Here is a 118629-nt window from a genome sequence, read left to right as displayed (position 1 = left end):
ACACACCCAGTAGAACCCTGAGGTCCTCTGGCACTGATCTCCTAATAGTACCAAAAGCCAAGACTAAGAGACATGGGAGAGCAGCTTTTAGCTTCTATGCCCCCAGCCTTTGGAATACTCTGCCAGAATACCTAAGAATGGCTGAAACGGTTGATACATTTAAACATACACTCAAGACATACCTCTTTGATCTGGCTTATCACTCACTGTAAAAATGTATTAATTTAACATATTTGAAACATTTATTTATTTACGAATCCGTGTCTCTTTACAAGTGTTTGTAACCCCCAATTAAGTACCGCTACATCAAATGTGTTTCCTGTTTGCCGAGTGGATGCATGTACGGCCCCGGCAAACAGAACACAATAGAAAACAAAATGCCCTGTTGTCATGTGATGCTCTGTTGTCATGTGATGCCCTGTTGACATGTGATGCCCTGTTGACATGCGTTATGTGATGCCCTGATGTCATGTGATGCCCTGTTATCATGTAAAATGTATCTATTTTACATTTATGGAACGTTTACTTATTTATCTATCTATGTCTCTTTACAAGTATTTGTAACCCCCCCCCCCCCCCCCCCCCTTTTATTTCCCTTCTTTCCTACTGTGAGGCGCATTGTGTTACCTTTGCGTATGAAATGCGCCGTACAAATAAAGTTTGATTTGATTTGATTTGATTTGATTAACAGTTTATGAAAGGTAGATTGAAATATACTCTTAATTAAAGACAAAGTACTAAAGTATATTTAATGGTGTCTCAAAATAGTACCCTAATGTTATACTACATAATTAGTACTCAAAAATTAAACAATTTTAGTAAATGAATCATGAGTGACCTAAATTAAAGCCCCATTATGGGGGAAATTGCTATATTTTGCTACTGAGCTCCCCTTAAAGTGTAACTCACTTTTACACCGCTGTCGTAAATACAAATCTCACTTCGAGACCCTCTAATGGACAGAAATAAGGCCAGCAACTTTCAGTTCTCGCCACCAGTAAAAGCTGATCCATACATGTGCCTCAGTTTCTTCATTGCCTCTGCCATTATGTCCATACAGAGAATACTGCACTGTTGCGGTCCCTTTAACCTCCGGGTGGCGTAGCTCTTTTCTTTCGTTTGTGCCTGCTCTTTGGCCTTTTCTGTTTCATTAGGTTTCAGGTGCGACCTATATATTCCTGTTCCTGTTAAATACCGTGCTCTGTTGTTGATAATGGTGCTTTATCCTGCCATCACGAGTAGCCTTACCTCCCATTCCGACCTTCGAGACAAAATTCTACTTTTTTAAATGTTCAGAAGTCCTTTGTTGCGTTTGTTTGTAATAAATAACCCCCTGGACACGAGCCTTTTTGACTCCTGGTCATTTGATGTTGCAGTCAGCAAGGCTGGCCGTAACAATGGGTGTAGTTGCGTGAGGTGTTGCCATAGAATGAAGAAGTTGAGATATAAGGATAAACTCAAAAACACCTCAAGAGATGTAGAATCAACCCTGATACCTGGGAAAGCAGTGCCCAAGTCCGTGCGACGTGGCGTAGCATATGCAGCGAAGCTGATAGGTGTTTGAGGATGTTACTGGACTACTCAATGAAAAACAAGCAAAGAGGAAGTCCAGCAACAACACAACAAGCCATTTGTAACAATGTATCAAATGTTACTTTTTTCGATACCTGGGAACCAAGAGACATAGAAAAGGCACACAATATGGTCTTCCCACTTCCTTAATCTGGCTCTTCTTTTACATTACACAGGCACACTTGGACTTATAGGCCATTGAGAGTCATTAGAGGAACATTGTTGTTACCCTCGTCCATTTCATCATTGGCCTCCGGGTCATGATGTCTGATTGAGCTATTAAGTATTAGATTGGTCATCTAATTCAGCCCCTGGCCAATTTAAATATCCCCTATTCATTTATCCCACTGCCCATCTCAGGTTACTCTTCTTAGGTGGCAAGATCCGCTTGAAAATCAGTCTTGTTTTTATAGTGTGATGTCTGTGTAATATGCACATTAAGTAGCTGATAGTTTGTGAGAAAATCTGAGAGGCTACAGCTCAGCTTTAACGTAAGTGCTACTTCCTATGTTCACTTACAAACTTTCCTGTGTGCTACCTAGCGCTTCCTGCACATTTATTGTGCATTACTGCGGCGAGTTTCAGGGGTTGAGTGGAATTAAGTGGGGAGAGGTAAACAAGAAAAAGCAGAAACACAAAAACCTAGATAAGGCAGCTAATCGTGAAGCAGCACTCACTAAGGAGCTGAATTCAAAACATTCACTACATGCATAGGCACATATATAGACGTGCAGACACACACACACACACACACACACACACACACACACACACACACACACACAGAGAGTAGGCCTACATCTGATGAATGGACTCAGGGAAGTGGAGAGCAGCCACTGAGATCAGAGGCAAGCCACAGCTGGCTGGAAAAGGGAAGTTCCTCCTCTGAATGAGGTTGCATCACTGCACACTAATCCAAACATCAGCAGCTCTAGACACATTACTCACCATAGTACTCACACTACACCGCCTTCCCTCGGCATGAGCCAGAGCTAGAAAAAAACCTACTACAAAAACATGGAAGGGAGAGAGAAAGAGGAAGCTAAAAAAAAAAAAAAAAAAATCCAACAGCATGACCCAGACTTTAGAAAGAAACATGAGGTGTTCGACCATAAGACCCTTTCTCTCTCTTCCTTAACAGCTATTTGTATTGGGTGTGGTGCGTTGCCATGACACCCCACACCTTCAGGACCCTGTCTGATCTTGTCATAGATGAAGCAAGGAGGAGAGGGACAAAGTGGGCTGAGCGAGCTCAGGCTGGTCTCAATCACTCACACCCAAATATGTACACACATACACAACACATACATACCTAGGTGCCGTTCACTCAATTTCATAGCAACAATCCAGAATTTAAGTGTAAGGGTGAGCCTAGGAGATTTATTATGTGTATATAATTATTTAGGCCTATGAAATGAGTTTCTTTTGTCCTCGAGCTGAAAACTCTGAACATTTCTGCAGATGGCAGGAATGAGAGTCGTATGAGAAGTCTGAGGTATACAGGGAGAAAAGGAAAGGTAAGAACAGAGTCCACTGCGATGCTCCTGTGCTACTAAACACATGCTTAGACACGCACTCCATCAGCCGCACAAACTCCATCAGGTAGTCAATAATCCAGGAGGTTGTAGAGGCATCTACCTGGATTTTTCATGCAATAGTGTACACTGTAAAAAAACAACCTAATTTTACAGTTAATAACTCTACATTTTTACAGTGGTTTTCTGTTTTGTGAAATTGTATACAAAACTACGTATAATAATGGAGGTTAACTATTAATTAAAAACACGACTGCTATTTTAAGGATAATGCCAATAATGACAAATTACATGGATTTCAATTTTTTTTACAGAAAATAACTGTATTATTTATACATAATTTTTCCATTTTTCTAAAATACATGCAAATGTAAATAAAATGATACTGATAATCTGAAATTAAATATGTAGCTCATTATATTAAGGTTTGTGTACATACTAACAATTTATCATGTTTCTATGTAAATTTACAGTGAATTCCTAAAAAATTCAGCAAACCCATTTTCATTAACCTGTTAGAACCTTGATGTTTTTTGGCAAATTCTACCTAAATTTCCAAGCCCAAATGTAAAGGCCTACTTTTGAGTCTTAAGTATAGTATGATGGCAAATTTCAATTTGATGTTACAGAGTACCCCTCAAGCTATGATAAAATACCTTTAGAGTACCATATATGTTATCTCAAATTTTAGAAAGATGTTGATAACCTTCCCAAAATATAGGCGCCCCCTAATTCTTTTTCCTTTTGCATCTAGATTACTGTGGATTTAAGTGGGAAAATGAATTGAAATGGCCAGTTATGTCATAAAATTGTGTGCCCCCAAGGGTATGCCATCACCTGAACAAATGGAACTGATATCTCATCCCAATTAGGGATGCAAATGATTAATCGACTTTAGATTAATTGTCGATTAAGAGGTTGCTCGATCAAAATGTATTAATCACGATTAATCGCTAGAGGGCGCTAGCGCGAGAGACCGGTTGAAAACAAAATGAAGCGAGCGAAAAGAAGTGCGGTGTGGGACCACTTCAACATTGTTAATTCAGGCAAAGAAGTCAAATGTTCTCTGTTTAATGCGGTATTGAAATAAAATAGTTCCACTAGCTCACTCAGTTATCATTTGAACACCGTGCATGCTTCTGTCCTGCATGGCACCACCAGTTCACCTGATCAACCTAAAATCACAGCTACACTGTATTATACCTTCTCTCGCTTACTGCCGCGAGGTTAGCTATTAGTTCGTTAGCGGGCTAGCTCACTGAGACTTCATAGAGTTAGCTACCTAGCTCGTTAGCGGGCTAGCTCACCTTGCTATGAATATCTCTGTCTACTCCCGTGCTAACGTGTGCCCGCGAGTTTGGCTCATGAGAGTAAGTAAGTAAGAGTTGAGTTGGCTATTTAGCTTGATAGCGGACTAGCTCACTCAGGCTTAATGATTAGATACCTAGCTCGTTAGCGGGCTAGCTTACCTTTGCCTGATGGCTTGCCATTAAGAATGTAACTACTCTATCCCTCACTACCGTGAGCGCGAGTTAAACTTCAGAGAGTTGTGTCGGCTATTTAGCTTGTAATAGCCTAGATGCAGTTTCTTCATAATCTATAGGCTCAATAATATTCTGTTTGGCTCTCTATTTAATTTCTTCTATTCTTTTTTTTTTATGTCTGTTTCAAATGCAAGAACTGAGCCAGTCCATAATTTATTTCTTTGTTTTAAATTAAAGAATGTATTTTGTTATACCATAAAAAAAAACTGTTCTGCTTTCTTTTCCTAATGCATAATTACTTGAGGAATGTATAATATAATAGAATAGAATAGAATTATCAGAATGTAATGTAATATAATAACTCAACTATTTAGCTGATATTTGTAAAGGCCCTATTGAAACACTGAAACTCAGGTGAAAAACGCCGCTTATCAATTAATCGAAAGTCGATCGATAAGATTATCAACTAATGATTAATGAATTAATCGATAATTTGCATCCCTAATCCCAATCAAAAGTTAGAAGATAAATAATCGGTGACCTCTCCATATACTCTTCTGTGACTTTTGCTGCTTTCTGATTCTACCAGACTCTATTTCAATTTTCTCGTCATCCAACGGTTGAAGCTCTTTCAATGCTGCTGTTACCCCATAAAAACAATCTTTTTTGGGGCTGATTCTCTGTTTTATTTTTAGAAGCCATGATGATGTAGAATAAATGTGTTTCGTTGTACAACTGCATTTCGTTATAGAACTGTCTAAAACTTGCGTGGCTAAACGGCAAAACAAATGCACGTGAATTACTGATTACATCCCACCTTCTCTCTTGTATATTTTACAACATTGTAACCCTAGAACATAAAATGACCTCGAGTGCAACGATCTCCAATGATCTCCTTGTAATGTCCAGAAAAAATCCTTGGCTTGTACTGTCCAGAAAAAATCGCGCGCCATCAAAAGTTTGAAATATTCAAAAGCCCGCCTCCTGGTGTCTGTGATTGGACGAGCGAGAGAACCAATGGTAGGCAATGCTGCCCTCAGAACGTATATCAATAACTAAAAGTCCACTCAGCTTGCAGGTGGTGATACTACGATAAAATCCTGAGAGGGAGGAGTCTCAGTCTCATCCCTCTGATTCAAATGTTTTCTCTCTTGTGGAGAGGTTGAACCTCAGAAGAGAGAGTTTTGTGTCAGAGTACAATTGGCCAACTGTTACTCCCTCATTAACAGCTATCTGTTGGTAGTCTTTGAGGTCCACATCAAAACAAGTTATTGGTCTCAAAATGGAGGAAAAGAACAGCTTAATGGCTTCTTTGATCAAATCTTCCCTTTCAGCATCTTTGGAGACGATTACCTTTCTTGTGCCCCCTCCGCGTTTTGTTCTCACTTGCTTGAAGCAATCAATTTTTTTAATCGAAATTCATCCATCCTAACTCAACCTTCCTCATCGTCTTCAAAGCATTCTTAGATGCAGAAGTCTGCCCTGAACTGGTTTCTTCTTCATCTCCTCTCTCTGGCTTTTCTCCCACTGCCACCTTCACTCCGCCTACAAAAGCTGACCACCGCCAGTCGATCGCCATATGAAGGGAGGTAAGGTTTGAGCTGTTGGTCAGTCATGAGAAGTATAGCACTTCTATCAATCTGAGAACACAGAGAGGAAATGTCACAAGGGAGGAACATTTAAGGGATGTTTTTTGAGTCTATGCAAACCGTTCTATTGACATCAGGCCTTTCAAATTTGGGGCCTGTGTCCACCAAACACGAGGTTATTTTCTAAGCAATCAACACAGTGGTGGACACAGGCCCTAACTGTGGCTTGATGACTTTGCAAATTATCTTAGGTGGTTGTTTACAGTCATATTGAGAGTCTTAACACCTTCTCACGCTCCATGATTTCTATCATGTCCTCTGGAACCTGTCTCTGCCTCAGAAACTCGATGAGGTCATCCATCCTGTGAGTACACACACAAAAAAACCTTTAGGTTTTTATCTGATTAACTAAAACATATATCAAATCTTAGTCATCACAGATGATTTTAAACCTATTTGTATCTGTCAATAAGACATTGGTTCAATATACAAAGCTGTACATATAAAACATAGGCCTACATTAGCCTAGGGAACATTTTAAATCTTATAAACTTCATATTATAAAGAAGCAACAGTGTCAGGCCTAGTCTATCCTTTAATTCTAGTCTGTAGGCAAGGCAAGGCAAGGGAAGCTCGCTGTAATTTACCAATTATAACATGTAAATGATCTTATTAACAGATAATCAGATCCACCATTTTGGTTCTTATGATCTTCAGTTTAACGTTCAGTTTAACGTTCATTTGACAGGCAATGTTGTGACATTTGACAGGCAATGTTGTGTTTATATATGTATGTGTTCGAATGAGAATTTGTTCAAAGATTTATGTGGTTTCTGACAGGAAAATAAAGAATATACACAAATGACTCAACAGCCATGTTGTCTACATGAGATTTGCCATGTCTTTCGAGTTCAAATTAACGGCCACTAAATGGCAGCAGCGTATAAGAAATGACCTGGTTGCTAGTAAATCCACTATGTAATCTAAAACATTAACGTAACACCGTCAATGTTAACAGGAGTTATCAGAATAACTTGTCAATAGAAAATAAGATTTAGGTAGGTTAGATAGCAAGCAATCACATGAATCAACCATCCTAGCCAAACTAGCCATGATAATTCAGGATACGGCTTATCACAGTTTTAAACTAATATGCTATTGCCAACAACGTATTGAACATACAATGAAGTGTTAACATTTCAGTGACCTGAGTATTATTAGATAGGTAACGTAGGTCTACATTAGGTAAAGTCCATTATGAACTCAAAGCTTTCTATCGCTACTCGCTAGCTCCACGGAACTTCTAGTCTAGCGCTCTGCCGTTTTCACTGTTGGTTTGCCCGTTCACTTCACGCTTTTGGCGGAGACTAGACCAGCAATATTTAAGCGAAAGGAATGGTGCATGTATTGATATGTAGAAAACATACAAAAGTTGCGTCAAACGCATGAAATAATCAGGTCAAATCGACCACACGCTTGCTGGTGTTACGTACATTATAGACTACCAGTAAAAGCTAAGATAGCATTTGTAGCCTAGGGCCAGCTTAGATCTGCTTACCAAATTCAGATTCAGATTCAGAAAACTTCATTAATCCCATCAGTGGGCAATGAAGTTTGCAGTCCCAGTCTCCATCAATCAACAATAAATAGTAAGCTTATAAATAAATATGCATATGCATCAACACACACATACAGTTAACACACACATACAGTCAAACACCCTGTCCTGTCAGTGATGAACAGCACTCAGTAAATCAAATTGTCAGTAGTGTACTCTATCCCTACAACCTTGTTTAATAATAATCTAATGGTTGTAGGGATGAAAGATCCAGAATACCTTTTTGTTTTTGCCCTGACAGAATAGTAGCGCCTCCCAGAGGGCATTAATGAAAATTCACCACCTAACACATGATCAGGCTGACGGATGATACTTTTAGCCTTTTGGACTGCCTGTGTGTTAAACTGAGCACTGAGACTATTTAGCTGTGTTCCAATCATCTTTGATGAAGTGTTAACAATGCTACTGAGACTGTTCTTGTCTTTGACTGATAGGCTATTGAACCAACATAAAAAAGAGAAAGTTAACAGACTCTCAATAAAAGACTGATAAAAGTTACGTAGAATAGTTTTAGAGACTGAAGGAGTTTAGCTTCCTCAGCAGATGCATTCTCTGTTGTCCCTTTTTGACAATTGTCTCAGTGTTAATATGAAACTTGATCTCACTGTCAAATATTGTACCTAAGTAAAGGGGGTAAACAAACAAGTAACAAACAAAAGTGTATAAACGCGACGAGGACGGAGGAAGTGTTCCCGGAGGAGTTCCTTGGATGGACGTCTACCCCAGGCTCTCACCACTGGAACAATCCAACCTTGGAACGGCAACGCAGAAACCCAGAGCAGAGCGCAGAGAGCAGAGGGAGCGTCCATAGCAAAGCCCAGCCTCTTATAGGCCAGCCCATTAGGATCAGCACTCACACCTGCAGGATGAATAAGGCACAGCCGTAACACAATAAAGGGGCGGAGCCCCTGGCCTGATTAGTAGGGCCGTAACAGAAAGAAGAAAGGAAAGAAGAGTGGAAGAAGGAAAGAAGAGTGAACAAGAGTGGCTCTGGATAAAGAGATAAAGAGAGAGTGAAAATATTAAAAAAAGGAGATAAAAATGGAGTCAAGAAGAGAGATTGAGTGTGAGAGAAAGAAGACTGAGAGGGATAGAGAGAAAGATGGAGAGAAAAAAGTGGAGTATGGAAGGTGTCTTAAGGTTCCTAGTTACAGTTAAATCGAGAGGGACAGAGAGAAGATGTTCCCTTGGATTTGGCGCAGGTGTCAGTGAAGCACAGGTGCAAGCCAGTTTGATGACCCTATTATAATGTCATAATGGCCCAATGTAAGTCAATGGGAAAATTTAGATTTGTTTTTCTTTAATATCTTAAAAAGTATACATTTTAGAAAAGTGAAAAATACATAGCATAAGTGTCCTTTACAACAGTGGTCCCCAACCTCCGGGCCACGACCCGGTACCGGTCCGTGAGGCGTTTGTTACCGGGCCGCACAGAAAGAATAATTCATTTATTTCAATTCCGCTGAATTCATTATTAGCGTCTGAAAGGTGTTTTATTTTGAAAAACGACCGGATTTCCCCGGACGTCACATTCGCCTGTGCCTCATGTCACGTCAAGACACTTGTCTGATTCAAGTGATACGTCACTCAAAAAATAAGCCCGCAAACTACCGAAAAAAAGTAAAAAAACAAACACCTTTGTAGAACTTCTTTGCAAAGGTGAAAAGGCCAACTATGGAGTCAGAAGAGGAGCCTACGACCTCAAAAAAAGAAAGCTTCTGTGAACAGACAGTACCAGGAGTCATACTTAAAATACGGGTTTATCGCAACAGATGATTCTCACGCACCAAGTGCGCTCTGTTTAATATGTGGCGACAAGCTAGCAAACGCCAATGAAGCCTTCAAAACTGCTTCTGCACATGGAGACCAAGCACTGATTCAGAGTTATGGTGAGTTGTATTTTTCATGCACTTAACGTTTGTAATAGCAGCAAGTTAACTCCACCTAACGTTAATGTTCGCTTTTGTGTATGAGCAGACCGGGCTTCATTCTATCAAACTCACGCTTGCCTCACGGGTGCAATTGATTGATTCACATCAATATGAATGGATGACGTGACAAATAAGAGGTGTAAAATGACACCTTGAAGCCGGTCTGTGAAAAAAATTGCCTACATTAAACCGGTCCGTGGTGCAAAAAAGGTTGGGGACCCCTGCTTTACAAGACCTACGCAGCAAAGTTTGAATGAAGGTTCTACGTTAAGCGGTTCGAGCTGAATTAATCGCAGAAGTCGGTACAAAGAATAATAAGCAGAAGTATGAAAAGCCTAGGAATAACAATATAGGGCATTTCATGCACTGTAACTAGAAAATGCATTTCCTGAAGGAAATACCAGTGCATGAAATGCAAAAGTTAAGAAAGGAAGAATAAAAGAAAGAAGAGTGAAAGAAGGAAAGAAGAAAGGAAAGGAGAGTAAAAGAAGGAAAGAAGAGTGGAAGAAGGAAAGAAGAGTGAAGAAAGGAAAGAAGAGGGGAAGAAGAGTGGAAGAATGAAAGAAGGAAAGAAATAAGAGTGAAAGAAGAGTAAGAGAAGGAAAGAAGAGTGGAAGAAGGAAAGAAGAGAAAAATAAGGAAAGAAGAGTGGAAGAAGGGAAGAAGAAAGGAAAGAAAAATGGAATAAGGAAAGAAGAGTGGAATAAGGAAAGAAGAGTGAACAAGAGTGGCTCTGGATAAAGCCAGTAAAGAGAGAGTGAAAGAGAGAACATATTGAAAGAAGGAGAGAAAAAAGAGTGAAGCAGAGAGATGGAGTGTGAGAGAAAGTAGAGTGAGAGGGATAGAGAGAAAGAAGGAGAGAGAAAAACTAGAAAATGCATTTCCTGAAGGAAATACCAGTGCATGAAATGCAAAAGTTAGGAAAGGAAGAAGAAAAGAAAGAAGAGTGAAAGAAGGAAAGAAGAAAGGAAAGAAGAGTGGAAGAAGGAAAGAAGAGTGAAGAAAGGAGAGAAGAGAGGAAGAAGGAAAGAAAAGTGAAAGAAGGAAAGAAGAAAAGAAAGAAGAGTGAGGAAAGGAAAGAAGAGTGGAAGAAGAAAAGAAAGAAGAGTGAAAGAAGGAAATCGTAGTTGAAGAAGGAAAGAAGAAAGGAAAGACGAGTGAAAGAAGGAAAGAAGAAAGGAAAGAAAAGTGAAAGAAGGAAAGAAGAGTGGAAGAAGGAAAGAAGAGTGAACAAGAGTGAAAGCGAAAAAGAGAGTGAAAATATTGAAAAAAGTAGATAAAAATGGAGTGAAGAAGAGAGATTGAGTGTGACAGAAAGTAGACTGAGAGGGATAGAGAGAAAGATGGAGAGATGGAGAGAGAAAAAAGTAGAGAATGGAAGGTGTCTTAATGTTCCTAGTTACAGTTAAATTGAGAGGGACAGAGAAAAGGTTCCTTGGATTTGGCGCAGGTGTAAGTGGAGCACAGGTGCAAGCCAGTTTAAAGACCCTATTATGATGTCATAATGGCCCAATGTAAGTCAATGGGAAAATTGAAATAAGAAAAGAAAGAAGAGTGAAAGAAGGAAAGAAGAGTGTGATTCGTTTTTATTTTATTTAATATCTTAAAAAGTATAAAGTTTAGAAAAGTGAAAAATGCATAGCATAAGTGTCCTTTACAAGACCTACGCGACAAAGTTTGAATGAAGTTTCTGCGTTAAACGGTTCGGGCTGAATTAATTGCAGAAAAAGGTAAGAAGAACTAGAAAATGCATTTCCTGAAGGAAATACCAGTGCATGAAATGCAAAAGTTAAGAAAGGAAAAAGAAAAGTGAAAGAAGGAAATAAGAAAGGAAAGAAGAGTGGAAGAAGTAAAAAAGAAAGGAAAGAAGAGTGAAGAAAGGAGAGAAGAGAGGAAGAAGGAAAGAAGAGTGAAGAAAGGAGAGAAGAGAGGAAGAAGGAAAGAAGAAAGGAAAGAAGAGTGAAAGAAGAAAAGAAGGAAGAAGGAAAGAAGAGAAGAAAGAAGAGTGGAAGAAGGAAAGAAGAAAAGAAAGAAGAGTGAAATAATGAAAGAAGAAAGGAAAGAATAGTGAAAGAAAGAAAAGAAGAAAAGAAAGAAGAGTGGAAGAAGGAAAGAAGAGTGAAATAATGAAAGAAGAAAGGAAAGAATAGTGAAAGAAAGAAAAGAAGAAAAGAAAGAAGAGTGGAAGAAGGAAAGAAGAGTGAAGAAAGGAGAGAAGAGAGGAAAAAGAAAAGAAAGAAGAGTGGAAGAAGGAAAGAAGAAAAGAAAGAAGAATGAAATAATGAAAGAAGAAAGGAAAGAAGAGTGAAGAAAGGAAAGAAAAGTGGAAGAAGGAAAAAAGAAAGGCAAGAAGAGTGGAAGAAGGAAAGAAAAATCGAAGGAGGAAAGAAGAAAGGAAATAAGAGTGGAAGAAGGAAAGAAGAGTGAACAAGAGTGGCTCTGGATATAAAGAGAGTGAAAATATTGAAAAAAGGAGATAAAATGAAGTGAAGAGAGATTGAGTGTGAGAGAAAGTAGACTGAGAGGGATAGAGAGAGAGATGGAGAGAAAGAAAAGTATAGAATGGAAGGTGTCTTAATGTTACAGTTACATTTAAATTGAGAGGGACAGAGAGAAGAGGTTCTTTGGATTTGGCGCAGGTGTCAGTGAAGCACAGGTGCAAGCCAGTTTAAAGACCCTATTATGATGTCATAATGGCCCAATGTAAGTCAATGGGAGAAATTTAGATTCGTTTTTATTTAAGGCGAGACACGGCAGGTGAAATATCGATTTTTTCATGCCCTGATCAAATTTGAGATTTTGGGCTAGTTTGCCTCTTTAACTTGTTATCTTTCATACTACCATAAAGAAAACGTCAAAATTACACATTTAAGTGTCTGTTTCACTGCATTTAGTTCAGCCGCGGCATCCATTTTCTCCTAACTTTACCAAGAATTCTCCCTTGAACCACGTTCAGCGTTTCGTCTTTTTACACGACATCTGTCATGTCTGGAATGACTTTAACGCTATGAGCCTCGATCAGAAGGCTGTGTAATCCAAATATGGGCATTTCCTTTCTCTTCAGCAACCAATCCTGACTTTCTGAAGGGATTCATTGGCTGACGGCGCTTCTCTGCTAACGTGATTCGCTCAGTGCCCCACGTGTTGTCTTTAAATGCGGTTTTCTCAAAATGAGTGTTTTTTCATTTTTAGGTACACATTTCTCAGCCTATGTAGAACCTAGGTACACCACACTTCCCAGTTTCACACATAGCATTGTTATGAAGACATCTACAGATGGATTTATTTATAAATTGTTCCTGGCCAGATTTATGGGTCATTTTACCTGGAAATCATGGCGAAAATAGGGTTTTTAAGGCCACGGATAGTATATTTTGATTTCCCAGGTCATAAAAGCAGATATCCTAAAATCCATCTGAGTATTTTTTGTCATTTGATATATAAACAAAATAAAAAAAGAATTTTGGTCCTGGCTTTATCACAGTTTAAGATTCATGTACCTGAAATATATGCAAAAACGTGCATATTTAATGAGATCCAGCCTAATTAGCATAATTAAATATGCAAAATTCAAAAACTTGTAATACATTTTTTTCTTGTAATGATGTATGTAGTCAACTGGTAAAGTTTCATGGTGATCCCTTGTGTTTACATTTTTTACCCTATTCACCTGCCATGTCTCGCCTTAATATCTTAAAAAGTATAAAGTTTAGAAAGGTGAAAAATACATAGCATAAGTGTCCTTTACAAGACCTACGCGACAAAGTTTGAACGAAGTTTCTACATTAAGAGGTTCGAGCTGAATTAATCGCAGAAAAAGGTAACAAGAACTAGAAAATGTATTTCCTGAAGGAAATACCAGTGCATGAAATGCAAAGGTTAAGAAAGGAAGAAGAAAAGAAAGAAGAGTGAAAGAAGGAAAGAAGAAAGGAAAGAAGAGTGGAAGAAGGAAAGAAGAGTGAAAGAAGGAAAGAAGAAAAGAAAGAAGAGTGAAGAAAGGAAAGAAGAGTGGAAGAAGGAAAGAAGAAAAGAAAGAAGAGTGAAACTAGAAAATGCATTTCCTGAAGGAAATACCAGTGCATGAAATGCAAAAGTTAGGAAAGGAAGAAGAAAAGAAAGAAGAGTGAAAGAAGGAAAGAAGAGTGGAAGAAGGAAAGAAGAAAGGATAGAAGAGTGAAGAAAGGAGAGAAGAGAGGATGAAGGAAAGAAGAGTGAAAGAAGGAAAGAAGAAAAGAAAGAAGAGTGAAGAAAGGAAAGAAGAGTGGAAGAAGAAAAGAAAGAAGAGTGAAGAAAGGAAAGAAGAGTGAAAGAAGGAAATAATAGTTGAAGAAGGAAATAAGAGTGAAAGAAGGAAAGAAGAAAGGAGAGTGAAGAAAGGAAAGAAAAGTGAAAGAAGGAAAGAAGAGTGGAAGAAGGAAAGAAGAGTGGAAGAAGGAGGGAGAGTGAAAGAGAAAAAGAGAGTGAAAATATTGAAAAAAGGAGATAAAAATGGAGTGAAGAAGAGAGATTGAGTGTGAGAGAAAGTAGACTGAGAGGGATAGAGAGAAAGATGGAGAGATGGAGAGAAAAAAAGTAGAGAATGGAAGGTGTCTTAATGTTCCTAGTTACAGTTAAATTGAGAGGGACAGAGAAGAGGTTCCTTTGATTTGGCGCAGCTGTCAGTGAAGCACAGGTGCAAGCCAGTTTAAAGACCCTATTATGATGTCATAATGGCCCAATGTAAGTCAATGGGAAAATTGAAATAAGAAAAGAAAGAAGAGTGAAAGAAGGAAAGAAGAGTGTAAGAAGGAAAGAAGAGTGAAGAAAGGAAAAAAAAGTGGAAGAAGGAAAGAAGAGTGGATGAAGGAAAAAAGAAAGGCAAGAAGAGTGGAAGAAGGAAAGAAAAATGGAAGAAGAAAATAAGAAAGGAAAGAAGAGTGGAAGAAGGAAAGAAGAGTGAACAAGAGTGGCTCTGGATGAAGAGATAAAGAGAGAGTGAAAATATTGAAAAAATGAGATAAAAATGGAGTGAAGAAGAGAGATTGAGTGTGAGAGAAAGTTGACTGAGAGAGAAAGATGGAGAGATGGAGAGAAAAAAAAATAAAGAATGGATGGTGTCTTAATGTTCCTAGTTACAGTTAAATTGAGAGGGACATTGGATTTGGCACAGGTGTCAGTAAAGCACAGGTGCAAGCAAGGCCGGATTAACCATTAGGGCAACTGGGCACTTGCCCAGGGCCCATGACATCAAAGGGGCACTTGACAACGTTGTTGACAAATATCACGTTATGAACGCAGTCCTGGCAGCGCATGGTGATGTCTGTTGTGCCTCCGTTGGTATAGCATAAAACGTGAGTTGTATTAAAACATAGCGTGTGTAATGTGTAGCTATTTCGTTCCGTTTGTTAACATTTCCTGCTGTTGGAGGCTGTCTCGTAGTTGGAGATTGCAGGGGAGTAAAATGCTCCACGGCCGAAGTAGATTAGCCTACATGTTTTTAACTTCGGGTTAATTCCCTTCCCGTTACGTCTGCTGCTGGTTAGTAAATACAGGCAGCAGGAAAGTTTAGCAAACGGAATGAAGTAGCTACACATTACACACGCTATGCTTTATTAAAACTCACGTTACTCACATACTGGTTAACACTGTTACAGCACATAAATCTTTGTCGCTGCATCCAAACTATGCGTCACCATTCTCCCTCCCTGTACGTGCTCTTCTTAAAGGAGCCGCACCATTTTACTAAACGTTCTTGCAATGTCAATCATTTAATTTAAATATACTTATTGGCCTTATTGTGCACGCTTGTGCGTTTAACAGCGCTTGTTTGTGTGAGAGAGCATTTAACTGTTGATGCCTCAGTTTAATAAAGCCAGGCTATTCATAAAAAAACGTACGTCAATGTGGCATTAGTACTATGAACAGTTGAGATTGATTCCTTCTGGCTCGGTTCGGATTCGAAAAAAAAAAATATTTGAATGCCTGTCGGACTGGGTCCGGGCTCGGTTACTATTCTGTCGGACCGGGCCGGGCTCGGACAGAAAAAATCGTCCCAATCCATGCTCGAATGCTCATGTATTTGTATTTTTGTACAATCCGGGACAGAATTTTAAGTTTAATAAGGCCATAATCACTGCTGTTGATGTGCAATAATTCTCATGGATGCATGGAGCACTTTATTTCAAGAGTTCAATATTTCTGCATTGCAGTTCAATTAAGTTATTTTTGTTTAAAGACAATAAAGAAGTATTTTCCTTAAACATTGTGCCCATTATTGTAATTTCCAAGAAGGTATAACTCTGAGAATTCCAATCACATTTGTTTTAAATATCGTCTAATTATCGTTATCGTCAAAATGAAAAAAAAATATCGAGATATTATTTTTTGCCCATATCGCACCCCTAGTGTTAATGAGAGAAGTTTTAAAAGTAAAGATAGGTCATAGGCCTCATAATTGTTTGTGTAGTCATGAGTTCAGTCTTTAAGGGAGAGGCCAGTTGTAAGGTCCATTTGTTTAAATAAAAATAATAAGGATATGTAGTAGTGAAGTGATCAACATCAAATGTTGAATTGTGATACAATAAACATGATCTTGACTTTGAAATTACATGCAACAGTGTAGCCAATGGTTTACTTTTACTAAAAACACACTAATTGCCTGCTTCATGGTTGGTGATAATTTCACATTTTTGCATTTTTAAAATGTTCTATGGTTTTAAGTTAAGGCCTACCTAGCTGTTTGCTTTCAAGATAATTGAAACATTCAATAAGTACTCATCAAGCCACCAAGTTATGTTAAAGATTAATTGTAAAAAGTTATGCACATTTGTGCGTCTAAATGGTCTCTTGAATGCATACACTTTATGCTGAGGCTTTTGTGCACACATACATCTCCACTAGTGTAGGCTATGATCTTGATAATAGCGACTTTACGATTGTTTGGCGGGGGGGGGGGGGGGGGGGCCTTGAGCCTTGTTGCCCAGGGCACAGAAATTTTTTAATCCGGCCCTGGGTGCAAGCCAGTTTAAAGACCCTATTATGATGTCATAATGGCCCAATGTAAGTCAATGGGAGAAATTTATATTCGTTTTTCTTTAATATCTTAAAAAGTATAAAGTTTAGAAAAGTGAAAAATACATAGCATAAGTGTCGTTTACAAGACCTACGCGACAAAGTTTGAATGAAGTTTCTACGTTAAGCGGTTCGGGCTGAATTAATCGCAGAAAAAGGTAACAAGAATAAGAAGAAGAAGAAGAAGAAGAAGAAGAAGAAGAAGCCTAGGAATAACAATACAGGGCATTTCATGCACTGTAATAAGAAGAAGAAGAAGAAGAAGAAGAAGCCTAGGAATAACAATACAGGGCATTTCATGCACTGTAATTGAGGAATAACAATACGGGGCATTTCATGCACTGTAAGTATTCATATGTATACAGTGTCATAACTACATCTCTGAGGTTTATAACAAACCAACTCGTTTAAAAATTGGTTGAAAATTGAGCAAGCTATGGTTATTTAAAAAGTACATTTATCACTACCAACACAATGTTACGGTGAGCGATCCTCCTGGAGTAAGATGGCCGACCTCTGCGGACGTTCGACTCCGTTGGCCGGCAACGCGGAAAATATATCTAGTAATTCTATGATGGCGACCACGTATACATACGTCATAGCGCAGACGCACGTCAAAGTGCAAACGCGGTATCTACGTTTCTATATCGATGGTCAATCTGCCCCAAAACCATAGAAGAAGAAAAATGAACTCGCAGATTCACCACAATTGACACAATAGTGACATATTAGTGTCTCAATATTTTAATTATCGATAATTGTAGGTAGTTTGAGTAAGCTACCGGTAGTTTAAATAATATGAGTTTGATCAAGTGTCAAGCTTTTTGTTATTGTCTTAGCTGCTTTTGACCAGATGGTTATGTAGAAAGTGCCAAAGTCGAATAGGTGCTAAAAAGCCTTTTGTTTGTCGTGGTTTGGTTGAATCCGAATTGCTCGAGATCGCAAAACAATAGGGTTATCTAAACAAGACTGTTAACGTTAACTGCGTCTGATGGTGGTCTACTGATCGCTGTGTGCCAGTCGGTAACCTAGGTTCACACATATTTATCTTATAAGTCAAGCATATTCATCGAGATTGGGATATCTTATTGTAGAGGTTGGTGACTTTCGTTAACTTGACTGATATCTTGCATCTTGATGTCCAGCATAGCTTCACACTCATTTTCTTGTAAGCTTTGAAATGATTGTGGTAACGTCTGTAAACCTTCTTTCTTTCATTGATACAATGGAAACGTTATTCAAAGCGAGGGTGTAGGGAACTTTGATGTCCATAACCGTAGAATATTCAAAGGTGAAGATGAGGTTGGCGCCCTCAGGCCCTCCGACGTTTGAAAAGCACAGTTATTTTCGAATGTTTGAATTCAGCTGGCAGCTGTAAAGATAGAATACTGTTTAAATAACTGTATCGTGTTGTATTCTGTCAGTTTTGTCTGAATAAACAGACTACCTTACGTCAGTGGAGGGTTGCGTTGGAGCTAGGTTACCTTGTCTATGTTAACTTTACAACGTGAAAGACTACTGGGTAGACTGGTATTATTTGTATTATGCTTATTTGCCAAACACGCTATGGGGAAAAGTGACGGGGAACCGAAACCCGGTATTGAATAGTATTGATGAGCTCCTCCTTTTTTTATCGGTATTTAAAAAAAAAAAATTTAGTGTAATAATCTCACGCTACAGGCTCTTTCTTGCTTTCAGTTTCTGTGCTGAGCTCATCCATACACAAACACACGCGGAGGGAAGTCGGCCAACCGCAGAGCAGAGAGGCCGCGGTGGAGAGTGAAGTGAAGTGAAGATTACGCGAGTTGACAACTACGCTCGTTACTGTAAGTTAGTACAACAAAAAGCCAATACTTCATAAAGTTAGCTGCTGGCTGAGATAAATCAGCCCCTCCTCACTCTACCAGCAGTATGTACAACCAGCATAGAGAAGACAATATGAATGCCTGTTCTTTTTTGATTTCCGGAACATTATTTTTGTTGACATTTTAGATTTGTATCCAGTGAGACATTGTTGAGTTTATTTAGTGACTATGCTGTTTTAAACATTACCGTTATCGTCTAGAAAAAAACATATAAGTAATATTTAAAAAGGAGAGTAACATTATTTCGTGTTAGTGGAAAGAAACAATGTAGTTATGCAACTCTGCTCTCTACTCTAGAGTGCCTTGCTCATGGGCACGTCAGCTATGGATGTGTGCATGGGAGAGCAGTGCTCTACCACTTCCCCTGCTCACATTTTTCCTATTGGTCGGGGATCGAACCGGCTACCCTCCGGTTACCAGCCCGAAACCCTAACCAGTAGGCCACGGCTGCCCCAATGACCAGTTGGGGTTTTATTGTGGCGTTATGGCATTTGCAGATGTTTGGCCTACTGCTGAAGCAAGATATCTCATCGTGCATGATTTTTCTTGGTTCAGTGACTTGGTGCCATTCCATGTGACTTCTAAGAGAATATTATTCGTTTCATATGACCTGCTGGAACCCTGACTAAAAGGAAATGGTGCTATGCAAGAAACACATCTTTTTCTTTTGGTACTGAGTTACCAAACCATCACTCAAAACTGGATTACAGAGTTCAATCACATCTCTTAGTTCTGGCTCCAAGTAGGCCCTCACAACACCCGTCATGTCGAAGAGATGCTGAAATTGTGGCATAGGACCGAGCCAGTTGCTGTATAAGCCAGACTGAAATGTTTGCACCTCAGCATTGATATCACATTCAAAATGTTCTTAAAAATCCACATTGAGGACAATTTTAACCTCCCTTACAGCGATACATGCCAGTGAAGTGAAACGCTCATTTCGCTTTGAGTGGGCGTGTTGTGGTGTGTGGAAAGACTCTCATTGCCACTTCATCTTTATGGTGTTGAGGATGTTATGGGTTGTTTCATGACTCTCTAAGGTGTTGAGGATGTTATGGGTTATTTCATCTCTCTAAGGTGTTGAGAATGTTATGTGTTGCTGTACATCTAAAGACAGACTTTCTCGCTCATGAGATTGAAGCTGTGCTGAGAGGATGTGGCTTTCATCACTGTTGAGGATGTGCTGGGTTCCTATATGTCTGTATCTGCACTGACATCATTATCACTGAGAAGATGAAACACTACTGGGTGGTCTATGGGAGTTGTAATCCAACATTTTTCCATATTTTTTTCTTCCCTGTCTTTTCTTTTTCTTCTTTGATGGTCCTTCCACTGTAGCCTAATTTTGGTCTGCTGAGTGATGGAGGATTTCACTCCCCTTCTCCTTCTTCTCTGATAGCTGCAAAACTCCAAAATGTCTTTGACTATCACATAATAGGCTAATCAGTGTTTCCCCTAGGTTTACAGCTTAGGGGGGGGGGGGGAGGGGGACGGCGGCAGGGGCGCGGCGCGATGCACCGCGGCGGCGGACGCGCCGCGGCGGCGGACACGGACACAAACACTTAAATGAATTATGATGTTCATGTGTTTCTTCGAATGACAGCAGTCAATAAGTATAATTTTACATGTTTTATGGTAAAGGTAACCTTAAATTACTTATTTTGTGATCTGGCGCTATATTTTTTTTTTTTTACTTGACCTTCCAGGGGGGCGGGCGGGGCCGTTGGGGGGGCGGGCCGCCACCCTAATATCATTGTAGGGGAAACACTGGGCTAATGCCTAAACCTTACAATGAAAACTAAACCATAATATTTACTTTCATTGTAGTTTACCCCTATTCTTTTGGTAAGATATCGTTCTCTTGTGGCTGGGCCACCTGGCATTTAGAACTTTTTTCAAATTATATAGCCATCTACTCGGACACCTACATTTAAGTGTCCTTGATATTTACACTTATGACACTTTTTATAATTATTATTACGTTCTCAATGCAGGGTGGTACAACCAATGTAAAACCATGAAAATTATTCTTTATTATTGTTTGTGAAGCTTCAGCCTTTCTTGCACAAACTTGTGTTCCCTTTTAAATGATCAATTATGTTGAGTTAGTTTGGTACTATGTATGTATATACAGTATGTCAAGTATTTTTTATTTTCTTTGTGACTCACAGATTTTCAACATTTCTCATGTCACGTACGGGACTGCTAGCGATTGGAGGTGGCCACATCGAGCGGTGTCCTATTGGCTCCGTGTTGATTCTAGGATTCACCATTGCGGGGGACGCAACCGTTCTTTTGACCCTCTTGACTGCCAAGCACCTTGTTCCCTAATGCTACATAATGGGAATAAAGCATACAGAACCAAATCTACAAAAAGTTTGTCTGTGATGACAGTAGATATACACTGAAAAACCATTCCAGACTGATAATATAGAAACTATTGGTAAGAAATATATTTTCCATTGCAGAAGTGCTAGTGCACCAACAATCTGATTCCGTAGCCGTAGTTGGTGTTATGTGTGAAAACATAAAATGTTGTTTGGAGTTATGGTTTGTGTAATTTGGACTTAGAAAGAGGCTCTAGGATGGTATTATCTTCTAAGAGGCTTCAAAAAGTTATGATTCCAAGGTTACAGTAAATTCCCATTTCTAACAGCAGGCAGGGGTGCCCATCCTTCTGTGTATTGGGACACCCGAAATACATCAGGTCAATAGTTCAGTATTCTACTCTACTCCACTTTATAAAAACTAAGTAAGGGCATGTCAAACTGTCTATGAACGTCCAGTTTAGCCTCCAACCGGTGAAAGTCAATTGAAATAACCGCATGATGAAAGTTGAACAACTGGTTAGCGTGTTGTAAGTAGCCCTCTGCCCTAATCCCGGGTTATGATATTGGCCATGAGAGTTTAACTAGCCTAATTGTTAGTGATTTCTAGCAAATGTTTAACATCTTAACGCAAATGTGCAATAAGCATATGTTTTTAAAGAACACAGAGTAATGGGATAGCTGTGGAAAGGAAAGCACAGATATAAGGAATGAGTTGACATGGAGGAAAGACTTCCGACTTCCGTAACATATGAGTAAACCCATGTTGAACTCTGAAGTACTGCTATAATAATGACTCTGGGTTTTGGTGTCTACATGGAAAGCAATTGTTACCCCTGTGGGGTGAATGCTGAATGCTATCGGCTAATCTAAATTCTTTGTGAATTTCCAAATTTGTTCCCATCCAAACAAAATACGTGTTTGTTTACTGATAGAAATATTCTAATATAGATATGGGCTTATTGCATATCCTGTGTAAAGATTATAGTGTCTTGGACTCTTGTTAGCTCAGGTATGGAACTGTCAGCATGGTCCAGCTGTATTAATTCATAGACTCTTTTATGTCAAAATGTTTATATTAGGGGTGGGAATCTCTTGGCACCTCACGATTCGAAATCGATTCAGAGGTCAACGATTCGATTTTCATTTTCTTTAATTATCAAACACAAAGTAGAAAGTGATTTTAGACTCTGAGTTGCAAACTGAAATGATTCAATAGTCAAAATGCATCGATAATCGTTTTATCGGTTTTCGAATTGATAATCGATAATTGCATTTCAACATAAAATGAATGTGTAAAAAAAAACGATTAGGCTATCAATTCTAAACCGATAAAATGATTATCAATCCATTTCGACTTTTAAAACATTCGAGTTTGCTACTCAGAGTCTTTGCTACACTTCCTACTTTGTGTTTGATAATTAAAGAAAATCAACAGATGAATTACCTTCTCTATTTGTTATGAGAGAAAAAGCTTTTCCTTGTCACAATTTTGACTTTCTATGAACAATCCAATAATCGATGCAGCTTGCATTTCAACATAAAATGGATGTGTACATTTTTTTTCGAGACTGAATCGTTTAAGAGAATAGTCGTTTTTTTTCCCCCACCCCTAATTTCTATCTAGGCTTCAGTGACTGTGCAAATCGCATTGATGGAAAGTGCTCTCTTAATCTATCACAAACTCACTTGTCTTGCCCATGTGATCAATTTGTAAAATATTGTATAGGAAATACTATACCATCTTTTTCTTTCTTTTCTCCTCAGATGTAAACTTGAATAATTAGCCTTAAGCCAATGTGTCAATATGGGCCTGGATTTTGATGTAAAGACATTCTGCCACAACTTAAGGGCCACCAAGCCTCCATACGAGTGCCCAGTGGAGAGCTGCCGCAAGGTGTACAAGAGCTACAGTGGAATTGAATACCACCTCTACCACTATGACCATGAAAACCCTGTACCACTGCAGAGCAACATGCCACAAAAGCGTCGAAAGGGGCGTCCACCCCGTGTATCCCAGATTGGATGTGTTGAAGATGGAGTGGGAGTAGATCATGGAGAGCTCATGGGTATTACAGTTAGGCGGACTCCAGGTAGCCCACTGGACCAGTCTGAACAATCGCACTCTCCTGGCCGGGACACTATGACCTATGCACAGGCCCAACGCATGGTGGAGCTGGAGATTCAGGGGCGTATCCATCGCATCAGCATTTTTGAAAACCTGGATGTGGTGTCTGAAGACGAGAACATTGCAGATGACCACACAAGTGAGGGAGGAGGTGGAATGTATAATGGAGGTGGATGTGGGGCCAGTGCAGTGGGCGCTGGTGACATGGCTGGGGGCAGCAGTGATGTGACAACCAGTGGCAATGGTGCAAAATGTGTTGGTGCTACACCCAAGCCTGGCAAGCATAAAAGCAAGGACAAAAAAAAGGAGGGTGGAGGCTCACATCATCATAGTTCTTCAACTGGGCCCACAGTTAAACTGCCTGAGGTGGTCTACCGAGAGTTGGACCAGGAGAGGCCTGATGCCCCACCACGCCCATCCTCCTACTACAGGTATGTCTAGTTCAAGTGAAATTGAATCTTGACCTTCATTACAGCTGATCAAAGGTGTACATGTTGTAAACCTCCTTTTCCTCGCTCGTTCTCAGGTACATAGATAAGTCTCTGGAGGAGCTGGATGAAGAGGTGGAGTACGACATCGATGAGGAGGACTACATCTGGCTGGATATAATGAATGACAAACGTCATAGTGACGGGGTGGCACCTATCCCTCAGGAAGTCTTTGAGTATTTGATGGACAGGCTGGAAAAGGAGTCATATTTTGAAAGTCATAACAAGGTGAGAAACATGACTCGATGGTAAATATATCTTCTGAAATGGCCAGTAAGGTTTTTGTTGCCAAATTAGTGAACAGGTTCGCTCACACCCTCAGCAGGCTAGTTAGCTTGTAAGCTGATATATTTTGGCCCTATATGTGGCTTACATTTCTTACATTAACCGTAATTTACAAAGCCCCTTAGCGCCAAAACTAACACCGAAGTCTGGTAGGTTCTAAAACCAGAAGTTAATGTTTCCAAAACAAACATCAGTTGCTGTTGTTCCCTGTCACAATGTTTTGGAAACATTAAGTTACGCAGAATTAAGATTTTGAGGGGAATAATGATTGTTGTGGAGGCTCATGGATGCAGTGGTGTCACCAACCAATTGAAACAACCCAATCCATGCCTAAATTAAGCATGAACTAAAGTGCAATGCAAACAAGCAGGTGAACAAACATGCAGTGCGACCTGGAAATCTATGCCAGTGATGTGCTTTCCCCTCCCCACCGTCCCCTCAGCCTGTCAGCCAGCTCTCGATGCTGCACCTGTAGAAGTTTGTAAGGATGCAGGTGTTCATGCAAACTTCCTCAGTAGGACTGCATAAACACCCACCCTGTCAATAGCTGTTCTATTCACATGCTGAAGACTTGCTTATTACCTGTGGCAAAGCCTAGACCACAAGTCCATTGTAAACAAAATCAACAAAGTTAATTATTATAACAATAATATAAATCCAGGTATAATTCCTTTAATTTTAAGGCAAACCCTGCCATTTCCTAGTTGGTGGTATATGGAATTCCATTGGAGTAGACAGCCTTACTAGATTTGTGTGTTGAATAACGTATCGCATAGGGTAATGTTTTAAGCGTAACATACTTGCTAGTGGTGTTATAAAGAGTTGTAATACAGCACATATTCATAAACAACAAACAAACATTGTGTTTCTATGTGTATTAGGTTGTATTACATGGCCAGTCCGGAGCCCTTAGGCTATTTACTGTATGCCTACCAGGGTTTTAACTGCATAGAGAAAATGTGGGCGCGCGCCTAAGACGTTTTCCCGAGTGCCTATGAAAAATCCCGAGCGCCTCAGGCAAAAGGTGTCATTCATGGCGCAATTCAGCTTAATGGTGTTTTGAGCTCTCACAGTTGACTTCAAGGCAGCAGGGGATGACTAATTCCTTGAGGTAGTTTGGAGCCAGGTCGTTTAGGGCTTTATATGTTAGGGCTTTATATGTTATCTGGCTGATGTTATAATCTCCTAGATTTAATTTATACATTTATAATGGGAAAAGGTAAAAAAACCTCAGTGAAAGAGTTCATAATCATGAGTTCAAATTCACACCTGTCAACACAAGTTAATTTCAAGCTAGCAGCTGCCAACTGTAAGTACCTTAGCTACCTATGTTTGTTTAAAGAATGATATGAAATATGAAAACAACCAGTAGTTAATGTGCAAGCTTCCAATTGAATGGTGATTTAAGATACTCTATCTGAGACTTGCTACAAGTTTCACCTGTTCGTGTTGGAGTAACAAATGTTTGTGGAGGTTGCTAGTCAAGTGCAGTCGAGAGGCGCTTGTCTTCAGGGCACAGCTTACACGTAACTGTTATATTTTTCTCTTTTACGGATACAAAAATAAATAAATGGGAGTATTTCCATCTATCGAAACATCTGTGGCCACTTTTGTCGCCTGCCATCATGTTTATTAGCCTTTACCTCGCTGTTTGTTGATTGGCATTTATATAAGTCCCCTACCTACGGCACAATTATCTGTCTTTTGCCTTACATTGGGTTGCCAAAATACACTATGACAGCTGAATTCACATGATTCAGAAAAGAGAGGAACAGTGATCATTCCATCTATAGTGATCTAAAATGAATAGTTTACTGATATGCTGATCATTGATGGTGTTACATCTGTTGTTATTCCTCAGAGCGACTTCCATTACAGACCAGCATGCTCAATTGCGTTGCACAGTTGCTCAAATACTCCTTAGCTGTGGTACGGCCTTGCATTGTTTTTACACAAATTAATTCCTCTGTCACTTCAAACTAGTTGTCGCGAGCTGAGCATTATCATTTATCTCAGTGCTCTCGTCCTAAGCCACAGAATACGCACTGAAACTTTTGCCTTTTACACACAGCTAGATTTATTTTCCGATAATAACCACCACTGGACTATACATTTTTCCGTTATTTATTCGGTTACTTGTCAAAACGATAGAAGACATTCCTCCAAAATGTGACTAATCAGTCATGTGTTTCGTTGTTGTGGTGTGTGCTTATGGCCTTTTGTTGAGTTAAAGTAAGCATGCCTTGTTGTTAATGCAAATGAACTCCAACAATATGCTACCAGGCTCACATGCCATCCATATACAGCACATTTCTATTGAACTATATTTAGCTTTATTGTCCACTTAGCAATATCTGCATGTCTACTGTCAAATTTTATTTTGACAATCACTCTAGTGTCCCAGCCACTATTAAGTTTTTCAGATACTGCTCAGTAATTTGTAATCGTAGATATTTACTCTTGTCATTTTAGTGCAAAATGTCCTAATGAGGAGTTTGAAATTGTGATGTCCATGCAAACTCATCTCGTAATTTTTCTTCACCTTGAAGGGAGACCCCAGTTCGCTGATCGACGAGGATGCTGTCTGCTGTATCTGCAACGATGGAGAATGCCAGAACAGTAATGTCATTCTGTTCTGTGACATGTGCAACCTGGCAGTACATCAGGAGTGCTACGGTGTGCCGTACATTCCTGAAGGCCAGTGGCTCTGTCGTCGCTGTCTGCAGTCCCCCTCCCGGGCTGTGGATTGTGCCCTCTGCCCCAACAAGGGAGGTGCCTTCAAGCAGACAGATGATTCCCGATGGGCCCATGTCGTCTGTGCACTATGGATCCCAGAGGTGTGTGTGTGTGTGTGTGTGTGTGTGTGTTTTAACTTTTTTTGTGTGTGCGTGTATCTCTACAAATTCCAGTGTCAGTCACCAATGTATATCAGTTTTATAATTCCTTGGAAAACTTCAGGCATTATTTTATTTGTACTAGCTTCCTGCTGCCATACCACAAATATTCTGTTTTAAAATTCAAGGCGGCGGCATCTGGCAGAAGCCCATTAGAGGGAAAGGAAGCGTGAATGGGGGAAGGGAAGTGAGACAAGCATTTACATGATGCCGACATAGAATCAAGCAAATATTTTGAACATTGATTATATTGGCATACAAGGAGCCGGGGTCTGAAATAAAAAAAAATATTTTTGTCTGTATTAATCGCCATTTCATTTTTAAGCAAAATGCTAAGCAACAAATTTAAACAGGCGTCTCCTTCAGACATCAGAATCTGAGTCTGATCTGTCATCAGGCCTACTACCATGTTTCCCAGGAAACTTAAGATTCTAGATAGATGGCGAGGACCACTGAACAGTCGGGAGGTCTGACCATGTGGTAGTCTGCACCTGCAATCGCTTTTGAGCAGCTCCATTATTTGATACCCTTCACAAGGCAGAAGTTGAGGTAAACAAGAGTGAGGACTTGATCACAAACCCTGAACCTAGGACAAAGTTGTCCTGCTCTCCTGTTGACCTCTGCCCCGTTGGTGTGCTTGATCCTATGTTGGTACACCTGGGTTTTCAAGGCTGTCTGACATCTTGTCATGGCATCTCTGACAGGAAATTATTATTAATTATTATTAATAATTATTTACATATTTTCAAGTATTGAGTGCAATGTCATTACTGAAGCACTGATGCACTGACTGATTGCACCAGTCATATGCCTTAAGTCAGTACCAGTACTGCTAAGGGGAGTGAATGTTTTGTTCAAATATATCATTGTCTCCTACAGATTGTATACAAACGTATAGGGTACAACGTGATGTAAGCACACTAGGTAACAAATGGTTTAACATACCAAGCATGTCATCATAAGTGCTGCTCCTTTGCAGTGAAATCCAGGTCCAGTCCAACTATGTAACCTTAACATTTCTATAGAAATGAGCATAAGTGCCACAATTTCTTAGTAATTGTACTCTGAAATCTTTGAACAAGAACTCTGAATATATTTGGGTTCAGCTATACACCTGAATATTTGTATAGTTTTGCAACTACCTTTGAAACTATAGTTGTATAGACTAGTAAAATGAGTGACAAGTTACCACCTTTAGAGAGATAAATAAAGGTAAACTAAAGAACCTAAGACTTTAGAATTGTAAAAAAAAGAAACAATAAATATCAAACTTTTAATAAAAAAAATTGATAAGCGGAAGTATAAAATTGACTCAAGATTTGTATAGATTAGTACAAATATTTGGCTGACGAAGTCATACTCATAATTCTAGTCAGAATATGAGTCTGATACTGCTCCATTGGGCTGTGATTATGTGGCGTGGTTCAATCGAACCAGGAAAAAAAATGCCTCTTCGCTAGAACCAGTCAGAGCAACGTAGTATGACCATCGGGGCCAGCTGATACATTTAACTTTTACGGATCCCGTAGGAAGGATCTTTTTGATCGACAAATGCCTTGATATCGCGTCTCTGTTCCTCTTTCAAAATGAATGCGCTGTCAATGTCTAAAACAGACTTGACAGACAAATTTTAGCTCTCCAGCGGCAGCCATATTTGTTGAATAGGAATTCAACCCAAGCATTGGTGACGTAGTTGATTTACGTTATGGTTGGTAATCTGTCCATCATCGTATAAAGCCCGCCCTGACACTTTAATTGGTCAGATCAGTTTCTGATCTCTGATAATTTCTCCCCAATGGAGCAGTGCCAGACCGAACTTCCAGACCTCAAATGTTGTGGGCGGGGCTAAATTCTGTCTCGTATCCAGGCTAACAAATATCAGTTCAGGTTTTAAATTGGTTTGTAAAGGGAACAATAAAAGCTCAACTAAAACATGTACAAACTGATATAATAAAAAATAGAGTCTTACAGTCACTGTCCTGTTGTAGAAGCCACCCTCTTTATTGCACACCGCCTTACTTCTGCTGAGAAACATACTAGGGGAATGGTTTTGATTTTACAGCAAAGTGACGTTCTCTAGCTACCCCCTAGATCTAGAAAAAAACCTTTCTGTCTAATGTGTTGGTTAATGCGCACAACAATGTGCGTAATGACGCAAGCAAGTTATCAACTATTACATTAGTTGACAACTATTTTTATAGTCGTTTTTGTCAATGAAGTCAGTTAGTTGTTGCAGCCCTACTTTCAGGCTTTGTCTTTAGACGTTATGTGTAACATTTTCATCTGTTTCTTCTAGGTATGCTTTGCCAACACAGTCTTTCTGGAGCCTATAGACAGCATTGAGCACATCCCACCTGCACGCTGGAAGCTTACCTGCTACATTTGCAAACAGCGCGGTTCTGGAGCGTGTATTCAGTGCCACAAAGCCAACTGTTACACCGCCTTTCACGTGACGTGTGCCCAGCAGGCAGGTCTCTACATGAAGATGGAGCCAGTTCGGGAGACGGGGGCCAATGGCACCTCTTTCAGTGTCCGAAAGACAGCATATTGTGATATTCACACTCCGCCTGGCACAGCCAGGCCAATAGGAGGAAGTTTGGGTACTGGGAGCCTTGGATCTTCCAACAGTGAAGGAGGAGAGGGGGAGGAGGATGATGAACTCATTGTAACTGGAGAGGAGGAAGGAAAAGGAGGGTGGAGCTCTGAGCGGGCAAAGAGGGCAAAGGCCAAGTCAAGACTGAAGATGAAGAGAGCAAGGAAAATTCTGGCAGAAAAGCGAGCAGCTGCACCAGTGGTGTCAGTGCCATGCATCCCTCCACACAGGTGCTTACACCGTTACACACTGTTAAACCATGTCGTACACTCAATCTGATGTTCATGCACCCTCCACACAGGTGCTTACACCGTTACACACTGTTAAACCATGTCGTACACTCAATCTGATGTTCATGCACCCTCCACACAGGTGCTTACACCGTTACACACTGCTAAACTATGTCACACACTCAATCAGCGGGTTCATGTGCTCATTTACCACTCTTAATGAAGCTGAATTTACCACTCTTAATACAGCTCCTTATTAAGCATTTTTTTGTGTGGCCTATATATAAACATGATGAATAATTTGAAGCATATTTTAATTCAATTCAATTCAATTCAATTTTATTTATATAGCGCCATAACAATACAATTGTCTCTATGCGCTTTACAGAGCCCAGAGCCTGAACCCCCTCAGTGCAAGCACAATGGCAACAGGGGCAAGAAAAAAAAAAGTCAGGAAGAAACCTTAAGCAGAACCACGACAAATAATCCCATAAACCCATCTGCTTGGATTCGGCCGGGTGGAGATAGGAAGGGGGGAAGGGGGAGAGTTATGTGGCAGAAGGGGAAGGGAAACAAGAAGTTGATTTAGATGGTAGATGTACGTAATATATATACAGACATCCGGTGGTAAATACATGATATAGGCAAGACCAGTTTAGTTGGTATACACTGTGCTCATAGGGTTATTGTTACAGGGGTAAAGGATGTAGTGACAGAGAAACATTTCAGTGGTGGCAATAATGTATATTGTATATAAATGCTAGCATAGGGTATGGGGTAGAGTAAGTGGATGGCAAAGATGGTGGCGGTGGGTGCAATTGGCTGAGGGTTTCTACAGGTAGACCAGGTGGAGAGACTACAGCAGCGTCCCATAGCAAAATTAGTCTAGAATAGGACGGTATAGTTTGGCTGTCCATATGCGTAGATGAGGAGGAGTGGTGGGGGTGAGGAGCAATGTTTCCACTTCCATCAGCAATTGGAACATGCTATAAGGGAGAGAGAACATTTTTGTTAGTAGTATCAATTTCAGAAACAGATAAGGAGATATCTTTGGGTAGTAGATTTAACAGGCAATATGGCTATTTTATCAGTGGAATTATAGGCATTAGCAATGTGATATGAAAGGAGAGAGAGAGGGAGAAGATATGTTTAGTTATGCTGACATTTAGCATTTTGTTTGGTTTGGTAGATTATGGAGATTTTAGTCGTAGGCTGTGTTAGGGTTGCAGGGTACACAGCAGTGCCCAATTGGCTGGTGACAGTCTCAACACGCGCCGTATGCTGTACCCGGGATCCGTAAAGGCCCTCCTTCACGGTACAACATGCTGTCTGTTGACTGTAACCCAGTTTTGTTGATTACGGGGGTATTGCATGTGTTTAGATATGTTTAGTTATGCTGGCATTTAGCATTTAGTTTGTTATATGGAAATTTTAGTCGTAAGCTTTGTTAGGGTTGCAGGGCAGCAGTGCCCAATTGGCTGGTGACAGTCGCAACACGCGTAAAGGCCCTTCTACACGATACAACACTGTCTCTAGCACATATTTTTATTTTTATAAAATTTTGTTTTGTGTTTGGATATCTCTGGCTGGCTGGCCCTGCAGGTGATGGGTTTGTCTATGCAATTACTTGTGGCTATTAGGGCTGTCAACGAATATTCGAAGTTCGAATATTCGTTCGAATGGTATCCAAAAACGCAAATTCGAACGTGAAAACTAATATTCGAATGTGAAAAAACACTCCCGCGGTACAAGCGCCTCTATCTGCTTTGTGAATGAGCCTCTGTCTGTTCGCGATGTCCCTCATGTAATGTTTAGTACTGATCTTATCAGGACTCTTATTGTGAAATGATGCGTGAACCGGAAACTAGTGTAACGTACCTGAGAGTGGAAGACGGTTGATTTAATAAAGACTCCTGAACTTGCAGTATATGTGGATACCGGGTAATACTTTCTATGATAAAGTACAAGTCAATACATGGTGTCAGAAGTGGGATAATATTCGAATGTGAAAAAAACACTCCTGCGGTACAAGTGCCTATCTGCTTTGTGAATGAGCCTCTGTCTTTTCGCGATATCCCTCGTTTTAAAGTAAGGAAGCAGTGCTGCTTGCGATGATCGTTCTTATAGCCTAATGTTTTTTTTTTCATTGAGAATAACCCATCAGTTTAGCCACGGTTGCACTACATTACAAAATCATATAGCCTACGTTCATCATTTTTGTTCCTGGCGATTTCAATTGGTTGTCTGTGCAAGACAACAGACATGGACATTTATTCTTTCTTATTCACAACTGTTCTGAGCTGGACTTACACAGGCTATGCCATTCAATAAGCATCCGAAGTAGAGCAGGGGAGCTAGTAGTCTGGTTGGTGAAAGCTGCTGTAACGCAATGTTCTCGGCAAAGTCCGAGACAGCTTTTTTTTCGCATTATTGACGTAGTGACGGCAACTGCGTAAAATAGGCAACCAGATATTCGAATAGTTCGAATTCGTGATTTTTTTTCCAAACGAACATTCGAATGTCATTTTTGAGCAATTTTCACATCTGGTTGCCTATTTTACGCAGTTGCCGTCAATACGTCAATAATGCGACAAAACCATGGTTCAAATTAGTGGGATATATATATATATATATATATATACCCGTAAATCCTCCAATTGTGGCCGGGGCTTGTATTTACTTAGGCTGCACAGCGCACCGGCCTTTATTTGGGGCAGGCTTGTATTAGGGGCAGGACTTTTTCTTACTTATCTTCTGTTATAGAATTGTATTATTTAAATAATGGGCATAATTGCAGTAGGCTAATATAATTCATTGCATATGCGTTCAACACTGCCTGCACATCGCGTAGCGCTTTATGTGCGGTGTCAACGTAATCATAAACATCGGAGTTAACATCTCTACTGTCAGTCACGGAGGAAAAGATTTCCAAAGCCTTGATTTTATTCATTTTTCTAGACACTCTATTATGCTTACCGCGGACTGTAAAGAGCTGGTTTGATATCCAGCCTAACTTTCTTTCTACATCCACCTGCTAGTCGTAGCCTATTGCATTCGTCTCGGGTCAATGTCAAATGTCTTTGCTGCTTTTTCTCCCGAATGTTCTTCATCAATAAGCATACACCATCTCTTTGAATTTAATATCAAAGTTACGTAAGTCTACTACTGCTTTATGATCCCTTCTGGAAAAAGTAACCTAGCCAACTTACGTTACAGATAAACAACAGTTAGCTATACGATACGTGCATTTAGGCTAAACCATAACACATTGCCAGACGCGCCTTCATGAACAATAACAAATTCGCCTTGTCTTCCTACGTGGGGAAATGTCTTTTTTTTATTGCTAACAGCCCATGAAATTAGCCAACAATATTATATAATATAATATTAAACATGAGGAGAACATGTATTTGTGAAATGAATTCAATTAAATTGTGATGTCTACTTTGAGTCGACGAACTGATGCTGGCACTGCATGAAATGTGGGATTTACGACAGTATTCGACCCTGTGTATTGCCGTAGAAGCCCGCATTGGTGTGAAAGCCCCCCCACCCCATCCCTTGACCAGGCCTAGGTTTTGTTATGTTAATTGAATTGACCTGGATTGAAAACAACCCCAAAGGCAGAACTCTGAAAACGGAAGGAGAATCAAGAAATGTGATAACCCCGGACCAAAACCCTAAAGACAGAATATTGATTAAATTATTTTTAATTTCGTTTTTATGGGGCAATAGCTGTAAATGGGAGGGGATACGTTTTGTCAGTTGAAAGCTGACCTTTAGACAGAATCTCATTCCGTCTCATCACAAGACCTTTTAATTCAATTCCTTGTCGTTTTAAACCAATGGCTGCAGCAGGGTGTGTGTGGCTAGACTGCTGACAGTCAATATGCTAATAAGAGCATTTCGCACCTCTGTCAGCGGGAGGTGAGAATGCTAAACACATCGGCCCCCCTCCCCTCGCAGGTTCCTTCCCGGGAAATTCCGTCAGTATGCGGCAACCAGATATTTCGGGGGAATGTCCGCGATCAGCCAGGAATGGTGATCATTCGCGGCTGTATCACAGCGTATACGGGCCCGATAATCTTGCTTTTAGTGCAGTGTGGTAGGCTACAGTAGCCTAATATAGGCTACTTTATTTTACCCCCGGCTTGTATTCGGGGCCGGCCTTCATTTGTCCGTATGGACCACGACCCCGGCTACTATCTGGAGCCCGGCTTCTAATTGAATCCCGGCCTTTATTTGAGGATTTACGGGTATATATATATATATCCTATAAACAGCCCAGTAACGTGTAGGCCTAATCATGAAAAGCCACAACTTTGTATCGCTTGCATTTCACCACCACACCTGCAAGCGCGCAAACTATAGTAATCTGAAGAAGACGCCCGCTTCTGAATGTTACAAAGTATGCTACTGGTAACCTTCCTTGCTTTGCTTACCATTTATCGAGTAGGCCTATTAAAATCGATAAAGAAAAAAATTAGTGCTGTCAGTTTAACGCGTTATTAACGGCGTTAACGCGAACCCATTTTAACGCCGTAAAAAATTTTATCGCGCGATTAACGCGATGTAAAACAAAAAAAAAAATTCTTTTTTTTTTTTTAGATTAACGTTATTTTGCCCTCCCAAACTTTGTAGTAGGCTAACGTCACGTTGATAGAAAGTTTACCTTTAAAAGTTGTGTTGTGCAAAAGAAGCGAGCTTCACTGTTGTCTGAAAATCAACAGGCAGCTGGCGGCAAAAAATATTAAGCCATGGTTTAACTGCACTATAGGCTGAGTCCATGTTTATCTTAAATGTGCACTTTATAATTTTATTTTGTACCGCCCTATTTGGCAATGTTGTTTTTCAATAAAATAAAACATTGCTTAAAGCAAGCCAATCCACTTTTCCATGTTGATAACAGCATTAAAATAAAATAAAAATGATGGAAAAAAAATTATTGAAGGGGCATTTAGAATAGATAAAATTTGTGATCGCGATTAATTTTGATTAATTTAATCGCGATTCATTTTGAGTTAACTATGACAAAAATGCGATTAATCGCGATTAAATATTTTAATCGTTTGACAGCTCTAAAAAAAAATGCATGTCGCTTACGTCTTCCACCATGCCAGCGAAAGGGCCAGCACAACTACGCACCGTTCGGATTCATGAAAAACAAGCTGTCTCGGACTTTGCCGAGAACATTGCGTTACAGCAGCTTTCACCAACCAGACTACTAGCTCCCCTGAGCTCTACTTCGGATGCTTATTGAATGACATAGCCTGTGTTAGTCCTGCTCAGAACAGTTGTGAATAAGAAAGAATAAATGTTCTTACTTTAAAACGAGGGACATCGCGAACAGACAGAGGCTCATTCACAAAGCAGATAGGCGCTTGTACCGCGGGAGTGTTTTTTTTTTACATTCGAATACTAATTTTCACGTTCGAATTCGCGTTTTTGGATACTATTCGAACTCGAATTCGAACTTTGAATATTCGTTGACAGCCCTAGTGGCTGGGGCTGAACGATTTTAAGAAAAAATTGAAATTGCGATTTTTCTGGTAGAGATTTGCGATTTCGATTTCAACCACGATTTATTTTCTTTAAATCAAGTTTCAGTATAAATTAATACAACCAATGAATTCCATTAAGGTAATGCAAGAATGAAAACTGCTGGCAACAGATTTTAAATGCAAGACTGTTTATTCAAGTACCTTAAAAGTAGTGCAAAATGGCTCAAAGGAGCTAGCTTATGAAAATAAGCAGTGGCAAATAAAGTGGCAAGAGGAAGTGAAACATAGTAAAAAAAAAAAAAAGGTAATAAATAATAATAATAATACTTAAGTTGTAATAAAAAAAATACATCTAGTCTGTAAACAAAAGATAAGTAAAAAGAGTGAGCACCTTTTTTTAACGGAACTAAGTCATGTCAGGGTAAAGTGCAGATAAGGGATTTTTAGGGTAAGATGCAGAAGAACAACAACAAAAAACAATAAATCTTCCCCTTCATCCCTGCATCTCTTCAGCGATTTTTGGCCAGGAAAACCAACATGTCAACCTTTGCTGGCTTCAGACTTGCACGCTGACATGTGACAATATTGCCACTGGCACTGAACAGTCTCTCTGATGGTGCACTCGTTGCTGGTTGCTGAGAATGGGTGACGATCCTATAAACAAGAATTGAAAGGCTCTTAGACTACAAAAAATTATTTACAAGTGTGTTATAAAGTACTTTCCATGCAGGGTGGCTAAAGTTTAGTTTTGGGCCCTTTTCCTTTTTTATTGAAACTGTAACGTTTGGAAATCAGGTAATCTTTTACTTTAGCTGTTCCCAGTAAGATACATTTTGACCAGGGGTGCCCAAACTTTTCATGCAGCTGTTTTCTCATTCACTGAAATAATGGACAATACAAAGTTTGCTGAATTTCCTTATGTTTAAACACGGCCATTATCTATCTTATGCCAGTTACCACCAAAATGTGCTTTTGTATTCTACTGTTTTCATCAGACAGCAAAAATCTACATGACATTGTAACATTTTTAGTTACCGTATTTTCCTAACTATTAAACACACTGTAAACTGCATAACAGTAAACATAAACAACAAACCTGCCCATTGACTGCACTCCTGTATTAACAGCAGTTTATCAGCGTTATTCAACAGCATCGTGTCACGTAAAACCTAATGTCATGCAGTTTTGGTGCAAGTCCTACTAGCCATTTAAATGTAGACATTTTTAAAAACCTTAAACCGTTTAAATGGCAGAGTTCTATTTTCATGAAATGATCGCTAGTTATCTAGCTGATGTTCCAGTCTCTTCAATTTAACATGCAATTATAATAGGTTATGGTAGAAACCCTCAGGGTGCCTTTGAAGCTTCATATTCACACATCATGACTTCATGTTATAATATACACACATAGCTGCCAACTGTTAATATGGTTCTGTAAGATAAAGATAGCTAGGATAGTAAAAAAGCTACTTTAGGTGAAAGCCCTCTGAGTACCTGTGCAGTAGGGCTGAACGATTAATTGCATTTGCGATTCCGAGACCCTGGTATGGCAATGGCACGGAGGCGATTCTCCATATTAAAAGTCATTGTAGCGCCCCAATTTTTTTAAAGCTGTTATTTTGAGGTAAAACTGCTTATCCTAACCCTAACCCTGAAGTACAATTACTGCATAATGTCACTTTAAAAGTGCATGTCTTGTGTTTATACTTACATTGACTTTGTTCAATTTACTTAAATGCACAGTGGCAAAGCCACCGATTTGTATCTGTAATGAGCAGTTAAATCAAAATGTGAAATGTGGGAAAGAATATTTACACTAAATGTATCCCATTGGTCATATTTAAATCATTCATTGCGTTTTGTTGGGGAAAAAAGAGGATAAAATGGAAAAAAAATGCATTAACTCGTAATCGCAATATTTTGGGGAAAAAACGCAATTAGATTATTCTCCCAAATCGTTCAGCCCTACTGTGCAGCTTCATATTAACATGAGTTCATAAAACACATTCTGCCAACTACCAACTGTTAAGATCCTAAGCTAGATATAGCCAGGATAGTTAACAGGTAGTTTAACTGGCATGAAATCTCATATGGGGTGGCACTCCATAGCATCCCGTTAACAGTTGGGTGGGAATACACATCTCCCGTTACTTTATCATTGTGGAAGACTGAGTGCGAATGAAAATATGTTACAGATCCCATGTTGTTTTTACCAGATACATTAATGGCATTCATATGTGAAAGAGGCTGAGAGAGACTGAGAAAGAGACATCCATTCACCTGGCAGAGTTACTCCGTGCTTAACTAACTAACTACCGGGCAAAAAAATGCATTCCCATGTCTTAACGTAATACTCTAGTAAACGCAATGAATAAACAATGGTCAATAGTTGGGAAATTACGGTAGCTAACGCCTGTCTTTTTTTTTTTTTTTTACAATATCTTCGCACCTCTGAAAATGTTTTTGAAAAATTGATGTAAGCAAAAAATATAATAATGACATGCTTACTGCTCTGACATTATTGTTGTTGAGTTTATGCTAAGTAGTAGTATAGTATGTACCACTTGTATACGCAGTTCTTAACTCCACTTACGAAGTTCCAATTCTGGCATTCATTAAAGTTTTCTTATCTGGGATTCGTTTTTAGCAAAGAACAGGTTTAAGAATGTGGAAAAGCAGTCGTAGATAGGCCAGATGGAATTGTGACCATGTTCTTCAGGGCTGTACATCAGTTCTAAAGACATCCTTGGATTAAAAAAATATAATATTAATAAATACAAAAATATTTATACCATTTACAATTACGTATCACATTTATGATTCTACAAGGCACCGTGATGTCCTAAAATAAATAAAAGCACTACACGAACACTGCAAATGGCAGTGAATAAATAAATAAGCACTTAACTCAATCATGTGGACGATTAGCCATAGTGGAATAGAATGGACACGTCTACATTCTGCAACAGTACCTCCACCTCTGCACCGATGAAGTTAGGTCTGCGTTTACTGACCGGTGCACCACTTGTGGTCGCTTTCTGCTTTGGCATGATTTTGATCAATCTCAAGTTGCTTTCGTGTTGCTTGTGGATTATGTTTGCACGCGGCTTTGTAGCTGCATGCCCTTATAAGGAGCTGGCGGGGTGTTTATGTTTATGCAAATTCAGGTGTACGATAACGCACATTCAATTTAAGAATCAGTGCACAGCTAAGAAGACTTTGGCGGTATAAGAACCAATTTCCACTCGTTCATGAATCCAGCGGGGATCTTTCTTAGGGTTGATCTTACAAAGATATTTAAGGAGACACTTAAGAAAATGTTCCAGAATGAAGTCCAATGTTTTTAGATATAAAATGTCACATAGGCATGGGCTACATACTGCAAAGCACGATATAGATCATTAAATAAATAATTGAGACACATTCAGTTCAAAGGTTGCATCAATCCGGCTGGTGTTTAGTGCCCTTTGGTGTAATTTCGCTGAATGGATGGCTACTAATGAATAAATGCTTGTCTTGCCAGACAGTTTGAGTGGTCGCTAGCTAGTGTGTTTCCGGACTCTCTGGCAAACTGCTGTTTGTCTTGATAATTTATAGAATTGTTCCTTTTCTTAAATGCATTTCTTGAACAATGCTGTCAAGCTAGTTTGTGTGGTTTACAGTTAACATTACTGTCTGTCCATTGTTCTCAGACCCATCTGATGTTAGTATCAACTTCCCTGATGAAGCAATGTTGCTAGAACTCGAGCCCAGCTGTTGGTAGTTTCAAAGTTAGGAAATAAACAATTTTGACTAAATAAATAATCTCTTCTGTCTTTGTGTTGCTAACTATTTTACTACTTCTAGTGTATAGTCAATGTTGATCTTGACAAGAATTGGCATCCCTGCTGTTGTAAAATAAGCAAGCCTAGTATTTTTATATCCTTCCCCTATACTTATTTATCACAAATAATTGCAAACAGTTGCACAGTTTTCAAATTCCTATTTTCAATACTGCTGAGATATTGCAAAAAAGTCATTGTGGCCAAGACTTTTGAGCTCTATGTCATGCATATGGATGAGATAGGTGTTAGTCACAGGTAAGTTCCCACTCCCCACAGGTCAAAGGTGACCCATCAGTCTGGAAAGTCAATGTGGCCCTCTGATCCCCACACAAGTCAGTGCGAACAATAAGAAAAGAAGAGATTGTAAAGGCATTTCTGTAGTCCAAATCCAAACCATGCAATTGATGAAATTATAATTTATAGATGATTCGATCAGATCAAACACAAAAAAGACAGCCTGAAATGAAAAAGTTGTGCAACTGTCTTAAATATTCTCATGAAGTATTTGGTGGTTCACACAATAAACACAAAAACCTTCTTTATTTTTGCAGGTTGAGTAAAATTACAAGTAATTTGACAGTGCCCAGGAAGAGTCAGTTCATGCAGCGCCTGCACAGTTACTGGACCCTGAAGAGGCAGAGTCGCAATGGTGTGCCACTCTTGCGTAGGCTTCAGACACACTTTCAGTCTCAGCGCACCAATGAACAAGTGCTCCCTGCAATAGTAAGTGTTTCTGGTTACCTGCTTCTCATCTTGGAATAAGGATTTCATCCCCTGAGGCAAGCAAGTGAGAAATGGAAGTTAGGACCAATGATTAATGATGTCAGGTGAAAAGATGCAGAGGGGCCGTGACACTGATGTCGGGCATCATGTTAAATGTCATTATCCAGTTAAGGAGCACCTGGATCATCGGCCATCATATTAGTCTTGTGTGATGTGCAGTAAATACTGTGGGTTACTAAAATAATGTATTTGACATGCCTCACACTATTGCCATATAGGGCTGCAACTAACGATTATTTTGGTAATCGATTAACCTATCGACTTTTTTTTCGATTAATCGACTAATCTAACGATTATTTCCATAAATTTAAAAAATGATTCAAAATGTATTTGAGTAACAAGTTAATACAAATGTAATCATCATAATAAATACATTAAATAGTAATACAAATTAAGAGTGCAAATATGCTTATAAAAGTAAAGAGAAAGTTTTAAAAGGAACTCAAAATAGCAATCAAGCCTCTGCAAGTGCAACATAACTGAGCTGCAGGTGACATTTAAATTCAACCTATGAAAAAAAAAAAATCCACAATCTTTTGTTTGAAGATTGCTAAGTGGAGGAGGTTATCTATTCAGAACAAACGAGAATACAGGCTACTCTGATAATTCACTGATTTACCGCATTGCACTTAACATAACTGAAATAGCGTTAGCAAGCATCCTCCATGAGACGTTCTGTTTTCAAACATTTAAGAGTAAACCTTACAATAAGTTATAGATATATGTCTATGATAATTGCTGCTAGACACTTACTGTTCTTATGCTCCCACAGCCCGTTCTCTTTGAAATACTGTAGTAGTACTTCTTAAACTACTAATAATTGACCATCATTGAGAAAAATTACAACTTTTCTGTTAGCCATATCTGATATGCAGCAGCTGCTAAACCATGCTTTGTTTATTGTTTCCATGGTAACATGAGCCATCTCAGAATAATTCGCTTTTCGCAGCTATTTCGCACTTTCTATATGCAATTCCGAATGAAAAGTACCGGTAGCTCTGTTAGCGTCTGCAAATAAAAAAAAAATAAAACATTTATTTATTTATTTTTTTTAAATATTATATGACGCGTTAACGACACAAATCCGCGTCGACCCTTTTTCACAATCGACTTAGTCGATTTCGTCGACTAATCGTTGCAGCTCTATTGCTATACGCAGTGTGGTTTGACATGATCTACTGTATAACCTAGTCTCCAAAAACCTATTTGATAATCTCTGGGTAAAATGTTTTATGCCATCAAATAAATGCCAGCCTCTCTGCAGTGAAATGATTAGCCACCTTTTATTCTGAGTGTGCCTACACATGCAGATGTACATTTGGCTCATGTTGCATTCCTTAATGGTCCAAATGTTACCGCATTAACAGGCATGCAGTAAAATAGTTTAAGCTCACACTAGCACATACAGCAAACTTAAGATGTTATGACGGGCTATGTAACACTACTCATTGCACACATCATATCAGTTGTATATTCCTTGTGATGACACAAAATGAAACATTCAGGTATGCACTTCTCTAAAGTGGTCTTGTGTTTCTACCTTTTGTTATTATTATTACCTTTTGTTAAAATTATTGAGTTTTTATTATACAACCAACTAGGGTTGTAAAAGGGACGGGAACATTTCCATGGGAAGTTAAGCTCAGGAATTTGGAAATTTAGCTTTTTTTTTTAGTAATGAATGCAAATGAAAGGTTCAGCAATAACAACTTCAAATTCAAAACTCTATTTTAAAGATAGATGGAATGCAGCACACGCTGTGTTTCTTTGCAAAGGATGTAGCTAGCTATTGTAAACCAAATTGACAGAATTAATGGATTGGTGTTTTATTTCTCTCTTAACCTGACATGATAAAATGTGTCAAATGAAAGTCTAAAGTCCTCTTGTCCGATAAAGCACGTTGTTTCCATTATCGGTTCACAACGCAAACAGGTGACTGTATTTATAGTCCACAGGAACAAAATTGTCTAGCTGGAAAGTGAGTTATATTAGTAATTCTAGATCTTTCAGCATGATGTTGGTTTAAACAACCCGATTAAATGCAAGTTCAGTTGAATTTCAACCCTGCACTGTGCATTCCTCCATCACATGTGCAGTGCATTTCTTCAGGATTCAGAGGAAAAACACTAAAACCAGAGGCTTGATAATTTAATATATATATATATTAGGGCTGGGCAAGTTAACGCGTTAATCTTGCGTTAATTCATCAATTATTTAACGCCGACAATTATTTTATCTCGCGTTAACGCAGGTTTTCTTATTTTGATCAAAGGCTTTTATTTTGTAAAAGTCTGCCGCAAAACCGGAAACGGATAAACCATAGCTATATTACAGATGTCTCGTCGCGTTGCCGGCCAACGGAGTTGAACGTCCGCACTTGGCGGCCATCTTGCCACAGTCAGCTCGCTCACGTAACATTGTGTTGGTAGTGGTACATGTACTTTTTAAATAACGATAACTTGCTCAATTTTCAACCGATTTTTAAGCGGTTTGGTTTGTTCTAAACGTCAGAAATGTAGTTATGACACTGCTAATTTATGAACAATTATAATAATAACCATGGGTTTTCATATGAGAATAACATTAAACAGAATAGATAGGTGCAATGAATACACACATGCACAAGGTATTTATGTAATTTATGTTAAATCATTATACTCAGCATACAGAATGGCAACATGAGATATATGTATTCTTTTAAAATAGGAATATTGCTAATATAATAAAATAATTTGAATTATTACATGTCTAGTTTAAACAAGGAATAATTCAGTAGTAGCTGCTACTAGATACAAATGCTGATGTTAAGTGTTTGCACAACAAATGTAGGGCCAATAGTTTTCCGCGTCAAAAAAAAGCAAATTCCATGTCACGTTTTTAGTGATTCCGTGTTTTCCGCTTTAAAAAAAAAACAGCCGTAAAATGCCTTTCCGCACGTTAATGATAGTGATGTTGCCTAGCAACATTGTCTGCGTGCCTGCAGCTCCCTTAGTAAAGACAGTGACGAGTTCAGTTTGTTGCCAAGTAGTTGACCGTACTGTGCCTTATACATTTCCAATGCTTAAATCATCATTGTTCGACCTGTATGTGAGGCATTATGTGCATACCTAATGAAAGTAAGGGTTTTCATGAAGTTGCTTCTGTGATAGATTGTGTATTAAATTTAAATGCCAAATTTTGGGCTACCTGCTAGTGCTATTAGTAGTGATTAGCATGCTAAGCGGAGATTTAGCTATGTTCTGTTCTTATGTTGATACGCTGTAATAAAGATGGGTTCAATCCTGTTAAGATTTCGACTGGATGAGATTTGAATGAGATCCATGTTGCCTAGAATAATGTTATTGTCCACTATTATATGAATCTAGTAATATTAGTTGTGTAATTGTTATTTTGTAGAAATAACTCATGTTAATGTAATTTAGTGCAGTGCTAATTAGTCCCCATAAAGAAGACTGCTTTGGTAACTCAGTGAATAATACGTGCCCTTCTTAGATTGTTGTTTGCCAGCCATCAACAGAACAGAAGACTTAACATTTTTGGTTTTTAATGCGATTGGGAAGATGAGCAAATGAACGTGACAACCGTTGAAAAGGGGGGCGTGGCCGGAGCATAGTTCAGCGCAGACGTGACATTTTCTGACTGCTTTTGTGTTTTAATTAATGTTTGTTCATTGTTGCGATCGTTGTTGTGTTTATTTGTAAGAAATTCAGTCTTACAGGGTAAAATACAGGGGGTTTTGGGCGATTTTGATGCACAAAATTATGTTTCCGTTTGAAAAGTTGCAATTCCGTTTTCAATGGTCCATTCCGTTTCAGATGGTCCATTCCGCATATTCCGTCCGTTTTCCGTTTTCGCGGAAAACTATTGGCCCTACAAATGCAATGGCACTTTAGTTCATATGGCAGTACATTTAAAATAACAGTGTCAAGGTCTAGGAATTGACAAACTGTTTTCTGGTTTCTCACTCTAACAGGAACATTTGGTACTGAATATAGACTGGTTATGCTGCTTCCTGATGAAAGTAAAATGTTTCTGCTGTTACCTCAGAAATTGCCTGTTTTAATGATATGATTGTGGCTCAGGATTTTGTGGCCAGTTTGTTTTCTTTTTCATAACGAACAGGATAACATTAATGTGCACTGTACATTACTTTTGAATTCATTGTCGGATTTTGCGTATACAAATGCGATTAATCGTGATTAATCAGGGAAATCATGCGATTAATCGCGATTCAAATTTTTAAACCTTGCCCAGCCATAATATATATATATTATATAAAATATACATGCATACAATTTCCTCCATTTTGATGATCTTCAGACAGAGCCTCCATGAAGTTATCACATGGATTATTGATATTGAAGCATTCGCATATAACAGCCAATACAAATTGGTGGCAAAGCCACCAACCAGGAAGTGGAATAGGAAGCCTGAAAGATTTCATCAACCGTGGGCACTATTATAAGAAAAAAAAACTCTTTATATCTTTGGTTTGAAATCATGAGTCTGGACATTTTGCGGTTGAATGTGATTGCAGAACAAGAACTGGCAACGTCACTTAACAGGAAATTAGGCTTTTTCTAGGTAGTACTTTTATGAATCTACACCAAACTTGGTGAGATGACTAAAGACTCCCCCTCGAGGGAGTCCAGCAACAATTACCCCATTTGACAACCTGGGGGCGCAAAAAAAGATTTATATTTCAAGTACAGTTCTTCACAATAACAGTAGCCTCAAGTGGCAACCAGAGGGCATACTTGCATCAAGACATTGCCCTTTTGAATAGAGGAATTGGTTCTCAAGATGGCAGCTGAAGGAGATTTGACTGTCATTGAAATGCTGTTTTCTTTTTACAATTTAACCTGTAAAACACAATATGTCACCAACTTTCACAATTACACATCCCACAACAAGTCTTAGTAATTACTTTTTGAGGCAGTTCGAAAAAAAAAAGGTCTCCTGCAAGTCAAGTGCTTAGCCAACCAGCTAATAAAGTTAACAGGAAACGCCAGCAGCAGCACTAGCCTACTAGATGAATTGAGAAGCTAAGACTACTATAGCTGTTACTACTGGCACACAGAACTCATGTTATGAAAAGCAAATCACGGAAGCTGAGGGAAGAATATCGTTACCGTAATGAGATTGATAGAGAAGAACTGGATTTTCTACTTGGCATGTATAATCGCATGTATTTAAAATGTCTGTCCTATTATCTTGCACAGTGTATAGTGGTATTCTCTGTATATCAATGTAAGCAGATTCAAGGTGTCACGTATTTCTGCATTCAAGCATGACATGATCATGCTCCCATAATTGACAAATGGCTGTAGAAAATACTGGAATTTTCATGACATATGAGAGAGAGTGAATTTCTTGAATTAGTCAGTCAGCCCGTTTCTCAGTGGGCTCTTGACCCTTTGACCTAAACATTAAACTGTTTTAAACAATCCAGCCCTGAATATACCACACCACTATAGTTTTATATCTCAAGTGTTATAGTAGCTTCTTCTTTTATCCTGTAGTTCTCAACTCCTTACCAATTTTAGGGCTGAGAACAGCCTCTCAACATCTGTAGTCTGAACACAACAGGCTGTCAGACTTTGCTGAGGGTAGAGTTCTTGGGACACAAGCCACTGCAAAGGCTGTGCATTTTTGACTAAAGAAAGAAAACACAACTCTAGAGATTTGCACACACACACACCCTTCTTGCAGGCTTAGGCAAACCTTAAGGCAGTCATAGCATTGCTCGCTCATATATGCATAACATTGATGAAAAATGGAAAGAGAAAAATAGACAGAGCCAGCATTCAAAGTAGTGGTTGTAGAACCGCCTAGTGGGAATACAGTTTGTGAACCAGGCCTTCCTCTGAGTCTGTGCCCCATTAGGCACCCATAGAGGACGACTAATAATATGGCTGCTTCATTAGTATCACTGACAGAGCACAATATGATATAATGCGTCGGGTGTCGGATCTTGATGCATTATTCCTAGTCTAGTCTAGACTAAGCGATTCAACAGGTGTCCACTTCTAGGCTGGAGACAGGACGATTGTTCCACAGGAGAGGGGCTCGTTAGCAGAAGGCTCTACCTCCTTATGTGCTTTTTGATTTTATTTGGAATAACAAGAAGACCTGCATCCTGGGAACTAGTCCATTTAGAGCTTTGTATCTTAGAGGAGTAACAGCAACATTCTGTATTAGTTGGAGGCTCTTTAGTAGGGTTGGGTACCAAGAACCGGTTCCAATATGGCACCGGTCCCAATACAGCCGGTACCTACCCGGATCGAAATGCAACGCAGATTTCAGTGCTTCCTTTCTGTGCCTGAGCCGATTGAAATTAAAACAGTAACAAATCATGCAGCTAAATGAACAAAACTTCCATAAAATGTTGTCTTACAAACAGGAATTATTTCAGGCTGCAACATGAAACAAGAAGGGTGGTTCCAAACCAGTACAAAACTAGCGACAGCTAACGAGCAGTAACGTTAGTGGCTTAGATCTGTCTGGGTTTCTAGCAGATTTCGTGGGGCACATATAAAACTGACCCATCTCCCAATGTAAACTTTGGCCTGTGTCGCTCACGCTCATAGGTGATTACATAGTAACAGTCTAATGACAGCGAAGAGCAGGCAGCATTTCACAGAGCAAGTACAAACAGAGCTAGCCATCAGTATAACAGAGAAAATGCTGAAAGGTAAACGGTCAATAGTGTGGCTGTATTTCGCACAAAAAACTCAAACAACGCGACGTGCAGGAAATGCAACAAAAAATGCGTGTAAAGGGGGGAGAGAAGACAAGAGGCAAAGGCAGATCAGAAATCGCATACTGAACACTAAACAGAGATTACGGAAGCCCTTAACCTAATCTCTTAAAGGGGCAGTACAAATTCACGTAACCAGTGGGTTCAAATAACAAGATAGGTATAACAAATCAGAAAATTGTGAATTTTCACGAAATAAATGCAGACTAAATAATACATTTTTGACTCTGAAGGTAAATATGCTCATATTTCTGCAAAAGAATTACTGAAGTTTAAAGCTAGTGTGTGTACAGAGTGTTTTGTATTTATTTATTTATTTTTATTTAAGTATACTGTAAACTGTTGTTAACAGTTAATATATTGTTCATAGTTTGAAGTTAAAAGGTTTGAAGCCAAGTGTTTTGTATTTATTTATATTTATAGTATACCTTAAACAATTAATATACTTCAATAATATTGTTCAATTTGAGGTTTTTTTTTTTGCCTTGGCAATAAAAAAAGCCTTTCTTTAATTTGTCAATCGTCGTTTTGTGTTATTTTAAACAAGAAAGAGTATTGGTTAAGCACCGGTTTTGGAAAAAACCTAAACAATACCCATCCCTACTCTTTAGTGAGTTGTTGCTACATCCGGACAGGAAAACATTGCACTAGTCTAGTTGGTACTGAAATGATCAGCCACAATGAGGATGCCATTCAGAAAGTTGTTTTAACATTCATGTTTCATTTATCTTGTATCTTGCAGTGCACTGATTTTGCACAGTGCTAGGTCAAGTCATTTTAATACCTGTAGTTTGAGCTGAGGGACCACAAAAATCTCTTCCATCGCTCTCATGCTAGCTGTACAATTACTTGAGCCTTGATGGAACCAGAAGGTCGTGGTTAATAGTTTGCTCATACATCACCAAGTGTGGGACACCTTTCTGGTCCTTCATGCAATCCACCATGTTGTGGTTGATGCTATGTGCAACACAATGGACTGTGACAAGGCTGGGGCCTAGGTATTTGATCTTATTCATGATATGTCTATCAAATTAGCAGATTCAAGAAATCAAAAAACGCTTACTCATTAAAAATGTTTATCACATTTATAATATTTCAACAAAATGAAGAAGCTACCTAATTAACTGTTCATATGTAACACATGGACAAGAAAGGGTCTACTTACTGTGAACATTTCAAGCAATTTTTTTGGCTTCTTTTAAAATTTTGAAATGGCTCCTTTCGTTTCATAAAAAGACTACAAGTCTGTGCCCTGCTCACATGCTCTTTCATGTTAGCCTTGATTCCACCAGTCATCTCTTCCTGTGAGTTCATTAAGACCTATAATGATTATCACCATGCGGAATGCATTTTATGTTATTACAGAAATATTCAGCCAGCTAATAGAAATCACCTCAGTGAGGCACGCAAACTTGAAGTCTTCTTTATGACTTTCATTGGAGTTTCTTCTTACTTTGTTGCAGACAAATTCAAAATAATTAAAATTTTCTTAAAAACGATAGTGAGGAAGTCGATTGAACGTTTGTAGTTTTTGGTGTTAGCATTTTGACGAGTCACTTATACACTCTATTGAGATTCATTTTATGAGTAAAATTGGCTTTCTGGTTTGTGTTTGTTTCAGTCACTAGCTAAATTAGTCTGTTAAGTTACCTCACTTTCACCCAAGGTTAGTGTTACCGTAACAAAGGATGCTCTCAACTGCATTTTGGAACTGCTTTTTTTTATATGAAAATGTAGGGGTTTTCTAAGCAAAATCATTTAGGCACCACGTAAGCCTTTATATGGTAGGTAAAACTCAACCTTTTGAGATATTGGTCAGTCCATGTTCCCAGTTTGGGTTTTTGTGCGCATATGTGAGGGTTATGGAAGTTATTTTTAAATGTATATTTAAGCAATATAGCACGAGTGGGAGTGCGGTAGGTAAGGGATAATCCCACGGGTGGTGTTCGGCCGTAGCCACCGAGGCTGAGTGGCGTAGGCAACAACACACGTGGGATTATCCCTTAACTACCCCATTCCCACGAGTGCTATATTGCTTTTTATAAAACAATTCTACAGTCAACAAATTAACATTTCAACACGAAGTTATTGATTAAAAATGGGTTATCTCGCCATTGTTTCTCTGCAACAAAAAATAGTTCCATTGTCAACGTCTTTTGAATTAACGGTTATCATCAATGCGCTATTGAATATTTCATCGCGGAGTGATTTATTATTAGATGTGAAAAGTCCCCGTTGGGTTGTTCTCGGATAATCTACAGCATGGAACGTCTCTCGTCCAATCAGAAACGGCTAAATAACGCGATAGAACCCAATTGTTTTATAAATGTGTATATATAATAACTTCATAATTACCACAAACTTCATAAACACCAAACTGGTAGATTCATTTCATTTCATCTTTTCATCAGACCAGATCTTGAGGCACAACAAAATAAAATGCGCAATTTGACAACTGAAGGAGCTGCAATAACAAATAAGATTTTCAATTTTTAAAATGATTCATCTGTGACAGCTTGTCAAAATGAGTGGCGAAGCTGTGAAAAGTAATGCCATACCGCCACCAATCTTTAGTAAATTGCCATAAAACATATTTAGGCACCCTTTTTTTTCTACCCTTTATTCCATCCTAACACCGTCTTCTGTGTAGGGTGTCTAGTAGATAATTCTGTGATAATTAGCTTTTTATGATGCCATATGGCTATCAAGTAAGCCTATGTTGACACAAGATTGTTTGCTGCGGATGTTGATGACTCTTGAGCAATATTTTAAGACACAACAAACATACAAACATAAATAAGATGAAATATAAACAATATGAAATAAGTCTATATAAACAATAAACATATAAAATGTACATGAAGTGCAAGTGTGTGTTGCAGACAGTGCAGAAAAAACGTCAAATAAATTTGAATGACAATGTCTGTGTATTTGTTCAGTATGTGAAATGAAACAAGGTGTAATGAAAATATAAAATATATGAAAATAGAAACATGCACCTATGACACAGCAGATAACTGGTCAGCCGTTGTTCTGCTCCGATGCATGGTGCTCTGTAGCGTTGGCGTCTGTAGCGTTGGCGTAGGGTAGGCGTTCAAAAACGATGTTACCATGGTGTGTGATTTTTCCCTGCCTGTTTCCAGGTTCTTGAAGATTACAGGTATGATATAATTCGGTGCATATCTTACTCGTGAGCTGTTCAGAAAATATAGGGTGAAGTGTGTGTTTTCATCCACAAAACTGGTTCGGAAAGAAAAGCTTTTTTATAAAGTGTGTTAATATGGTTTGGAGCCTTTCCATTGTCTCACTGATTGGTTCATACATGTATTTATGTGTCCACAGAGACTAGATAGTGAAGACAAGCATGCTGCTCTGAAGGAACAGTTGAAGGCTTGGCAGAGATTAAGACATGACCTGGAGAGAGCCAGACTACTTGTAGAACTGATTCGCAAGAGAGAGAAGCTAAAGAGAGAAACGGTAAGAATTTTTTCACTTGTGTGTCAGTTATTAAGAGTTCAGTCAACCTATCTGCATGGGTAACCACGTAGGTGTAGTTAACTGGTAGAAGCCTCCCCGAAGTTCCAGCTGACAATTGATTTGATTTGTTATTCCAATGTTGTCATGTCGACAATCCTCCATGGCACTCTCAAAGAGTATAGATGCAATGAATCCTACATAGCGCTCTCAAAGAGTATAGATGCAATGAATCGATCAATCCTCCATAGCGCTCTCAAAGAGTATAGATGTAATTAATCCCCCATAGCGCTCTTAAAGAGTATAGATGCAATGAATCGATCAATCTTCCATAGCACTCTCAAAGAGTATAGATGCAAAGAATCGATCAATCCTCCATAGCGCTCTCAAAGAGTATAGATGCAATGAATCCTACATAGCGCTCTCAAAGAGTATAGATGCAATGAATCGATCAATCTTCCATAGCGCTCTCAAAGAGTATAGATGCAATGAATCGATCAATCCTCCATAGCGCTCTCAAAGAGTATAGATGCAATGAATCGATCAATCCTCCATATTGCTCTCCAAGAGTATGGTTTTTATATGGTTTGCAAGTGATAAGATCGGCTTTGTGTGTCTTGACCTCACCAACCTATCTGCCTTGGGTAACCACGTAGGTGTCACTTACTGGTAGAAGCCTCCCCCGAAGTCCCAGCTGACAATTGATTTGATTTATTCTCCATGTTGTCATGTCGACAATCCCATGGATTAAAGTTTTCCGTCGCTATGACGGATTTCCGTCAACTCGGCTCGCATAAGGCCAAAAATGAGATCGATGCAGATCCGAAGAGAAACAAAATAGGGAGGGGGGGGCACTGATATGATTTGCAGCGTCGGAAATACACGAGGGCAAAGGGCAAAACTGCCCCTAAGAAATGTAATTTTGCCCCTAAAATGTATAAGAGTAAATTATAATTTTCTGTAATAATAATTTAATGAACTTGCCAAAAACATCGTAGCCTATGACCCGGTCAGTTGCCATTTAATGTTTTGATTTTCGCATTGACTGATTGTTGCGTGAAGAAATGAACGTTCTAACAAAAAATATTTGGAGCGCTTCGCCGCTTCCTAATCAGACCTGGCTGTGAGTGCGAGAGTGAGGAGAAATGAGGATCAGCGCAGTCTCTGTCACCAGCTCAGGTTCTAAAATATAAAATTCATACACCCAGCGACTGTCAAAAATGAAAGCTAGATTGACTGGGTGGAGGAAGACGATGACGAAGAGAAAAAGACCCGGTTTTGTTTTCAAGGCATGTCGGAATTGTGGACAACGAGTTGCCCAAATCCTTGTCAATCCAGCACAGGTACATTCTTCTGCTGACTCCATCAAGGGGAGCAAAAACATTCAGAAATACATGGCATTTCGTCACCAAACACCAAGCGACACACATCGCCTACGTTGAATGATAACTAGTAATAATACTTTTAGAAATGATTTAGTTTGGTTAAGCTAGTTTAATGTTAGTTAGCTAACGTTGGCTACAAAGGCTGGCTTGCATGCTAGCTAACTAGTCTAATCTGTATTTCCTGTAGGCCTACTATGGTAGGTACATGATTAAAGGTAACACAAAAATCCATAAATATAATGTGTTATTATAAAAAAAAGAAAGAAAAAAAACGATTGTTAATAGTTTTTTTTTTTTTTTTTTTACCTCTAATAAGATTGTATTAGTTGTTATTACTATAATAGAATACTTTTGAATATGATTGTCTAATTTACGTTGTCTGTTTGGTTTTTGTTCAAAAAATCTAAGAAAACACTTTGTATATGTAGACTAATGCTAATAGTCTTATTATTGCCATTTGATGACAATTGTTCATATACTGTAAGCCTACATAAGTGTGTTTATTATTTTGAACAAAGGTTAGGCCTAAATGTTATTTCACAAGTTTCTAAAAGTGCCCCCATTTTTTCTTTAAATGCCCCTGGATTTCAGTAAATCGTTTTGTCATGTATAGCCCATTAACAAGAATGGTGAAGTCTTGCAAAAAATATTGGTTTTATGCCCTAGCTTTGAACTAGTAAGTGATAATATCGTGATAATATGAAGATCAAATATCAAGGCGGTATGCAGCCACGACCCAAAGTGAGTGCCGATTTTTTTTTTCAGTCAGATGATTTTTTTTTTGCTTTAATCCCTGCAATCCTCCATAGCGCTCTCAAAGACTGATGTGACTGACTACTTGAATGATTTGAATTATCATTGCCCGTCATGATAGAAAAATTGGAAGTCAAAAACTTAATATGTTGATGTCTGTGTTTTTATATGTTGATGTCTGTGTATTGACCAGTATGCTGTATCTACTAGTAATTTTTGAAAAGTGTACTGGAATATAGCCATTTCAGCTTTGCACACTTTTAGCATCCAGACCAGAATTCATTTTATTCTGCTTGAAATTCACTAAAAACAGATGAATCTATGATGTTTTTAAAATCTTAGTTTGTGTTTCACTTATCAATGCAAAGTAATCTCAAAATAGGGTACATCTATATCATGGAAAGTATTTGGTTTATGTGTGTTTCTGAACTTTTGGAAGGCAGTACATAGCAGCAGTGGTGGGTAGAGTACTGAAAATTGGTGCTCAAGTAAAAGTACAATTACCTCCTTCAAAATCGACTTGAGTAAAAGTAAATATTCCAATTGGAAAAGTTACTCGAGTGAGAGTAAAAAAGTACTCTGTTTAAAAGTTACTCAAATTACAAGTTACTTTTTTGTGTTGGAGTGTTTGGATCAATGCAAAACATAACATGAGTATTCAGGAAGAAATGCACTCTTGAAACATTTCTTCACAAGTTGCTTCATTGTATCATGTATTTTTTTTTTCATTACACGTCTCATAGATCACACATACATTACTTTTATTTTCATTAAACCTTATTACACGCACACTTAAAGCTGAGCCAACCAGACAAGACTAGACTACACACTGTAGATCTGATATCAGATCAACTCCAGAGATGTATACACACACACACGCAGACCGTTTTTTATTAACCATACCAGCGCTATTGATGTGATAAATAATTTTAACATACTGTAGCCTAGGTATAGCCTACTTGTTTGTGCCCTTGCATATAGCAAACGTGCATTCGGACGTTAGCTGGCAACTATGTCAGGCCTAGTTTCCCGAACGCTAAAAAGGACTTGAAATCGGTCGTAAGAGGGATATTGCAGAGCGGTTTCCCGACGCCGCACTTACGGCTATGATGAGTCTACGATGTCGCCAAAATCCCCGTAGGCCGTTAAGATACGTCGTTATCGGGAAACGAGGCCTCAGTCAGTCAAACAAACTGCTAACTTTAATGGTGGCCATCTAGTCGTTACGCTAGCTGCTAACATTCTAACGTGACTACTGCAGCCAATGTAGCCTAACGTTAAATGGAAACGTCCAGAGCTGACTAGAGTTTTATCAGAGAGTATAGAAGTAGCTCTATACTCTTTGGTTTTATGTGCAAGAGTTTACACTGCGCCTTGTGCATAGGATGTGAGTTTGTAAAATGGTAAAGGATGTAACATTTATCTCCAGGACTAGCTGCAGTACAGATAAAACGAATGCAATTTACCTGAACATGTTTGCAAAGGTTCGATGTGGAGTTTTTGAACGCTATGAAATGACAACAATGCTGCGACCTGTGGAGGGCGCGTCGATAACGCATAGCTAACTGACCTCTCCGTTTTTACCCTCTGGTTGCCGTGCGCTTGTATTCCAGTAAACAAAGATATGTGTTCTTTTATCACAATACTCATTTTAATGAAAGCACAATGGAAATGTAACAGAGTAAAGAGTAGAATTCTAGTTCAAATATTTACTCGAGTAAGAGTAAAAGTGCAGACTTTATAAAAGAACGCAAAAAGTACTCGTTACCCGAAAAATTTACTTTTTTACTCATTTGCGTTCCTTGTAACGCGTTACTACCCACCACTGCATAGCAGCATGTGTGAGTTTTAAATGTTCTGTGTTCCTGTGCTGTTAAGAAGAACCTGGGCGGTGATCACACTGATCTATCAGCCCCTCAACCAGGAGATGTTCCGACAGCAAAGTTGAACCCATTTATTCCTGATCAACTTTCTGTGCACAAGGCCTGTGCAAGGCTTAACACATTCCAGTAACTTTTCAGGCATTCTAAACCAATCAATGCAATAATCTTAACAGGGTCGGTGGGATGTCAGAAATAACGAGAAGACCTTTGAAACAGTAGAAATAATCGGATACAACTTTTAGATACATAATTGATAAGGTCTGAAAGTTATATTACTCTTTCCTATTTGCCTCATCATGATTTACAAAGTGATCTCTGCCGTCATTTCATTTCTGTTTCAGGTAGGTTAGTAAATGTTTATTTTTTCTGTCCTAGATAAAAATCCAGCAGCTGGCACTAGAGATGCAGCTGACTCCCTTCTTAGTTTTGTTGCGCAGCACCCTGGAACAACTGCAGGAGCGTGACACAAGCAACTTCTTCACTGAACCAGTACCCCTTAGTGAGGTACATCTAATCTACATGCTCTGTGACACTTTGTGTTGTTGTTCATCGCAGTCTGTCATCTAAGTAACACATTCACACCCAGATGCACCCCCAACCCCCTACACACACACACACACACACACACACACTGTAGTCCGCTCATGTGTATTTGCTTATATATGTGTGCGTTTGTGTGTTAATTAGTTGAATTTTGTCTAGGTGCCAGACTACCTGGACCACATTGAGCGTCCAATGGATTTCCAGACCATGTGGGTATTGTTGGAGAGACATCACTATCCAAACTTCCAAACCTTTGAGGCTGACTTCCTGCTTATTGTCAATAATTGTCTTAAGTACAATGCCAAAGACACAGTCTTTTATCGTGCCGCTCTCCGACTCCGTGAGACTGGCAGCTTTATACTCCGTCAAGCCCGACGGCAGGCAGAACATACTGGGTATGACTATGAATCTGGTCTGCACTTACCACGGGAACCAAGCCCAGAGAGAGAGCAAGACTGTGAGCAAGAGCGAGACAGTGAGCGGGAGCAGGAGTGGGAGCAGGAGAGGATGGCTTCAGTCATGGAGGAAGGTGAGAATCAGTGCCAGCAGTGCCTGCTGTTGGGGTTTGCACTGGCTGTTAACTCGCTATTTTACTGTAAAAAAGGAACCAAGCATCAAGAGATTGCTAGAACACTAATGTTTAAAATGTAAACACAAGATGGCCTGAGCCCTTACTTTTTATACCAATTCACTGTTTAGAGTGGGAGCCATGAACCAAGTGTGTAATGCCTTGTTTTTGTACCACAAGCCAAACCCGGCAATTAAGGTATAGAAACATTTTTTAACATTGTATTTATTGATTTTCGGTTTACAACAGCCAGGTAGTACAGACATCACAAATGAAAATACACAGTTGTAAACCTTTCACCTCGCTGCCCCACCCCATTTCTTTGTGTAGATCATAGCCCAAAGATATAGAGATTTCCAGGGATACAAAGATCAAGGATGACCGCCCCCCCCAACCCATTAACCTTTCTCCACCCCATTTTCCTAGACAAGCAGGCATCCAACACAATAAAGGTAACAGTGTCAGGAAAAGGAAAAAAACAAACAAAAAAGTAAAAAGTAAATTCAAATATAAACATTAAAGATGCCTATTTGGCAAGATAAACACCAATGACATCAGTACATCTGCATACAATGGTCAACTCACATCTGGCTTCCTCCTATTGGATTTATTTCCTGACTATAGTTAAGGGATTCAGATCAACGGATAAAGGAGGCAACTATTATTTTCGGTAATTCCCATAAGGTTGGCATTTCAGAAGGTTTTAACGTTGCTTCATTCCTAAGGAGTCCCTGTTGTCTGGGAATTCCCTGCCCCTTCACTGCATTTCATTTGCTCAGTTGGTCTGGCGAACTACTAAACAGCGGTCCACTTCAGTCACGTAATCTGCCACGTCTTTAACCAATCAGACCAACGATACTATACAACGATACAACGATCGGTAATAAAGCAAACACATATTTTTTCTGTATGAATTGTTCCAGGGCAAGTTTCTGTTCTGCTGCAGACTTACCAATGGGATATTACATTTCAAATGCCATACTGTGCTAGAAGGCTGTGAAATTTGGCACACTCATTAAGGACAGTCCCTTCTTTATTCACACCAAGTTTCATGTCTCATTAGATTCATGCTGCAGACTTACCAATGGGATATTATATTTCAAATGCAATACTGTGCTAGAAGGCTATGAAATTTGGCACACTCATTTAGGACAGTCCTTTCTTTATTCACACCATTTCAATAATTTGACTAAGATTTTTGTGAATATTTTGAGTGTAAAACCAAGAGGATTAACAGCAAACACATATTGTTTTGTAGCCTGTTTAGCTCATATTCACTAGGGGTGCCAATATTTGTGGAGGGCACTGTATGCTAGCTGACCATAAATAACCGATGGGCTTGCTATTTTCTATGGGGCCCATAGATCTGTCATTTAATATGAAATATCTGACCTTAAAATGTTTCCATGTCCCTGTTCTAGACCTTCTTCTGCCAGAGAATCGCAGGCGCTTGCCTCTAGAGGAGCAGTTGCAAATATTGCAAGTACGCTTTGAGGAAGTCAGCTCTGGAAAGCACAGTATTGGTCGATCCCGGCGTGCCAAAGCCCTGCGGAAAGAGATGACTGTCATTAAGCGCAAACTGGCTCATCAGCGGGAAGGAGGCGACGGCTCTGGAGTGCCTACGGAGGACAGAGTGTCTGCTCTACCCCATCATGTCTCTGTAAGCACCTGTCAAGATGATGAGGAAAGCAGCAGCCAAGAGAAAGGTAGCACACATGGTATACTGAATGTAAACTCTATAAGCCACTTTAAATAGTGTAGTAAGCACTTCAGTTTAAAAAGTGAAGTATGCACTTCAGTTTAAATAGAGTAGTATGCACTTCAGTTTAAATAGTGAAGTAAGCACTTCAGTTTAAATAGTGAAGTATGCACTTCAGTTTAACTAGTGTAGTAAGCACTTCAGTTAAAATACGTAGTATGCACTTCAGTTAAAATAGTGTAGTATGCACTTCAGTTTAAAAAGTGAAGTATGCACTTCAGTTTAAATAGAGTAGTATGCACTTCAGTTTAAATAGTGAAGTAAGCACTTCAGTTTAAATAGTGTAGTAAGCACTTCAGTTTAAATAGAGTAGTATGCACTTCAGTTTATTTAGAGTAGTATGCACTTCAGTTTAACTAGTGTAGTAAGCACTTCAGTTAAAATACGTAGTATGCACTTCAGTTAAAATAGTGTAGTATGCACTTCAGTTTCCCGTAGGATTTTTTTCAGCAGCGGTACTGTTGTACGCCTGACCTTGAGCCTATGACAGTGGACCCTCTGCTTTAGTATGAAGTAGAAAACGTTTACACTTATGTTGTTTTCAAAATCCTGTAACATGTAAAATAGTTTATCCTATAACCTACATTCTTATTAGGTTTAATACATTGTCTGCCTTGCTTAATGGAAACTGTAAAAACGGTGTTTACTCACTTGTCATTATGGAATTTGAGTCAAAAATATCCCCCATCGTTTGCATTAGGCCTCCAACGGCACACCACATGCCCCCTCCCTCTCTTCCCTGCCATTCCACTTCAACAACGCTGCATGCAAGCAAGCATATCAATTACAGGAGCTGCAGTGTGCATGTCAACACACAGCACAGGCATCAGACGGTGTTTGAAGAATCTTAAAAAACATGGATAGGTTGCAAATGTTGTAATAGGCCAAGTGGTTCTTTATTTTTCAGTTAATAAGTTATTGGTTATTATCGAATAACTACAGAAGCACAGCAAATACAAGTGTCTCAAGGCTCTAACTACCAGGCCCTAGATCAATTCCTTCCCGAGAACTGCTTCTCTGTTGAGTTCTGAGTGAGACTACTCAAAGCTGCAGTATACTTCCCTATCTTAAATGTCTCAGTTTCAATCTATCTAATGTGGTTGCTAGGGTGTCATTATAGTAGTCATGGCAGTTTCAAAGGTGTTGGTATGCCAGTTGAGGTGGTTGTTAGGGTATCACTATGGAAATCAGGGTGGTTGCTAAGCTAAGTATAATAAACGGTAAAGGTAAAGCCCAGGTATGTAGCAGAAACTTTTATCCAATTATGGATATTATGGCTATTATGAACTTTATTTTATTTTAATCTTTGTAGCATTTTGTGAATGGGCAACCTACTCCTGAGTATCCGAAGGTATGCATAAGGCACAACCCGAGAGCCTTAACCTGGCGATCTGATACAAAGCCATAGCATTACATCAGGATCATCATTTTACAAGCAAGTTACAGTGACTGTAAAATACTTTCAGCAACATGCACACACATTCCTTGAACAATAACGTTACTAGCAGCTATCTTGCTCCACACTGCTACGTAAGTGTACTGTACTCTAGATTGTCACCATCCTATATTATGTATTATATACAGAACTTACGCAGTGGTGCAAAAACATGACTGGTTTACAAGGTTGTGCTGGTTGCATTTCATGAAGAAGTCGCGGAGTTTCTCATTTTTTGATTAAGACTTGTATGCTTTTGCTTCTTTGTAGTGTCCCCTTCGTTGTTGATCTTAACGTTTTGTATTCCTTCTAGAATAGAATAGACTTTATTTGTCATTGTGCATTAGATACACAACGGAATTTGTTCGTGCAACCACTAAAAAAGTGCAGTTGTGCTGGGTGGAGGGTAGGAGGGTTGTGTGATTATTTAGTTCTGTGATGACCCTGGGGATGAAACTGTTCTGCAGTCTGGAGGTGCGGGCTGTAGTGGCCCGGTAGCGCCTGCCAGAGGGTAGCAGGGTGAAGAGATGGTTTGCGGGGTGAGTCTCATCATTCAAAATGTCACATGCTCGGCGGAGGCAGCGTGTCCTAAAGATGTCATCCAGGGGAGGAAGTGGAAGTCCAACTATTCTCTCAGCAGACCTTATGACCAGACTGCAGGATTTCCTGTCCTTGTCTGTGCAGTTGACGTACCATGCAGTGGTCACACTTTCAATTTGACAGTGGTAAAAAGACTTAAGCAGCTCGGGAGACAGGTTGTTTCTCTTTAGTTTTTGCAAGAAGTAGAGCCGCTGCTGTGCCTTCTTGACTGTGGCAGTTGTGTTCATCACCCATTTCAGGTCCTCTGAGAGCATAACCCCTAGGAACTTAAAGCAGGAGGTCCTCTCTACTTTCTCACCGTTGATGATGAGGGGTTGAGGGTTCGCCTTTTGCTGTCTGAAGTCGACTATGATTTATTTTGTCTTTCTGACATTCAGGGTCAGGTTGTTTTCTTGAAACCATCCTGTCAGTCTGTCAACTCCGTCTCTGTAGGCACATGATTTGTCCTACCACAGTGGTGTCACCTGCAAATTTGATCACAGTATTTGAAGGATGGGTGTTGGTGCAGTCATATGTGTAAACGGAGTAGAGCAGGGGACTCAATACACAGCCTTGTGGAGCTCCAGTGCTGAGGGACATGCTTGAGGATTGGTGAGGACCCAGTCTCACTGTCTGCGGGCGATCTGTTAGGAAATTCTTTATCCACATACACAGGCTGTAGCTGAGGCCCAGATCAAGGAGTTTGGTGATCAGCCGGTTGGGGACGATGGTATTAAAAGCCGAGCTGTAATCTATGAAGAGTAGTCTCACATATGTCTCCTTCTTGTCCAGGTGTGTCAGCGTTGAATGGAGGGCTGTGACGATAGCGTCCTCAGTGGACCTGTGTTCCTGTAAGCATACTGATGCTGGTCCAGGGAGCGAGGGAGGGCAGCTTAACGCGTTTCGCAACCAGCCTCTCAAAGCACTTGGCCATGATGGGAGTGAGCGCCACAGGTCTATAGTCATTTAAGGTGCTGATGTTACTTTGGTTGGGGCACAGGTATTCTACTGCATATTGCAGTCCCTTTTGCCTTCATCTGGAGGATATCGCTGAGAAATTACTCCAAAAAGAATAACTGACACTGACAGATATAGTGCTTGTCCCCATCCACGCCATGGCTTTTGGGTTGACAAATTAACTTTTAAGATGATTCTTGACCAGTGCCAATTTCATGTCATTCCCCGGTTTTCTAACCAGAAACAATAACCCTGGAAGGTATTGAAAACTATTAACTTACTGTTAAAGCACACGTTTTTAAAACAACCAGTTAGCTAGCTTGGCTACCTTTTGGAATCCTTCAAGCCAAGTTCGCCAGCAATCCTAGGTTAGGTAGGGATGCTAACTTAGCCACGGTAAGCTAAGTGATGGAGGCTGGTAGGATGGCAAGCTATTTCCAACAGTGCTGATAAATATGGTGGGTTCCAAATGTTTAATATTTAGGCTACTTAGTTGTGTACTGTCACTAACCATGGTCGGATGTGCGTTGTTCAAGTGGTACATCATTTGAGTTGTGGCCGAGTTGTACTTTTACAGCTTCGCAGTGTTGTCAATGAACTAAGTCATTTTTTTGAATCAAAGTGGTCCCACGCTACACGCCGTGACCTCTTCATGTTTACTTTTGAAAGACACGGAAACTTGCAGGTAACTGAGTAGGCCTGTGGCGTTTTTTCAAACATTGCCCTTGTTTGGTAAAATTCTAATTGCTGCCACATAGCAAAATCCATTGCATTCCTTCAAGACTCACACTACGCAACAGAACGTGCATTAGTTTTATCGATGAAAAAATAATGTCATCGACGAAATTCTTAATGATCAATTAATCGATCGTCGATGAATTATGCCCATCCCTAATTCACTGTAGTCCTCCATGTCTCAGCACCGTAGAGAAGGACTGACTTCACATTGCTTTTAAAGATTTTGATCTTTGTTGTGATGGCCAGGTCTTTTGCGCTCCAGATGTTTTTTAGTTGGAGGTACGCAACTCTGGCCTTGCAAATTCTGACTCTCACATCTGCATCTGATCCACCCTTCTTGTTGACAATGCTGCCAAGGTAGGTGAACTCCTCAATCTCCTCCAGAGCTTCGCCTTCCAGCATGATGGGTGCAGTGTTGGCAGAGTTGACCCTCATGACTTTGCTCTTCCCTCTGTGGATGTTGAGACCGAGGCGAGCAGAGTTGGTTGCGATGGTGCTGGTTTTTTCCTGCATCTGCTGCTGGGTATGAGAGAGGTCCTGCAGCCTTGCCGTTTCTAAGTTTTTTAATGGCTTTCCTGATCTCCTCCCTTCTTGGTACGCTGAGGTCTATTGGCAGATCCCTGTCTGCTTGTTGGATGTGTGTAGGGTCTTGTGGGGCTGATCTGTTGAGAAGTTCCTCGAAATGTTCCAACCATCTTTTCTTCTGTCCTGCCTCCCCCATTATTGGCCTTCCCTCTTTGTCCTTTACTGGTCTTTGAGGTTTACTGGTCTTTCCTGCCAACTTTTTGGTGGTGTCATACAGGGCCTTCAGATTCCCATGTCTAGCTGCTTCTTCTGCTTCTAATGCAAGGGCCTCTATGTAGTTCCTCTTGTCGGTCTTCAAGCTTTTTTTCACGTTCTTATTTGCTTCCCTCTCCTTCACCTTCTTTATTGACTCTGCTGATATCCAAGCCTTGTGGTTATATTTCTGTGGTCCCAGTGCTATATTGCAGGTTGTAATTACGGCTTCCTTTACTACCTTCCACATCCCGTCTATGTTTCTTTCCTCACCTTCTTCATCTAGCTCTTGCAGGGCATGAAACTTGTTCTTTAGTTCGATCTTGAATTTTTCTGCTGCTGCTGGATCTCTTAAAAGTGCTGTATTGAATTTCTTTCTCTGGTTCTTCTCACCTGTCCAGTTTCTCCTCAACTTTATTTGGACTTTGGCAATGAGAAGATGGTGGTCTGATGCTACGTCAGCTCCTCTTCTGACTCGTACATCTAAGAGGGACCTCCTAAACTTTCCTCTCCTTCACCTTCTTTATTGACTCTGCTGATATCCAAGCCTTGTGGTTATATTTCTGTGGTCCCAGTGCTATATTGCAGGTTGTAATTACGGCTTCCTTTACTACCTTCCACATCCCATCTATGTTTCTTTCCTCACCTTCTTCATCTAGCTCTTGCAGGGCATGAAACTTGTTCTTTAGTTCGATCTTGAATTTTTCTGCTGCTGCTGGATCTCTTAAAAGTGCTGTATTGAATTTCTTTCTCTGGTTCTTCTCACTTGTCCAGTTTCTCCTCAAATTTTATTGGACTTTGGCAATGAGAAGATGACGGTCTGATGCTACGTCAGCTCCTCTTCTGACTCGTACATCTAAGAGGGACCTCCTAAACTTTTTTGTGACACATACATGGTCTATTTGGTTCTCAGTGGAGAGATCCGGTGATACCCATGTGGCTTTGTGTACTCGCCTGTGGGAGAAGACACTTCCTCCGATGACAAGGTTGTTATTTGCACATAGTTCTGCGAATCTCTCTCCATTTTCGTTCATCTCGCCTAGACCATGCTGCCCCATTATCCTCTCAGAGCCTCTGTTGTTACTTCCTATTTTCGCATTAAGGTCTCCCATTAAGATAATAATAATAATAATAATAAAGCTTTATTATATGGCAACGACAGTACGAGCATTCTGATTGGCTAATGTGTAGTCATGCCAGCCGCGCATTGACGTTCTAGCCGGTCTGCGGTCTGATAAGTATTCTTATTGCACACCCCATCAATCTTAAAAATGAGTGATACCATGTACCAAGTACTAAACATTACATCCTTAAAAATTAGGGATATATCAACAGCCCTGAGCATGTATTGATAGAATCAGGAATCCTATTATGAAATTATCTGAGAACAGGAAACCAGTTGAATGTCGTGGTAACATGACAGTTGACAGAATTCGCGAACATTTTGATATCGGGTAATACTTTATAGGACTTCAGAAGCAGCGAAAATGTATTATTGAAAGTGATGATGAAGACTTGACTTAGTCAGACTACTATAGTTTGAAAACCTTGCGTTTAACTGTAAATTAAAGCCATTTAAGCTGAGCCCTGTTGTCCGTTTTCTATTGATCATTGTAACTTGAAGTTAGCAAGTCATTGTTTGCTAGGCAACACCTGAAACACTTTGTCGTGAGAAGACTTGAGAGCTGAACAAAACGACATGTTTTCTATTTACAATTACCATTTATTTTCAAAATGAAAAGCGCTTAAATGCCATATAATAAACAACTTACTAACCTCGACCGTTCGATCATGCAGGTATATCAGACTTCGGCCCCGCAGCATCAACCTCGCTATCGCTCGGTCGATACCTTACGGCCTCTGTCTGATATTTACCTGCATGACCTCACTCTCGGCCAATAAGTAGTTATTATTTGTATAGCACCTTTCATACAAAAAAATGCAGCTCAAAGTGCTTTACATAGAGACAGAATCAGGAGCATTCACAAAATAAAAGAATCCAACACAAGCAGTAACATTTCACACATTTCAAATATGTAAAGATTCAAAACATCTAAAACAATCAGGGGCACGTCACACAATAAAAGATATAAAAGAGAAAAAAAAAAAAAAAAGTATAAGAGATACAAAATAAATAAAAAAATAAATATAAAAGGATTTAAAAGATAAACACAATCAGGTCTTGCTAAATGCTCTCATATATAAAAATGTTTTCAGGTGTTTTTTAAAGATACCCACTGAGCTTGCCTGCTTCACGTACAAAGGTAGGGTGTTCCATAGCTTTGGTGCATAATAGGCAAAGGCAGCTTCTCCGCTTTGCTTGTGGAGAACTTTGGGTACAGCTAACATATTGGCATTTGTAGATCTAAGGTTCCTTTGTGTTTGATAGGGTTTTAAAAGCTCAGAGATGTATGAAAGTGCTATTCCATTTAGAGCCTTATAAGTAATTAACATGACCTTAAAATCAATTCTGTAGGAGACAGGGAGCCAGTGCAGTTCAGCCAACACAGGGGTGATGTGCTCCCTCTTCTTGGTCTTTGTTAAAAGTCTAGCAGCAGAATTCTGTATGAGTTGTAATTTCTTGATATGTTTTTTTGGAAGACCAGTAAATAAAGCGTTGCAGTAGTCTAACCTACTGGTGATAAAAGCATGGATTAATTTTTCTGCATCTTGTCGCATTAAAAAGGGGCGTATTTTGGCAATATTTCTCAGGTGAAAAAAAGCTGTCTGGGTAACTTTACTAAAATGGGGCTCAAAGCTTAGCTCTGAATGTAAGATGACACCTAGGCTGGTTGCTTTTGGTTTGACTTGATGTGCCAAGTTCCCAAGATGACAGAGAACGGTGTCTCGACTTGATTTTGGCCCGACCAAAAGTACCTCTGTTTTGTCATCATTCAACTTCAAGAAGTTTTTGCTCATCCACTGATTAATGGAGGTTAGGTATGCCGTGAGGGAGGAAAAGCCATCTGGGTTGGTTGGTTCCACAGAAATATAAAGCTGGGTGTCATCAGCATAGCTGTGGAAGTTCACATTATGCTGAGTTATGATGTTTCCTAATGGGAGCATATATAAGGAAAAGAGCAGAGGACCAAGGCAGCTTCCCTGGGCCACCCCAAAAGGCAATTTGTGTTTAACTGATACATTATCTCCTAGACTAACATAAAGATCTCTGCCAGTGATGTAGGTTTGAAACCAATTTAAAACATTTCCGGAGAGACCAACCCACGTTGCAAGGCGGTGAATTAAAATGTCATGATCAATGGTGTCAAATGCCGCACTCAAATCTAAAAGAATAAGGATTGATACTTTGTTTAAATCAGTGGCAAGTCTGAGGTCATTTACTATTTTTACAAGGGCTGTTTTGGTACTGTGATTTGATCTAAAACCTGATTGGAACTTTTCCAATATGCTGTTTTCTTTGAGGAAAGTATTTAGTTGATTACAGACAACTTTTTCAAGTACTTTGCTCAGGAACGGTAGGTTTGAAATAGGCCTGTAGTTACTCAGGATGGTGTGGTCAAGATTCGTCTTTTTAAGCAGAGGTTTCACAACAGCGGTTTTAAAAGCAGTCGGAAATATACCTGTTTCTAATGAGGTGTTCACTATCTTAAAAACAAATGGGGCCAAGCTATCGTATACTTTCTTAAGGAATTTAGTGGGGACTGCGTCCAAGGCACATGTTGAGGTGGTAATGTCTCTTTCTGAGTATCTCTGGATGATGGTCTGTATTCTGCTATAGAATTCGTCCATGCTCTCTTCGTCACTATCGTTGGCTGGGGCATAGCACTGAATGATGTTCATGTTTATTCTTTCCTTCTTTGTTTTGAATGTAGCTGCTATTGCTCTCGAGCCATGTGCCTCCCATCCCATGAGTGCTCTCTGAGCAGCCTTGGACAGCATCAAAGCGACACCCTGGGTGTGGTGTCCGTTGTCCTCCTCATGGCTTGAGTACAGCAGCATCTCTCCTGTGGCAAGCCTCTTCTGTCCAGAACCCGTCCATCTTGATTCACTAATTCCGAGTATGGCAAGGTTGTACTTCTTCATCCCGGTGGCAACTTGTGCGGTCTTTCCAGCTTCGAACATGGTCCTTACGTTCCATGTACCGATGGTGGTTGTTACACCAGATGAGAGGATGGTTTTCGGCAGACTGGCTTCACCACCCTGCGTCATTAATCCTTCTGACGAAGGTCCATCTTCACTCCGGGGTGGGATATCTTGGTTTACTCTTGTTTGCATTTCTGTAAAAGGTATTGTTTTATGGGGTGGGGTTGTTAGCCCCACGCCCAACCCCCAACCTGGAGGACCAGGTGTTGCCTTTAGTCGGACCTCTACCCTAAAACCTGCCCGGCTTGGTAAGACCTGCCAGGGGTATAACCCCCGCCGGTATAGCCTCCAGGGTCACGGAAGTACACAAGCCTCCCCACCACGGCAAGGTAACAACACAGAGAGAAGAGAAGGCTGGTACCCCCTGCAAAAATAGAAAAAAAGCTGTCGCATGCATGACATTCCCAGCTAAACTGCCAAAAGACACCAGTAAGTGTGTTGGCAAGCTTTTACTAGTGTTTGCAAGGTTTTTGCATGCCTTTTAGGTAGTTAGCTGACAAGTTTTGGAACAGAACTCCGTATTGCTGCTTTAAGCAGAGAATGGCACTAAGACTAAATCACCTGTTTGAATTTTACAAACATTTGCAATATAATGAAGGGTAACCGAATGGAACTTGTTTTGTAACCTCTTTTAGTTAGTCAGAAAAAAATCACACTGTTCAGTTGTAGTCTATGGAGGTATCGTCTTTTTGGCCAGAACTTCAAAACAGTAATGGGGTACCTGATGCTGAAGCTGACTGTCCATAGTTTGACACCATGTTTGGTACAAAATGATCTTCGGGTAATTGTGAATGTGAAAAAACAGCAAGCTAACTAAAGTGAAAGACCAGATGCATGCAGAGATCATTTCAACTCCGATAATTCAAATAGGGAGGAATGTTCTTACCTTCTGCTGCTTGTCTGTTCCATTACACTTAGGCAGGAAAGTCCACCAGCCACTATTGACATAATAATAATACATTTACTGTTGGTCATTTGTCATTCAACCAAGGAAACACCTTACACCTGGCCTTTTGCAGTGATTGTTGAAGGGTGCTCTAACATTCCTTTGACAACGACTGTATGTTTTTTAATCTCTAAATGTGTCTTTCTATATGTCTGTCCTGCCTTTTAGACATGAGTACCTCCTCGTCTGTGTTGGCTCCAGAAGTGGGCCGCCGGACCTCTGTCCTTTTCTCCAAGAAGAACCCCAGAGTTGGTGGGCCACCCAAACGACCTGGACGGCCACCAAAGAACCGTGATTCACTGCACCTAGGGTCTTCAGGTGTGAGCTGTTCAGTTGGGCCACCACAACTACCATTGCTAAACCCTCTACGTCAGAAGAAGAAAATGCGCAGTCCTCGCACAAGCTCCAGCTCTGAGAGTGAGAGCGATAACGATGGCCCTCTTCCTGGTATGTGTATTCAACAGTTATTTGTTTTCTGTTGAAATTATAATGGGAATGAACTTCATAACACAGTGCTCAAGGGGAATCACCGTGTACAATAAAACACCACAACAAAGCAAGGACAACACAAAGCCAAAATCACATGAAAGACATACCTTAAAAAAAGTATTAAAGAAAGCCACCCTAGAAAATAAAGTTTATAAAAAGTCTACTCACCCTGTTAATACGGCATGTTTTAGGGATGTAAAGAAAAAATGAAGCCCTTCTCCAACTTTAGTTCAAAGTTCATGTGAAATTGAAATATACAAAGTTCAAGTGAAACAAAAACTAAAAACATTTTCTTCAGCCTTAAATTAACCTGGTTTTACAAATATACCTTCCATTTTGTAATTGGGGATGTGCCTGACACTCAAGCTCATGGTAAATAGTCATTAAATAGTCAAGTACATCTGCCATCTATTAAAGAGACTGAAATACAGTTCAGCTGTTCCTATAGGATTTTGACATAGCATTCTACTCCAAAAACAGCTTGGAGGGAATCTCATTCTTGAAAGCTACTAATAAGGTATTAGGTAATTTATAGTTCACGCAAAGATAACTTTAAAGTTTCAGGTGTTGCAGAGCAACATACTACTTGCTAAGTTGAAGTTAAAGTGACCTTCCATTACAATAAGTCCTCGGTTCCCAAACTGGGGTATGCAAAGTGGTTCAGGGGGTACGCGGGAAGAAAATGTGATTGCCGTTTTTAGATTGAAAAAGCCCATTACATTTGCAAACTGAGCTATAAATAGACATGAAATCTTAAATAGTCTGAGTAGCCAAATTGCATGGCCAAAAATACCCCGCCACGCCCCCCGTTCAACAGTTGACACACACACCTCTGCCACAGTTTGTCACATTAATTCGCTCATCTTCCCAATCGCCTGCAAATAATGTTTTTTTTTGTCTTCTGTTCTGTTGATGGCTGGCAAACAACAATCTTAGAAGGTTTGTGTCACTTGTGGCAAGCATTATTCACTCATTTTAAGCCAATGTGAAAGGAAAACTACTTTTTTTAAACGAAAAATCATTGTCCCTACAGGCCCTGACAATTTCCCAGTTTCAAGTGTTATAGGCTGAATATGCATGCTGGGGAGGGAGTGTGGGGGCGGTTACAGACATGGAAAAAAAAAAAACGGGATGGGGGATAGGGAATGTAGCTGGAGATTGAATGTCTGAAGGGGTATGGGACTTGCGCCTATCCGACTATCCGCCTTGCGCGATACAGAGAGCAGAGGACAATTGTAAATGCGCGATCATCTAGAGACAAAATTGACATGCGTTGTCTAAATACAATAAATAATACAAGGCTATTTTTTTGTTTAATAAAAGAACAAGCTACAGACCTGTATAGGAAAGGTAACCTTAAATTACTTCCATTGTGATCTGGCGCTTTATAGAAAATAAAATTGATCAAAATTAACTTGACATTCCAGGGGGGGCAGGTGAGGTGGTGCAGTTGGGGGGCCCGGGCGATGGTAGTAGGGAATGGTAGGGGAAACACTGGAATGTAGTACTAATACTACTACTAGTAATTATTATGTAATGTTATGCCGTACTAAGACTACTACTACTACTACTAATAAGTAGTTAATGTAATGTAGTACTAATACAACTACTAGTTGTTAGTATTTAATGGAATGGAACTTACTGGAACTGTGGCAGATATCTGAAAAATGTGCAAAAAGGCTAACTGCCCTTTCAGGGTTTCAGCCCAAGCTTATTTAGGGTGTTTTCACATTAAAGCTGATGGCCTGTTTGATCCATCAGTTTCGCCGGTGTGGAAGCTGTTTTCCAACTCAGGGGTGCACCAAGTACCAGAGTCTGTTAGCAAATAAGGGTCGCGGGTACGATTTATCTGAAGTATATTTCTTATCTGAAGTATATTTAAGCAATAAGGTTCGAGAGGCAGTACTGTATCGTCAATAATGTACTTGTTCGAGGGTGGGGTTATGCCCGACGCGCAGTAGGCCCGACAATACAGTACTGACTCGAGTACCTTATTGCTTTTATAACACGGTTGCCAGCGACATTTTAAATATTAAGTCAAATTAAATTATAAATAGTAAGCTGCCTTTCAGCACAAAAAAGTTGTAGCCACCAAACATTGTGTATCGCATTTCAGTAGCCTAGAGAAAATAGTCCCCCTTTGTGTGGCTGTTGCTATGCAACAGACAAACAGCATTGGGAACATCACATCTGTAAGCCTAGGACCAAAAGTTTGTTGATGATTAGCTAGGAGATCAACGTTGATCTCGCACCATTTTATTCATTCACATTGCTCTTTTGAAAAAGTTGCCATTAAAATAACAAAAACAACAATGGGACACTTTAAACTTTGTTAATATTTGTTTTTATTATATGGCAACGTCAGTACAAGCATTCTGATTGGCTAATGGGTAGTCATGCCAGCCGCGTATTGACGTCCTTGCCGGTCTGCGGTCTGATAAGTATTCTTATTGCCCTCCAGTAACATCATCTTATAATGAGCGATACCATGCACCAAGTACTAAACATTCCATCCTTAAAAATTAGCGATATATCAACAGCCATGAGCATGTTATTATAAGTAGTGATAGAATCAGGACTCCTATTATGAAATTATCTGAGAACAGGAAACCAGTTGAATGTCGGGGTACCATGACAGTTGATGACAGTTGAAGAATAATGACTCAAGAATTCCCAAACATTTTGATATCAGGGAATACTTTATAGGACTTAGTACAGGTCAGTACAATTCACAAGCAGCGAAAATGTGTTATTGAAAGTGATGATGAAGACTTGACTACTATAGTTTGAAAACCTTGTGTTTAACTGTAAATTAAAGCCATTTAAGCTGAGCCCTGTTGTCCGTTTTCTATTGATCATTGTAACTTGAAGTTAGCAAGTCATTGTTTGCTAGGCAACACCTGAAACACACTGTGCCGTGAGAAGACTTGAGAGCTGAACAAAACGACATGTTTTCTATTTACAATTACCATTTATTCTCAAAATGAAAAGAGCTAAAAATGCCATATAATAAAGAACTTATTATATATCAGACTTCGGCTGTGCCGTATCAACCTCGCTATCGCTCGGTAGATACGTTACAGCCTCAGTCTGATGTGTCCCTGCATGACCTCACTCTCGGTTAGTAAATAGTTAATATTGATTTGCATATCGCCACTAACTCTGCCTCAATGAGGGAGGAGTGTGAGAGCAACGTTATACTTATTAGCAGCGAGGCTAGCTAGCTACTATGTGTTTCAATGGATTTGTGGTCTAAGCGTAAGCAGCAACCTTCAAATAATATTTGAGAGCTTCAGTTAAGACCTACAATACTCTACAACATTCGTGTAGCACATAAAAAACTAACCGAGTCAATGTAGACATATAAAAAGTCGTGTAGATAGCTTAATTCACATAAAATATTTTCCACTTACAGGCTCCCAACCAGTGTCATCTTGGTTCGATTTCGAAATCTACTGTTATTTTTGAGTGCGCACTGATATGGAACGCTCAGGTAAATGTAAACAGGTCGTACAGTACCTTTATCGCTGAATAAAGCACACCCTGTGACTCAATCAGAATGCTTGATTTCATCTACCCGTGTTATAACATTTTACACGGCACTGTGCTTTTTGCACATATATACCACATTTTCCAGACTATTAACCACACCGCATATAAACTGCATTAAAGTATGTTCCCATCTCAGATAGAAGCATAGCGAGACGTATTGATGACATGTCTGCTGACATCGAGAGTAGGCTATTGGTTTGGAGAAGATATGCTGCAGCAGGAAGTTTTGCTTTGCAACTCGATGAGTCACCAGATATAAGTGGCCATACCCAAATCCTGGATAATGTGCGCTTTATGTAATGTAGACCGTGATGGAGCTTCTATATGCGAAAATGTTCTTTTGTGCCAGGCAATGCCCGAAAAAACGACAGGGTAGGAAATCTTCTCAGTCCCATCGAAGTATCTCAACCAAGGAGGACTTCAGTGGGACAGTTGTGTGGGTGTTTGCACCGACAGAGCTGCAGCCATGGTCGGGCGTATCAAAGGCTTCGTGAGCAGTGAGAGAGAGAAAAACCCAGATGTTGTGCTCACCCACTGCTTTCTACACCGAGAGGCACTATTTTGCTAAAACACTACCAGCAGAGCTAGCCGGTGTGTTGGGAAGAGTCGTGAGCATGGTGGAAAACCACTAAAAAGCCGCCTGTTTTCAATTTTATATGAGGAGATGGGAGCAGAGCATAATGCCTTATTGCTCCATACAGAGGTCCGATGGTTGTCACTGTGAAAAGTTCTAGCTTGCATTTACGAATTGAGAAAGGAACTGAACCTGAGGATGAGAAGTTCGATGGTGCCCAGCTGCTTTGAAGTGACGAGTGGAGCGCAAGACTTGCTTACCTTGCAAACATTTTTGGATATCTCAATGACCTCAACTCAAGAATGCAAGGCCATGACAAAAACCCACTCACAAGCACGGACAAAATAAATGGATTTCGTTCCATGGCCTCCCTCTGGCGACAACACGTCGGAAGGGGTACTCTTCAGATGTTTCATCTCGCCCAAAAACGGCAAGAAAAAGTCAACACGCGGCCTTGTGCGAAGAGATCGATGTTCATATACCATGACAGCTGTTGTTCTAATGGCATGTCTTTTGTTCTACAGGTGTGTGGCGGTAATGCAGCCTGTCTAAAATCATCTGTACCTGGGCAAAAAGCCCTTGCCATCTTGGCATTAGGATGATAAGTTTATTAAAAAACAAAAAATAGAACATGTGTTTCCCTGATTTCTTAGAGTATACTATGCTCATGCTGAAACGATGTTTGGGTTTGATTTTCATATAATTTCCGGTTGTTGGTGTGCCGGGAGATTTTTTTCTGTGTCTTAAGTGTTAAAGGTTGAAAATAGGGCTGAAACATCTACTTGAGTAAGTCGAATAATTCTGTTACAAAAAATGTTCGAGGCAAATAGGCTTAGTTTTATATCATATAATTCATATCATGCTCCGGTATCATTGTTAAATACGGACTGTTAATATTGACACACGCGCATTCAAAGATTTAGGGTGGAGCGATGGCGGAGAATCAAGAGACCAGCCGTAAAATGCCTTTCCGCACGTTAACTGTGGAAGACTCTCTGTCAATAGGGACGTTGCCTAGCAATGCCGTCTGCGTGCAGCTTCCTCAGTTTAGTTTTCAGTTTACGTATCGAGTGCTTAAATCATCATTGTTCAAGATGTATGCGAGGCATTGTGTGGGTACCTTATGAAAGTAAAGGTTTTCATGAAGTTACTACTGTGATAGATGGTGTATTTGAGCTACATGTGAGTGCACGTTGATATTCGTAGCGATTGGCATGCTTGAACCTGATTGCAGGACGCACTATTGATATTGTTGTTTAAAAACGCAAAAGTACTTTTTATCCGATTACTCGAATAATCGATGGAATACTCGATAGAATACTTGATTCCAAAAATATTCGATAGTTGCAGCCCTAGTTGAAAAACACTGCCTTAATACACTCGTTGGCAACATTATCTCACTTGCACTTTCCAGTGCCTTATACATGTTAAGTTTGTCTCAAACAATGTTTTCTCCCTCTTAAAAGAGCTCATTAAACGTCTGAGGTGGCACGGGTGGGGGAGCACAATATTCCAACAGTGAAACAGCCCTTGCATTGAGTGACTACATTGAATGCAAATCTTGCTCAAGTAATTTATCTATCTAGTTTGCCTAATCGTTATTCTGTTTCCTTGTATCCAAACCAAACTTTCTGATTTGAAGATGACATATGTTATGAATGAATTAAACAATGATCATTGTGACATTCCTGTTATTGTACACAGGTTTGCCTAGCAATGGCTTTGATGGTGGCAGCCAGCCTGTGACTGAGAGTTTCCGTGTATACCGCAATGAACGCAGTCTCCCACGTTCCAGTTCAGACTCTGATTCCACCAGCAGTAGCAGCAGCAGCGCGGCCTCTGACAGGACCAGGTACTCAATGCACCTGCACATACACATGCAAACAATGCACTCACACATACACATGCAAACAACGCACTCACACATACACATGCAAACAACTAAAAGCCAAGGCAGATTGTATGCAGCACAAAATACCTAAAATAAACGCCCAGAGACTCTTCCAGGAAGATACTTACAAAGACCATGCGTTGCTAACTCTCATACTGAATCTTTTACTTGGTGGAACATACTTTTTGCTAGCCTGACGTTGTAATACAATTCTAGTCAGAATATGAGTCTGATACTGCTCCATTGGGCTGTGATTATGATGCGTGTTTCAATCGAACCAGGAAAAAACCTAGACCTACAACAAATCAGCTAATCAGCTCGCCAACGGCAGCCATGTTTGTTGAAAATGAATTCAACCCAAGCGCTCTTTGATGACGTGGTTGATTACGTTACTGTTGGTCATCTGTCCATCATCTAATAAAGCCCGCCCTGACAATTTGATTGGTACAAACTAATTTTTGATCGGAGATAGTTTCTCCCCAACGGAGCAATGCCAGACCGAACTTCCCGGCCTCAAATGTTGTGGGCGGGCTTAGTTCGGTCTGGCACCCAGGCTCACTTTTTGCACTATCCTATGCAAATATGCTCATTAATCAGTAGATCCAAAATCATATTTATCATAATTCATCCACAAACTACAAGCTATTTATCCCAATATTGGTTTATCCCTTTAACTGTTGTGCTCCGTTGATGTCAACCACACACTCACAACCACATAGTACCAAGCTCATAACTCCTACACGCACATCATGGGATGACTCACTTAACAGGAAAAAACAGTAAGTGGCATTACCCCATCCAAAGAAGGTAATGGCTGCTCGGAATAAATCTATGCTGTGAGGTTGCTATGACATGCTGTTTAAACCAATACTATGCAACAGGTTTCCACTTTTTTAGGTATATTTTTATACCTTTCATACCTTTATACCTTGTTGAAGTATGTTTTTACGAAAGACAGATTAACATATGTGGCATTCCCACTTGCCATACAGGATATGCCATATGAAGTTCTGTGTTCCAGGCCGGGACCCCCAGCAAAAATAAAGGAAACATTCACAGAATTGACTTAGCAAGTAAATTGTCAAAATATGCGTACCATGTGATGGTCAATTAAATAATCTAAACTTATCTGCAGGGGACTGAGCTAAGTACTAGGAAAATAAAAAAATTGTGGTGGAATCTAGGTTTATTAGTAGTCTCGTTCCTTACCCCATATTGGCATCACGTGGTGATGCAAAGGGATGGTCTTATGCATTTACTTCAATAGCATTAAGTTCATCTCAGGAAACCATGGTATTAAACGTGAATTAGATTGAAATTGCATCCTCTATACATGTCTTTTTATCCTCTATTCTGACTCTAGAGAGAGGAAACAAACTCTATTGGGTGTACACATTGCACCCAAAAGCCCCCCGTAAATATCAACAGGTGAGTGAAACTGAAAAAGGGGTGTGAGTGGATATTAATGCATTCATTTGCATGATGTGAGGCTACTCATGACTGCATGTGTAGATATACTGAAGCCTCTCAAAGATATCCCAGAGAGAGTGATCATGGGTGCGAAGAACCCAATGCATAAAACGCTGCAGAGACCATTACCTGGATGGGGAGTGCATGTGGGAGGTTGTAAACTATTATTCTGTTGATGATCTTGAACATGACCTAAATGCATTCTCTTTCTGCATTCTGTTGCAACCATTTCAAGAAATTATACTTTGTTGAAAATGGAGCTCATTGGGTAGCTTTTAATCTCCTACCTCAGTTATATTATGTGACATAAATAGAAGTAACAAGTCATTATTGTTTTTAGACTACGCCATGGATAATGTTTGTTTAATGCCGTGAATTTAATAAAAGTCAAACAAAAAGGACTACTGTACCCAGTCATATAAACATAATACATATAAACAAAAAGGACTACTGTACCCAGTCATAATACACAGAAGCACCACAATCGGGTCATTCCATGCAATAACATCCAAAGTGGGAATATTATTCCACCACACAATCTCAGAATTTGCTGATCATTTCTTCCCTTGACAAATACACTCTCAAATGACGTGTCCCAAAATGGGTTGGGCCTCCATATCTATTCGGCCATTCCATCGATCTCCATGATCCCATGAAACAATTGTAGTCCTCCACACACTTAAGTTTAGCAGGACCCATGCCCTGCACTCATTTTCTTATCACGATATTGACTGTGTCAGCATTTTGTAAAGACACCATTAGAATTGGATGTTTCTCAAAAAAACATAGGAGGGTCTGAAGGCTGCAATTTTCAATTTCAAACGCAGAGTTAAAGGGGCATGTCTTTCCTGTTAACACAATCAGTGCCAGACACTGGTGTTTTTTTCTGCTTGAGCTGTTGAAAAAGAGCAGGAGCAGTCGTAGCTGTCTGTGGCCACCGTGTGTCCCTTCCACACAGGCTTTTAGCTAGGATTTTTTAAGGGGTGGTCCATTTTGTCATTAAACCTTACGTGGCGCGCGCAGGCGAGCCCCATAGGTGAGCGGGCGAGCACCGCAGGCTAAGTATGCTAAATTTACTAAGTAATGGGTTTTCAACTGGTTTTGTCCCAGGGCCCACCATTCTGACTAGGAAGTAATCCGCGGCCCACTGATGTTCCTGCCTGCTCGTGTGTGCGTACGCGTGTGTGTGTGTACGTTTGTGCGTGTGTGTCCGTGCGTGTTTGTCAGCCTGTCCCTCTGTCACTCTTCTCACTAAAAACAATCCATTGGTGCATATGACCAGCTAACTCGATGTTAGAACGAAATGTTAGCTAAGGACAGTAGATAACTTCAGTCGTTCACCAAAAGTATACTAACTAAACTTTAAAAATACACATAGGCTTGCTTTACTGCAGATGCTTGTTAACTTTGCGCGCAAGACTGTAGGTTACAAATAATATGCGTATGCTCAACTGATCAACATAGGCTCATTTCGCGGACCCCCTGCAATGCCGTCGCGCACCACAAGGGGGCCGCGGTCCCCTGGTTGAAAACCCCTGTACTAAGTGGTCAACCATCAGCAGTTCCCACATATGCACATACCTTACCAAGACTAACTTCAAGACAGAATAAATCCACATGTATAGAAAGGTGGTCAGCACCATATAAAAAGGAGGGGTACACACAATAATCAATAAGCGTTTCAGTTCACAATATAACTCCTGAAACACCAACACAGTATTCTCATTGTGCTAAATATATGATTAGAATAATATCTATCTAATACACGGCCTGTAAAATAAGACATTGTACTTAAATGGGTTGGCCAAACCATTTCTCTTGTTCTGACAGTCATCACAGGCCATCACCACTCTGATTAAGCTAGGAACCGTATATTAGTTCCCCCTGGTTCTGGTGGCGCTTCTTAGCCGCTGCACCGACAATCAAGACGAGGTCACGAACAATGAACACCCCAAACAGCTGGTAATCCATTCCACGAGTTTCTCGGTTTACTCAATAAATGTTGGAAACCACACTTGGTGTCCTAGCCTCCTTTCCGTATGTATCTTCATGTATGTGTATGCGTGCGCGATTGTATGCAAGTGCAATGTGTATGTATTAGCGTGTGTTAATTCAGCTAACTGGATTAGAGTCGGCTGGACTCCATGAGCGTTGTTGTTGAAATGAAGACAGGACGACTAGAGCTGAAAACAGTTTTGTGGCATCACACAGGCTCAATTTTGTGTCAAGCCCAGTGTGTATTTGTAGGTGCTCGTATGGTCTACTTCTCTGCCTCCAAACCCGAGTCAGTCCTTCAATGTCTCCTACATATTGACATTCACAAATGCTCTCTGATGTTCACCATGATGCTGCCTAGCTCTGATATTTAGAATCAGCTAATTTGTTCTTGAAGTTGAGTGAATAACTTAATTAGCATATTTTTTAATTTGAATAGAAAAATAATCACATTTGTCTATTCACCCCCTGACATTTTAAAACACACTCACTGTGTGTGCATGTATGCGCCTCTGGTAGTAAACAGGTTCAAGGGGTTTGCCCTTTTCAAACACACATTTGTTAAGTTTATAAGCCCTACCAGGATATTTGTAGGGTATGAGGATACACCAAGAGAGAAGCCTCATACTTACACAGGCCAACTAATATCAGCTGTGCGCTAGAGTTATGGAAGACAATGGGATATCTCCCAGAGGAGGAGGCATCAATATGCCAATGCAGAGAAAATAATACCATTATTTCCAGCAGCTCTGCGGTTAATACATGGAAATGCATTTTTAGTTTTTTTGTAGTTAGTATTGCGCACAGTAACTCTTGCAGGTTAAATATATTTTCACTGTCTGCAACATAAACAAGTGATTTACATATTAACTTGATTTGTACTCAACTAGATAGCTACCCATGTTTTGGTGTTAAACTTTTTTAAGCCAAATTTTATGTTTGTTTTGTATTAAATGCCAAAGGTAAGTTAATCTGTTAAGTTTACTGTTATTATAAATGTATTAAGTTACCTTCCTGAGAAAGGTGTTGCATTAACAACTGTGTTGGACTGAAGAACTAAAATAGCACATCTAGCAATATAATTGTCACGCTTCTCCATATCAAAATCAACTTCAACTATCTTACTTTCTGGCCCCATGGTCGATGCTGTTTCGTTGAGCTGTTGGGCAACTTGACCCATTCCTCCTACTCCTGATCATTCTCTCCAGTAGCTGACTGGCTGGTTGAGAGAGACTGTGTCTGAGTTTTGGCCTGCCGGTTTTCATGAAAATCCTACTATATACAGCTCCTAAACCACGTCAAAAGGGTCAATGGCTTCAAGATTGTTCACACAAATCGAGGTTCTGGACACACCTTTGTCATTCAGTGTTCAAGGCGAAGTAGATTTCTTCTATGGATACATTTCATATCCAAAGTGAACCAGCCAAGTTGTAGGCTAACTCAAATGGTGTCTTTAAAAGATCAGCAATGTCATGCTTTGAAAGCTTTTCTTACATTTTCGCGGGGTGTGCTGTCCTGGACCACAGAACTCTGCATAGCCTAAACGACTAGTGGGATTGACAAGTGTCAAATATCACATATGCCATACATCAAAATGAGTTTGAAAATGATCGCAAAACTATACGTAAAAACATATTTTGAGCTTTGAGTGAACATAATAGTAAACATTTATAGAAAGTGTCTTTTTCTCATCACATCAGTAAAAATAATGCTGACGTACCATAGGTTTTGTCTGAGCTCACTAAATCTGAGACCTTTGACTGAGCACACTAAATCTGAGACCTTTGTCTGCAAGAATTATTTCAAGTCTCCTGAGGTGGCCTACATGCAGCAGGAGCCATTTTCTGCACCTCACACATTGAACCCGATTTGGTCTTTGTGTTTGAAAATAGTTCCACACAAAAGTTCTCATTTGGATGAGTCCGATATATAATATAATATTTGGTTTCCTGCTTTTTCTTTCCCAAATTCAACTCTTTTCTTTCTGTGCCCACATCCAAATGATGAGCCTCTTGGCAGTGAATCAAAGTAAAAGTCCCCTGACCTAGTGACTAGTTGCATCTCCCATTCAGGGCTTTGAAGGGGCAACAAACACATGTGATAACTTGCCATCTGGTTACTTGTCTGATGAAGCCGTCACACAAGAAATTATGTCTTATCTTCTCTTTGGTTAAATGTTATAAAACTTGGTAGGAGAGCTTATAAGCATGCTCTTGACATGAAGTTACCTGCTGGGCCCATTATTGTTCCTTGTAGTTATGTTCTTCTTCCACTGCTTCTCTGGCTAGAACTTCAGGGTTACAAGTTGTGAAATTTGTCTCAATGATTTGGGCTGCTACCCTCATTCAATTCGGCAGGTTTGATGTATGAGACTCAAGCACTCTAATGACACCAATGGGGCCAATTTGGAGGTATATTCACACACACAACATTTGAACCTCGTGAGCCAAAATTGTTGGATTCCTCACACTGAGTTCAACCAAAGGGAATTTGGGTTCTTCAATGCTACTTTGACCTCTGCTCTTGCATTTGTGTCATGGCGCCATTTATTTATTGGGTAATTAAAAGCAAATCAATTAACACTTACTAGACACAAACATAATCCTCAATGGGATGTAATCAAGACTCATATCACAACGTTCTTCCTTGCAGTCCTCACACTTTCATTCAAAGGGAAGTTACACCAAGGGCATCTGAAGAGATGGTTCAACAAGGGCAATGCTTAGACTTATTGCAGTGCCATCTTCCTTATGTCTTCCATGGTCAGTTCAAAAACCCGAAACCTGTGCTGGGGTTTATTGGAGTCACCTTGGGTGTTTATTGGAGTCCCCTTGGGTGTTTATTGGAGTCACGTTGGGTGTTTATTGGAGTCACGTTGGGTGTTTATGAGAGTCACCTCGGGTGTTTATTGGAGTCACCTCGGGTGTTTGTTGGAGTCACATTTGAAGTTTTTTTGTGTCGTAACAACCTGACAATAACCACTGATTTACCATTAATGTTATTATTTTTTCTAATGGGTTTAGAGACTTAAAATGCTGATGTTATTTTGTATACTCCTTACTAAGCTCTACAAAATGTTTTAAATTCATAACATAGACTTGACCATTCAAGGTTTCAGTTTGTAAGGTTTGCATGTCATAGCTTCTCTGCATGGTTTGTAGCTATTTTGGAAAATGTCTGCTGTATTCTTTTAACGGCACAGCAAACACCAAATACTTTTAAGTAATATTATGGTGGTGGTTTACCTAAATGTGTTAGAGGACATAGTTTAGGTTGTTTACATACGATTCCTTGCATGTAATGTTGAGAGGTCTAACCACTGGCGGAAGTTAACAGTCAATAGCACAAGGTATTTAACATGTTGTCCTGTGTACAACTCAAACTCATATTAGTAATTAAACTTAATAATAATAAATAAAACCACACTATTAAGAATGCAATAGTGTGATTGGTTGAGCAATCCCACTCATTCATTATTTAAATGAATATCACAAACAAAGCCTTGCCAAATTCACAAATGTTTTGTTTATTTTTTAATGAGAAAAACATTAGACTATTACAAGTAATATTTTTTTGTCTTATTTACTTACTTCTCTTTCTTTTTATCTCCCTTGTTCCTCAGTACTACACCCTCTAAACTGGGCCGTGGAAAGCCTTCATTTTCCCGTTCTGCCTTTCAAGAGGACAGCAGTGAAGAGACATCAGGAACGGAGAATGACACCTACTCAGTGGGAGCGAATCGGGCTGTATCTCATAGTGAGATTCATTCACATTTTTCTCTTTTTGATAAACAAATTGTTTTGATCATATAGGATATATTTACTCTAAAATTTCTCAATAATTTGACCAGTACCATATAATACCTTTATTGATCATAAAATATATATCATTTTTTTCATTAGATTTTTCAGATTTTTCAGAAGTTTTCAGATTTTTTTTTGTGTACTTTAGAAGATGATTTAATCTTGTTTAGTAATGTCATACTGCATTTATTCTGCATTTTGTGTTTTTCAAATGTTGAGCATATTGCGTTTGAGAATATTCCAGGGAGTATTGCGTTTGAGAATATTCCAGGAGTATTGCATGTGCAATTGTAAATGCAAATGAAAAAAAGCCTAGTAAATGGGGTGGATCTGACGGTGTTTGCATATTAAGTCCTATTCAAGAAAACTGGTCAATCTATCCTTATATCTCCAAAACTCTGGTCAATATATCCTTATATCTCTAAAACTCTGGTAAATCGTTCCTTATATCTCAAAAAACTCTGGTCAATATGTCCTTATATCTCCAAAACGACTGCTTTTCTAATGTGCCATTACTTTATATTTAGTCCCAAATGACATGGAATCTGGAATACCTGCCCTAAAGCGATCAGACAGGGAGATCAGAGAAAGAACGGAGACTTTCTAACCATTAAAGAAAGGAGACAGGTGGAGGGTAAAAAAAAACTGAAAACTTATAACAAACAGGCTTCTTTCAAAAGAAAATTGTTAATAAACTATCCGAGACATTGTAGAGGTGCAAATTTCAACAATAAATAACTCAAGACAGTTTACTTATGTCTCACAAAATTTAGTTCAGGTACATTCAATCATGAAAATATAAACATCGAAATAACAACGGAATTATATACATGACACCATACATCAAGTCCCTTGAAGTTTTTGTCCATTATGAGACGGAACAAAGGAGGGCCCAAAAAGAAAACGGTAAAAAGGCCTTTACATAATATCCAGCCCTGGTCAAACAATCAAACAAAAGGTTTCCCCAAAACTCCTCTTCTCTTGCAAAGAAATCAGCACTCAGTGATGGGTTCTCCACCTGCCAGGAAGGTGTCACAGGTGTCCCACACATACACTTCCTGTCAGCTTCCTCCCCTCTCCTTTCATAATCAGTTAAAGTCCTTACAGCTAATTATACACAGAAAAACAAATGAAGTATTCCATGTCACCATTTACCACTTACTATAAATAAACAGTGAGTGGATAACACTTGTAGGTGCTATTGGTACCAGCCTCACATGGGAATACCAAGATATGTAGGTTCCTTAACCTCTGAGCAAGGGCCGAGTAAATGTGGGTGCAATTGTGTGTAAATTGTGATACCGTCTTCGGGAGGGCCACCAAGACACATTGGTACTATCCCGATAACAGGATGTGGTAATCTCATACGATTGGATATGATGGATCAACCACTCAACACAAAGGCAGAACAATCAAGTTGAACACCTAGGGGGCGCCACACAAAGGGTAGTGTCCACTGGAAATAACTGTATAGTACTTGTTAAGTTTTATTATCATGAGAACACAAGTCGTATTATTAGTGTGCTTGCCCGAAGGGAAGCACACTATTGTTCTTCGTTTTTTACTATTTTTTTTATTCTAGTAGTTTTTCTTGCAGCTAACTACTCCTCGCCCGATTGAGATAGAGACGCCGTTCAAACACCAAAACGTCCGGCCCGATCCGGTGCAAGCTGCTATGACTTTTCGTGGCGGTACTCCTTGCCACTCCTTTTTTATTCCTCTTTTTCCATCACCTTTTTTCTCCATAGACTTGCATGGCAGAACTTTGAGGCATTATGACATCATAATAGGCTCATTAAACTGGCTTGCACCTGTGATTCACTGACAACTCTCACTGACACCTGCGCACGGTTCCTCTTCTCTCTCTGTCCCTCTCCATTCAACTGTATAACTAGGAATATTAAGAGACACCTTCCATACCAGGGCTCTACTCACTCATGCATACTCACTCATGTTTACTCACTCGTGCATACTCACTCATGCATACTCACTCGTGCATACTCACTCATGCATACTTACTCATGCATACTCACTCATGTTTACTCACTCATGCGTACTCACTCATGCGTACTCACTCATGCATACTCACTCATGCATACTGACTCATGTTTACTCACTCGTGCATACTCACTCATGTTTACTCACTCATGCATACTCACTCATGCATACTCACTCATGCATACTCACTCATGCATACTCACTCATGCATACTCACTCGTGCATACTCACTCATGTTTACTCACTCATGCATACTCACTCATGCATACTCATTTGTGCATACTCATTTGTGCATGCTCATCCAGCAGGGAGAGCTGGAGAGCTGACACCTGCCCCAATTCCAAGGCACTTGTTCTCTCGGTCATGGCCGCAACAGAGCAAGCACACTCTCGCAGTTCGTTCACGAAACGCATTCTAGTTGTTATAATTATTCGCCCTGTTTTTCCTTACTAATTTCCACCCATAGGGTGTCACGATATCGACACCATTCTAGAATTCACACGTCCATCCTAATGTCATGTACTTAAGGTAAATCCCACTTTTGAATTAATCATCAAGCTTCTGGAAATGAAGAGGCTAGTTCTTATTCTACCCAATATGAAACTAATTAAGAAGTAGCCCTTACCTTCCAACTGCTGTGTCCACAGCCCAACATTGGAGAGAGCTTTGAGCTGGCATGACACTACCCTCATGCTATAGCTCCGGGTCGGTTTGGAGCTTGTAGAGGTTTAAACAACCTAAGATGGATCTACGCCTTTAAGACGGAATGGAAGTTAGATCACCTTTCTATATCAATACTACTTTTAATGGGAACTATACCACCTATAGTAAATACAGTTTTACTGATAAACTGCCCCTCAGTAGGCTACTGTAGTGAGTATGTTTAGGCAGTCAAGTACATTTTGGTGTTAATGTGGTGAATTCCAGGGTTATCTGGCGAGCTAGCAAGCAAAGAATCAGAAACAGCTTGCAAGCTAAACGATTTGGGCTTGGATGAGACCAACTGAAACCAAGCAGATTATCCTTGTCCATGACTAAGAAAGTAAATAGGTTGGATTATTTTTAGACTGAATCAAATAATCTGTTTGTGGGTTATACATACAGTATGTCCAAATGCACGTGTGGCAACCACAGTATAAAAATGATAAAAGCCTTTGACACCTCCCGTTATGAGAAACATTTTGGATGAGGTGGAGGTAAAAAAAAAACGTACCCTTACATAAGGTACTTTCATATGTTACACAGTATGGGCTAGTGTTGCATTACTAAAAGTTATGTACAAAAAAAGGATACACTAAGCAGAATCTGTCAAAACTGTACAACAACTTCACACAAAGGGGAGCATCATCTTGGATCCTCATATCATATCCAAGTAAATGATCTATGACACTACTTACCACAGACTTGGTTCACACTGAAATGTTGCCCAAATTATGTTTATTGTGCCCTTGTTCCTCGGGATCTGTTTTTGTCTCGTACATGATGTCCAGGATCGTCTTACAAGTATTAATAACAAATCCTGACTAAGTCAACATAGGATGTTTTTGAAAATCCAATTATCATTTTTCATAGCTGGAATTGAATGTCTGAAGGGGTACGGAACGGTCTTAGACCATGGTAAGGCAAATAACTCAATCTGTGTGTGTGTTTGTGTGTTCCAGTTGTCCGAAGCCGCAGTAGGTCTGGTTGTTGGATGACTTCAGATGACTACACGTCTTTAGATGCATTGGACCTAGTATGGGCCAAGTGTAGAGGTTACCCATCGTACCCAGCACTGGTAAGTCAGGAATTGGACCAACTCTTCTTGAGTTCCTGCAGAATACATCTTTTTCAGTTTCATTGAACTACAACATCTGCTGTTAATTTATATCATATAACACTACCATAATTGAAATAAATGGCAATGATCTCACCCTATAAAAAGACCAACTGAAGTTGTAGTCAGACACAGGTTTTATGTTTTCCACTGAGTTCATGGAACGAAAGAACATAGCTGCAATGATGAGAATAAAGTCTTTCTGTCCATTTTTCCATTTTTTTTTCTCTAACCATTTATAATTCTCAGCTCTTTTCTAACTTGTTTTTAACACTCCCCCTAGATCATAGACCCGAAAATGCCACGAGAGGGTGTGTTTCATAGGGGGGTGCCGATCCCTGTGCCTCCACTGGATGTTCTCAAGCTTGGCGAGCAGATGACTCAGGAGGCTCGTGAACACCTTTATTTGGTCCTGTTCTTCGACAACAAGAGGACCTGGTCAGTCTCTTTCAATTCTTTAGGGCCAATTATATATATATCTCTCTCTGCTGTACATCCCTATCTCAAAGCTGTTTTCTCCCATCATTGTGTGGCTTCTTCTCTGCAATCACACCATGATGAAAAAACATGACTTTCTAAGTAATAACCCATTACACGCTCACATAAGCAATTCATTGATTTTTGTAATTATTATTTGTATTACTAGATCAATGGAAACCCTTTCCTACTCTTTCCTGGGGCTAAAAGTGTTTCTGTAACTGTTACACCTAAGAGACTAATGTGATCTATGAAAGCAACATAACAGTGTGCAAAAACCCAAGGCATAACTGTTAATTTTGTATACTGTGACAGAATATGTTTTCTATGAAAGAAAATGAGTTATTAGTTGCATTGTTTCACATCATAAAGTCTGTGGCCATGCCACATTATTTAGAGCTGATCATCAACTTCAGGGGTCTCTCTTTGAACAGTGGTGTACGGTTGGGTCATTTTAAACCCTCTGATAACAGCTCATCAAAATATGCTATCTTTATCTATCGATCGATCTATCTTATCTATCCATCATATCTCTATCTATCGATCGATCTATCTTATCTAGCCATCATCCAGATGTAACATTCCCAAAAATGTAAAGTACTAGTAAAGTATGTTGGTCTTTTTATTGAATATAGGTCTTGAAGCCTAATTGATCAGAAGCATTCCTGCCTACTGAAAGGGCATATGACTTTTCGCTGTTTATAACACAAGGAATACAGAAATGTATTGTAATCAGTCAACAATCCAGACTAAGCAGGACTATTTTTCTCTTTTCTATGTGTAAAAAAATCTCATGTTATGATGTGTGGACCTTTAATGCATTGGACTTCTGTTCCACTTCAGTAACATTTCTCAAAATCAAAAGTGTGTTCTACCATTGTTTTTGTTGTATTTTCAGGCAGTGGCTTCCGCGCTCCAAACTGGTGCCACTGGGAGTGGATCAGGAACTGGATAAAGACAAGATGAACGAGGGCAGGAAGTCAAACATTAGAAAGTCTGTGCAGGTGGCGTATCACCGGGCCATGCAGCACCGGAACAAAGTTCAGGGAGACCCCAGCAGTGACACCAGTGACAGTGACTGAGCACCTGCATGTGCACAGACCTTATCTGAAATGCACAACTTCACTTGAAAAAAAGCAATGGAAGGATTGACCCGTGAACTATAATACACATTCAGTGATGTCATCCCTTCTTGGTGCAGTAGTTTTATTTTAAGTTTGTGCTGAGGAAGATAAAATGTCACATTGTAAGATATGTAATTTAAAAGAAATTTAGACCACTTCTGTTTTTCACTTCTACATTTTTCAATGGAATAAGGATCATGAACACAAATGACTCATAACTATCAGTGTCCCTTTAGCTTCATTCACCACCACACATTTACAACACTGTGCAACCAAGACTGTCTTGCCTCTACGGCAAAGATACACAAATATCATGGCTTTTTCATAAAAAGATCATACAAATAAATCATTGAATAATACTTGATTCCAACATTTCCATACATTGTTACACTCAAGTACACCTTAGCTCCACACCCACCTATTGTGTTTAAACTTGTAGCAGTTTTTTTTGTCTGTTTTCTTTACGTTTGGTATGGTGTGTGTAGTAAATAGGGGTTAAATGTTTGGGGGACCATGGAGAACCGAGCTGGCCATGGAACTTTTGTGTTTTGAAAATTAACACAATTAAAGGATCAATCATTTAATTAAGCGTCTATGAATCTTCCCATTGTGAAGCGAATAGAACCTGTTCTGTGGATTTCTGTGTCATTTCAAATTTTGCATTGATACTGATCTGTATCCACTTTCCATAACCTAGTTTCACATAGCTGAAATAAAATTAACTTAAAATAAGGCTAAAGGGTATGCAATAGAACATGATCGGGTGTGTTTGGAACACAAATGTCATGTTATGACTCATCATGCCATAACTCTTCCTCAGTAGATTTCAAATGTGATGCTTTTTTGTTGGACATTAACCCCAGCCAGGTCTCACCTCTGTAGAAGAAAGAAAGCTGATGTCATCTCACTCCCTCTCTCAGGTTCTGGGGACTCTCCACAGTAACATTTTTAGGTTCATGAAAAACAGCTTAGCTGAGGTCAGACCCAATATGAATAATGAGTTTAAAACATTCAACATTACATTCTTTGAACAGTCTACATTGTGAAATGCATTACCTTTGCATACATAGTTTCTTTTGAAGCCCTGCAATTATGTGCGTAATCAACAAAATGGTGAATTTTGTGATCATTTTGTGAATTGCTCCAGCGAGGTTCAGGCTCTGTTTTGGGACTGTATGAATAAAATTGAATTGAATATATGAGCGTCATTGACATTTAATGCCTGTGTTCAACAGGTTGAGGTTAGAAGACATTTTGACGTGTTTTCTGATATCACAGCAGAACATTACAATGCAACATTTGAAAAGTAAAAGCTAAAATACAGAGAAGTGAAAAACATTGATAACTTCCCCAATAGACATGTCCATTCATTAGAGATGTGTGAAAAAATAGTTGTATCAGTTAATCCCTTTTTATTTCATCCGATTCGTATTAAATACAAAAGTTTAGGCTACTATGCACTTCTTCTGGTTTTATAGGTTCCTTTCTGCAATGCTTAAACATAGCCTATGTGCCATAATACAGAGAATCACGTTACCATACTCCATTAGATGGCCCTCTTGTGTTCTCCTTGTGCAAGCTGCCAACATAGAGGAAACCCTCTTGTTACATCCATTTTTTCACTGTCAAAGCAACTATACCCATGAGTGCCTCAAATAAAAATAATTTGGTATAGAAGCCTTTGGTCCTTTCTTTAGTGGTTTTCACAATATGTTTCCAGTGACTACACCTGTTAATTAGTTAAGTAATGAGTTTATTTGTAAAGAGTGGTGACGAGACATCCCGACTTTTTGTCTCATCTCATTCTGATAAGAAGTCATGTTTGTCTTGTACTTCCTCTTTCCTTAAACTTTCCTAACGAGGTTAAGAGTGATGAGATGTGGGGTTCTGGGAACACAATTTACACATGGAAACATCTTTTACCCATCAAGAAGCACAAGATCAACCGAAGTGATCCAAGAAGTGGGTCCATTCTTCATGGTCCAAATGAGGAGAAAGTGTGTGTGACCTTGCCATTGAAGTTCCTTGTGTTCATCCATACATGTGAGAGATGCATATGATTGGATTACATTTTGCACAGTTAATGGTTATTGGTGTTCGAAAGACAATCATTGGGGCATGCACTGTCACACATTTGATATAACAAACTGTTGCAATAGTTTATTTCTTCACTGCCACTCTCTGAGTTGCAATTCACGGCACGGTCTTTGAAGTCTTTGACAAAACAACAGTTGTGGAAAAACTCATCTCTGAAGTGTCTTCAAAGTGAAGTGAACTTCAACAGCAACTCACCCGACCTCCATCCAGTCAAGGTAAATTGATTTACTTGCAAAGCAAATAAAACTCAGGTAATGTTATAATTTGCAGACAGCGGCCTTTCCTTTCAGTAGTGAATTATGCTTAATTACATTGTTATTCACCCCGGAATGTGAGACCTTCATTTTTAATTATGTGACAGTTTTGAAGTAATGTTAGCTCACTGTAGCATAGCATGCTGTCAAACGCCTCTGATCAGTGCGTAAAACTGTGTGCCAGACATCAGTAACTGGGGTGTTTTTGTCTGCACAGCAGCAGAGGCCATATAGTCAGGGATATTAAGATGGAGACTGTAGCATTAACCAAAGCACAGCTCTCCCATCTCAGGATGTACCATGCAGCACAATTGTGTAGGTTCACGTTAAATTGTGTGGCTTTTTAATTTAATTTGATGTGCCTTGCTGCTCTCTCAGTAGTATTTTCTGGAATTGTCTGTGGTTTTACAGGGTTGCTCAGTGGGCTGTGCATTGGTCACTTGTAGGAGGGCCTTTATGGATCCCAAGTGCAACATGCAACCTGTCAACGGCCACCTGGGGTTAGACCGCTCCAGGTAAGGCCTAGGACGCGATCTGGCACTCCGCGCCTGGGCGAGACGCTCCACTTGGTGAATGAGGCGCGCCTCACTAGGACGCGATCTGGCACTCCGCGACGCATAGCATAGAGACAGGGGCGCGGGCGCACATGAGACTCTTATTAAAGATCTTAGCCTACTATATACGTTGTTGAGAGTCTTATTAAAGATCTTACTCATTCTCACAAGGACAAAACAAATAGCTACACGTAGCCTATAAACGTTGTTGAGACTCTTACTCATTCTCGTCGGTAACAAAACAGAAAAACAGCTACACGGTCAAGCAATGTAATTTATTACGTTTTACGAATCCAACTTACATTACCTTACATTACTGCACACTCACAACCTTACAGATACTGTATAGAAGTTGTACTAGCATTTGTATTCAAAGTTTACACTTGAATCTACCATAGTACTCACCGTTTAACAATACAACTTCCACAACATTGGCGCAACATTGGCGCCCACATGTGATTGACAACACATGTGACATCTCAATCCGTGTATCATTCGTTCATTTGTTTTTCCAATTTAGACGAGAATTGAAAAAATTAAAACAACGTTTGATTTCTCGTTTTTCCCTTTTCAAAACCAAAACCAGAAATCGGATTACGGTTCGTTTTCTCGTTTTTTCCATTCTGCACCCCCAAACGGAAAATGGAAAATGAAACATTCGAATAACAAATCCACGCTGCTTTTTTTGTGGGATCCCCGCGCCCTGGCGCGGGGCGCACCACCGGCCCGTCTCGCCCGCTCTGTCGGGGAGGTGGAGCAAGAGCGCGCGCGATAGGACCCGAAAGATGGTGAACTATGCCTGGGCAGGGCGAAGCCAGAGGAAACTCTGGTGGAGGCCCGTAGCGGTCCTGACGTGCAAATCGGTCGTCCGACCTGGGTGGGCCTAGAAGCTCGTAGAGAGTCCGTTGATGGTGCATCTTTCTCGGTCACATATTTTTGACATCCCGGTGCCTGTAGAGGTTGAAAACAAGGGCCTAGAAGCTCGTAGAGAGTCCGTTGATGGTGCACTGTCCTCGGTCACATATTTTTGACATCCCGGTGCCTGTGGAGGATGAAAACAAGGGCCTATAAGCTCGTAGAGAGTCCGTTGATGGTGCACTGTCCTCGGGCACATTATGTTCACATCCTGGTGCCTCTGGATGATGATAACAAGGGTCACACACCTCGTAGCGAGTCCGCTAAAGGTGCACTGTCCTCGGACACATTATGTTCACATCCTGGTGCCTGTGGAGGATGGAACCAGGGGTGTAGCTGCTCAGGGCCAGTCCGCTGATGGTGTACTATTCTCGGACACCTGTTCCCATGGTTAACCAGTTTGGACTTAGAAATATTTTGAAATATGACAACCAATACGGCCAGGATTTGTTATTCGAATGTTTCATTTTCCATTTTCCGTTTGGGGGTGCAGAATGGAAAAAACGAGAAAACGAACCGTAATCCGATTTCTGGTTTTGGTTTTGAAAAGGGAAAAACGAGAAATCAAACGTTGTTTTCATTTTTTCAATTCTCGTCTAAATCGGAAAAACAAATGAACGAATGATACACGGATTCATCACACTAGCCTGGTGACACCAGCCTACGTATTTCCGCCTGATTTGATTTCAAGCTCATACGTAGTCTGGCCCAGCCCCGCCTAACATCGTTTCCAGGCTTCACCCTACAACCGCACCAATCAGCGAACAGTTCAGAGCTGTGACGCAAAACTCGCCTTGCCGAGGTGCATGTAGTCCAGCGGAGTTTGTAGTTTACCAGAATTGTTTAACTCTCGAGAACATCAGAAAATCAAAAGGAGAACAAGAGGATTGTCTTGTAAGTTTTATGATTGGAAAGGACGTCGTAGCTCTTCTCCCAACTGGCTTTGGGAAGAGTTTAATCTACCAGATGGCCCCGTTAGTAATGGAGAGACAGACCGAATGCTTACCAAACGTTGCTGATTGGTTAAGGGAACACCAATGATTTTAAACCTCAAGCTAAGCACCCGCCCATCTCGGAAACGAAAATGCATGGGGTTTTGCCAGACTGACTGACGGAAAGAAATGGAGTCACAGGCTGGTAATGGCCAGGCTAACATCACACAGGGGGTTGGCCAAAAATCAAGAGGTCAAAAAATGACATTAGATTAGATTAGATTGAACTTTATTGTCATTGCACAGAGTACAAAATTGACCAAAAATCAAGAGGTCAAAAAATGACATTAGATTAGATTCAACTTTATTGTCATTGTACAGAGCACAAGTACTGAGACAACGGAATCTAACCAGAAGAACCATAGCAGAAGAGTGCAGAGTATTCTGCATATGTATTGTGGTAATATAAAAATAAATAGATGGGATATATACAGTATGATATGACAGTACAAGATATATGGGATATGAGCAGTAGTAACATTGGCAGCAATAGTTGGTCATTAGTGCAGACATGATACAGGTACAGGTGAAGGTAGCAATAGAAGTTATGAATGAGGTAAGAGACATGATAAGATATAAGTACAATGAATATGAGGTCAGAGTCATGATATGATATATATACAATGAATATGAGGTAGGAGGCATGATATGATATAAATACAATGAATAGGGACAACAATTTTAAATAAGTAGATATAGATATGAATACACTCTAAAATGTTAAGTGGCTCAACAAAAAAATGTACAATGGTAACAATGGTCAATATGAAAGAAAGAAAATCAATTAACAAAGTCAAAAGTCAAAGCATAAAGTACCAATGGAGTGCATAAACTATGAATTTGAAAGTCACAGATCCTCTCCATCGGAGTCATCCTCCACGATCTGGCTCTCCTGCAGATCCATGTTCTTCACCGCCAGGAACAAAGATACATGGAACATGAAGTTGGACGGAGACATGTACGCACCGTATATAGTAGGCTAAGATCTTTAATAAGAGTCTCATGTGCGCCCGCGCCCGTCTCTATGCAATGCGGCGCGGAGTGCCAGATCGCGTCCTAGGTGAGGCGCGCCTCATTCACAAAGTGGAGCGTCTCGCCCAGGCGCGGAGTGGCAGACCCGCGTCCTAGGTGAGGCGCGCCTCATTCACAAAGTGGAGCGTCTCGCCCAGGCGCGGAGTGGCAGACCCGCGTCCTAGGTGAGGCGCGCCTCATTCACAAAGTGGAGAGTCTCGCCCACTCGCGGAGTGCCAGATCGCGTCCCGGACCTTAGCTCGTTAGACGCGCCCTTTTTTTTGTGTGGCACGTTAGTTTAGTTCATTTTCTATATTAACTTGTATTACTATGTTTATGGTTTGTGTTTATCTTAAGTATTAATGCCATTATGTGTTTACGTGTATATCTCTTTCCCACAGCACCCTAGAATTACTGCACTTGGTTTGGGCATGTATTGCTAAGTTGCATTCATGGGCTCAGCTACTGTGCTATATAAAACCTCTGATGGCTGTTACGTGTAAGTATTTCACAAAGTGAATAGATTTATGTCAAAGACATTCATTTGAAGCCGGTTGTGTGTTTAGCTGTATAACTTTGTAAAAGTCCTGTTAACAAGTCAGTTGAGTATTAAGCTGTATAACTTCATAGAATAAAAAAGGAAGAAAAGAAATGAAGATAGTTTAAAGCAACTGTAGCTAATGGCCTAGATGTACTTTACAAAAAAAAAATCCACTTTGACCAATAAAAGCAATAAAGTCGCTCACCTAAAGCTTTAGTTATCCTTGAAGATATAGTGTAATTGCAAAAACGAATGCTTTAAACTGCCAGACTTTTCGGACTTTTCGGACCATCCTGGGCGTTCATGCTTAAGTCACCCAGGGTGCTAGAAGCATGGCTAGCAGCGCCCTCAGTAGAGGTGAAGGGTTGACTAGGACGTTCCTCTTCTTCTACATCAGAAACAGAATCCTATACCTCTTGCATTTTTTTCTTCCTCTTGAACATCTTCTTCAACTCGAGGAAATTTGCGGATCAAATACCGATCCATTTTCGTGATTTTGTGAACGCTTGACTTAGAATTGACCGATCGCGAGGATTACTGTTACTTAGCCTACTACTCATTGAACAATCACGTTCACGCGCAACGTATCTGTGTCGTGCTACGTGAACAATCTGTTTTTTTCAATCTGTTATTTTCTTTTTTTAATTCAAATATTATTAACACACAATACATTTTATTAAGAACTCAGAATGAAATTAAATAACAATAATAGGCCTAAATAAACCATTATTTTCTTGGGGGTGCTATGGGGGTGCTTTGGCCAATCTAGAGCACCCCCTAGCCCCCCCCTGGCGCCGCCACTGCTGGTATCAGTGTCCCTATTTCTGGTTTGGGCAAACTTTCCCTGAATACACACCTCACACTCTTGTTTGGGCCTACCCATTTTGCCTTTGATCTGCATACCTACATCATCATTTTGCAACTTAAGAACATTGTCATAGTTACAGTGGCCTAATATTTCATGCCATGTCTGTATGTCGTGACAGGCATTACACTTATCATTAGATTCAGTTTCAGTATGCAAATACACAACACAGCTTTCCATACACATGAATGTTAAATCTGGTACCGTCTCTGGTTATCAGGACGTCTTTATCTTCTTTAAAAACAACCGTAGCTCCACTCGTAGTAGCCACCTTCGCTGAGAAGATGCTCTGGGGATATGACGGTACGAACAAAGCGTCTCCCAGCATCGCCTTCCGTCGCTGTCCCTTGCTGTCGATGTGGGAAACCTCAGCATTCCCCCTCCGCTGAGCTATCCCGCTGCACCAGGTGCCGTCTGCCAGCTCGACACTGTGCGTATCTTGTTTGTCTTTACTGTTCTTGTCCTTACGCCTACACGTGGCATCTTTGTGTGTGTCACTTCTGCAAAAACTACACCATGTCTTCTGTCGACACGCTTTCGCTCTGTGGCCTTTGGTGCCACACTCGAAACATACCATTTCTGTGTCGTCTTTGTTCCAGCCTCGGGCGACCACTTGTCCCTTGACTGTACGTTTCCACTGAGACGAAATTCGTCCCTCTCCTATTGAGAATGAATGGAGACGAAATCCCGTCTGTTGAGCACAGTTTCGCCGCCGCCTGACTTTCAAAGTTGACGATCCTTTATGCTATTAAATGCTATTAGCGCTGCACTGCAGCTGAACTTGCTACTTGACACTCGCTACATGACAGTTAAACCTTGATTTTTCTGACCACGACCTCTGGCGAAATACCGCCTGCCGATAATTCGTTCCAATGGAAAAGTGGAGTGAGTCTTCATCACTCTGTCGCTCGACTCAGCTGCGTTTATCTTCTCTGTTTCTTCAAAACTTCATAGTTTAGTCTTGAATTCTGCAATTGTGATGTTATCGTACGTATGTGCCACATGTATTGCTAATGGCTTAAAACTCTCAGGCAGTACTTTTAAGACCAAAGCCACTAGCAGGCCGTTTCCTAACGTTTCACCCGCATTCTGCAGCGCTGTGATGGTGGTTTCTGCTCTGATGATATAGTCCATTATACTTTCATGGTTTGCCTTCTGAAGCGATGTCAACGTGGTGTACACGTTGATTATACAGGGCTTTCCTCTCCCTGCATAATACTCTCTCAATATTTTCAGAGCTTTTCTTCCTTCATTGGGCGCATCCCTCATAACATAACTAACGTCATCCAACAGTAAAATTAACTCGGTTCTCTCAGAACAGTGTCCCATTAGTCCGTTCAAATGGAGATATCCCAACATTATGGTTTCCCAAATCTCATACTTAGTCTCATCTCCGTCGAATGTCGGTCGATGCAACCTGCTCGTCCCTCGTTGTTCCATCATGCTAGCACGCTCTTCTCCTTAGCTAGCTGCCCGTTAGCACGTGGTTTGTTGCGACTTTCTAACTGTCAAACTTATATTCTGAACGACTCCTGGGCCCATAACCTGTTGAGATGTGGTGCACTATTGTTGCAGCTACCGTTGCATTCGGATGAAAAGAACAAATGATGGAGTTTGCAGACGACACTACCATCCTGGGTCTCATCTCTAACAATGATGAGACCGCCTAAAGAGATGATGTAAGGGGCTTGGCAGAATGGTGCCAAGTCAACAACCTGTCTCTCAACGTCTGCAAAACCAAGGAAATGATCGTGGATTTCAGGAAGCTGCAGAGGGGGGGTCAGGACCCCATACACATCGAGGGAGCTGAAGTGGAGAGAGTCTCCAACTTCAAATTCCTCGGTGTGCACATCAAGGATGACCTAACCTGGTCCATGCAGGCAGGCTCAGCAGTCAAAACTGCACAGAAAGCGGCTATACTTCTTGAGGAGACTCAAGAAGTTAGGTATGTCTTCTAAAACACTGACAAACTTTTACAGATGCACCATTGAGAGCATCCTCTCTCAGGCTGCATTACTGCCTGGTATGGTAGCTGCTCCGCTGCTGACTGCAAGGCCCTGCAGAGGGTGGTGAAGACAGCAGAGCGTATCACCGGCAGCCATCTCCCCTCCGTGCAAGGCATCTATAACACTAGATGCCTGAGGAAAGCACAAAAGATTTTAAAGGACAACAGCCACCCAGGCTATGGACTTTTTTCATTGCTGCCGTCTGGTTGACGCTATCGGAGCATCCGAACACGGACTACCAGACTCACAAACAGCTTTTTCCCCCAGGCTGTAAGGCTTCTGAATGAGCAACACTGACGCACTGAACAGTCGCCACCCTCACTTACTCCCTGCTCCCCCACTCATACTATTCACTTCCTAGAGATATATTTGCACAATTTTATAAACATTTTAACTTATTTTCAACATTCCTCACTTCACACTTTAAACTGCTGCTAGCCCTTCTAATCTAATTGTTGAATGTTAATGTCATATTTTATATGTTATATGTTATATTGTTATAGTGTCATAGAGTTATATGTTGTTCTCTAAACTGTTGTATGTTAATGTTACATGTTATATGTTTTATTGTCATAATGTTATAGAGTTTTATGTTTTTTTTTGGCATATGATATATGTATGATGTCTATTGCGTAGATGATGATGGTTGCCAAGTCGCAAGAATTTTGCTGTGCTGAAGAAATTTGGTACATGCAATAATGAACACACTTTGACTTTGACTTTGACTTTAGCCGTTCTTGGCGTATTTATTCATCAGGCTGCTGGCACCTCAGTCTCACGGTCAGAGCTACTTCAACTGAAACTAACATATGGCAAACTAACATATGGCAAACATATAGCCTGTACCTTAGCGTCACCCTGTGGCGTAATCCTATATATATACTACAGTACAGCATTACATTACATATACATCTGAGTACATAATGAACATATCTCAACAATGTGGAATAATGCAACAATTAAACAAATCAGTGTTTCATAGAAAGAGGTGTAATGGTAGACCTTAGGCTACACATAAATAATATCTACAAAAATAGCTCACCTTCGAAGATGCGAAGACTCTTTTTCTTACTAGTCTTCATTTAATATTCTTTTGAACTGAGCCTTCCCCCTGTTCCACCTAAAAGAAAGCCAGCCTCTTGTGTTTCCATAGTATGGAATCAGATCAATGCCATAAATATTTTGTAATCTGTAATATAGATTTTGTATATGTAACATAGATTTAGTATCTGTGAAACCATCTACACTTTCAAAACCTATCTTCACTTTCAAAATGTATTTACAGATACAGATTTCAAATACGAAATGTATCTACACTTTCAAAAACTATTTACAATTTCAAAATCTATCTTCACTTTCAAAATCTATTTGCAGATACGGATTTCAGTTACGCATTACGAATAGGGATACGGATTTCTGTTACGAATTACAAAATCTTTTTGGCACTGTCTTTACTGTCTTTCTAAAGAGCCAATCAGAGCTTTTGGCAGATTTTCTAAAGCGCCAATCAACACATTGTATCCTAGCTTGCTGGCAACTGCTGCTGACCCGCTCATTATTCAATAGTTATAACCTAAATCTGCCACCGCTCTGCCTAGGGAGAGATTTGGGGGTCTCCCCCGCACGGTTTGAATACAATTCGGTGTACGAACACCGTGGGGGAAGTTAAACAAGCATGCCTTATGTCTGGCCCAAAGGGCTGATGAACACCTGTACTATTTAGTTAATCTTAGGCTCTGGCGATTCAGAGATCGCTTGGCTGCAGAACGCATTGTAACTAAGAAATTGGTCTCATATATCTCTTCCACTGAGACGCTACAAAACTCGCTTCCACACAAAATACACAATAAAACGTTTTCAAGGACTTCAGAAAAGGGTTACAAATAGCCTACCCCAAAGTGCCATGAAAAGAAACGAAAATGACATTACAAGGTGGTTTTGAAATCAGGCTGGTCATTATCCAGCTGTTGAGGATGCATATGCACTTAACGGTATACCCCCACCATCACTTTGCATGTGTCTGGAGAACAAGACAATAGCAGTCTGTCTGCTAAATGTTCTCATCGTGATAATGGGTCATATGAATACTGTTCATTGTTAACTTAATTAAATGTGAATAGGAGATCGGTCACGAAAATGCTAACGTTAGCTTTCGTTAGCTACCAAAGCAGATCCTAATATCTTCCATACAACGACAAGGATCTTTGAAACAGGTTTAACGAAGTGTGGAGTGAAAACCCCTGACTATGATTGTGCGTTTTACAATGACTTTATTAACAACTCCAAATATAGGAGTTCTTACTTGTGCCATTTCTCGGTCTCTGATCCATGACTGCTGCATACACCGTTTCACTCAACTTTCCCAGTTACCAGCAAGCTAGCGCCGCTGATTGGCTAGTCAGTACAGGATACAATGTGTTGATTGGCGCTTTAGAAAATCTGCCAAAAGCGCTGATTGGCTCTTTAGAAAGGAAGTAAAGACAGTGCCAAAAAGATTTTGTAATTCGTAACAGAAATCCGTAACTCGTACTTGAAATCCGTATCCGTAATGCGTAACTGAAATCCGTAACTGAAATCCATGATTTTGAAAGTGAAGATAGTTTTTGTAAGTGTAGATAGTTTTTGAAAGTGTAGATACATTTCGTATTTGAAATCCGTATCTGTAAATAGATTTTGAAAGTGAAGATAGTTTTTGAAAGTGTAGATACATTTCGTATTTTAAATCCGTATCTGTAGATAGGTTTTGAAAGTGTAGATGGTTTCACAGATACAAAATCTATATTACAGATTACAAAATATTTATGGCATTGATCTGATTCCATACTTGTGTGTCTTTAGTGGGGAATTCTGAACAACGAAATTCTAAGGACACAGCAAGCTGGATTTTTTTTTTGACAATAATAATAATAGTAAAAAAGAGGCAAAAATGACATTAAAACATTATCAGACGTTTCAGAGCCAGTAAAGATGGGGGAATATGGACAGGATAATAAGAGTAATTATGTTAAAAACATAAAAGGGAGTCTTTCTATCATTGTCTGTGCTTTCCTAAGGCCTTATGTGTAGTAGATGCCTTGCACGGATCCGGGGATGTGACAGTCGTTCGTGAGCAGGGCATACAGGAGGGGACCGAGTATGAGGCCCTGAGGATGTGGCCCTGAGGTGCTCGGAGTAAGTACAGGGGAGGAGGTTACCCATTCTCACCACCTGCATGAGTCTGTCCGTCCGAAAGTCCAGGATCCAGCTGCAGTCGGAGGTGTTAAGAACCAGATTTATTTCTCCAGGGTGATTCTCATATGGGAGTGGGGGAGAAATAAGAGGGACAAACAGAAAACATGTGGCCACTAATGATTCATGATTAAGAATAAAGACACAAGCAATGGTAAACTATTGGAAGTGCTGGACATTAACCATGACAATGCTTATGTCATTACACTAAATCATGTCGATATAAATGTATCAAAAAATATATTTTGGCAGTACAAATATTTTCAACCTTGTTCCATGTCTCTTTTGCTTCATGTTATGGTGTTTCATCTCCAAAAAAGGCCTTCATTTCAGTTAGGGTGCGATGAAAATCTGTAGCAATGACAATGTAATCCTCATTTTAATGACGTAATGTGATACCCTCCACAATATGAAACCGAAATGTTTCATACCCAGAAAAAGACTCAGAAGTCAGCAATTGTGATCAATAAGAAAACCAAAGCATTATTCCGACATATGTGCAGGGAAAGGTCAGAAAGAGCTTTTGATCTGAATATTGATCTGCTTGCCTCTCAGTAGTTTAGATAGGAATATAGGAAACTAAGAGTTGGTGCAGACAAACCCCTTCATATGTCCAAGACATGTCACAGAGAGAAATAAGGTATAGTACCAGTCAAAAGTTTGGACACACCTTTAATTTTTTTCTTCACTTTTGAAGATTATTATTTTCTACATTGAAGATTAATACTGAAGACATTTAAACTACGGAAGAACACATGTGGAATGTTGTATTAAACAAAAAAAAAGTGTTATCTACCAAAATAATAAAAGGAAAGAAAAACTTCTCAAAAAATGAGAAGGTGTGTCCAAACGTTTGACTGGTACTGTAGGACATTGTATGCTATTAGTCACAGGACTCTAAAAGCCTGGTGCACAACAGAAATGAAAACGAATGAAAATGAACAGGAAGGGTACTCCAGCAAAGATCATAGTGTTTTGCAAGACAAACATCCTTGTGATGCTGTGTGGTTCTCTTTGTTCTTAGGGGTTTGTAGACTTAAGGTGTATGCTGTGACGTTAATAGGCTTTTTGGAAAACAAAAGGAACCTGTACACATGTATATGAAAATCTGTGCGACTGCAATCAGTCATGAATCCAGTTTTTCAGGCTAAACACCTTAACTGCCCTCTTGGCTATATCAGGTGACTTGGCTGTATCAAGCATACTCATCAGAAACCATTAAGTGCCCATTAAAACCAATACAATTCCCATTGTAACAATTTAAACCCGTTATGGTTTCTACTGTTAATGATCAGGGTGGTAAAGGTGGAGGGCTAACTAGGAGAGGTGCTGTTGGCCTGTGCCTTCGCTCTTGGGCGGAGCTTTTTGACACATGTTGACATTTCCGATAGCGCTTATAAACGTGTTCGTAGCTCCTCATAATTTGGGAGACCACATTGCCCTCTTTATCTTCGCCATGATGCTGGATTCAATGCTGGCGCGTGCCACATTTATGATATATCTATTGAATGTCATAAAAGAAATTCAACAAAACCCAGTGGACTTCACAACGGTAAGCATGTCTGTCTCTCTTTGCTTGCAACAGGTTGTTGCATCAGGAAATGTGATGCTCAGGACTTGCTAACGGGTCATTAATGATCCCACACGAGAGCGCTGTATGTAAACTCTTCATGAGACTTTCCACCTAAGTAAGTTTAAAGGTAAACTAAGCTCACCTGTAGGTTACGCTACCCTGGTATCATATCTGATGGCGTGTTGTAGGTTAGCCTAGGCCCTTGCTATTTTTAAAATTGCACGATTGAGAAGAGCCGTAGTGTAGGTAACTAGGCAAAGTTGGCCTTGAGCCAAAACCACACCGGATGCAGAGGAGGCATAATGCTTGAAACAGAAGCAAGCAGAAAACAGAGCAGAAACTTTCCAGAAGCACTAGCTCTTTTGCCATGCAGAGTGCAGCGACGCAGCATCAGAACCGAAGTAGTGCCTACTCACAAAATGCCTTGCTTAAACAACATGTATTTAGTGAGTAAAAAAAAAAATAAGACTGACATGCAATATTTAGCTTTTTTGTGTTCAGCGATATTTTTCATTAAATACATTTTACAATAACATTTTATTTTAGGGAACATATGTTAACAATTAACACATAACTAAAATGTGTCTGTACAAGTTCCCAATAAGGTTTGCATTAAGCATCGTTGATCATTTATTAGGCCTGTATTCGTGATTTTCTTATTCCGAACACCAAATAGAATATTCTTGGATCATCTGTAATAGTTGGTCTCAACCTAAGCTTATAATATTTAATGAGAATTAAAATAAAACGTTTGTAGCCTACTAATTCACTGTCCTACTGACACAATGTTTCATGCTCAATGCAGTGGCACAGCAGGTCCTAGTCATGGTAATTAAACTCACCCCAGTTGGTAACTGGGAGCTTGCTCAAGACCAATGAGTGCACTTCAATTAGTGATACCTACGTAGTATATCATTACTGACCCAACATAAATTCCCTGTTCTAAAGTGAAAGATAACTTTTCATATGACTACACGCAAATTATGAAAATGTTAACTGTAAATATCTCATTATTCCTTTAAAACGGCTCCTTTGTTCTAAACTGAAGGCTGATAGTTTTCTAAAGACAGTGTTAAAAGGATGAAAACCTTGTGTGAGGTTGACATTTCTATTTAGAAAAAACATTACAGAACATACGACATGTACGAGGTACCCTACCACACCCCTCGAAAGAAACCATCTTGTGTTTCTACAAGACGGAGACCGTTTCCATAGCCTTAAGCCTCCACCAGTAGCAGTCTTGTGAGACTACTAGATGGACTTGTTGGGAAAGTAAATTTGAATACCTACTCTACATCTATTCTGCCACTATAAGCGACATAATCAGACACTATATAAAAAGTGTATAAACCAACTAAACTCAAAATGAAAAGTTTGGAAACTTGTGTTTGGTCGATTATTTCTCTGTTGTTACAAACCCTTGTATGCTATATAATTGGAAAGCCTTTTTATTTACCTTTACAAAGTTTTCCAACTTGTAAGGATCATGCATTTGTAGAATGCGCAGCACAGCTGATTATGTGGGTAGCGCCCAAGTACAATTTGCCAAAATTCTCGGCCAATGCTAAACGGTGTGTTCTCCTGTTTTCTTGTTTTGAGTTGTTTGGTGGATAGGATGATTGAACTCTCGTTCAGTAACAAGGAACATGCCCTGCTTTCTGTTTGTAAGAAGAGTATTTTCTTTGTGGTTCTGCGGCACTAATTTTAGCGAATTGCTTTGTCTGTAAAACCACCCATATTTGATGTGATTAAATTCTCTGGCCTGTCTGAGTACTGTATCATATAAAGTGTAGGGCCTTTTTCTTTTAACTCATCATGTTTTGAAGCAGTGCAGTATCTACGGTTCAGTGTAGTACATTTATATCACTGTCTGTTAGTAGATCGACATGGCCAAATCCAACTACTTTGTGAATCATTTGTCTGCTTGTGATAGTAATCCAACAAAATTCTGGAAAATTCAATTCAATTCAATTCAATTTTATTTTATTTGTAAAGCGCCATAACAATACAATTGCCTCTAGGCGCTTAACAGAGCCCAGAGCCTGAACCCCCTTAGTGCATGCACAACGGCAACAGGGGCAACATAAAACTCCCTGTTAGTCAGGAGAAACCTTAAGCAGAACCACGGCACATAAGGGGGGACCCATCTGCTTGAGGTCGGCCGGGTGGAGACAGGAAGGTGGGAAGGGGGGAAGGGGAAGGGTTGTGTGGCAGAAGGGGAAAGGAAGCAACAGGGGTTATACACACCCAGCATTTGGTCACTGGACATATGTATACATACATCTGGTGGTAAAGACATGATACAGGCAAGACCAGATTACTGTGCCAATAGGGTTACTGTTACAGGGGTAAGGGATGTAGGGACAGAGAAACATTTCGGTGGAGGCAATAATGTATATTGAATATAAATGCTAGAATAGGGTATTGGGTAGAGTAGGTGTACGGCAATGCAGTGGCGGTGGGTGCGATTGGCCGAGGGTTTCTCCAGGTAGACCAGGTAGAGAGACTACGTGCAGAGTGGTGGGGGTGAGGAGCGATAGTTCCACTTCCATCAGCGATTGGAACATGCTATAGGGGAGAGAGAACATTTATGTTAGTAGACAACAATTTCAGAGACAGATAGGGAGATGCATTTGGGTAGTAGATTCAACAGTAGGCAATATGGCTATTTTATTAGTGTTATTATAGGCAAAAGCAATATGATATGGAAGGAGAGAGAGAGAGAAAGGGAGGAGATATATGTAGTAATGCTGGCATATATTGTTAGTGTGCTTGCAAACACACTGTTGTTCTTCTTAAGTTTTATTTATTTATGCCGGGGCCGTACATGCATCCACTCGGCATTAATGAACTGATACAATGTATCATAAAGGTGGTTATGAGTCATCATGAAGACATTATACGTAGTTATAGCGATTGCTACAATGACTTATAGCTTCATTATAAGTCATTATTAAGGCCCTTATAGGGCCTTATAATGCTAGGCTTCATAGAAAGTGTTACCAAAATTCTTTCAAGAATTTTACTTCAATGAAATGGAAAGATTTTTGTAAATATTTTGAGGGAAAAACCAAGATGATAAACAGCAAAGATATATTTTTTCATAGCCTGTTTTGGTCACATTCACTAAGGGTGCCAATAATTGCGGAGGGCACTGTAGCTAAGAAGGTTCAAATTAAACTGGGCGCTCTTTATAGAGTAAGATCTTGTTTTACTTTTGAAAACCGAATGGAAATAGTGCAATCCACAATTTTGTCAGTTCTTGACTATGGTGACATTGTTAACATGTATGCTGCACCCTCTACCTTAAAACTCCACGACTCTGTTTACCATAGTGCTATTCGCTTTGTAACAGGAGATGCTTTCAGGACCCACCACTGTAACTTATACAAGAATGTTGGTTGGTCCCCTCTAGCAGACAGGAGGGAAAAACACTGTCTTTTATTTGTTTATAAAGCCTTAGCGGGAAAACTGCCTAATTATCTCATGTCACTTTGAAAATGAAAATCCATCTCTCATAACCAGTGGTGGACGAAGTACACTAACTAAGTACTTAAGTGAAAGTATAGATACCTGGTGTAAAATATTACTCCAGTAAAAGTGGAAGTATGCACTTTGAATTTCCACTTAAGTAGAAGTATAAAAGTATTTGCCTTCATATACAGCCGCGGAAAAAATTAAGAGACCACTTCAAAATTATCAGTTTCTCTGGTTTTACTATTTATTGGTAAAATGTACATTTTTGTTTTATTCTATAACCTACTGGCAACATTCCTACCAAATTTCAAATAAAAATATTGTCATTTAGATCATTTATTTGCAGAAAAATGACAATTGGTCAAAATAGCAAAAAAGATGCAGTGTCTTCAGATCTCGAATAATGCAAAGAAAACAAGCTCATATTCATTTTTAAACTACACAATACTAATGCTTTAACTTAGGAAGAGTTCAGAAATCAATATTTGGTGGAATAACCTTGATTTAAAATCACAACTTTCATGTGTCTTGGCATGCTCTCCACCAGTCTTTCACATTGCCGTTGGGTGACTTTATGCTACTCCTGGCGCAAGAATTCAAGCAGCTCGGCTTCTTTTCATGACTTGTGACCATCCATCTTCCTCTTGATCACATTTCAGAGGTTTTTTATGGGATTCAGGTCTCGAAATTGGGCTGGCCATGACAGGGTCCTGATCTGGTGGTACTCCATCCACACCTTTACTGGCCTGGCTGTGTGGCATGGAGCATTGCCCTGCTGGAAAAAACACTTCTCAGAGTTGGGGAACATTGTCAGAGCAAAAGGAAGCAAGTTTTTCTTCGGGGACAACATTGTATTTTGCCTGGCTGAGGTTTGTAAAAGACCATAAGGATTGAACCAAAGCGGACTGGAGGGTCGTCTTGTTCGTCTTCTGTCTGTCTGTGTTCCTTAAACTCATAAATCCTGATTTATGTTTCAAAGTATGATAAATACCATTACAGGAACTAGTTCCACAAAATCAGAGAATGTGGTGTTATACTAGTTTGTGCTGAAGACTAGTGATAGCAGTGATATTCCCTACACAACCCTAGGTACAAAAACAACAACACTTGACCTATTTATACTAGTTTGTGCTGAAGACTAGTGTTAGCAGTGATATTCCCTACACAACCCTAGCTACAAAAACAAAACACTTGACCTCAGATCAAACGAGAAGGGAAAAAAAAGTCATTACAGGAACTATTTTTTGCATAAATTGCACAAAATTACAGCGCATACCAGTCTGCACCGAAGACTGTAAAATAGTATGTAGTGATACCTTTACCGAGGGAGTTTGTCAAGAACTCATGATAATAAAAAGTTTGCGACATCTTGTGCCCTGATAAAAGGCAAGCATTTTTAAATGTGAGCCTGAGCAGAAACACCGTTGATTGTGTATGTTTCTGCTATCATTTATGAAGCGTTATGTAGGCTAAGCTTGAGCATAAAACAGCCTCAAAATGCAGCAGAATTCAACGTAGCTCGCGATCAACGAACGAACGAAACTGACAAAACCGAAAGGACTTCAGAGCAAATAGCGCTAATCCCTGATTGGAGTGATTGTGAACTCACTTTGACCTTTCATTATTTGATTCGCTTTGGTAAAAAGGAACGAGAGGTTTTACTAAATGTAATGGAGTAAAAAGTACAAATTTTCACTTTGAAATGTAGTGGAGTGAAAGTATAAAGTCTCACCAAATAGAAATACTTGAGTAAAGTACAGATACATAGATATGTTACTTAAGTACAGGAACGAATTACATTTACTTCGTTACTGTCCACCACTGCTCATAACACACGGTCACAAAGCCTCATCTCTATGGAGGATTATCGGGGCCAAAACTAAATAAATAAATAACTAAATAAATAAATAAATGAATGGTTAAATACTTGGATAAATACATAATTAGATTTATTTATACCTACATTTATTTATTTATACTTACATATATTTATTTATACTTACATATATTTATTTATACTTACATTTTGTCATACATTTTGTCATACATTTTGTCAAACATTTTGTCATACTTACATTTTGTCATACATTTTGTCATACATTTTGTCAAACATTTTGTCATACTTACATTTTGTCATACATTTTGTCATACATTTTGTCATACTTATTGTCATACTTATTGTCCACGGTGTAACTTGCTTGCAGCAAAATAAATCCGTCATCCCCCGTCACCAAGTCAGGGGGCGGGTTAAAGCCTCTGATTGGTGGTTCAACTTGAATTGACTGCTTTTGACTAATTCAAGATGGCAGCACCCGGTGTGGATTAAATAAATGGAATATTGCATGCTACAGTAGTCGGAATGTTGGCTGTAGCTGAGGAGATGGAGGCAACTGCAATTCACATTGTTTTTAAAATCATATTGAGGGCTTCGCTGAGATTATATCAACGGTATCGGCCCTGACTGACACAGACATAGATGAAAATGTGTTCACGATCCTCAGCGAGATGGTAGCAGATGAGGCTGAGTGATGGTCATACATCCTGGAGGTGGTCGTACTCTGTTTGATCTTCGGCTGGCACAATTGAACACTTCGCACTCTCTGGCCTGAAAATACAAGATATTGCGAACCTTTTTCGAGTGTCCAAGTGCACTATCAAGCGACAAATGCAGCAGAGTGGTATCAGGTATTAATAAGAGTAGACTGTGTCTGTGTCAGGGGTATAGATGTTCGGGATCTGGAGAAAGTAATGGGTAAACGTCCCTTGTCATGACTAAAAGGAGAGCTCCAACTATTAACTCTCTAGTCTGAGAGTTGTCATTTGTTGGGGAGCTGTGAGACTCTTTCTCTGAGACTGTAACGTCATTACTGCTTGACTGTCACTATGTTTACAGTATTGTGCCCTATAAAAGATGGTCCTCCGGCCTTCAGAGCGGAGAGAGACATGATTGAGACCTAAGCCTGGTGTTGTGGTGTTTTTTATTGTCAGAGGTCTGGGTTTCTCTCCCAATCTACAGATTGATAAACGTATTAAAATCCAGAACTCAACTGAACGTAGACCCCGTTTATACGGTGGGAAAACGTATATATTTTCATGCGGTTTGGCCTTTCATTTACGAGAAAAAACGGAGGTTTTATCACGGGAAACGATCATTTCTAAAAACTCCGGCCAAAGTGGAGATTTCAGGAAAACTCAGTTTTTGCGTGTGCACTGGGTCAAACGGAGTTTGCGTCACATATGCGCCTAAAATGCATTCGTGATGTGAGTGTCCTATTACTGTTTACTGATCATGGATGCTGTTAAAGGCACCCAGTGCAACTTTCGAGGCTTAAAAATAAACATTCAATTTCTAGTCTTTTTTACACGTAGTAAATTTCAATAACTCCATACCATTACATACCGACATTCAAGCAGCAAAGATGAGACGTCGTTGTGTGGTGAGAACTGATAGAAAATCGATAACAACAACAATCGCCGCCATTTTCTTTATTTTTTTTAACCTACAATAAATAAAGCAGGCTTCCAGTCAATGGAAAAATGGCTTCTCCCCACCGGCGATTGTTGTTGTTTACGATGTTCTATCAGTTCTCACCACACAACGACGTCTCATCTTTGCTCCTTGAATGTCGATATGTAATGGTATGGAGTTATTGAAACTAACTACGTGTAAAAAAGACTAGAAATTGAATGTTTATGTTTCATTGAATGTTTACATAAAGTTGCACTGGGTGCCTTTAACGTAGTACTCATTTATACGTTAATGCAAACGCAGGATTGCATTCTTTCAACCCTATAACTGAATCTCTCAACCCTCCCCCAGTGTGTGACTATTGGCTTTAACAATGGTATCCCCTGCACTTCCACCAGTGGACTACGAGTTTTACATTCCATCTTGTCTACCTGTTGTAGCCAAATAAACGTAAAGGACATATCTAGGACTCATAGCCAATTTAATGGATTAGCAGCCTACTTATGCAAACCTACAGGTTTAGCATAGTTATGATGGCGTTTGGGGGCGTATATGCGGGTTCATGTAAACAGAAAGTTTTTTGGAAAAAGACCTTGTGTGTACGACGTTATTTTTGAACGGAAGGGCAGAAATATTCTCTATTCTGTAATTACCCGGCTATGTGTAAATGTGGTCTTACTCTTAGTCATCCGTTTATGAAGAGACGGACAAAACACTTTCTTCATCACTGGTGATTCAAAAACTGAGGACATAAGAACCATGCTACAGCGTAACATTCTAATAGCAGCCTGATGCAAACTATGGAAGAGATAGACGTGATGGGGTAACGACAGCGCTACGACCTGGCTACGACTACTACGGCCAGTGCACCCAGTAGGCCACATTAAACCCAACATTTCATAACACTACTAGAAATACTACTAGTAGTAGACGAGTTGAGGGCCTCTTAAATTAAGGATGCAGCCTCACGCAGCAGCTGAGGGTATGTCTTCTGGGACATTCTGGTATCTTGATTTATTTAAATAATGCTCAATAACTTTCATTAAACTAAATCTGGCGCTTGGCATCCATAAACGCCAAAATTCAGTATCCCTCGAGCCTGATCGACTGGTTGAGCCTGCCTGGTGTGTAACACCAATCAGAGGCTTTAACCCGCCCCCTGACTTGGTGACGGGGGATGACGGATTTATTTTGCTGCAAGCAAGTTACACCGTGGACAATAAGTATGACAATAAGTATGACAATAAGTATGACAAAATGTATGACAAAATGTAAGTATGACAAAATGTATGACAAAATGTTTGACAAAATGTAAGTATAAATAAATATATGTAAGTATAAATAAATAAATGTAGGTATACATAAATCTAATTATGTATTTATCCAAGTATTTAACCATTCATTTATTTATTTATTTAGTTATTTATTTATTTAGTTTTGGCCCCGATAATCCTCCATACATCTCCCTTGAAATCCCCCTTACAAAAACTAATACAGGTAAAATAGCTTTTAAGTTCTTTGCTTCCCATAAATGGAACATTATTCAAGTGGATTTGAAACTAACAAAGTATTTGTCTCTCAGCCATTTTTAGAGCCTTTTAGATGCTAAGGTTGTGGCTCAATGCTGTTGTTTTAAATTATTCTATGATTAATTTTTTTTTTACTTTATGTTATTTTTTTTATACTTAATTTCTGAGTTTTTTAATGTTTTTTGTTTATTTATTTTGTCTGTTTTGTTATGGTTTGTTTATTTATTGTTCTTCTGTATTCTGTAGCCTCAGTCAGGGCATTGCTGCAGAAGAGCCCTGTACTCAGTCAATTCTCCCTGAATAAACAATGATAATGAAATTAATGAATGAAAAGTATGGATGGATTTCTTCCAAGTATGCAGTTGTCAGATAATCAATGGCTATTGTAGTGAATTGAGTTTGGAAGGACATAATCTTATGGCATATTGTAATAAAGACTCCTCAAAACAAAGGAGATGGGTCAATGTCACTCTGCATACTACAGTTGTTAAATAATTACATACGTCTAATTGCTTTGACTGATAATGGCTAATTAGTCATGAAGAACAATTAGGTGCCTTTCAACTGCGGGAACTCGTGGGACTTTAAAGTGGTTTGAATGTTTGCAGGAATGTTTAAGTAGCTGGAGATTGAATGTCTGAAGGGGTACGGGACTGTAAAAAGTTTGGGAAACACTGATCTAGACCATGTTCACAAAGCTTTTGCTTTTCGATTGTGATATCAAATCCGAGCATTACAACATAACAATGCATTTCTCCAGCGGCAGCACCGATCAGATTTCTAGAGCAGTTGAATTTAGCTATAAAGTTGCTTACGGTCGATTAAATGGCTTCATGGCAGCTGTAATGACTTAAATGAACGGTTGATTAATTAAAACTTGACATTTTGCTTATTTGTTCAGTCCGTGACAGTAACCTCAACATGCCAACTCTGTGAACTTGCCGAATTTGCAAGCAATTAATCAACAACGTTAATTATAATGTAAACTTAACTTTAGCCTAGGACAATGGTTTTTCTGGTTTCGACCTTCATTCCAGATTTTTTTTGTGACAGGGGAAATTAGAAGGATCTGGAGGTGTTAGATTACATCCGCCTTGGAGAAACAATTAGATTAGTTGATCATGCTGATGCTTCAGGTTCTTCACCAATCAAAGCTTTATGGAAGCTGTTAAAAAAAACCTCATATCAAATATCGACTAGAGTTCGCCAGCAGGCATGTGGGAGACTCCATGGTCAAGTGCAAGAAGGTTCTGTGGTCTGATGAGACTAAATTGGAGCTTTTTTTCAAATAAAGCTTTGATTGGTGAAGAACCCGGGCAACAGTTGTTGTATGCAGAGTCTCTCCCATCTCAGCTGCTGAAGCTTGTAATTCCTTCAGAGTAGTCATAGGTGTCTTGGTGGCCTCTCGCACTAGTCTCCTTCTTGCATGGCCACTCAGTTTGTGAGAACGGCCTGCTCTAGGCAGATTTACACGTGCCATATTCCTTCCATTTATTTTAAATAACCTTTTTTCTGAGTTGCTTGGAGTGATCTTTGGTCTTTATGGTGTAACAGTAGCCATGAATACTGATTACTGAATACTGACCAGTGAATGGACCTTCCAGACGTCGTTATACTACAATCACTTGAGACACATTCACTGCACACTGATCCCCATTCCACTAATTGTGAGACTTCTAGCACCAATTGGCTGGACCTCTGTTGAATTTGGTCAGTCAATTTAAAGAGGGTGAATACTTATACAATCACTTATTTTACATAACATATTTTTATTTAATTGACATAACTGTGTAGAAATCTGTTTTCACTGACATTAAAGAGGGCTTTTTTGTGATTTCTTTTGTCAAAAAAGCCAATTTATATTGACCATGATAGATTTATAGAAGCTAAAAAGGGAAAAACATCCAAGGGGGTGAATACTCATCGAAGGCACTGCATTTATATACTCAGACCCCAAATCAGTAGCAAAGAATAATAATTACAATTCCAATAAACAAAGTGCTGTGTTTGCTCTGTGCAGCCCAGTAAGTCTGCATAGCATCTATACAGGTCAACTGGGTTTCAATATTCAGTGAATCAACACCTTATTGGCTGTGACTGACAATGTGAACATGGTCCCGTTCACAACATGCTGGCATCTATTGGTGGTGGTGGCTCATGGATTAAGCCAAGTTCTCTAACTCTAGAATCACTGAGCTTCAGAATTGCAGTCTTGTTTATTGACATAAATAAACAGTTTTTATTGGGCAGGGATGTGTTAGGTTTAGGATGTCAAATAATTAAATGTTCACAATTATTTTTTTCTTCTATCTCACACAGAATTTGGAAGATCAAGGTAAGTTTAAAATAAAACAACTTTCCTATCAACATCTATAAAAACTACGCCTCTCTTGCGATTTCTTTGTATCCGAGCTGTGAATCCTATTTTGTCATTCTTTCTCTCCTCTATTCATCTATCTATCTCTATCTAACCCATGGCTGATAGATACTTAATTGACCTTCACCATAAACAATTTCACCCCCACCCCAACTCCCCCTACCCATTGGGCATAATTAGTCCATTCAACCCAAATTGGACCCAACCATATCTGTGGGGTAACCCTCATTACCCACATTATTCCCATAGAATACATAATAAGTTGCATTAACAGATACAAAGCACCAAGCACCCAGCACCAATTTCATTAATGCACCCAAAACCATACATTTACAATATTTACACATCTTACACACACCACACATATTATTAACATACATTAATAACACATCACCACAACTTTCCCGCAAATTTGACAAACCATTGTCGTCTACCACAACTTTCTCCTGCCCTGCAGACACGGTGCAGACACTAGCAGAGTTACAATCCGGTGTAAACAATGACAATGGCTACACCAGGCATGGAAATTAAACGCAGTTTTATGTGTAGGCTGAGATATTCACAGTGGTGGAAGAAGTAGCCTACTGAAGTTTAGTACTTAAGTAAAAGTACAAGTACCCAGGAAAATTAAAGTAAAAGTAAAAGTACTACATCAACAATCCTACTTACTCACTTTAAAATTTACTTTAAAAGTAAAAGTAAAAGTACTCACGCAATGGGTTGTCTCTCAATGTCTAGGCTGTGCCATTTTGATAAAGAAACAGCCACTGGTATTAAATGCCTCTACATATGTCACTACTAGTAATAATTATAAGCAACAACATGTGTTAATTGGAAAACTACCAGCTTTATCTTACCACTACATTAAATAAATAATCAAGGAACAATCGTGTTATTTTGATGCTATTGCTGTATGTCAACATGTATTTTGCTAGATAACAGTATAAAAACATGTCAGTAACCGCATACGATATGCAAAAGTCATAGACATTAACTTAGCATAGCAAGAACTCCGCATAACTCGACGGGTTCTCCACATTTAAAGGCGAATTTTGAAGGCTAACAACTCCTTTTTTGAGGTAGACAGGAAACTCACTTAAACCTCCACGAGTTATTCTTGGGGCCTCTGAACTTGAACATGTCCTCAGATGCAGTGGCGGACCTAGTCATTTGGGAGCCTAAGGCGAACATAGCCAGGGGCCCTCTTCATCCGTCCTTTTAATGCAAAAAAAAAAGGGCCACCTCAAAGCAGGGGCGGACTGGGGGAAAAAAGTGGCCCGGGAGTTGTCTGTCAGAGGGGCCCACTTAATACACGGCGCGTTGCCCACTCAATGTATGCAAAATACCCATACACTTAACATAATTTTGGATGATTACAAAGAAATAACATTATATATGTCTTTTAATAACATTTGGATCCACAAATTTGCCTGGATGGACACATGGAATAAAATGATACTGGCTATGTAACACTCCAAGGTAGGTATAGTTTGCTAGATGAATATGCTTAACTCTGGGCTAGTATCAGATGGTTATGTATAACTAACTACAGAGCCTTTAGGAATAAATGTCAGCAGAGAAAGAGTACACAGGCTTAGGCTGATTAACTCATACAGCAATACCTTTTTGTATAGTAGATGGCAGCACACAATCAAAATATTTCCCCTCTACCTACATAGCTACAGTAGCTAGTTATATGGAAGAAAGTTGCATTCAGGAGCCTTCATAAGCATACATGATTTGGCTCCACATTAAATTATCCCACTTTTTCATTATCCATATGTCTCAAATGTTGTATGATGCAACATAGCTTTACAGGACACATAAAATATGTCCAGTAACAACGTAAAGAAGGGGGCAACATATAAGTCAAAACCAACAATATTTATTGACTGATCTCGAAAGTATTGGCTTACAAAAGCTAAATAAGTCTTCACAAAGAAAATAACTCAGTGTTAGGGCAAAAAGCGAACATTCACACTGTACAACCTATGAAAAGTGACAGTGGTGGTAGCCTACAAATAAAGGAATACAGACCGCGTTAGCCACTTCACAGCGTGCTAGCCATGATTTTCTTTCGTTCCAATTCTTGGATGTAGGATTCCACCCTTTGTAGAAACCGGTTGAATCGATACATTTGGTGTAGGAAGTCCTAATTGTTTTGTTGTCAATTTATCTTAATTAGTACGCCGACTAAAAATGAGTTTCTTTCAAGGAGTGACTCCAGTTGTTGCACTGAATGTTAGACATCTTGACAGAATATGCCTTGACCGTTTTTTTAAAACACATACGTCCTTATACTTATGACGAAAGAATAGAGCATGGCGAGCCCTCCCGGAAGCCATGGAAAATGCATTGAGAGCCCTCTTTTATGAAAGAGAATGGATTTAACATTAGAGTGAGAGAGATCTGGGGTGATTTCCTTCTGAAGCACAACTGTTGCGTGACTGTTGCCTGATTCGACATTTGGTAATTTCCGACAGAGAAAAAAAAATCTCCTTTTCCTGAAGGCAGTTCGTCGCCACAATCGCCCTTAAGGTCCGCCGCCACTGGTTTGAACTTTATTGTAGAAATGAACAGAACAGAACATACGATGGGGTGTAAACATCAGTGGTAATGGTAGTGTTGCACGCTGGGTGTGTGATTATGTGTGTGTGTGTGTAGGGTTGTTAAAGGTGTCTACGAGCGAGACACGCAAGTATTAGGCTAGAGTGATTGACATTTAATAACAAATAAACATAGTAAGACTGACGGAGGAGATTAGATTAGTAAAGAAAATAGTAACCATGAGTGTGAATACAGGTCACTAGGAGTAGTATAAATAGCAGACAGTGATTCCTATTGGTCGTCATTAGGTATATAATGTATTCTGTGAAGCAAGGAAGACTGTCGCGACCGACGACATCTGCGGGAGTTATAGACTTGGGCCATCTCATCGGCCCATCGGTGCCTGGGTGGGCAGCTCGTCGGGGGCTTTCTGCTGGGTGGGGGCCTAAGGCAGTTGCCTAGTTCGCCTCTATGGTAGGTCCGCCACTGCTCAGATGAGGCTGACTCTGAATTCATGCTGAAAAGTTGTTTGTTAGTCAGGCTGTTTGTTGAATGTTTAAGCAAAACAGGCAAGGCTACCGTAATGCTGCTGTCAAATACACACTCTGCTTTCATTGGAGCTGATAGAGCCACCTGATTGGTTGAAACGTCCTAAAGCAACGCAATCCATATTGGCGAAACTGTGTTCATAAAATGTAATGAATGACGACACATATTGTAGAAATGTAGCGGAGTAAAAGTATAGATTATAGCTGCAAAATGTAACGAAGTAAAAGTAAAAAGTATGCACTATTATTTTTACTTAAGTAAAGTACAGATAGGTAAAAATGTAACGAAGTACAGTAACAAAGTAAAAAAATACTTCGTTACATTCCACCACTGAATATTCATTACATTTTATTCAGTCTTACTTGTGGTCCTTTTGTAATTCCAACAGGTGTACTTCCTTGTGGATGAGTAAATCCTATATACTGTTCCCCCTACGTGTTTAGCGTAACGTAGCATAACTAGCTACGTTTCTAGATAACTGGTTAACAGCTGTTGCCATTCCCACGAGACAAACATTTGAATGATGTCAAAGTAAAAGTCCTGTGTTCGTTTCCATAACAACAATACAAACAATATACATTTTCTGACCTAAATAAACAAGGGGGCAGAACAGCCTATTATGCTACATTTTTGATGTACTGGTAATCTTTTTGTTTGGCATGTTGGTAAGGTTATTTAGAGGACCATTTCTCAACGGTCTGGTTCTTTAGAGAATGTTTGTTTATTAATAATTTATTTTTCAACAAATAACTCAATTATAATTACAAAGAGGAAATAAGCAACTTTTTATCGCAACTTTCACTTGCTCCCGCAATTTCATCACAAAAAACACCGCAATTTTCACTTCGACTTTTTGGAAAAACCCCCGCGAAATCAGTAATTTTAGGCCGCAACTATCACAAAAAAGCCCTGCGAAATCCTGGGGGGACTGAATTTAGCCGTTTACGTCACATAAAAAATAACTCCATGTTAGTGCAAGAAGCGACCGTTTACACTATGAAACCTATGAAAAGTAACAGTTTCCTCCTGAGACCCGGAGGAAAAAAGGTTTTGACATTCAGATTTTTTGGGGATAATTTAAGTATTGTGGCTGAAAGAAGCATATTGCAAATATTATTTTTTTCAAAAATTATATTTCTTTATTTTTTATCATCTGTCCCTTGTAGTGGACATCAGGTCTTGCTTGATCAAAAAATGTAATTAATTCTCGTATGTTTTTTGGTTAAAATGTATTTTAATTTCATCAACATAAAGAAGTAGTTCATTGTAGGAAACATATCTGAACACTGGAACTTCATTATAAAAAATAACGCAACTAACAATACATAATGGACCGTCAACGTCTCTTTCTCCCTGCTCAGTCTCCTCCAAAGCTGATATGTCCTCCTCTGAGCTTTCACCTTCCAGCTCAACTGCCTGGCCCTCCTCCACCTCATCTCCTGACAGCTCTAAGTCTGACTCCCCTGCATCAATTCTTAGTAATATCTTTTGTGCCTCACTCAGTTCCTGCTTCCTAGAGTATGGAAAGTGGTTAAAACTGGCGGTAGTAAGTCCCGCTGTCCACTACAGAGGACACTAAATAAAAGTGTTTGTGTTTTCAAAGGGTTAAAATGACTGTACATTTCTGAAATCTTTCGAATTTGTAGTTAAGACTCTTATATTGAAGAAACAATTTGATTATTATCAAAAGAAACATAATGTCTGCAAAAAATTGGTAACTTTCCACCCTTCGTGCCATAAAATTTGGATGGTGCAATTGCCGCCACTTTGAAATGAAAATCCATGTGCTCTGTTTGCCACACCCCCACAATTGTGACCTCACTAGAAAGCCCAGGATGTCCTCTTCACTGTACAGTAGGACTCAAAAAGATTGCATTGATAGTGCTTAACTTGGTCTAGGAAGTCCTAAATGTTTTCTTGTCAATTTATCTTCATTAGTACGCTGACTTTCAAAAAGCGAATCGAGTTGTTGCACTGAATGTTATAAATGGATTTAATGAGAGAGATCTGGGGCGATTTCCGTTTTGCCCCAAAAAGGGCAAAGGGCGGGGTCACTTGAAGCACCACGTTTGTCTGACTGTTGGCTGATTCAGAGGCAGATCAGACTGTCTAGTTAGATATATTGATAGATGGATACTTTATTAATCCTGAGGGAAATGTAGGTCATCCACATAGGGCTTATACACTACCTCACAGACATGCATACATAAATCACATACACATAGGGCTTATACACTACCTCACAGACATACATACATAAATCACATACACATAGGGCTTATACACTACCTCACAGAAATACATACATAAATCACAATGTTGGCTGACCAGTCCAGTTTATTGTCCAGATGCACTTCTAGGTATTTGTACGTTTTGACCACCTCCACACTGACCCCCTCGATGGAGACTGGTAGCAGAGGAGGCTGACACCTCCTAAAGTCCACCACCATCTCTTTGGTCTTCAGAGGTGTTCAGCTGCAGGTGGTTGTGCCTGCACCATTGCACAAAGTTGTCCACCAGGCTCCTGTACTCACCCTCCTGTCCATCCCTGGTATATCCCACAACAGCAGAGAACTTCTGGATGTGGCATGACTCCGTGTTGTAGGTGAAGTCCGATATGTACAGGGTGAACAGGAATGGTGAGAGCACAGTCCCCTGTGGAGCGCCGGTGCTGCACAACACAGTCTCAGATACGCAGTATTTCAGCCTGACAAACTGGCCTCTCCGTCAGGTAGTCGGTGATCCAGGATACCAGGTGGACGTTTACACCCATCTGCACAAGCTTGTCACTCAGTCGGAGGGGCTGGATGGTGTTAAAGGCACTGGAGAAATCAAAGAACATGATTCTCACGGCACCTTTCCCCTTGTCCACATAAGAGTGTGCCCTGTGCATAAGGTAAACGATGGCATCTTCCACGCCCACCTTCTCCTGGTAGGCAAACTGCAGCGGGTCAAGTGCATGGCGTACCTGAGGTCTGAGGATGAAGCTGCAGGCGTTCCATGGTCTTAGATATGTGTGATGTAAGAGCAACTGGCCTGAAGTCATGGGGATGGGGCAGGATGTTTTCCACAGAGCAGGCACCTTCCCCAGTTGGAGGCTCATGTTGAAGAGATGTTGCAGAGGCTTACCCAGTTCTACTGCGCATGCCTTGAGGAGTCTTGGACAGACTCCATTGGGGCTGGCTGCTTTCCTGGGGCGCAGTCTCCTCAGCTCTCCTGTGACGCCGTGATGGTGGGGGGAGGGGGGGCTCTGTGTGGTCGCCTGGGGGAGGGATGCAACTGTGGAGAGTGGCAGAGGGCTGGAAGCTGGAGGGAGTGGGGCCACACTGGCTGTGGTCAGAGCAGGGGGGGGGAGGGGCGGTTGTGGCATGCAGTGAGCAGTTAGCAGCAGCTGATGGGGGGATGCAGGAATAGGTGTTAGACAGTCATTTACACCTAGAGCTGGATTGTCAAACCTGTTGTAGAAGTGGTTAAACTGGTGTGCCCTCACCACACCCCCCTCAACAGTGCTGCTGCTCTTCTTGCAGCCTGTGATGGTTTTCATGCCATCCCACACTTCTCACATGTTGTTCTCCTGCAGCTTCTGTTCCACCTTCCTTCTGTATGAGTCCTTTGCCTCTCTCAGCATGATCTTCAGCTCTCCTTGTACGCGCCTCCGCTCTGCCTGGTCCCCCTCTTTGAATGCCCTCTTTTTCATGTTGAGGAGATGTTTTAAATTATAGGTAATCCAGGGCTTGTTGTTAGGGAAGCAGCGCACTGTTTTAGTGGGAGCGACAATGTCCATACAGAAGTTCAGGTAGTCAGTAGTGCAGTGTGTGACCCCTTCAATGTCCTCTCCAAAAGAGTCCTGCAGCACACTCCAGTCAGTTGACTCAAAGCAGTCCCTAAGGGCATCCTCTGCCTCAGGAGACCATTTCCTAGAGGAGCGTGTGGTGGATGGTTGCCTGCGCACTAGGGATGCAAATGATTAATCGACTTTAGATGAATTGTCGATCAAGAGGTTGCTCGATCAAAATGTATTAATCACGATTAATCGCTAGAGGGCGCTAGCGCGAGAGACCGGTTGAAAAAAAATAAAAAAATGTTATGTCTGTTTCAAAAGCAAGAACTGAGCCAGTCCATAATTTATTTCTTTTTTTTTAAATTAAAGAATGTATTTTGTTGTACCATAAAAAAACGTTTCTACTTTCTTTTCCTAATGCATAATTATTTGAGGAATGTATACAGGGATTAAAATTAACTTTTTTCACCACCGTCCCGGAACCGTCCCGAAAATCATTTTCAACCGTCCCGAAACGTCCCGGAACCGTCCCGAATTTTATGGGGAAAAAAAAACTAAATTCGGTGCAAATTAATTCAAACAATGAATTCCATTAAGATTATACAAGAATAAAAACTGCTGCTGGCAATAGATTTAAATTCCAAAACTGTTTATTAAAACTCTCTCAATTGGTTTGGGTCATTTCTTAAAACTGAGATGACATTCCTATTCCTGCATCCCATTTAATACAAGAATATGTCTTTTTCCACTCAGGAAGGAACTTCCTTTTTAATTTAATTTAATTTTAATATTTTCTTTTCATAAATATGTATTAAATTATCCCCCATAGTCCATTCTCTTGATTTCATAGCTTTCAGCGTTGTTTATTTATGTTAGAGCTTTCATCCAATCATATTTCAGCTATCATGTGTTACCAGGCTAATAGAAATCTTCCCTGAGGCCTTCAGAATTGAACGTGACACGTAAACCTTTGATTGGATACTGAGGCAGACCGGTGCAGTGCTTCAGTGCTCAGTTTAGTTGGCTACAGTGTTGCCAACTTAGCGACTTTGTCTCTATATCTGGCGACTTTTCAGACCCCCTTGGCGACTTTATTAGCAAAAAGCGACTAGCGACAAATCTAGCGACTTTTTTTAAAGTAATTTGTTGGATTATTGTGTTGACAAAGTACTGTGAAAGCATCTTGCATATCTTGTTCTGCAGTTCACGTAACAACTGATCTCACGAGAGCTGAGAACAGCGAGGGCTGTCATTGTCTCCTCTCCACTCACACAGCGCCTGCACAGCCAGTCTGGCTAAATAACAGCAAAATATTAG

General features: G+C 39.8%; 1 protein-coding gene across 5 annotated transcripts; it reads left to right on the top strand.

The window, feature by feature from the left end:
* Positions 1 to 17740: 17740 nt before the first annotated feature.
* brpf1 (bromodomain and PHD finger containing, 1) lies at positions 17741 to 87124 on the top strand. 5 transcript variants are annotated; one of them, XM_080854146.1, is made up of 18 exons: positions 17744 to 17875; positions 18478 to 18605; positions 20816 to 21087; positions 22739 to 23530; positions 23626 to 23815; positions 26422 to 26709; positions 29063 to 29589; positions 39466 to 39637; positions 49800 to 49934; positions 54328 to 54456; positions 54655 to 55024; positions 56485 to 56769; positions 66527 to 66805; positions 72678 to 72825; positions 79952 to 80085; positions 83792 to 83907; positions 84230 to 84384; positions 85322 to 87124. In XM_080854146.1, exons 4-18 carry the CDS (start codon positions 22779 to 22781, stop codon positions 85503 to 85505), a joined length of 3864 nt encoding a protein of 1287 aa, XP_080710272.1. In that variant the 5' UTR covers positions 17744 to 17875; positions 18478 to 18605; positions 20816 to 21087; positions 22739 to 22778; the 3' UTR covers positions 85506 to 87124. The 5 variants fall into 5 exon arrangements, with proteins under 5 accessions (XP_080710273.1, XP_080710272.1, XP_080710274.1 ...); XM_080854147.1 differs by lacking the exon at positions 18478 to 18605 and having other exon boundaries at positions 17741 to 17875; XM_080854148.1 differs by lacking the exon at positions 20816 to 21087.
* The last annotated feature ends 31505 nt before the right edge of the window (positions 87125 to 118629 follow it).

The sequence above is a fragment of the Sprattus sprattus genome (genome assembly GCF_963457725.1).
Source record: "Sprattus sprattus genome assembly, chromosome: 16".
NCBI classification, from domain to species: domain Eukaryota; kingdom Metazoa; phylum Chordata; class Actinopteri; order Clupeiformes; family Clupeidae; genus Sprattus; species Sprattus sprattus.
The sequence above is the reverse complement of the archived record's forward strand: the minus strand, read 5'-3'. Positions and strand labels throughout refer to the sequence as shown.

What these genes read in the sequence shown, in the direction of transcription:
- brpf1 (XM_080854147.1), top strand. Translation starts at nt 22,779, where the DNA reads ATGGGCCTGGATTTTGATGTAAAGACATTCTGCCACAACTTAAGGGCC. An exon ending in AACCAGTACCCCTTAGTGAG is followed by an intron (nt 54,457 to 54,654) that starts GTACATCTAATC and finishes AATTTTGTCTAG; the next exon opens with GTGCCAGACTACCTGGACCA. An exon ending in TAACGATGGCCCTCTTCCTG is followed by an intron (nt 66,806 to 72,677) that starts GTATGTGTATTC and finishes TATTGTACACAG; the next exon opens with GTTTGCCTAGCAATGGCTTT.